The 144,179-nt window shown below is 44.1% G+C and overlaps 1 protein-coding gene across 1 annotated transcript; it reads right to left on the bottom strand.

Moving 5' to 3' along the window:
* Positions 1–43,443: 43,443 nt before the first annotated feature.
* CLSPN (claspin) lies at positions 43,444–133,184 on the bottom strand. Its single transcript, XM_077481723.1, has 25 exons — positions 133,100–133,184; positions 130,061–130,193; positions 128,237–128,685; positions 116,794–116,946; positions 116,598–116,675; positions 110,914–110,986; positions 110,727–110,835; positions 110,055–110,587; positions 107,054–107,242; positions 106,756–106,973; positions 104,716–104,861; positions 99,245–99,300; positions 98,895–99,091; positions 97,022–97,185; positions 88,991–89,223; positions 83,179–83,290; positions 81,516–81,588; positions 65,646–65,764; positions 65,185–65,346; positions 63,945–64,066; positions 60,219–60,355; positions 59,314–59,425; positions 55,936–56,015; positions 49,661–49,822; positions 43,444–43,770 (listed from the first exon to the last, which is right to left on the bottom strand). The coding sequence occupies exons 1-25, from the start codon at positions 133,121–133,123 to the stop codon at positions 43,660–43,662; spliced, it is 3,945 nt and encodes a 1,314-aa protein (XP_077337849.1). The 5' UTR covers positions 133,124–133,184; the 3' UTR covers positions 43,444–43,659.
* Positions 133,185–144,179: the final 10,995 nt, after the last annotated feature.

Here is a 144,179-nt window from a genome sequence, read left to right as displayed (position 1 = left end):
TGTCAGATAGTACAATTATTATTGTTATTATACAGCATTTGTAGTATATAGCACAGTACACAGTGAAGTTATAAGACAAATCAATACAAGAGGGATCAGAGGACCCTGCTTGTGAAAGCTTTGAATCTAAAATGGAGGGTAAAGTGATACAAAAGGTAATAACTGTGAGGGATGAGCTTATTATGAAAGTAAAAGTACAGTTTATTAGGTGGAGGCAGGAAAGGCATCCTCTGGAGTGATGCGTTTTCCTAAATGTGGATGAAGTAAGAGACCGTTGTACAGATTGGGGTAGGAAGATTCAGAGAATGAGAGTGGCACTGGAGAAGTCCTGGAAGTGAGCATGAGAGGAGGTGATGAGGACACTAGCGAGCTAGAGGTTTTGGGGAGGAGCAGATGGTTTGGGTGATATTTTGAAGTGAGATTGGTAATGTAGCTCAGGATGAAGTTGTGAATGGCTTTTTATGTTGCAGTTAGTATACTTGCTAAAGTGAGCAAAAACTAATGCCAAATTAACACACACAAATGGGGATCTGAAAGCTTCAGAACTTAGAGGCACTGAACTGGTATTAAAACCAGAAAGAGCCAGGCAGCTGAGATTTTCAGGTCAAAATGCCCTTAAACATATTAAACTACTAATTCTGAAAATCTGGAGGGGATAATCCTTGCCCTGAGAGTTTATAGCTACCACTGTTGAACAGTTTAAGTGTGTGCCCCTAGCTAGCCCTACGTGTTTTTTTTTTTTCACATTTACGTAGATCCTGATTACCTTTTACTTTTATACAGGTTTATAGATGATTGCCTCCAGACTGAACTGAACTTGCTGGCTGCTCGGTGGTCGTTTGCTTCTCCATCTGCCCCCATAGGAGACTTTTCTAGTGTATGTGATGGGTCTAAGCACTCTGAGTTCCCCAACGGATGTGCAGGGCGGGTGGGGTTGGGTTTATATGTTAAGGCTGTTCTTTTTTAGTTTTTTTTTTGCGTTTATTGATAGTTTGTCTTGGATTCTAAAGTTCTCAATTAACTGCCACTGCAATGTTGAGCATCATGGTAGTTCATTCTCTCTTCCTGTCAGGTTATCTGCCTTCCCATATGGGATGTATGGGCACAGAGATACAAGGACAGGTCTGCAGGAATCCTACATGGCACCCCTGATCTACTGATTGGAGGTGCAATGCTTTCTAGGCTCCTAGAAAAAAATAATAAAACAAATGCACATTTATTTTTTACCTGCAAAAAAATTAGCATTATTCATTTTTTAAACGGTGAACTTATTCTTTAAGTAGTAGGTGTGTATGGACGAAGAGATCATTTAGTGTCACTTTACGTTTAAATTTCAGCTTGCGCTATTGAGTTCTACAGTATATACAAGCATTACAATAAAATGGGTATAAACAGTGCAGCGCTAAACATAAATCATATAAACATACATCATTAAAGTAAAACAATGATATACATAGATAAGAGAACTCATGAAAAGTTCATATTTGAAAAAGGTGAGTCCAAGCATTTCGTGGTTCAAATAATAATAGTCGATCACCCAAGTGAAAAATAAATCATCACTGTATAAAGCTTCTGCCACCAAATGGAATAGTATAAGAAGGCTTACTGGAACAATTGGACCCCATTTAGTATATACCAAATGGGTCAAGCAGGCAATGGCGTCACAACACCTGAATATGGACCTTGTGATATTAAGAAAATACAGCCGCCGAAGCCAATGTAATGGAATGAGAACTTGTAGTGCCTTTCAGAATCTGGAGTCTTCTCATCAATACTTCGTTAGGACATGAATCCAAGGAGAAGGGATAGAAGATTCAACATAGTGTAAAAAATATATAAAAAAAAAATCCCTCACATTTCAGTAAAACATCAAAAGCATGGAAGGTCATATAGAAGTGGCATAGACAGGACAGTAGATCCAATGCGTTTTGTCTGTCAGAAATCATCTGGGGTGGGGTGATATTCGTAGAAGTCTGGTTCCTGAATGGGAGTGTCTGTGTTGAATCTAATCAGCTGATGCAAAAGACATTTCTGGGGAATATCTTTACACCATCTGTGTACAGAACATCTCCAGGTTGCCACATTGCACTGAATATTACAGTAATTACATAGGCTGCAGATCAAAAAGAAAGTTGAAAGTTTTTTAATAACATTAAATAAAAATTTTGCTTATGCAGCAATTAGCAATAAGCTATTTATTTTTGTATTTTTTTTTTCCTGCCAAAAAAGGAGAAGTTACCATTTAAGCCTCCACTCATCTGATCTTATAATGATCCAGAAAACAAAAGCTCCATGTCTAGAATGACTACCAAGCAGACATTCACCTCAAACCAAGAACCCCAAGCATGGATTAGATCACAAAACACATTGAAGATGTATAGCAGTGACTACAAAGACAACCTAGGGACCCAAGGTGCAATCCCAGAATGTCATCCTGACCAATATGATGAGAATGAGATGCATGGAAAATCCTATACAAATGAAGGCTGGGAATGGAAAGTAAACTTCCTCAATCCGAGATGGGAAATGAGACCACAACCAGATTGCTGTCTATTGCTGCTCCTGACTCATCAGATGCCACAATGCATCAAGGTCCATGGAGCAACAATCATGAGATCTATCAGAACAGAGAACAATGTTCACCCAAGCTGAACAAGGAAAGTAAAGATTGACAAAAAGGCCTACCTCTCAAGTCTACAAAACAAAGAGGAAAGGCTGAGACTTGGGTCAGCAGAACTCATGGAGTAATTGGACCCTTTCCTGGCTACTGGCAGCAGCTTCAGGTAATTAGCTTGTTCAGTAACTGATGGCTTTAGAGTATCTCCTTGGACCACTCCTCCATAACTAGGAGGACAGGAGAATTTGACCTTCTGAAGACCATTGTTGCACAAGGTTGGGTGTAGGTCAGGACCCAGACAACAATCCTTGCCAGTACAAGATGTCAGTTTTTTCTTCCATTGTAGAGGCATGCCAGTGCCATGACTTTGTCCACTGGTATCCTAAGCAGTAGACCTGTTCAGGAAATAACTACACAGTGTAGGAGGTACCAGATAACCAGTTATGAGACTCCAGAATAGAAATCAAGAGATGAAGATTCTCTGGAAACCTTCCAGGAGGTAGGAAGAAAGATCTTCACCAATCCCAGACAACTCAATCACAAGGTCATGAAGTACTTCTTCCTCTTGGGTAGAAACTTTTTCTTTATCATATATCATAGGACACAGAGCCTTAAGTATTTACTTAATGGGTTATAGCTACCTTCAGGTGTTGACACTGGCACATCCAATACAGGAAGTTGACTCCCCTATATAAACCCTGCTCCTTCCAGGAGTATCTCAGTTTTTGTAGCCAAGCAATATAAGCATATACTTAAACCCCATAAAAGAAGAGGGGCAGGACCTCTGTGTCCTATGATGTACTCCAAGAAAAGGATTTTACAGGTAAGCTAAAATAGTGCATCTCTAGCACTTGCATGGTGTCAATAGTGGAAAACTATAGGGACCGTATGTCAATAACTAATGCACAAAATAAATAAATAAATAAAGGCTGAAGTTACAGCTCAATCTATAAAGTGTACAAGTGCACTAAAAAATGGATAAGTAAAATAAAGATGAGCGCAACCTCTAAAGTGATGATGTAAATAGCAAATAAACCTGTGATGCATTAAAGAGAAAGTGAACACCTAATGCTCCAAAATATTAAAACACTAAAATAACACTAAATAAAGTGCAAAGGGCTGAATGTTCATGACTGTTGTATAACAGATGTGCTGTGCTTCCACACTGCCTGACCATTGTTAGCTACAGCCCCTTTACCATTTTCCCATTAATAGAGACCACACCAGGTTGGAGTAAACTTTGGCCGTAGCAGCCCCTTTATTAAACCATAAATGTAAATGAACATAACCATCAACATCTGATATTTGCATTGGTCTTTGCATGCACTTCTCATACCATCTGTTTAATAATAGTAATGCACTGCGGTACCTTTTAAATCAGATAATAGGCCTCTCGCCGACATACTGGCTCGGAGACGACCAACTGACCGCAGTGCACCCGTTAACCAAATTCAAGTTAAACCACCGTTAGCTGTAATACCACCATCGGGAACCATACCACCATGGGTCCCGGACTCTCCATTTTCCGAGGTTTCTTCATTCACCTGCAAAGACCAACACCCGCCAGCTGCCACGACAACCTGAGACAAACCAATCTGTAAGAAAAAAGAAGACAAATTTATCCAAGAAAGCAAAAAAAGGGAGGGTGGGTGGGAAGCTGTCTCCTGCACGTTGACTGATGCCTGGGGGAGGAGCCAGCTCCTTTTTACTCTCCTATCCCCTCCTCCCCAGTCTCCTCCAATCATGCGAGCCCTCGCACCTCTGGCACCCCCTGTTAACCCAGTCATGCCCAGCCCTACGCTATTTCTTCATTTTATTTCTTTTCGCTCCGGGCTTTCCTTGACTGTTGTATAACAGATGTGCTGTGCTTCCACACTGCCTGACCATTGTTAGCTACAGCCCCTTTACCATTTTCCCATTAATAGAGACCACACCAGGTTGGAGTAAACTTTGGCCGTAGCAGCCCCTTTATTAAACCATAAATGTAAATGAACATAACCATCAACATCTGATATTTGCATTGGTCTTTGCATGCACTTCTCATACCATCTGTTTAATAATAGTAATGCACTGCGGTACCTTTTAAATCAGATAATAGGCCTCTCGCCGACATACTGGCTCGGAGACGACCAACTGACCGCAGTGCACCCGTTAACCAAATTCAAGTTAAACCACCGTTAGCTGTAATACCACCATCGGGAACCATACCACCATGGGTCCCGGACTCTCCATTTTCCGAGGTTTCTTCATTCACCTGCAAAGACCAACACCCGCCACAGCGCACAAGGGCAAAACCTTACCCTTGGGCGCCCCTCCAACCCCAACCACCTCTACATGCTGCTGTAAAACCCTGAGCTCCCAGATGGAACCCCCAGCATAAGAGTTACTCCGTCACCTTGACCGCACCTCTAGCTGCCCACCGACCAACCTCGCCAGTCCAAACCCAGCATCTACTGACCTCCCCAGGAAAACCCCTATGACGCTATGCTCATACCCTCCACCGACCAGTCCATCACCAAATAGATAGGCCGGCGATGTTAGGCCCACCGCCAGTGGCCCCCAAGACAGCCCCGCGGACGTGCCCGAAACCACCTTCATAACCCTCGGCCTGTTCCACATAGACTGCGAGCGCCCCTGGTTGCTGCCGCCCCGCGACACACAGTACCCAGCGGCCCCCCCTTTTAGTCCCACCAAGCTACCCACATATTGACAACCCACCACCACAAAAACATACCTGTTTGTTAATTAATGTTTTTTTTTTTTTTTGTGCCACCTGACACCCGTAATTCGATAGCCAAAACTGCCTTGAAATCTGGACCTGGCACAACCATCCCGACGTGGCAACAGAGACCCCCCCCACGCCTGCGGGCTCACCGTTCACATTTTGCGCCCCAACTGGGCGTTGCCCCCTCCTGAACCTCTCAGGAGGGCTAACCCAAGCGCCGACCCCATGTGCCCGAACGGAAACGCCAGTGAGAAACCTTCCCTCGGGAACAAGGAAACTTCTTTACCGATAAAACCCACCAAACCCACTGAGCTAAATTTTAATAAACAAAGAATACATAAATGCACTCCGGAAACTCTAAAACTGCACAGTGTGGTCCGTGTACAGGCGCAACGAGAGGATAGATACCCATTCAGCGCTGATCTGGTAATGAGGTCCCAGCAGTCCTGCGAAGTTGTAGAAAAAACACACAAAACCACCGCCTCATGGTCCGCAACCCCCCGCGCAAAACCAGCGACCCCCCCTTTTGCCCCACCGTGCCTACGCTGCACGAAGCAACAACGACAGGCATGCCTGCCCAAAACCCCGCAAGGATGAAGCAAAGGTCCTTGCCTTATCGCCGTTATGGCCCGCCTGACCCAACCACCAGGGATCCCCACCCCGGCAGGCGGGACACAGAAAAACCACTTGGTTGTAAAGTCGCCATTACCCCCTTACCGAGCTCCCACATGACCAAAAAACAAAGCTGAAGCCATGACACTCCCACCCCCGAGATGTGGACAGCACCCCTAACTGAGGACTACAAATCTCTCAATCCTAAAGGACAGAACAGCCCGACCCCCAGCCGAAATTAGACTGCAAACGTCTGGTAACCCACACCACCCATGTGACGTCTCCATTGAAGCACCCGACAGAAACCCCAAACATACTCACCCCAACCTCCAGAGCCAGCACCACTGGAAACCATACCGGTGATATGCATTATGTATCCCACCGGCGTACTTCCGAATGCGGATGGAACCCCCCGTCCACTGGCCCAAGGAGAAAGCCTAACCGCCTGTCCTTCCGGTAGCACACCCATACCTGCATGTCCGGCATCACCCTTACCCAAGAACAGACCATACCTAACCACTGAAACCACCTCGCCTAATGCCCTAATATCTATGCAACGCCCCATATTCGTGCTTGTAACAAACAACCACTCACCAAATACTCACCGATGCCCCGCTGTACCCTTGCGACCGTAAAATTCACCACTTACATACTTACCAAATACTTACCGTACACCACCATGCCACCAACGCGATAGTAAAATTAACCAGTCACGTACTCACCAGACACTTGATACCCCAAGGTCACCACCATAATGTCAGGAAAGGACCCCCATCCTCCGATGGGCCCAACCAACATATCCAACACCGAGTAAGGGACACCCATACCTTCGATGGGCCCCCACCCACAGAATTCCAGCGTAAGGAGGGGCCACCCATAATTCCGATGGGCCCCAACCACATTTCTCCACCATTAGGAAAGGCCACCCACGACTCCGATGGGCCCCATCCAAGAATTTTTTTTTTTTTTTTTTTTTTTTTTTTTAAGGGACACCCATACCTCCAATGGGCCCCACCAACATTTCCCCAGTGAGGAAGTGACACCCGCCCACCGATGGGCCCCCACCAACAGTTGTGCACGGCAGGAAGGGACCCATCCCTCTGATGGGCTCCAACCAACCGCTACCCCCCATCTGGAAGGGACAACCATACCTCCGAGGGGCCCAGCCCCCCCGACATCCACCGCTACTAAGGTACACCCATACCCCCAAAGGGCCTCGACCCACAATCGTCCACCGGTAAGAAAGGACCCCCATCCTCAAATAGGCCCGACCCAGTGCAGAAGGGACCCACGTACCTCCGATGTGTCCGACCTACCCCCTTCCTAAACTCAGGAGGGGCACCCATACCCCGCTGGGCCCCCCCCTGAGTCCCCAACGTAATAAGGAAAGACCAAATCCAGGCCACCAATGAGCCCCAACCCCCCCATTCTGTACCAAGCAGGAAGGGGCCCCCACACCTCAGACTGGCCCCCAATCCACCGGTTTATGACCGTTGGAACGGAAACCCCCACTCCTAAACTCAGCCACACCCACTACTTACCCCAGTTAGGAAGGGCCCCCCCAACTCGGATGCGCCCAACCCACCGTGGCATTTCCCAGATAGGAAAGGACCCCATTTGTACCAATAGGATCGGGCCACCCCGCCTCAGATGGGTCCAGCCCCACCTATTGTCCATGGGTCCCCCCACCCCGTCTAGATGCCCACTTTTTTTTTTTTTTTTTTTATTATTATTTTTTATTATCAATCACCGACCCACCCCAGCCAGGAAGGGGCACCCAATACAGATGGGCACAAACCCCCCGCCTCCACCGAGGCAGAAAGGGGCAAATAAACCCCCTCAGGGCCCCAATCGCTACTGTCCCCCAGGCATGGCGATCCCTCCATACCCCCGAGGGGGCCGGCCCTCCAGCCCTTACCATGTGGACCCCCGCCCCGGGGTAAAACTCCCCCCAAATTGCTAAAGCCAGCACCGAAGAGGGAAAATCCTGCAAGCGCCCACTGTACCGCCGCATTCCCACATCGTGTTCCCCGTTCGCCGTACCCCAGCTGTCTATGCCCCCACGTCCAAAGCCTCCAGGCACACCGTGCCCCAGCCCCCACCTTCCACAGGTGACCCTAGAACCCCAAGTAAGGCGCGCTTCGTGGGGCCCTCACCAGCACCCACCCTGCCTCGTAGGTCAGAGGCAGATAAAAAAAAAACCCCAGCCACCTGAGCACTAGCCGCCTCCAGCCTCGCGCACCCCCCTACATAACCAGGCTACCGATGGGCCCCCCAGCCCTCTATCCGGAAACCCCATGCTTCCGTATCCACCCTGGCTTGTGTGTGAATGTGGGCCAAAAGCACCCGGGTAAAACCCCCACGCAAACCCGACCGCGTGTCCAGCCCCTTATGCCGTGGCCTGGGCCCCCCCTATATCGATCCCCTCCGCTAACACACAGTCCGCCAAAAATTAAAAAAAAAATGTGAAAGGCATCACCCAGCAGCCTGGTGCGAGTCCCACCAGCCGAAGGTCCCGCCGATCGTCTCCGGGGCTCTTCCTCCTCTTCTGACACCGACCATGCATCTCCCTCGAAAGTTGCTCCAACTGTCCGTCCCCCAGCGATCCGCAGCCCTCCTGGGGAAGCCCCCCAGGATGCCGAGCATCCGCGCGTCCTTTGCCGCCGCGCGCCGTAACTCCATCGCTGGGCCTGGGCATGGCTGAGTGGGGGGGGGGGCACCCCTGTCCCCATCAGTCGCAACCACTGATCAGTGCGTTGCAAGCCACCGGCCAGGCAGCGCAGGCCCGATGTCCGCTGCAGTAGTCATCAGTCCAGTAAGTCTGTTGGAGCCGAGCTCCGCCCCCCTGCCGACTCACTGCCAGGGGGGGTTGAGGGAGCCCGCGCGTTCCTCTCGCCTCAGTGTGTGGGGGGGGACCCCCATCCTCAAATAGGCCTGACGTACCTCCGATCAGTGCGTTGCAAGCCACCGGCCGGGCAGTGCAGGCCCGATGTCCGCTGCAGTAGACATCAGTCTAGTAAGTCTGTTGGTGCCAAGCTCCGTCCCCCTGCCGACTCACTGCCAGGGGGGGGGGGGTTGAGGGAGCCCGCGCGTTCCTCTCGCCGCAGTGTGGGGGGGGGGGGGCGCAAAAACTGCCCAGGTCCCCCGATCGCCCGCCTACCACTGGACGGTGCGGGGGGGGGGGGGCTGTGCACCCGAGGCGGCCTCCGGAGAGCGAACGGCCGCCGGCCATGGACTCCACCAAAGCCCCGCCCCCGCCGCCAGCGGCGTACCACACGTGCTCTTGGAAGATCGGGACCGGGTGCCGCCACCGCCGCTCACCCCACCGTCCCCGGAGGCCCCCCATCGCCGAGTGCCGTTGGGGGGGGGGGTCAGGATCCCCCATCCATGTGCACCGCGGGCAGCACCCTTCTGGCCCGTCGTTGTCCCTGGGAAAAGACCTGTGAGAGGGGCTCCAGCGGCACTGGTCTGCCAGCACGTGGGGACTCCTGCACATGCCGCCTACCGTTCCGCCGCCATCCAGCCCTCCGTGCCGACGATCCAGACCGAGCAAGGCTCCTCCAAGCTGTCTCCTGCACGTTGACTGATGAAGCTGTCTCCTGCACGTTGACTGATGCCTGGGGGAGGAGCCAGCTCCTTTTTACTCTCCTATCCCCTCCTCCAATCATGCGAGCCCTCGCACCTCTGGCACCCCCTGTTAACCCAGTCATGCCCAGCCCTACGCTATTTCTTCATTTTATTTCTTTTCGCTCCGGGCTTTCCTGAACTGGAAGTCCAAACATATATAGCCAGAATGGATCCTGGATAAACAAAGAATCCTTGCAGAACGAATAAAGTTCTTCTTGTAAAGTGCTTCTTAAAGGATCCTCCTTAACCACTTCAGCCCCGGACCAATTTTCAGCCTAAGGACCAGAGGTCTTTTTACAATTTTGCACTGCACTGCTTTAACTGGTAATTGCGCGGTCATGCAATGTTGTACCCAAACGAAATTTGCGTCCTTTTCTTCCCACAAATAGAGCTTTCTTTTGATGGTATTTGATTGTCTCTGCGATTTTTATTTTTTGCGATATAAATGGAAAAAGACCAAAAATTTTGAGAAAAAAAAGATATTTTCTACTTTTTGTTATAAGAAAAATTGAATAAACTCAATTTTAGTCATACATTTAGGGCAAAATTTATTCCGCCACATGTCTTTAGTATAAAAAATGTCAATAAGCGTATATTTATTGGTTTGCGCAAAAGTTATAGCGTCTACGAGTACATTTTCTGGAATTTACACAGCTTTTAATTTACGACTGCCTATCTCATTTCTTGAGGTGCTAAAATGGCAGGGCAGTACAAACCCCCCCCCCCCCCAAATGACCCCATTTTGGAAAGTAGACACCCCAAGGAAATTGCTGAGGGGCATGTTGAGCCCATTGAATATTTTATTTTTGGCCGAAGTGATTGAATAATGACACAAAAAAAAAAAAAAGTTTACAAAAAGTTGTCACTAAATGATATATTGCTCACACATGCCATAGTTATATGTGGAATTGCACCCAAAATATATTCTGCTGCCTCTCCTGAGTACGGGGATACCACATATGTGGGACTTTTTGGGAGTCTAGCCGCGTACGGCACCCCGAAAACCAATCACCACCTTCAGGATTTCTAAGGGTGCAAATTTTTGATTTCACTCCTCACTACCTATCACAGTTTCGAAGGCCATAAAATGCCAAAATAACACAAACCCCCCCCAAATGACCCCATTTTGGAAAGTAGACACCCCAAGAAAATTGCTGAAGGGCATGTTGAGCGCATTGAATATTTTATTTTTGTCCCAAGTGATTGAATAATGACACAAAAAATAAATAAAAAAAAGTTTCCAAAAAGTTGTCACTAAATGATATATTGCTCACACATGCCATAGTTATATGTGGAATTGCACCCCAAAATATATTCTGCTGCTTCTTCTGAGTACGGGGATACCACATATGTGGGACTTTTTGGGAGTCTAGCCATGTACGGCACCCCGAAAACCAATCACTGCCTTCAGGGTTTCTAAGGGTGCAAATTTTTGATTTCACTCCTTACTACCTATCACAGTTTCGAAGGCCATAAAATGCCAAAATAGCACAAAACCCCCCCCCAAATGACCCCATTTTGGAAAGTAGACACCCCAAGCTATTTACTGAGAGGCATGTTGAGTCCATGAAATATTTTATATTTTGCCACAAGTTGCAAGAATATTACAAAATAAATTCTGCTGCTTCTCCCGAGTACGGGGATACCACATGTGGGGGACTTTTTGGGAGCCTAGCCACGTACGGGACCCCGAAAACCAAGCACTGCCTTACGAATTTAAATATAAAATGCTACCAAAAAAAACTGTTAGCAATTGCAGGGATCAGGCCTGACTCTGCGATCGCTGCAGTTATGTGTTTAGTGTTTTGTAAGTGACAGTGATCGATCGATACTGCACTTGGGTGGGCTGGGCGGAGGGGCAAAACGCGGGTGCTAGCAGGTATCTGGGCTGATCCTGCTAATAATGCGTTTTTCTGAAACCCTAAACTGCTGGGGACGCTAGTATAGATCTGATCAGATGAGATATTGATCTGTTCAGATTCTATACCACTACGGGAGGTGTATGCTTTGCGCATGGGTGTTAGCGGTACTGGCACTAACCTAGCGCTGCCTGAGGCGACGCAGACCCTGACCCTAAAACCTAATTGATATCACCCGCCAGGTGATCAGGGGGTTAAACCTTTATTGGGTAATAAATGGCGGGTGCCCTGATGCTATAAAAAGCAAACTAACCAGAGTCACCCGTAACACTTATACGGTGATCACTGGTGAAAGGGTTAACTAGGGGCAATCAGGGGGTTCAAATTTTTATTAGGTAGTATATGGGGTCCCTGGCGCTATATAAAAACCCGACGGGGAACCTAAATAACTAACTGGCTAACCAGCATCACCAGTGACACTTATACGGTGATCGCTGATGAAAGGGTTAACTAGGGGCAATCAGGGGGTTAAAACCATTATTGGGTAGTATATGGGGGTACCTATTGCTATAAAAACCTGGCGGTGAACCTAAAAAAATAACTAGCTACCTAGCGACACTAGTGACACTAATGCAGCGATCAGAAAAATGATCGCTTAGTGACACTGGCAAAAGGGGGTGAAAGGGTTAACTAGGGGCAATCAGGGGGTTAAAACCATTATTGGGTAGTATATCGGGGTACCTAGCGCTATAAAAACCTGGCGGTGAACCTAAAAAAATAACTAGCTACCTAGCGACACTAGCGACACTAATGCAGCGATCAGAAAAATTATCGCTTAGTGACACTGGCAAAAGGGGGTGAAAGGGTTAACTAGGGGCAATCAGGGGGTTAAAACCATTATTGGGTAGTATATCGGGGTATCTAGCGCTATAAAAACCTGGCGGTGAACCTAAAAAAATAACTAGCTAACTAGCGGCATCAGTGACACTAATGCAGCGATCAGAAAAACGATCGCCTAATGATACTGGCAAAAGGGGGTGAAAGGGTTAACCAGGGGCAATCAGGGGGTTAAAACCGTTATTGGGTAGTATATGGGGGTACCCAGCGCTATAAAAACCTGGCGGTGAGCCTAAAAAAATAACTAGCTACTTAGCGGCACCAGTGACACTAATGCAGCGATCAGAAAAATGATCGCTTAGTGACACTGGCAAAAGGGGGTGAAAGGGTTAACTAGGGGCAATAAGGGGGTTAAAACCATTATTGGGTAGTATATCGGGGTACCTAGCGCTATAAAAACCTGGCGGTGAACCTAAAAAAATAACTAGCTACCTAGCGACACTAGCGACACTAATGCAGCGATCAGAAAAATGATCGCTTAGTGACACTGGCAAAAGGGGGTGAAAGGGTTAACTCTAAGGGCAATCAGGGGGTTAAACCTTTATTGGGGGGTGGTAGGGGGCTACCCTGGACCTAACACTAACTGCCCTGACAGTTTTTACTGTCACAACTGACACTGAATGCAGTGATCAGTAAATAAATGATCATTGCAATCAGTGACACTGTGACTGGGGGGGGATCGGGGGGGCGATCGGGGGGGTTGTGTGCCTGTGTGTGCCTATGTGTTAGTGTAGTGTTGGTGCACACTTACTGTGTCCTCTCCTCGTAGTCCAGTCAATAAGACCGCCCCGAGGAGAATGACATCACTTCCTCCCTGCCTGTGTTTACTATACACAGTGGGAGGAAGCTTCTCATTCGTCAGGAGCGATCGAGAGGGGGTGGCCAGAAACCAACGGCCATCCCCTCATCCCGGATCGCTCCTGCAGCGAAACGGATTGCCGCATCCAGCGGGAGGGGGTCTGATCGGACGCCCCACCCGCTGGAAGGCGAGCACCTACATGTACGTGCTTGTGCCTGTCGGTGCCATTGCATTGCCATTGCCATTGGCCCAAAAACAATCTTCCAACCAGCCCTCAATACGATCGGTAGCTCCAATGATAATCCGTGGGATAAGTGGCAATATTAAAATAGCCCGTATGGACGCAGATTGCACACGTATTAAAGAGAAAGGGGGAAGCCTCTCATAGTGTAATAAGTAAAATAAGGGGTTTATTAAAATAACAAGCCAAATGGGCGCTTACATGCAACGAAAAAATTGCGGGCAAATATCAAATTAATGTTTGTAGACGGCTTCAGCATCACTTCTAGTCACACGCAATCGTCCTTATGCATTGCGTCACGGGACTTCATCAGAGGAACCTAATTGGGTGTGAAACATTTCCTTAAATATAACAAAACCGGATGTAGTTTGGCGGCCATTTTGACAAAATATGTCCCCAATCATGGTGGCGGCCATTTTGTTGGTGGGATAATCTCAAATTACGGTGGCCATGTCTTTAAAGTTCATTCAAAAAAGGTTCATAAAGCAAGTGGCCATAATAGTGTGGACAAAGATAACATATATAAAATTAACATGATAAAAAATAGCGTAGCAAATGCTGAACCCAGCACTAAAACTACACAAAATGTTTTAATAAAAATATATTTAAAAAACGGGGATATAATTAAAAAGATACAAAACCATACCGGAACTGACACTGGAACAGTCCATTACAAAAATGGCAATCTGAACCAAGCATAAGTAAGGTAATAAATATAGACATTAAAAATTGCTTACAAAAACTGTTTATATCGAATTTGACATTCAATCCATCAGGTACAAGAGTCTGTAAGGAATGAATCCACTTGGATTCCTTTTGGCTGATAGATCTAACCAAATGAGCCCCCCTCCAAGGTTTGTTATATCTATCTATACCCCAAAAGATCAATTGTTTAGGATACTTATTGTGGAACTGTGCAAAATGCCTGCTCACATTATGTTTAGGGAAACCCTTTAAAATATTGCTGAACGTGTTCCCTAATTTGAACCATGAGGGGTCTCTTGTTCTACCTACGTACTGCAAATTGCAAGTACATTGCAGAACATAGACCACACCTTCAGTATGGCAACTAATAAAATCTTTAATAGGATAAATATGTCCGGCCTTGGTAGAGATAAAATCTGTTCTTTTCACTTGTGGTTTTTTAGAGTGTGTACAGGCAAAACAAGATTTACAAAGGAAACAAACCTTTTCCTGTGGGCTTATCACTTTTTAAAACATGCCAATGTTTTTTAATTAGTCTCTCTACATCTTTGTATTGAATATTATAGTCCAAAATTAGAGCTGGTGCTTCTGAATGACGTTGCTCTTTCTTGTTTCCTTGCAACATAGCATTTCTGTTCAATTTTGATACATTGTGAGTTTGTTTCTGTATAAACTCATCTGTGTATCATTTGTCTCTGAATCTATTACCAATGAATTCAGCTTGGGACAGGAAGTCCATCTCATTCATGCAATTCCTAATTCGCACCAACTGTCCTTTCGGGATTTATACAACCAAGGTTTAAAATGGCAACTCTTTAGCGATAAATAACTGTTGGTATCAATATTTTTAAAATGAGTTTGTTATAATTTTATTGTTCGACAGCATAATCTCTAAATCTAAAAAAGTGACCTGCTTCTCACTAATATTCCATACTAATTTGATATTTGTATCATTATTATTTAGTTGGAGTAAGAACTTTTCAAGTGTGTCTTTACTTCCGTTCCAGGCAATTATAACATGGTCAATGTACCTTTTGTAAAAGAATAGTTCAACCGGGGTATTATAGTAAACTGCACTCTCTTCCTATTGTGCCATAAAGGCGTTGGCCACACTAGGTGCAAACTTAGCCCCCATTGCTATACCATTAATTTGATTATAATATGCCTGGTTATACCAAAAATAATTGGATTTCAAATAGAAGTCTATGCACTTGATCAAAAATGTTCTTTGTTTGTAGGCCAAAGTGCTGTATTCTCTCAATAACCATATAGTAGCATTACAGGCTTGATGAGGAAGAGTTCTTCTTTCTAAAACCAGTACTTCCTCAAGTAATTGCATGACGTTTGGTGTCCTTGAAGTACGCTTTCGTTTGTTGAACTGCTGGATGTATAAAATAATCCAGATATTGTCCCATCCTCAAAGTTAGAGAGTCTATACCATTTACAATGGATCTCCCAGGTGGATTTAATTTGTCTTTGTGTAACTTCGGGATGGTATACATAATTGGAATTCTACATGATTCTGGATTCCTTTTTATTTAAAATGTTCTACTTTGTTCCCAAATGGGCAGTGTTTGGATTCCTTTTTTGATTTGTATAGGGTCAGATACTTTTTTCACTTTCAATGCATGTAAATCCTGTAACACCAACTTCTTGAAAACATGAATGAATTGGTTGTCAAATGAAGAAATATCAACAGGACATCTCAGATTACAAAATAGATCAAGTATTCAAGTGGCAAACAAAAATTTTACCTCCTCAACTAGCCTCCACATACTCAACACCAGAAAGAGGGGTTAGAATACAAGAACCCACTATTGCTGCTGTGCCTATTAATTACAATGGGTGGGAGAATAGAGCTACTGCTCCCTCAGCCCTTAGACTGGATCGAGGACATGAGAATGGAGGTCAAAAGTATCACAGACCACAGAACAACAGATCTAAGATTTTTTTTAAAAACCTTTTAGGAAACCATACCATAATCATCAGAATTCAAAAAGAGATTATAGGGACAATGGAGGACCATCATATCAACATCAGCAATATGATTGCCATGCCATATTATCCAGAACAATTCAATCACTTACAGCGGAGTCCCATACCGACATATAACAGGTTTGAACAAATTAGACAATATTATGAACCTTACCCATATTATGCATCTAATCAAAATGAACAACCCTCACGGAGGCCTTTTTTAGGCAGAGAGAGGAGGGACCATTCACCGAGAAGGTACCCTCAAGAGGATCACCAGTCATCCAAGAAGAGATCCCAAGAACCCCAAAGATCTCCAAGGAGAAAACCCCAAGACCAAAGAGAAAGAAGAAGCCCCAAAAGAAGAGGGGATATCAAGCGGAAACAAGAATCCAAAAGAAAAAGGGTGGAAAAGGGGAGGGAATCTTCAATATAAGTGATAAAATTTTGACATCTGAGGAAATTGCGGTATTAGATAGGGGCCTCAAACATACCCCAGTGAAGAATTTAAATAAATTTGAAACATATATTGGCATTCAAAAGTATGTTAGAAAAGTCAATATCAAAAAATATATTTTGGGCAATCCTTTTAAATCTGACAACTGTATGAAAACTATGACTGATACAATACAATATAGTAATCAACGTAATAATTCAGTGTTTAACCCACAAGTGAACGACAACCAATTCATTGATGGCTTCAAGAAATTGGCGTTACAGGATTTAGATGCATTGAAAGTGAAAAAAGCATCTGACCCTATACACATCAAAAAGGAATCCAAACACTGATGAAACGTAAAGACATTGTGATATGCCCTGCAGATAAGGGTGGGGGGGGGGTAGTCATTCAGTCCAAGGAACAATATCATGATGAGCTAAACAGACAGCTACAAGATGGATCTACATATACTAAATTGCTTGGAAATCCAACTATGAAATATAGAACGGAATTGGAAAAACGTGTCCATTTGGGAACAAAGAAGAGCATTGTAAATAAAAAGGAATCTATGTTCTTGGTTCCAGAATCATGTAGAATTCCAATTATCTATACTATCCCGAAGTTAAACAAAGACAAAATAAATCCACCTGTGAGACCCATTGTAAATGGTATAGACTCTCTAACTTCGAGGTTGGGACAATATCTGGATTATTTTATACAGCCAGCGGTTCAACAAATGAAAGCGTACCAAGCATGTCCTACAATTACTTGAGGAAGTACCGGTTTTAGAAGGAAGAACTCTATTAGCCACGGCGGATGTATCATCTTTATACACCATAGTGCAACATCATCAAGCCTGTAATGCTACTAAATGGCTATTTAGAGAATACAGCACTTTGGCCTGCAAACAAAGAACATTTTTGAACAAGTGCAGAGACTTCTATTTGAAATCCAATTATTTTTGCTATAATCAGGCCTATTATAATCAAATTACTGGTATAGCAATGAGGGCTAAGTTTGTACCTAGTGTGGCCAATGCCTTTATGGCACAATGGGAAGAGAGTGCAGTTTACTATAATACCCCGGTTGAACTATCCTTTTACAAAAGGTAGATTGGCGACGTTATAATTGCCTGGAACGGAAGTAAAGACACACTTGAAAAGTTCTTAATCCAACTAAATAATAATGATAAAAATATCATTTTTTAGATTTAGAGATTATGCTGTCGAACAATAAAATTATAACAAACTCATTTTAAAAATATTGATACCAACAGTTATTTATCGCTAAAGAGTTGCCATTTTAAACCTTGGTTGTATAATATCCCGAAAGGACAGTTGGTGCGAATTAGGAATTGCATGAATGAGATGGACTTCCTGTCCCAAGCTGAATTCATTGGTAATAGATTCAGAGACAAATGATACACAGATGAGTTTATACAGAAACAAACTCACAATGTATCAAAATTGAACAGAAATGCTATGTTGCAAGGAAACAAAAAAGAGCAACATCATTCAGAAGCACCAGCTCTAATTTTGGACTATAATATTCAATACAAAGATGTAGAGAGACTAATTAAAAAACATTGGCATGTTTTAAAAAGTGATAAACATCTAAGAAGTATTTTACTGGAAAAGCCCAACATTGTGCACAGAAGAGCACCCACTTTGAAATATTTTCGTCAAAAACGTGGTTGAACCCCCTCCACGTAGTGGATACTCTTTTTTTCACAGGAAAAGGTTTGTTTCTGAAGGTGTGGTCTATGTTCTGCAATGTACTTTGCAGTACATAGGTAGAACAAAGAGACCCCTCATGGTTCGAATTGGGGAACACGTTCAGAATATTTTAAAGGGTTTCCCTAAACATAATGTGAGCAGGCATTTTGCAAAGTTCCACAATAAGGATCCTAAACATTTGACCTTTTGGGGTATAGATAGATATAACAAACCTTGGAGGGGGGCTCATTTGGTTAGATCTATCAGCCAAAAGGAATCCAAGTGAATTCATTCCTTACAGACTCTTGTACCTGATGGATTGAATGTCGAATTCGATTTGAACAGTTTTTTAAGCAATTTTTAATGTCTATATTTATTACCTTATGCTTGGTTCAGATTGCCATTTTTGTAATGGACTGTTCCAGTGTCAGTTCCGGTATAGTTTCGTTTCTCTTTTTAATTATATCCCCGTTTTTTAAATGTATTTTTATTAAAACATTTTGAGTAGTTTTAGTGCTGGGTTCAGTACTTGCTACGCTATTTTTTATCATGTTAATTTTATGTATGTTATCTTTGTCCACACTATTGTGGTCGCTTGCTTTATGAAGACCTTTTTGAATGGACTTCAAAGACATGGCAGCCGTAATTTGAGAGTATCCCACCAACAAAATGGCGGCCACCATGATTGGAAACATGTATTTTGTCAAAACGGCCACTGAACTACACCCGGTTTTATTATATTTAAGGAAAGGTTTCACACCCAATCAGGTTCCTCTGATGAAGTCACATGATGTGACGCAACGCATAAGGACGATTGCGTGTGACCGGAAGTGACGCTGAAGCCATCTACAAACATTATTTTGATATTTGCCCGCAATTTTTTTGTTGCATGTAAGCGCCCATTTGGCTTGTTATTTTACTTATTATAAGAATCTTTATAAGAAAGAGCAGCCAATTCTGAAATCCTCCTTGCTGAGGATAAAGCAACCAAAAATATCAGCTTCCTAGTCAGAAGGACTAAGGGAACATTCTGTAATGGTTCAAATGGGGTTTTTTGTAACACTGACAAAACTAAATTCAAGTCCCAAGGGGATAAAGGTGATTTAACTGGCGGATTAATCCACATCACCCCTTGCATAAAACCCCGGACTAAAGAATGCGTAGCAAGCGGTCTTTGAAATAAAACAGATAAGGCTGAGACTTGGCCCATAATAGTACTTAGGGCCAACTTCATCTCTACGCACAATTGTAGAAAGGCAAGGATTCTACTATAATATCTCTGAGGGTGCCAACCCTTGGATTCACGCCATGAAACGTAAGCTTTCCAAACTCTATAATATACAGCTCTGGAAACTGGTTTCCTTGCATTGATTAAAGTTGAGATAATAGACCTGAAAAGCCCGGGCTTCAGAATGTGGGTTTCATTAGCCAAGCCGTTAAATTTAGCGTTCGTAAAGTAGGATGGCATATCGCCCACTGCAATAGCAGATCTCTGCGTACCATGACCTTCCGGCCCATGCTGGTGCTACCACAATTACCGGATTTCTTTCCAGCTTGATCCTGAAAAGAAGTCAAGGCAGCAACTGAATCAGGGGAAAAGCGTAGATCGGTGAAAACTGATCCCACGGGGTTACCAGCGCATCTGTTCCGTATGTGAGTGGATCTCTTGTTCTGGACACAAAGTTGACTAACTTCATGTTGAATCTGGATGTTAGAATATGTCCGGAGTACCCCATCTTTGGTAAACAGCCCGAAAGACTTTGGAGCGAAGAGACCATTCACCTGGGAATAACTGCTGGTGACTTAGATAGTCCACCTGCCAATTTTCTACTCCCGGAATGAAAACTGCCAATAGGGATGGGACATTCCTTTCTGCCCAAGGTAGGATATGGTTCACCTCTGAGCTGAGAGACTCTTGGTGCCCCCCTTGGTGATTGATATAGGCCCCAGCCGTGGCATTGTTGGATTTATTCCAGACTGGACAATTCTTTAACCTGGAGGTGCAGGTTTTCAGAGCCAGATACGCTGCCCGAATCTCTAGGATGTTGATGGGCAGGACTCTTTCGAGTTTTGACCACTGTCCCTGGACAGTCATCTCCTCTAGTACCGCTCCCCGTCCTGAGAGGCTGGCATCGGTCTTTACTACCTTCCAGATTATTGGTCTGAAGGATTTCCCCTTCAGCAAATTCTGGCTTCATAACCACTAACTTAGACTTTGATACACTCTTGGGGACAGCCGCCTTGGCAAGTCCAAAGCTTGGATGGTCTTGTTCTAAGCAGAGTGGATTTGGTTTTGCAAAAGTCTTGAATGGCACTTCTTCGAATGAAGCTACCATCTTTCCCAACAACCTCATGCAAAGGCAAATTGAAGGATTTGCTTTTGACCTGACCATCTGTACCAGCTCTTGTATGGAGCTGATCTTTGCTAGAGGCAAGAACACCCTTTTCTGGGCTGTATCTATGATCAGGCATAAGTAATCCAGCCTTCTTACTGGTTTTAAGGAAGACTTCTCTGGGTTGAGGATCCAACCGAGACTTTCCAGGTCACTGGTTGTAATGCGTACGCTTTGCCTTAAAGAAGTCATTGACTGGTCTATTAACAATAGATCGTCTATATACGCCAACACTGTTATGCCCTGTGCCCTCAACCTGGCTAGAGGTGGGGCCAGCAATTTTGTGAATACCCGTGGGGCTGTGGCTAGCCCAAAGGGTAAAGCCACGAACTGAAAGTGCCGTTGTTCCACTTCGAATCGCAGAAACCTTTGGTGAGCAGGAAATATAGGGACATGCAGATATGCGTCCCTGATGTCGATGAATGCCAGAAGTTCTCCGCCTTGTAGAATGGAGACCACTGACCTGATCGACTCCATTCGAAATGAGTGAATTTTTAGGAACCAATTTAGATTTTTTTTAGATCCGGAATGGGCCTGACATCACCATTCTGTTTTGGTACCATAAACAGGTTTGAATAGAAACCTAAACCTTGTTCTTCTGTGGGGATCGGTAGGATTACCCCTTGAGTCAATAATCTAATGCTTGAAACAGGGATGGTCTTTTCCCTGGATCCTTGGGAATGCTTAAATAAATGCTAAGGGGGTAGTACCGGCGCTCGCCTGCTGTTAGTTATACCTGCAGGAGACTCACCTGCTGTTAATTGTACCTAGTCCCTGCGGGGATCTATTTCAAATCAAAGGGTGTAACTAAAGTGAAACCTAGTTATTAAAGTGCTTAATGGCAATTTTACACACATAAATAAAATTATAAAAATAAAAATAAATATTCCACATGTGCAAAAAGATAGCAATATAAAACGTGCATAAAGATATTATAGAGATCCTAACTCACATTGTCACAAAAATGTTATGTGTTAGTACAGAAACTTCAATGCACTTACTACAGTGTTAAAAGTGCATATATGCATTTGTGCAAAACATACATTAAAAAAGTGCTAGGTGCTTATAAAGGTGCCACAATATCAATATCAACCGTGAAAAAAGTGCTACGTGCTTCTAAAAGTGCCACAATATGTAAATCCAGTCCTTTGCACTTTGTAAAATCGCTAAATGGAAGCGTGCAAGATATAAGTTATTACAGAAATCCAAGGGCAGAAAAAATAATAATAATCCAACTACAGAAACAATAATATCAGAAAGTCCTTCTGGAACAAAAGTGACAGTGTGCTTCAATGTTTAGTGGATTCCTGGATTGCAACCGGTGCGATTTCCGTGTTTAAAGACAAAAATCCGCAATCACCAGCTCCCCCGCCCCTTAAGGGGTTAATGCGCCTCCACAGTGTGAGCCCCTGTGCCACTATATAGAGCTGGTCCGGTTACCATCCATCCAGTAATTATCCTCATTAAAAATAGAATGGAGCAAACATAGTGTAATCCAGTTTAAAAAAAAATTTATTGAATGCATAAAGTACTACTCACAAGGGGGCGTGGCTTAGCTATGGCAGCGTGAGGAAGCACAGACAGGAGCTCTGCACAGGACCGAGCTGAGAGCCTCCCGTAGCACACTTGCAGACGAGCCAGCTTCACATGCCAGGGGACCGCAAACCCCCGCTGGCCACTGAGGATCGGAGGGGACCCGAGATAACGCACTATTTTCTGCGGCAGCACCCGGGCTCCTCGCCGGCCGCACGGACCAAGATGGCGCCGCCACGAGTTCCTCCGGCGAGCGCTGCAGCATCCAGTAAGAAGGGTGCACTAGCGGGGGCCGCAGCGATGGAGGAGGAATTCCCCCCTCTCATACACAGGGCACACTCACCTATACAGTCCCCTGCCATCCCGGTCACGGACCCACAGCTACACGCTGAGAGTGCAGGGGATATGAGTGGCCTCTCAGAGGGATCCCTTAGGAAGATGGTCTCAGGACTGCCCACTAAGCAGGACTTAAATGCCATGGCAGCCTCCATAGTGAATGCTCTCACAAGGGAGCTGCATGATCTAAAGCAACAAGTTGACACCCTTGAGGAGAGGGTGACTGTAATAGAAACCTCTAATGCCTCCACCGATGCCCTTATCACCTCCCTGGAGACAGAACACAGGGCCTTCCGTCGCCATCTTGTAGATGTCCAGCTGCGCCTAGATGACGGTGAGAACAGAAGCAGGCGGAATAATTTGCGCCTCCGAGGTATCCCCGAGGCCACCGCGGGTCCAGATCTCCGCGCCACTGTCACAGCTATCCTGAACCAGGTCCTGGACAAGCCACCTACTGCTATGTTGGAACTGGACAGGGTCCACCGTGTACCGGGCCCCAGCGCCCCACCTTCAGCATCACGGTCCTCTGCCTCCATGGATCTCCCACGAGATGTCCTCTGCAGGATGCATTTCTTCACCATCAAGGAAGAGATCCTGCGCCTGGCCTGGGAAAAGGGCCCAATTGACTTCGACGGAGCCTCCATACGGATCTTTCCCGATATCTCCAGTCAAACCCGTGTCATGCGGGGAATGCTGAGACCACTGCTCGATCTGATACGGGAAGCTGAACCCACGTACAGGTGGGGTCATTCCTTCCATTTGATTGTTCGGAGGCAAGGAGCGGAGTTCCATCTCTACTCGCCTGACCAACTGCCTGACCTGTTTAGCTTCATCGCCAAGCCAGCTGTCAATGTCCGGAACTGGTTTGACTACTTACTCTCACAAGAGACCCCTGGCCCACCTCTGCCCAGGCAACAACGGGTCTGACGATCACGTTCCCGTGCACCGAATCGTGAGGCCACCAGACCGCATCCAACAACCTTGACCGTGTCGCCCACTCCTCGGACTGGTAAGACTTTGCCGTATCCCTTTTTATGGCTCCCCCGCAACATTCCAGCCATATCTCGAGACCCTACCTACCTAGACTCTCTTGATTGACTGTTCCAACATGCCTTGGATAGAGGCGGAACCTCTGACCCAATGTGATCTCTGCCGGGGGAGTTGTGTGCTTTTCTTTTAACTAGGCTGGAGCTGATTCACATGGTTAGGCCCCCCGGCCTCTCTCAGCCTGCATCTCTCTCTGGCAAGTGATGGGAGATTTGCAATGTGGGCTGGGGGCGGACGGGCCCCTCACTCTGGGCTATACTTATTGTTTTGTGGCAACTGTTCAGATGTCCGTGCCTGACCATAACGTAGAGAGACCCATCATCTGGGTCTCAGGTGTGTCCGCTGTGCCCTGCTCCTCCCCCCCCACGCGGGGTTTAGGGCGCTGACCTCCCCGCGGTGGGGAGTGGTGGGGCCAGTCGGGCGGGCGGGCCTCTGGCAGGTTGACTAAATGTGTTTTACCTATATATCTGGTTCTGCTACTGCACCCCTAACCATATAGTTTTCTTGCATACAGCGAGTATCGACTTGCCTGCGGGGGCCGTGCCCTGGCCCTGGCGCCTGGGGGGCGGGGTGAGGGGGCTGTGGGCCTGCTCCACTGGCTGATGTAGGTTTTGCGGGGAGGTCCTCCTCGTTGCATTGGCAGTGGGCAACTGCAGATGCCAGACCTACTCACCCGCCACACAGGCGTCTGATATTAATTAGCACGGTTCATTTAAGTTGTAAAGTTGGATATAATGTTGGCTCCAATGTTATTTCTCACATGGTTCTCGTTGCTCTCATCCTGTGCATCTCCTTACACGATGATTCTTTTGTTTATATTTTCTTGTTATACCATTGTTTAGCTTTAAAGCTACCCTTGTTGCGTTGACCACCCCCAATTAGGGCAGCCCCCCGCTTGGGCACTACCAGTGCTTATCGGGGTCTATTGAGTTATCACACTTGAAGACCAGTTTCCCCCCCCCCCCCTCCCCCCTTACCTCTCCCTCCCTTCCCCTCTACCATTACTCCTTCCCCCCAGGTGGTGGTGCCTCTCGGTGAGGTCCCTGGCAAGGGATTGCCACTCTCTCTGCTTGGCACATAGCGGTCGCTACCCCATCAGAAGGCATTATGGGTCTCTTGAAGGTCACCTCCCTCAATGCGCGTGGCCTCAACGTGCCAGAAAAGCGCTCGCAGCTCCTGGCTGACTTGCGCAAAGGCAGAACTCACATTGCCTTCTTACAGGAAACGCACTTCCATGGTGAACGTATCCCTAAATTGACGAACGGGGCCTTCCCGACGGCATACCACAGCATATCACCTATCTCCAAGTCCAAGGGGGTCAGCATCCTCCTGGCAAAGTCGGTACCGTGGGCTTTTGAGGCGCAGCGGGTGGACCCGCAGGGCCGCTTCCTCCTCCTTAAAGGGAGGGTGTTCGATGAGCAGGTCACCTTCGGCAATGTCTACTTCCCTAACTTTGACCATCCGCAATTTTTGTGGAAGTTGGTACCTCAGCTGCTGGAGTTCTCAGAGGGTATGCTCATCTTTGGGGGTGACCTCAATTTTGTAATGGATCCTTCACTGGATACCTCACGCTGCGCCTCTCATCTCTCATACGCACGTCTTAAGCGGATGAAAGCAGATCTCCATGCCTTACGCCTGGTGGACCCCTGGCGTCTGCTGCATCCTCAGGACCAGGACTATTCCTATTTCTCCCAAGTCTACCATTCTTACACGAGATTGGACTACTTACTGATGTCGCACAAAGACTTACCTAGGGTAGTTTCGACTGCCATCGATGTCATATCCTTCTCGGACCATGCGCCGATACATCTGACACTTCAGGTGGGCCCTGTGACTCAGACCCCTCCATCGTGGAGACTGAATGAGGCCTTGCTGCAATCGGAGGAGACCCGTACTGAGGTGCTGGCCTCACTGTAGGAGTACTTCTCTGTAAACATAGCCTCAGTTGCCAACCCTCTGACGGTATGGGAGGCCCACAAGACGGTGGTAAGGGGCACCCTAATCAAAATAGGGGCCCGCCTTAAGCGGGAGAGAACACATCGTGCGGATGAACTACTTGCTCAGATCCGCTCCTTAGAGTGCTTAGAGTGCGTCCACAAAGCCAGTCTTGCGCGGTCTACCCATCAGGAACTTCTCAAAGCGCGCGAAGAACTTCGCTCAATTCTGCTTCATAAAACAAAGCAAAAACTGGCATATGCACACCGTTCGATGTATGAATTCTGCAATAAACCCGGCACACTCCTGGCTAGGGCACTGCGAGGCCCTCGCACCAAAACTTATATTTCTCACATCCTAACATCCACTGCCCAAAAAGCGACCACATCAACTGATATGGCGGCGGAGTTCAGATCATTCTATGAAGGCCTCTATAATTTGGACAGGCCACATCCGGATGACCCCGACTCCGCTGGTGGGTTCACCCCACGGTCATATGTAGCCACGTCTGGCATGCCCTCACTCCCGGCTGTGGTCCAGGAGGAACTGGAGGAACCTATAACGACTGCAGAGTTGGGGGTAGCGCTGGCAAACTCGAAACCAAAGAAGGCCCCTGGTCCCGACGGTTTCACCTCAACTTATTATAAAACCTTTTTTGAGACGTTTTCCCAACCTTTGGTCTCGGCCCTCAACTCGATTACGGAGGGTCACTCCTTCCCGATAGACACTTTGAGAGCTTACATATCCCTTATCCCTAAGGAGGGGAAGGATCCACTGCGGTGTGGGAGCTACCGCCCGATAGCCCTCCTGAACACCGACCTTAAATTGTTTGCCAAGATACTGGCCAATAGGATACTCCCCCACAAGTCTAATTCACAGGGACCAAGCGGGTTTTGTTCCACAACGGGAACCCCGGCATAACACCATTAGGGTGGTGAACCTAATTTACGCGGCCAGGTCTTCCGGGCGACCCCTTCTCATGCTGTCAACCGACGCAGAGAAGGCTTTTGACCGCGTGGATTGGTCCTTTATACAGGCCACCCTGGAACACATTGGTCTCCGCTCCTCGATGCTCGGTTGGATCCTTTCCCTCTACTCCCACCCCACGGCTGCGGTCAAAGTCAACAAAACGAGGTACAGTTATTTCAACATCCGTAACGGCACACGTCAGGGTTGCCCCCTGTCTCCGCTGATTTTCATACTCTCTCTGGAGACCCTCCTGTGCAGAATACGGGCAAATCCAGGTATTACCGGTTTTCACAAATCCTCTGGCTCTCATAAGGTGGCCGCCTTTGCGGATGATTTGATTTTTTTCCTAACAGACCCACTCAATTCTCTCCCCAACCTCATTCAGTCCCTGCAGCAATACGGGGCCGTTTCTTTGTTCTCAATCAATCAGACCAAATCCTCCCTCCTGAACATTACAGCGGACAAGGACATTGTCGGCCGCTTGCGCTCGGCCTACCAGTTACGCTGGGCGGCCAGCACCATTAATTACTTGGGTGTTGACATCAGCGCAGACCCTTCAGACTTATACCAGGCAAACTTTGCCCCACTCCTTCTCTGTCTCAAAACCGATATCCACCAATGGCATTCACTTACTTTAACTTGGTTCGGGCGATGCAATGCCATTAAGATGACCGCCTTGCCTAGGATACTATATCTGCTACAAGCCCTCCCCATCCGTCTCCCCCCGTCTTTCTTCAAGCGAGTCAACTCGCTGTTCCGCGACTTCATTTGGTCGCATCGAAAACCACGTATCAGACTGCAAATCCTCCACATGGCTAAGCATAGGGGAGGAGTCGGCCTCCCAGACATAAAGGCATACTACAGGGCAGCCCACCTTACTAGAGTGGTCGACTAGTATTGCCACGCGGGGGCCAAACAGTGGGTGGCGATGGAAATGGAGGACTCTGATGGAATGGCCAGGAGCTGGCCGTGGATCACCACCTCTCTGCCGAAGGTCCTCAATGACCATCCTACGCTAGGCAGTACCATACGGGTAGTCAGGGATGCCTTCCAGCACTCCTCAGTTTCCCTGATGCCCTCCCCCATGGTGCCAATTTTGGGTAATCCAGACTTTTCACCGGGCCGGCTGAATCCCATTCTTGGGCGCTTGGCAGCGGAAGGGCGGTTTCATCTCCATGACTTTCTGGGCCTGGACGGTCAACTTGCAATAGAAGCCGGGGTGTCCGCTATAGCCGCTATATATAACCCCCCGTTGGACTTCTGGAGCAGTCTCCAACTACATAACTTCCTGCGCCAGTGTGCAAGGACGCCTGGCATATCACGTCCACTCACGGAGCTGGAACGGATTTGCCACCGCAGAGAACCGATCCGCCACTGTCTATCTCTGCTCTACTCCTCCCTGATCTCACCAGCAGAAGGGTTCATCCCCCCCTTCCTTTCTAAATGGGAGGCAGATCTAGGAGTCCAACTTAATGACTCACAGAGGGAGAAGATCCTTCACTTCGCCCAGAAGTCCTCTATTGCCACCAGGGTCCAAGAGACCTGCTATAAAATCTTGACCCGATGGTACAGAGTGACCACCTCCCTGCATCGCTTCTTCCCACGGGTCCCCAGTCTTTGTTGGCGTTGTAATGTGGAGGAGGGAACGATGCTGCACATTTTCTGGGACTGCCCCAAACCCTACTGGACGGAGGTGGCACGCACGATCGAGCACCTGACTGGTGTTACCCTGGAGGGAGACCCCGCGGCCTGTCTACTGCACCTCTCTAAGCGACCCATTAAGAAATATAAAGAAATATAAAGCCTCCCTTAACCATTCAGCTATTGAATGCCGCCAAGGCATGCATCCCCTTGCGCTGGAGATCGGAGATTCCACCAACTAAGTCCCTGTGGTTTGCCAAGGTGAATGAACTAAGAAACATGGAAGATCTCACTGCCACCCTGTACGGAGGGGAGGAGGCCTTTCGGGAGACGTGGCGACCATGGCAACAATAAATCTACACGGAAGCTTACCTCCGTGAGGTTGCATTGCCTGATTAGTCCCTGTAGCTTGAGTCGCTCTTTGGTCGGGAGGCACCACCACTCCCCTTCTCTGTTCTCCCTCTCATCCCCCCCTTTTTTGCCTCGCTACCCCACTATCCACCTTCCTCCCTACCCCCAACTGGGGTATCCTTCCCCATCCTGCCTTTCCACTCCCTTAGTCCTTCCTCTCCTAATCCGCTCCCAGTCTTGGGCCGGTCTACTCGGATAATTTGAACATCCTACTTTCTATAACCCATCAGTTGTGCCACATGGCTGGACTTAGCTGGTTGGGAGACAACCCTCCCTGGCAGGTGTAAATGAGTCTCTTACAGTATGGTCCTGGTGACTTCACTAGCAATAGGAGGTTACCAGGGTAACAGTCGGGTAGTGTCCCCCAGAGTAGTGCACGGTTAGCCTTGATACACAGCCGTAACCACATATGTTTTTCACTGAGTGCACAACTGGGGGATTTGATATTTGATAATGCTGTTATAATATCTAACTGTATCCATTACCCGTTTCTGTTTTTATTTTAATTATTGTCATCTTTTCTGACTGTTAAATTGCAGAATAAAAAATAAATAAAGGAATAAAAAAAAAAAAGTACTACTCACAAAATAGAAGATTAAAACAGCGCCTCAGTGTGTATGCAAGTCACATACACACTTGCATACACACTGAGGCGCTGTTTTAATCTTCTATTTTGTGAGTAGTACTTTATGCATTCAATAAAATTCATTTTTAAACTGGATTACACTATGTTTGCTCCATTCTATTTTTAATGAGGATAATTACTGGATGGATGGTAACCGGACCAGCTCTATATAGCGGCACAGGGGCTCACACTGTGGAGGCGCATTAACCCCTTAAGGGGCGGGGGAGCTGGTGAGTGCGGATTATTGTCTTTAAACACGGAAATTGCACCGGTTGCAATCCAGGAATCCACTAAACATTGAAGCACACTGTCACTTTTGTTCCAGAAGGACTTTCTGATATTATTGTTTCTGTAGTTGGATTATTATTATTTTTTCTGCCGTTGGATTTCTGTATCAACTTATAACTTGCACGCTTCAATTTAGCGATTTTACAAAGTGCAAAGGACTGGATTTACATATTGTGGCACTTTTAGAAGCACGTAGCACTTTTTTCACGGTTGATATTGATATTGTGGCACCTTTATAAGCACCTAGCACTTTTTTAATGTATGTTTTGCACAAATGCATATATGCACTTTTAACACTGTAGTAAGTGCATTGAAGTTTCTGTACTAACACATAACATTTTTGTGACAATGTGAGTTAGGATCTCTATAATATCTTTATGCATGTTTTATATTGCTATCTATTTGCACATGTGGAATATTTATTTGCATTTTTATTTTTATAATTTTATTTATGTGTGTAAAATTGCCATTAAGCACTTTAAAGCGGTAGTAAACCCGCAAATTTATTTATTTGAATTTTTTTTAAACCTGCAAAGCAAAAGGCATAATGAGCTAGTATGCACCGACATCTGGCCCGATCCACGCCGAGGGAGCTGACATGCTCCCTCGGCGTTTCTTCTGGGTATCGCGGCTCCGGCGCTGTAAGTGGCCGGAGCCGCGATATCGTCACTCCCGCGCATGCGCGCGGGAGATTTCATTCTGGCCGGTCGGCCACTGCCGGATTTTCAGGCCGAGAATCCCCTTGTGCGCATGCACCGCTGCAGTCAGCGGTGCATACCGAGGGGAATATCTCCTAAACCGTACAGGTTTAGGAGATATTTTTTTTACCTACAGGTAAGCCTTATTATAGGCTTTCCTGTAGGTAAAAGTTAAAAATTTGAGTATACAACCACTTTAATAACTAGGTTTCACTTTAGTTACACCCTTTGATTTGAAATAGATCCCCGCAGGGACTAGGTACAATTAACAGCAGGTGAGTCTCCTGCAGGTATAACTAACATCAGGTGAGAGCCGTTACTACCCCGCATTTATTTACGTTTTTTCTACCTTTTAGGTTGAATATGTAAGGTAGTGGCAGCCCCTCCTTTTATCACTAAGATTCTTGGTCTTCACCTTTGGTGCAGCTTTTTGATTCTCTAGTAACAATTTAGGGTCCTTAGCGCACCTCAACCCCCTCTTTTCTATTGCCTTGGGAATGCTTGATCTCAGAAAGCGAGATGGTGGAAACTCCCAAAACTCTAGTTTGTATCCTAGAATCACTGTGGAGAGCGCCCATCTGTCCTGAGTTTCCCTCTGCCAGACTTCTGCGAAATGTAGACCTTAGTGAGGGGAAACGCCTCTTCATGAAGAGGTCTTCGTATTTTGTTTTGTAGTCTTGCACCTCCAGGTCTTCCTTTGAGCCTGGGCCTGACCTTGCGATTTTCCTCTGGCATCTGATGGTGGAAGCCGTCGCCACTGCCTAGAGGCGGATGCGCTTGGCGCAGGAGAGAAAGTCTGTTTAAATGAAGGACGTTTATACTTTCTTTTGACTGGCAAATGAGTACTTTTTCCACTGGAAATTGTCTCGATGCATTTATCCAAATCATCGCCAAATAGTCACTTCCCATGAAATGGGAAACTAGACAGTAGGCTTTTGCAGGGTGCTTCGGCAGAACTACCCTTTAACCAAAAGGGTCCCATGCATGTGTACTAGCACAAGTGCAAGGCGAGAAGCCTGGTGAATAGAATCCTTTATAGCATCTATGGCAAAACATAATGCTTTTGGTAAACCAGCCAACTCACTGGCCTGTTGTGCGGGGAGCTCATTAAGGGCCTCTGAACTGGTCTTTTAAGGATTGACAGATGCCTATAGCAATTGCAGGCTGAGCAACAGCACCTGCTAAAGAAAAAGAGGATTTTAACAGGAATTCCAACTTTGTTGGATCCTTTAGCATTTGTGCATTGTCCACTGGACAACTTAAACTTTTATTCACACTGGAAATCGCAGAATCTACTGCTGGAACTTCCCATTTTTTGGTGAATTTTTTCTCCATAGGCTAGAGAGCTGAGAATCTCTTTGGAGGGAGAAAATGCTTATCCGGATAATCCTATTCGGTGTAAATAAGCTTCTCTAGTAACCTGTGGACTGGAAACACATGCACTGGTTGTGAAGATTTCAAGGAACCCAAAGAAGAAACCAGCCTTTCAGCTGACTCTGTTAGGGGTAGCATGAAAGTGGAGAAAACCATGTCCATAAGGATTTGTACCTCAGATTGTGAAGCTGAAACTTCAACCGTTTCCTCCGCAGAGGAGTAATCGGTTTGTTTTTCTCAATCGTTCGAGGGTAATACCTCATCCTGTCCCCACTGTTTCCCTGGTAAGGGGTTTAGAGTGGGAGAGAAGGATCTAGCACGCTTCTTACCCCCTTTAATAGAGGATGTGATTAAAGCTGCTAATCTTCCTTCTAAGCCCTGCAGGGCAGAGGAAAATGCATCTTCAGTCACAGGGCTGAAGTGTGAGAAGCAGTTGCACCACCAATTGCTTCCAATGACTCAACCTGGCTTGCCATGTCAGGTATCTCCGGAGAGGATGACAATGTGGAGGCATGTCTGGAGTTCTAATGCTAAACAATAAAAAAAATTTCTGTACTGCAAATGCCTATGTAAACCCCCTCACATGCACCAGCACTTCTGTGTCCTGTGGCAGCCTTGCTTCAGCTGCTCTGATAGACACCTTTCCCAGATTATCAGCTTTAAGCTTTTTCAGGTGTGAGCCCGATTGTCTATGTGTCACGCCCTTTCCTGTGCTTTAGCAAGAGACACCTCAGAGGGGAGGCAGGAAGGGGATTTACACAGCCTTTATCAGCTTTTCATATTTATGCTTGTTTAAACATAACATGTATCCCTATCCACTCCGTTCCCACCCCCCCATTTAGGGGGACAGGAGAGCCCCCTCCAGCTATTGAGACACACGCTGTATTAGCACAGATTTAAACAGGGTCTATACACTATTACTCCATCTAGGAGTTCAAGGCATTTTACAATATAATTGAAAGAAAAGTCATAGGTGGACTTTGCAGTTCCTATGCTTTCCTCTTACCTTTTCCTCGTTGCAGGATACTGCTGTAAACAGACAGATCCAAATTTCACCCATCACGGCGAGCAGCATGGTTAAACCTTCAAAGACTGGGGCCCTTTTAATAGGGGTTCCACTCCTTTGGACCATGAATAGCACCCCTCAGGACAGCTTTAGGTAATGTAACAAGACCAAAAAGTCCTGGTTCCTAGGGTCCAACCCTCAAAGAGGAGTGTTACAGGCAAAACCTCGTTCTTCTATGTGAGGCCTGGGTACCACCCTGGAGCCACAGTGGTGGGATGAATCCGGTTGTGGAGGCTTTTTTAAATCCAGCATGGATCCCTTCTGGAGCTCTTCAAACCACATCTTCACTTGTGCCAACACCTTTAGACACTGGCGAAAAAACTGAGGTACTCCTGGAAGGAGAAGGGGTTATATAGAGGAGTCAACTTCCTGTATTGGGTGTGCCAGTGGTGTCAACACTTGAAGGTAGCTCTAACCCACTAAGTAAATACTTAAGGCTCCGTGTCCTATGATGTACGATAAAGAAATGCCTTGTTTACATAGGCATCGCCCCCGTTCTGCCTTTCCGTGCCACAATTACGGCCATCAGCAGTCAGCGGGACCCACAAGCATGCTCCTGCAGCGACATACGGGTATGTTTTGTGCACCAGTGCCACTTTGCCAACATATATCGGCGTGAACCAGTCAACAAGTGGTTAAGCAGGCTGTAAGAACTGACCAGAGATCAGAGTTCCATGTGGCTCTTTGCAAAGAGCAGCAGCTGGAAAATGTTTCCTCCAAACTGAATGGCCAGAAAAAGCAGACATGGTACTCCCCCCCCCCCCCCCCCCCAGAGGATGATGTTGGTGCTTAGTCCCTCAGTACATCTTTCTGCAGTAAGAACAAATGGAAAAAAATGAATTTTAGGCAAAACCCAATCAGTGAGTCTTCAGAGACAAAGCAAGCATTGAGCAATTTCCGGTTGCTCTGGACCTGGAACTCAGTCTGTGGATAGCTTGCTGCCAGAACAGGGTCTGAAACTTGCCTGTGTGTTGAACCCTGTGCCCAAAGGTTACTTCCAGGCTAGCTACACAATATCCAGCAGGGGCTGCAGCCACTGCAAAACTAGGCTGGGAAAAGGGTAATCAGATTAGCTGCAATTGTAGGCACCAACTCAAGCTCTAGCAAAGGATTTTGAATGCAGAAAAAAATTAAAAAGAGGAGGAAGAAAATGCTAGCAAACAGACTTTTCACAGCAAAGCTGATGAAAAGTTATCCATTGTACTAGGACACTTTCAAAAACATTGAGGTGGGGCGTGGTCTCGGCATGCAGCGGTGAAGACGTACTTTCCCTGAGCTCCGGCGCTGACCCTGCTATTATAGCACTCTTTTGCCGCATGAACACCTCCAAACTCCCGGGAGAGATGGGCAGGAGATCCGGCAAGTCCCTGCCAAAGAAGGGCACACCCGAAGGTTCGATTGAGCGGTTCCTGGCGGAGCCTGAAGAGGTGGGGGATATGGATGGCCTAGGCCGCTCTCCGCATAACAAGAGTGTGATCGCAAGCTCCGCCCCCCGCCTCAGCGCAGATTGCAATCCCCGGCCTCTGAAGGGGAAGAGAGTGGGTCAAGACGCTCGGAAGTGGCAGCACTGGTGAGCGGACTCCCCACTAAGTCGGAGCTGGCATCGATGCTATTGGGGCTCGAGAAATCCATTAAGAGGGAAGTGTCCGTGGTCCGTTCGGACCTTGCGCAAGTTTTGAACCGGGTGGAAGAGACAGAGCAGAGGCTGGATAGACATGCACCGCCATTAGGTCTCTACAAGCAACTACCCGCTCACTCGCCATCGCCCACCGGTCGGCCCTCTATAAGATCGAGGACCAGGAAAACCGTAACAGACGGAACAACATCCGTATCCGGGGGCTCCCGGAGGCGACCGGTGATGAGGACCTCCTCCCAACGGTAAGAGGCATCTTTAACGGACTCTTGGGCAACACGGCAGACCACCCTTTAAAAATTTACCGGGTTCATAGGGCCCTCCGCCCGTGCAACCTTACAGTGGAGACTCCGCGTGACGTGATCTGCAGGGTGCACTACTTTGAAGAGAAGGAATGCATCATGAAAAAAATCAAGGAGACCCCAGTTTTGGACTTTGATGGGGCGTCGCTCACCTTCTTTCCTGATTTGGCCAGGGAGACTCTGGAGGGCTCTGCGTCCCCTAACTGAAAAACTCTGCTCATCCTCCATTAATTACCGGTGGGGTTTCCCTGCTGCCCTGATTGCACACAGAGATGGGAAGACGGCGGTTCTGCGATATCCAGAGGACCTGGAAAAATTCTGCATGGATGTCAATATCTCTCCGCCGGATTTACCGGGATGGCAGGAAGGCATTCCACCCCTACCGAATAATCCTGAGGTGCCCTGGCAGAAAGTGTCTGGCAAGCAACGCGTCTCCTCCTTTAGCCCCTCTAATATGCAAACAGAAGGCATGCCTGACGGCACTCTTCTGGCCACTATCCCGCTCCGGTGGCTCGGCTTCCCTGGTCCCACAAGTATAACAAGTATTTTCTATTACGTTTCATTTTTATTTTTGTCCTTGTTTTTACCACCGAACTCTCAAGCATGCCTACAGGGAGCCAAACTCAACGGAGCAGTTTCTATATGCCTACGGTTAGAACCTCATTGGGGGTACACGAGTTATAAACCTTACTGTCTTTATTCCATGACACCTGGATCTCTCGTTATGAACATTGTTGGTTGTTCTCAGTTCTTGTTTTTCTTTATTTGGTTACATAAACTTTGTGCTATTTCTCTTGTGTATGTGATAGTATGTCCCTAGTAATTTGGGGTTGGGGCCGGGGCTGCGGCCTGCGATATCTGTCCTGGACGGTTGTGGGTTGCTGCTGCCCGGCCCCTCTCGCTCTCCCTCTGGGGGGTGTCGGGCAGGTCTCGGCCCCCGGGCTCCTGCCGTTTTGTTGGCGGGGGGTCCGGGGGTGGGGTCCCAGTCGGTTGCCCCTTTAGTGCACTGCAGTCTGCTGCGCGCGCATGCCGCTTTAGACCCAGTAAGGTCTGTGTTGTGTGTGCTGCAGGTGATGACCCATAACCTTTGCCTTCTCACTACTTTCCTATTCTATCTTCTAATTTTCACCCTCTTTCTTTCACCCCCCTGCCTTTGGTCCTATTTACTAGTAGCCATTTATATGCAGAGCCCCCTGACAGATCCCCATGGCCATGGTGGAATTAATCTCATTAAACGTGAGGGGTCTCCACGCCCCTGGTAAGCGTCATAACTTATATCACGAACTGGGTCACCTGCGGGGGGGGGGACATTGTCTTCTTGCAGGAGACCCACCTTACCCACACCACCTCGGTGAAATTATTCTCCCCGCAATACCCAACCTGGTATTATAGCCTATCTGATGGACATAAGGCAAAGGGTGTGGCCATTGGGCTCCGCAGAGGTACCACTTTCAACATGGTAGAAATGTTGAGTGACCCTCACAGACGTTTTCTGTTCCTTAAGGCAGGGCTCGACAAAACCCGGGCGCCAGGTCGCATTGGCGACTAGAAATAGCGACCTCGCGCCTGGGGCAGCACAGCTGGGGGTATCCTGTGTCTGTGGACCCCCCCCAGCGTGATCGCGTCGGGCCGTTCCGCCGGCGGCCGAAAATTTAGGCCGCGGCTTTGAGGCCTTCTGCGGTCCTATGATTCCTTATGGAATCTGGCGCCCTCTTGTGGTCGCCGTTAGTATGACAAACCAGCAATGCTAAAGCTTCCTCTGAGTGTTTTATATTACCTGCCTCTTCTTCCCTTTATTTAGAACCCCCTAAACATTATATATATTTTTTATTCTAACACCCTAGAGAATAAAATGGTGGTTGTTGCAATACTGTCTGTCACACCGTATTTGTGCAGCGGACTTACAAGCGCACTTTTGTTGGGAAAAATAATTTAGTTAATAAAAAAATAAGACAACAGTAAAGTTAGCCCAATTATTTTTTATATTGTGAAAGATAATGTTACGCCGAGTAAATTGATACCCAACATGTCACGCTTCAAAATTGCACCCGCTCATGGAATGGCGACAAACTTTCACCCTTTAAAATCTCCATAGGCGACGTTTAAAAAAATTCTACAGGTTGCACGTTTTGAGTTACAGAGGAGGTCTGGGGCTAGAATTATTGCTCTCGCTCTACCGATCACGGCGCTACCTCCTATGTGTGGTTCGAACACCGATTTTATATGCGGGCAGGACAGGGCGCGTTTAAAAATTATTTTTTCTTCTTATTTTAACTTTTTTTTTTTTTCCACTGTTCTTTTAAAAAAAATGTTGTGTCACTTTTATTCTTATTACAAGGAATGTAAAAATCCCTTGTAATAGAAAAAGCATGACAGGTCCTCTTAAATATGAGATCTGGGGTCAGAGAGACCTCGGATCTCATATTTACACTAAAATGCAATTGAAAAAAAAAATGTCATTTGAAAAAAATAAATAAAATGTCCCTCTAAGAGCTATGGGCAATGACTTGGAGACGGGGGGGGGGGGGTGGGGGGCGGCGACAGCGCTGCTATCTTCCCCTCACTCGTCTCCATGTCAGGCCAGGGACAGGTCCGGATCGCCGTCATGGACCTGGCTCCTAACTTTTTAAGCTGGCTCCTAGATTCCAAGCAAATTTGTCAACCCCTGCCTTAAGGGTAGTCTGGGCGGGATGCAATGTACGTTGGCAACCCTATATGCTCCAAATCGAGATCAGGCCACCTTTATTGCAACTACGCTTAGGAAATTTAGGGATTTTGCTGGCGGATGCGTAGTCCTAGCTGGAGAATTTAATATCCCATTGGAACCGGGTCTTGACACGTCCCTGGGGAAGTCCTCGGTTCCTCACAAGCGTCTTGCATACATTCATAAGCGCTTATGTGACGCCCAGTTAATGGACGTATGGAGGACGATGCATCCGCGGGCAAGAGACTACACTTATTACTCAGGTGCCCACCAATCCTAATCTAGGATTGACTTTTTCTTTCTAGATCATCACCACCTTTCCCTATTGACAAAATCAGAAATTGCTTCTTCACCCATCTCAGACCATGCCCCAATTTTGCTTACCCTTAATATCTCTTCGTTGCCCCAAAAACCGACCAATTGGAAACTGAATGAGAACCTTATTAGTGAGGAGGCAGACAAACTACACATGAGAGAGGAATTAAAACAATATTTTATAGACAATACCCATCCGGACATTTCCCCAGGCGTACTCTGGGAAGCCCATAAGGCCCATATGAGAGGTAAATTCATGGAGTTAAGAGCCAGAAGGAAAAAGGAATTTGCACAGCAACATTCTAAGCGATTACTAGAAATTAACACCCTTGAGTCACAACACAAGGCCAGTCTGGAACAAGCAACACTACATACCCTAACAGTAAGGCGGGAGGAGTTGAAAGCTCTGTATCATGAGCAATGGAAACGGGAAGCACGTAGGGCAGTGATGGCGAACCTTGGCACCCCAGATGTTTTGAAACTACATTTCCCATGATGCTCCACTACACTGCAGAGTACATGAGCATCATGGGAAATGTAGTTCCAAAACATCTGGGGTGCCAAGGTTCACCATCACTGACGTAGGGTGTCACAAAAATTCCATGAATGGGGAAACAAACCGGAGAGGCTCCTGGCACGTTCCCTACAACAGGCAAAAACCAGGGCTTTTATCGATAAAATTACAACATTTTCGTATGAGACCACAAACATAGCCAAGGAGTTCCATACATTTTACCAACGCCTATACCATGTCCCTCAATCTGTGACAGACTTGGAGAATAAGAGAGCCCTGATCCGAGATCACCTACAGCAGGCCAACTTACCCAAGCTGAACTCGGAGGCCCTCGCTTCGTTGGACGGAGTTTTCTGTCCAAGAGTTCAGCATGGCACTGAAGGCTATGGCGAATGGCAAGGCCCCTGGACCAGATGGCTTTACGGCCTTCTACTATAAGACCTTTGCGGAGACCTTGCTAACGCGATCTCAGGAGGGGGGATCCTCCGTCCGGAAACTCTACATGCACATATCTCGGTGATTCCTAAACCAGAGGACCCAAAGTCGCCAAAGTTATCGCAAATAGGCTACTACCCCTACTCCCACGCTGGGTCTCCAGTGATCAGACTGGGTTTATACCGGGAAGGGAGGCAAACGTTAACGCCCTACGCACCCTGTCCCTGATGGCCTTCGTTAGGGAGACCTCCCAGCCCACCCTGCTACTCTCTACGGATGTGGAAAAAGCGTTTGACAGGGTGGACTGGGAGTATCTCATGGCAACGCTGTCTCACTTTGGAATCAGCCAGTCTTTTCTCTCTCACATTTCAGCATTATATCACTCCCCCACAGCTCAAATTCGCATCAACGGCTCCTTAAGTGAACCCTTTATACTCTATAATGGCACGCGTCAGGGCTGCCCCCTTTCACCGATTCTTTTCGCTCTATCCCTGGAACCCTTCCTCTCAACAATTAGACACAACCCAAACATCCATGGTGTCACAGTTGGTGACCGAGAACATAAATACGCAGCCTATGCAGATGATATTCTGTTTTACATACAACAACCCCTGATCTCTCTTCCCAACCTGATGTCTGCCTTCTCACAATTCGGTATCATATTCAATTTTAAAATGAACATGTCCAAATCAGAAATTCTAAACGTCTCTATCCCTGGGGAAACTGTAGATCGCCTTAAAGATTCCTTCCCGTTTAGCTGGCAAAAACACAAAATGAAATATTTAGGCATTTACCTCACGTCCAAACCCATGACTCTTTTCAGCTCTAATTATATACCCCTTCTTAATGCAATTAGAACGGATTTACAAAGATGGTCCCAAGTTGCACATTCGTGGTTGGGGAAGATTAGTGTGATTAAGATGAATATCCTACCCAGGATACTGTTTTTGCTCCAGATGATTCCAGTGGGTATATTTTTTTCACGATCATAGATTCAATGATAGGAAGATATGTTTGGAACAGAAAACGTCCTAGACTGTCCCGAGCCCTTCTAGCCAGACCTAAACGGCTGGGGGGCTTGACTTTACCAAACATTAAACTTTACTTTTTAGCCACTGTTTTAAACAGGATATCGGACTGGAAATATCACAAACACTCTAAACTGTGGGTTGCCCTTGAACTGGTGCTCAGACCTATGTGCCCAAATCTGGATTCCCAGGAAACGGGTCGCTAGCACCCATCTCCTCCCCCCTCACATATTCTACGGATCTGGGACTCAATCTGTAAAAAACACAAATGGCTATATAACTCCCCCATTATGCCACTGACTGGCCATAATTACTTCCCGCCAGGAAACATTGATCCTAGAATTCATTCTTGGAACCTGGGCACTACACCCCTTTTACATCATGTTGCCAACCAATCTGGAATTGTGCCTCTGTCTCAACTAATGCCTCTCTCACGGGCAACGCCCATTGATCACTGGACTTACCATCAACTGGCAGAATTTGTGCAATCCCTCCCGAAACCACTTCGCTCATTAGCCGACTTAACACCGATTGAATCGGCTTTCACGGAAGACCAGCCGGTCGAGAGACCTATATCCTTCTACCACGCTTTACAACTATTGTCGATTAAGGGCCACCCCACCTTTTTGGCTAACTGGGAGAAAGACCTTCATAGTGAGATATCGGAGGCACAAAAATCTACTATTTTATCTATGGCTCATTTATCATCTACGGCCTCTAAAGCGGCAGAAGTGAACTATAAACTGTTGACGAGATGGCACTATACCCCAGCTGTCCTACACAAGTTAGTTCCACAAACGCCACCTCTCTGTTGGAGAGGCTGTGGGGAACATGCCTCGCACGCCCATATCTGGTGGTATTGCCCATTCATTCGGCCTTATTGGCTAACTATCCTACACTGGATGAAAGAAATTTTAGGTTATGAGATACCCAATGACCCATGGGTCATACTTTTTCACTGTACAGGCTCCCCAGCGGGATCATACAAAAATTCTTTGACTCCACATTTGCTTAATGCTGCAAAAGCACTTATTCCATGCAGGTGGAAACAACCCACGGTACCCTCTTTACCTCAATGGTTGATGGAGGTAGATCGCACATATCATTTGGAGGATCTTACTTACTCCTTACGGATTAAGTCGGATCTGGGGAAAAAGATTTGGTCCTGCTGGTTAGTCTTCAAATGTACATCTGTATATGCGGCCATTATGTCACAAAATGGATAAGATATTGTACTAGCATGTATTTCGTCTCTCAGGCTGGGATAGGACCGAGGCAGACTTGCACTCTCCTTCCCCCTCCCTCCCCCCCTTGACCTTCCTCTCTTTTTCTTCTCTTTCCATCTTTCTTCCCCCCGCTTCTTTTCTATCAGCTTGGTTCAATGTCAATTGATTGATGCAACAAGAGACTCTGCAGTCATACAGTTATAGCCCCAGGTCTCTGTTGGTGACTGGCCTCCCTGCTAGGCCTGATGGGCTTAGAGTCTAAAACGGACAACTATTGTCGAGTTGCTAGCAATACGGTGCCCCACACCTTGACCAATGTCATTTGCAGCTCTTGTCTCACTTTGAACTGTGTATTGTATGTGCCAAGCTATGTTCTTGTTTCTTTTTTTCTTCTTTTCAAATAAACATAAATTAAAACAAAAAAAAAAAACATTGAGGTGGGTTAGTTCCAGGGGAGGGGCTATCGTGAGCTGGCCAATATTTGTGTCCGAGTGTCTAATCCCTCCCCATACAGCACAGTATAACCCAAACAGTATATTACATACCGTGTGCCTCAACAGACGAGAACAAAAATCTGCCTGCTTGTTAGGTATCCAGTCATCTCAAGTTTGTGGTATTGCTGAAAAACTGACTGGTCTTTTATTGATCATTCGTGGGCACATCGTCCTCAAACAATATAATTTACAAGTCTAATGACAATCGCTATCCACAATTTACATATATTTAAATGTGGTTACTTTTTGTATCTAGTTTAAGCATGTCCCGGAAGGTTATTAGCAATGCAGATGGTATATACATTTTTATGTGATCGTGGCTCTGTTCTGTCAGTCTCTACTTTCGAATTGTTTTTTGTTTTTCCCCAAAAGCAGCAAAATAAAGGAAATGTGCCCAGAGAAATGTGTGGATGGCCACTGTTGCCCTTCTAAAATATGCCAGTTACTTGGTTTGGGCTTCAGAATTTTGAGTTGCTAGCTTTTTTTGCTTAATACATTTTTATTGAAGTACGAAAAGAGATAAGACAAACATTAAAAACAGAAACTATGCAATGTTACATGTAGAATGGAACAGTTTGCCCGAGCCATTTATAACATCGAGAAGTCTAATATAAAAGGTGATGGATTCTATGCTTATGAAAGGACCATCAACCATGCGTGTAACGTTGGTCAGGCAGGGATATGCTTCCAGGTGAACATTCAAGGCCTTCAAAATGCATAGAAGTTATAAAAGAAAGAAATGAAATGAGAAGAGGTGGGGAAACAGAGGAGAGGAGGGTGGGGGAGGGGAGGGACGTTGGCATGCGTAGCTACTTGAGTCGCTAACTTGAAGCCAGAAAAGGTGAGAGCAACTATACTGAACAAGGATCAGCATGGTCTAGTAACAAACTTTCAGAAGCAGAGCAATGGCAGTCTCCATATTGTTCTCAAGAAAATTAAGTTAATTAAATATTTCTAACCTGAATAGCAGTTCCCACAAAAGAGTCCATATTAAAAATAAGCTTTCCATACACATAGGAGAACCTTAAATCAAGGTGAGCATTGTGATATTTTGTAAAGCCTAGAAGTTGGCAGCAAACTATAGATTGCAAGAGGTTTGTTTACTTTGGCTCCATCTAGTGACATCTTTAAAAATAAAACATTAATTAAAAAAAACTCTTTATTTATAAAATATGCATATAAAGTACCATCATACAATTTTACAATAAAATACTTTACAACAGCAACACAATATTTCACACATAGGACAAATGCAATATACAAAGAAACGTTATAACAGACAGTGAGCAGACCCTTCTGGTTATATACAATGGAACAGATATAGTAGTGATAATGGCTGCAGCCTGCTTAGGCTTATTTTTCAAAAACTACTACTCATACTGTGTCACTACTTAAAGCAAAAAAATAAATAAAAGAAAAAACGTGCACACAATATGACAGTCATAATAGATGTGAAGAAATTATTTCAAATGTACTTTTCATCGAAAAAATGTATCCTTTAAATGCCTTCCCCCAATAATGTACTGAGGGTGCAAAGACTGAAAATGGTAGTTTACCCTTTAAAAAAATAAAATAAAAAAATACTATATAAAAAGGAATTGCTCAAAAAGAATATGGATGTGAGAACCCTAAAGTGGAAGGTTCCTGGGCTCAACTATTTGTTAACAATACCAGTTGTATTGAAGCAAAAAAGGTTCCTGTGCTTCAAATCCAAATGACTTTAAAAGGGCGTGAAAAATAAAACATTTTAATTAGCAACTTTGTTGTGAAGCCATTTAGCCAATGTAGCAAGTGATCTATATAATTTATACCCAACTACAGCGCCACGGACCCAGGACATTTCCCATTAAGCATGACAAAAGATCAAATGCCTTGTCTTTCAGTTAAATAAAGGGGAATTTTTTTTTTTTAAATTGACCAGTTGCATGACAAACATGCTTAAAGTGTTTAAAGGTTTTATTTACAAAAGGTTGTCAGTAGGTTTGCCAACATGAGGCTAAAACTCATTCTTCTAAGCAATTTAAAACCATACTGGTATTTCAGCTCTGGCACTTAAATTTCTTTTTGAATCACATTGCAAATGCAAGCTTATTTAAAAGACAAACAAAACAAGGAAAAAAAGCCTAAAATTAAATAGTTCTTTATGCCACTCCTAAAACATACACACACACATTATATATATATATATATATATATATATATATATATATATATATATATATATATATATATATATATATATATATATATATATATATATATATATACACACACACACACATACATACATACATACATACACACATACCCCAATAAAAACAAACATACCTTTACAAATATACACAAACACGACTAATCTACCATTTTTGTTTGAATGCAAAAAATTAAACAACCATTTAGGTAACATTGAGGTCTGAAATTTTTATCTGTGAATCCATAGGTTCAGTTGAGTTTTGAAGGTGGTAGAAGTAAAGTGCCAAGACTAATTCTCCAAGAGAGGGAAAATACTGCGGCTCTTGCTGTTGGCAGAAGTGGAGCTGTTTGATTTGAAACGTTTGGGAGAAGGAGTAGCAGCACTGATATTCTTTCTTACCTGCACAGAAAGACAGGGTGTTAAGAGCAATGTCTAACCATTACCATAATAAACAAGAGATCATACAAAATCTGTTAGCATGAAAAAAGTGGAGCCAATACAGAGCACTCCCCAATTAGTGGCTCAAGAGCAAAGTTCTGCACTCAGCTCCTTGTCTGGAAGAAGACTGGATTGAGAAAAAAAAATACAAACAAATTTGCCATTGTTGCATTCTAAAATATCTCCAGTCTCTTGGCCTTTATTACTTTGACACAATGACCTGGAATACACAAACAGATAAGGGACGACAGCACAAGGCCAGCCAAAAGCAGACCAATTTTCTTTTCGGCAACCATAGGTTGCCAGAAAGATAGTTACTCGTTTGTACCCATCAACACAGAGGGGGAGCTGTCCCCGCAATGGAGAACACAGTGACTGTTGCTTGTGGCTATAATAGCTGCTAGCAATAATTGCATATAAAATCTGGCAGGCTGGTTGTACCCAAGTTGATCACTTAAACACCTTGGGTACAATCAACCTGCTGAAAAGGCCAAGATTCCCAAAAGTCTATGGCCTAAGGTCAGAACTTCTAATCGGAATATTTGTCTGAGCCATTGGTTTACCTTAACAGCCAAGAAACAAATATTTTCCAAAGGAAGAGTCAGCAAATGCAGCCAAAATTAAAAGGTACAGCGGAGGAAGTCTGTGTTGCAGTTCTGTTTGCCCCACACAACACCAAGTACAATATTTCTACAAATTAAACATTGCTAAAAGTGTAAACATAAGCGGCTATTTACCATAAAATTACTCTAATTTAGTGATCATGTGACTGCATGGCCTCCCTTTGCACTCATCTTCCCAAGTGTGGTTAACTGGGGGAAGGGTTTCTTTGTCAGGATGCAAACAAAATCTTTGCTGAGCAACACCAATGTGCAGCAGCTCCTGTGGCAGCAAGTCTTCTGTTAGTAGCTGCTGTCAATTAAGGTGGGTGGGGTGCATGCTAGGGTGATTAAAACTAGTTGTACGTCTGCATGGCTTCCTGTAGCTCCATTTTAAGTCAATGAATGCAAACAGACTACACCATCACAGATCTGCTTTTGTGCTAGGTGTGGCCAGGCAGCTAAAGACAAGGGAACCAGTAAGTTGCTGCAAAACATGGAAATTACATAAAAAGTAACTGTATTAGCATTAATAAGGAGAGAAGAAGGCATCAAAATGCATTCACTATTAGAGTTTACAAACATTATCGAAGACATCTGATATGAGAAGAGTCACTAAACAATGCTTTAACACCCAATTTCTCACTGGGATCGTTAAGCAATTGTTTAACCACTTCACCCCAGTAGGACATGACTTTGTGCAGTGATATCTGAATGATGCCTGCAGCTACAGACATCATTCAGATATCGCCGTTTTCAGCCGGCGATTCCCTGCACCAAAAAACCGGTCATATCGGCTGTTCCGCCGCTTGATCATTCTTACGGGCGGTGGGAGTGTACTCTGCCCCCCCCCCCCCTCTACAGACTCACCGCTTCCATCGGCGAGTCGGAAAACGGATCTGCCGGCCCCGGATGGTGACGACAGATATTTACGGCGGACCAGATGGTCGCTGGAGTCTCTATGATCATTCGGAGGCCAGGCACGATGTTATGACGTCACATCCGGCCTCTGCATTCAAAAAACCAGCACCGCCACAGCTGGGAGGCCGTGATTGTCAGACAATTAAAAATAAAAATATTTAAAGCGTCCCTGTCCCCGTGAGCTTGCTCGCAGAAGCGAACGCATATGCAAGTCCCGCCCACATATGAAAACACAAAACCACACATGTGAGGTATTGCCGCAAACAGAGCGAGAGAAATAATTCTAGCCCAAGACCTCCTCTGTAACTCAAAACATGTAACCAGTAAACATTTTTAAAATGTCGACTGGGGATTTTTAAGTACCAAAGTTTGGTGCCATTCCACGAGCGTGTGCAATTTTGAAGCGTGAGATCTTTCACATTATGCAAGAAAATTGGGCTAACTTTTTTTTTTTTTTTTAATTAAAGTATATAATGTTTGGGGGTTCTATGTAGTTTACTAGCAAAAAAATTATGACATTTACATGTAGGAGAGAAATGTCAGAATTGGCCTGGATGCGAAGTTGTTAAGTAAAAAAGCAGTTTAGATCGCCATCTGTTGGCTGAATAAAATACAACAGTAGTATTAATATGCAACATTTCACATCTTATAGAATTTGAGGGGGAAAAAAAAAAATCATTAATTTATTCTCAATAAAAAACAGAAAATGTGCACAAAAAAAAAAAAAACTATCAATATTTTTAACCACTTGCCAACCACGTCACGCAGATACAGTGCCTTGCGAAAGTATTTGGCCACCTTGAACTTTTCGACCTTTTGCCACATTTCAGGCTTCAAACAAAGATATAAAATTTAAATTTTTTGTGAAGAATCACCAACAAGTGGGACACAATTGTGAAGTGGAATGAAATTTTTTGGATAATTTAAATTTTTTTAGCAAATAAAAAACTGAAAAGTGGTGCGTGCAAAATTATTCGGCCCCTTTACTTTCAGTGCAGCAAACTCACTCCAGAAGTTCAGCGAGGATCTCTGAATGATCCAATGTTGTCCTAAATGACTGATGGTGATAAATAGAATCCACCTGTGTGTAATCAAGTCTCTGTATAAATGCACCTGCTCTGTGATAGTCTCAGGGTTCTGTTGAAAGCGCAGAGAGCATCATGAAGACCAAGGAACACACCAGGCAGGTCCGTAATACTGTTGTGGAGAAGTTTAACCACTTCCCGACCAGCGCACGACGATGTACGTCGACAGAATGGCACGGGCAGGCATATTGGCGTACAGGTACGTCCAATATTCAATGCCGCCCCGCCATCGGGAGCGCGCCGCCGGCTCTATGTGATTGGAGCAGAGATCAGTGTTCACTAAATGAAAGCCCAACCCCCCCACAGTTAGTAACACACCCCTAGGAACACTTAACCCCTACACTGCCACCCACTGGTTAACCCCTTCACTGCCAGTGTCATTTACACAGGAATCACTGCATTTATATAGCAGTGATTACTGTATAAATGACAATGGTCCCAAAAATGTGTCAAAAATGTCCGATGGGCCCCCCACAATGTCGCAGTCGCAATAAAAATCGCTGATCGCCATTACTAGTAAAAAAAAAAAAAAATTATTAATAAAAATGCTCTAAAACTATCCCTATTTTGTAAACGCTATAACTTTTGCGCAAACCAATCAATAATCGCTTATTGCGATTTTTTTTACCAAAAATATGTAGAAGAATACGTATCGGCCTAAACTGAGGGAAAAAAGTGTTTTTTATATATTTTTGGGGGATATTTATTATAACAAAAAGTAAAAAATAATGCGTTTTTTTTCAAAATTGTCGCTCTATTTTTGTTTATAGCGCAAAAAATAAAAACCGCAGGGGTGATCAAATACCACCAAAAGAAAGCTCTATTTGTGGGAAAAAAAAGGACGTCAATTTTGTTTGAGAGCCACGTCGCACGACCGCGCAATTGTCAGTTAAAGCGACGCAGTGCCGAATCGCAAAAAGTGGTCTGGTCTTTGACCAGCAAATTGGTCCGGTCTGAAAGTGGTTAAAGCCGGATTTTGATACAAAAAGATTTCCCAAGCTTTAAACATCCCAAGGAGCACTGTGCAAGCGATCACTTTCAGCTCAGACAAGGAGAAGACTGATCAGAGATGCAGCCAAGAGGCCCATGATCACTCTGGATGAACTGCAGAGAACTACAGCTGAGGTGGGAGAGTCTGTCCATAGGACAACAATCAGTCGTACACTGCACAAACCTGGCCTTTATGGAAGAGTGGCAAGAAGAAAGCCATTTCTCAAAGATATCCATAAAAAGTCTTGTCTAAAGTTTGCCACAAGCCACCTGGGAGACACACCAAACATGTGGAAGAAGGTGCTCTGGTCAGATGAAACCAAAATCGAACTTTTTGCCCACAATGCAAAACGATATGTTTGGCGTAAAAGCAACACAGCTCATCACCCTCAACACACCATCCCCACTGTCAAACATGGTGGTGGCAGCATCATGGTTTGGGCCTGCTTTTCTTCAGCAGGGACAGGGAAGATGGTTAAAATTGAGGGGAAGATGGATGCAGCCAAATACAGGACCATTCTGGATGAAAACCTGTTGGAGTCTGCAAAAGACCTGAAACTGGGACGGAGATTTATCTTCCAACAAGACAATGATCCCAAACATACAGCAAAATCTACAAAGGAATGGTTCACAAATAAACGTATCCAGGTGTTAGAATGGCCAAGTCAAAGTCCAGACCTGAATCCAATCGAGAATCTGTGGAAAGAGCTGAAAACTGCTGTTCACAAACGCTCTCCATCCAACCTCACTGAGCTCGAGCTGTTTTGCAAGGAAGAATGGGCAAGAATTTCAGTCTCTCGATGTGCAAAACTGATAGAGACATACCCCAAGTGACTTGCAGCTGTAATCACAGCAAAAGGTGGCTCTACAAAGTATTAACGCAAGGGGGCCGAATAATTTTGCACGCCCCACTTTTCATTTTTTTATTTGTTAAAGTTTCAAAAATCCAATAGATTTTATTCCACTTCACAATTGTGTCCCACTTGTTGGTGATTCTTCACAAAAAAATTTTTTTTATATCTTTAGGTTTGAAGCCTGAAATGTGGCAAAAGGTTGAAAAGTTCAAAGGGGCCGAATACTTTCGCAAGGCACTGTATACTACGGCACAATGGCTCTCCAGGGCAAAATCATGTACAGGTACGGCCTACCCTTTTTCGCCCACCATAGGACTTGCACCCGTCGCATGGTGGGGGAACCAATGCGTGTGGCCGGCAGGCACGATCGCAGCTGGCCACACGCGATTACGTGCACAAGCGACAGCAGGGGGATTTGTATGTGTAAGCACACAAATCTCTGTGCTGTTAGAGGAGAGGAGCCATATCGTTTGTTCCTACTAAGTAGGAAAACCGATATGGCTCCTCTTCTAGAGTCAATCCTATCCCCATACAGTTAGGAAACACATAACCTCTTGATCGCCCCCCCTCCCTACCAGTGACATTTACACAGTAATTGGTGCATTTTTATAGCACTGATCGCTGTATAAATGGCAATGGTCCTAATATTAAAAAAAAAGTCTCTGATCTGTCCGTCACAATACTGCTAAAAAAAAACCAATGCAAATCACCGCCATTACTAGTAAAAACATAAAAATAAAATAAATAATTAAAATGCCATAAATCTTTCCCATAGTTTGCAGGTGCTATAAAACTTCCACGCAGATCAGTCAATATATGCTTATTGCGATTGTGTTTATCATAAAATGTAGAAGAATATATATTTGACCTAAACTGATGAAGACATTTTTTTTTTTTTTTTTTTTTTTTAAATAAAATTGGGGGATTTTTATAGCAAAAAGTCTAAAATATATATTTTTTCCCCACAAAATTGTCGCTCTTGTTTAGTTTATAGCGTGAAAAGAGAAAAAATAAACACAGAGGTGACCAAATACCACCAAAAGAAAGATCTATTAGTGGGGGGGGGGGGGGGGGTTGGAAGAGCGCAAATTGTTTGGATACAGTGAACGACTGCGTAATTGTCAGTTAAAGCAACGCAGTGCCAAATTGTAAAAAGTGCTCTGGTCAGGAAGGGGGTAAAAACTTCCAGGGCTAAAGCGGTTAAGCTGACATTCATGTCACTAAAGTGGGCACTAATATTGGTCTGTGTGTGTACCCTTGTACCTCTTAATGAAATGAAGGCATAACATGTTCTTACAAAGACTGTGTTCTGGAAGAACAAGAACTGTGCCACCAATATCTAAATGAGAGATATGATGTGCACATAATAGGCACACAGGCTTCAGGTAAAAGCTCACAATACCTTAGATTTAGGTTTCTCTGCAGATCTATCTTGCTTTTGTGGAGAAACAGTCTGGAAAACAAAGTTCCTTGAGTTCCTGGTTGCATTAGGATTTAGAGTTGACATTGCAGCTAGTTTCTGAAGGACGTCTTTAGGCATGTTTAACATAGAACCAGTCTTCATCTGAAAAAATAAATAAATCACATTTTAAAAAATAAATAGATATAGCTATGTAACACTTGTCAGTAGCAGATTGATGAAGCCATTTGCATAAGGCATGTAAAAGATGGTTGCGTTACAAAAAATTCCCCAAAATCAAGCAAAAAGACTTGTATTTAATAGTTGTGCATAGCAGTCAAGTTACACCTGCTGAAATAAACAACACTGTGTATAGACAAGAAGTGTACTGAAGATAGTTGTACGACACAGTGAGCAGCCATGCGATATACAGTATACACACAAACAAAATGTATAAAGGTCTGGTACACAGTGCACAGCATAATAAAGCAGAATAAAAAGCTGGGCAGTGTATAGGATACTGCACAACTTACAGCGAAGTGTATAAAGTGAACCAGTGTGATGTCTTTAGATGAAGTAAAATTTATTTTATTTTCATCCACTGAGGAAATGAAGTCTTGAACATTCGGGTTATACTGCCACCTACAGGAGGATTTGACACTGGCAAACAAAAGAAAGCAAAAAGCTGTAGGCCAGCCAAGACCTTTCCCACTACCTGCATGCTTCACATTTTTTATTTTTTTGCCAATATCCTAGGATAACGGACGTCTCTTCTTCATTGCTGTTGTTGTAAAGACTAACCAATTATTCTACAAGCGCTTTCCTTCATTCAAAGTTATTACAGGTACTTATAAGGGCCAACCATTTAAGCAGAGCTTTACATATACAGCAGGTAAATTAAGTAGCGGACACGTCATTTTTCTAGGTACGTTTCTAAAAGATGCTATTGACATGAAATTTTCACCACATGTTGGTAACAACCCAACCGCAATCAATACAAAGAAATCAAAACAAATAAGTTTAGAAATTAAATTTATGTGTGTAAAAAAATAAAAAATACAAAATGGAATGCAGTATGGCATCAGCAATAAGGCATATATTTCAAAGAGTTAAGCTCAGGAGTCTTGTAGCAAAAGATTGAAGGAACCCTGGTAAAACAATGTTGTGTGTTTAAAGAGGGATTCCAAGAAAAAAAAAAAAATATTAAAAGCCAGCAGCTATAAATACTACAGCTGCTGACTTTTAATAAATGGACACTCACCTGTCCCGGGTTCCAGCGATGCCGGCAGCCGAGGCCGATCGATCGCTCGGCTCTCGGCTGTTGCAGTCACCATTCTAGGTGAGGGAATCAGGAAGTGAAGCGAATCGGCTTCACTTCCCGGTTCCCTACTGCGCATGCGCGAGCCGCGCAATAGGAAATCTCCGCGCTGTCACTGGGACCCGTGTGTGTCCCAGCAGACAGCGCGGCAGGGCAGGAAATGGCGTAGACTCCCACAGGAGTCTATGCCCGGAAGTGGGTGAAAATACCCGTCTTAAACAGGTATCTCCACCCCCCTCCCCCCTGAAAGGTGTCAATTGTGACACCGGAGGGGGGGAGGGATCCGATCAGCTGAGGTTCCACTTTAGGGTGGAATCTCGCTTTAAGGATCCCATGTAGCATGGTGATTTTCTTTTGGCACGTAGGGACTACAAAAATGTGTGAATTATACTGTATAGGGAAGCAACCCATCTCACTGGGTTTGCAAATAAAACTAGAAAAATCTCTCAAGAGACATAGTGGCAGGTCTTTGGAGACCAGGAAAAAAACCTTGAATCTTGAAGTCATTGGAAGAAGAATCATGCTTGAGGTGATTGTAGCCGTATTAGTGCACTTGCAACAGAGAATTTAGTAATGTCTATGATTAGGGGTGCAACGGATAGTCACCGATCCGTGATCCCAACGGGTCACCCCACTCGGATGGGCACACGCCAAGATCCGTGGTCATGGCCTTAGGAAAGGCCTCTGCTTTGGATGCAGCGCTGTGGGCTGGATCTGTAGTGCCCACAGCGCTGCTCTTTGACAGCCTACTCTGCAATACCCAGCCATGCTCAGCCAATATTACAGTGGGGAAGATTGTGGATATTATGGTGGGGACTATATGGCAGTGGAATGTTCACAGGTTTTTTCAAATTCAATTATTTTCGGATTCAAAAAATGATCCAATCCCTGACTCTGATCCGAGGAACGATCCGAACTGTGAGTTTGATCCGTTGCACCCCTATCTATAATGCTTTTTTTTATTTGCACTAACGTACAATTTTCCAGGACAGGCTTTCAGGGTTTGTCCCCTTCAAGGTCCCTGCAGTACTGATTCACAAAAAAGTTTTAGCAGAAAAACGACAAAAACACCATCTAAATTTGGACTGTTATTTTTTTATGTCAAATAGAAGTATCATTTTTAGTTCAAAAGTTTTCCTTTCCTGGATAGTTCTGAAATTCCCTTTAAGAACTAAGACAATAAGGTGTTCTATAGTGTGGTCTATTTGTGAGAAATTATGTCACACTATCTTCTGAATTTTCCTTGATGGTACGTCTGTGCAAATTCATCCTCGCTTGCAACTTCTGTCCTGTTTCACCAACATAAGATCCTTGGCTACATCTTTTACATTGGATGAGGTACACCACACATTACTGGAGGTACCACTGTATGATCTCGCGATACTGAAGGTCCCATTTGTGTGTGCGGCACTTAAGCCCCATACACACTATCAGATTATCTGCTGAGTTTTTCCTTCAGATTTAGCAAAACCATGTAGTAGAAGGGCCTCACTGATTGCACACACATTGAAACTCCTAAGGTTTGTCCTCATATTATATGGTTTTGGTAAATCTGAAGGAAAAACTCAGCAGATAATCTGATAGTGTGTATGGGGCTTTAGAGTGACCTGATTTCAGTTTGCAGCGTTTATTGCATTTTTTTTGTGACTTCAAAATCATAATGAAATTTCGTGCTTAGTTTATGTGGTTGTCTAAAAGCCAGTATTTGGGATTGTTGTAATATTTTTTTCAGAGTTTCATCCTCGGTTATAATGGGTTTTAAAGTGGTTGTAAACCCTTACAGACCACTTTGACCTAGAGGTAAGCCTGGATTAAGGCTTACCTGTAGGGTCCAAGAAATATATCTCGTAAACCTACCCACCTCGCCAGTGTGATGACTATCCTGGAAGAATCGGCTTAGAAGTAACTCCAAGGCGTGAAGCTGTGAACCCTACTGCACTCCTTTAGAGAGAGGTTCTATCCCATTGAGTCATCAAGACTACAGGGTACATAAGAGTCCCCTATATAAGGAGTAGGTAGGGAATAACCGGTAGATCTTCTCACTGAATAGGCAAGGAGGAATACAGATCCTATAAAGCCTAGAACCAACCCAATACGCCGTTAACTGCAAAGAGAAAGCAGCCCTGGGCCAGCCCTCAGAAGGAACCAGTGTGAGAATAGCCCGTTATCCTGAAGCTTCATAGTCACAAGACTAATAACACACCTGACACCCAGATCTAACAAAGCATCAGAATATGTGGAGCGATGGGCAGGATATTTAAGGCAGTGAAGAACATTCGTCTGGATAAATTCCAATCAGGGAAGAGAGCCAGATGGGCCTTCTTTACAAGCCTGAGAACGAGCCAAGAAATAAAGGTCTATGCTTTGGTGAACAAGCCCCAGAGTCCTTATGGCATCACCTGCTACGGTCAAAAAATACCTGCAGCAAGAGACTGGCTTGATCAGCATGAAGACAGCCCTGAGAGTCAAGTGTGCTGCATCCTATACCTGCAGCACAGAATCTGGAATACCAATTCATCATGCCCAGTAGTAACCAGTTAAAACACAGGTGTGGGCATGACTAGAAGCCAAGGTTTCATACACACAATGATCCAAACCACACTAGTCACAAGAAGTCCCGTTTCATCTTGGCATTGAAGACAGTACGTCAACGTTGACCATATCAGTAGACCAGTACCAGGGATTACTACAACAATGTAGGAGGAATTACCTGTTCTTAAAATCCACATCATAGCCCAGAGACATGTTTTCCACTGACAAGAACTTCCATAAGACAGGAAGAGAAAAGTCTTTACTGGCTATATGATTGGAAGATTGAGGCAAAGACAGACCAATTAATCTTCTCAGAAGTTTCATCTACAACAGCAGGGTAGGCGGTGGCAATGGTCTGAAAAGGGGCATCTAAGAGGAAAGGGCCCCTCCACACCTGTGCAGCAGCTGAGAGACCCTGACCATCGGCACGGGACATAAAGGCAACCTGTTGTAGACCTTTCTACTAAAGAAGCAAACTTTGTAAAATTTACTGCAAGCTATGCAGCTTCCAACACAGATGAAAGTAAAATCACTTTAAAAAGGTGTCTCAGTAGTAAATCAATACTAGGTATAGGCCGCTGTTTAGCAATTTATTTTAAGTGGGAATAGCCCCAGCTCTTGGGAAGGGTGGGGTGGTTCCAGGATCCAGGAATATGCAATTAGCAGCCCACAGCTGTTGCAGAACTACAAGTCCCATGAGGCATAGCAAGACTGACAGCCTTAAAAGCATGACACCCAGAGGCATGATGGGACTTGTTTTGCAACAGCTGGAGGTCCGCTAATTGCATATCCCTGCCGTAGAGTAATAACCGAAGAGCAGCTGCAAAGGAAAGATATTCCTGTGGCTCCTTGGTGATATCACTTCTGTTTCATGCCACACCGGCCTTGCTACTTCCTGTCACGCTCCCCCATGGTCTTTGAGTACGGTGAGGAGCAGAAACATCAGTTCAGTTGGAGAAACCAACTTGTGCCCACCATCCAACTGCAGATAAATCAGAAATGTCAGCCTCTTTTTTTTTTTTTTTTTTTACATGCGAGTTGCCTATTGGCTTTTAAAAAAAAGTTGTTTTAAATACAGTACTGTACTTAGTTGGTGTCCCCCTTGTGTTCCTTTTCCACAAAGCATGCAACTGCAGTAGAGAATCCTGACGATAAGGTAGGGGACTCAGTCTTACCCAGTATAACTAAGGAGAATTCCAATTAGTCTGTATAACCTTAGAGTAGCAAGATTCCAGGTTACAGATGCCAGTGACCTGCGAAGGCAGAGTACATTTTTCAGAAACCTTTAGCAGAGTATGGGCTAAGATTAATTGTTGCAGTGGGACCACCCATTTTGTTTCTAGATGGACAGTTTCAGATCATGTGGCAATGATGAAACTAAACTATTCACAAAAACACTGGCATCTGATTGGGGTAGTGGCTGGATGTGACCTAAATCACTGTAGATGGGCAATAGGAATAGATGAAGAATTGGCGTTATGCTGGGCTCTTTTGCAAAGCAGGAGCAACATTTGGGAAATGCTAGAGCTAAGATAGTAAAGAGTGCAGAGTGAACCCAACAATACACCAAATAGATTAAGTCAATGCTCATAACCTCAACATTAACCACTTCCGCAACAAACCAAAGTGGTGCCTAGCAGGCCAACAATGAAGTAGCTCCCAGTGCTCAGCCGAATTAGCCTACTCTCAGAGTGAGTATTTGGAGACGAGGGAAGTGTAGATGCAATACCAACAGCCCTGGATAGGGAAAGAACTCCAAGGCCAAGTTGTTACCAGAATGGGATCTGGAAAGCACCCAACCAGGACCCCAGCTCCCTAAAGGTCACTTTCAGGCTAAGCCCCACAACATTCAGTCCATCAAGGCACCCTTAAAGTTAGGAGTGATTACAAATCATGAAGAGTCTTGATTGAAGAAAAAAGATACTACCTCTTAATTCGCAAATCTGAAGAAAAATGTCTATTCCTCATGGAAAACACTGAAAAACAGGAATACTGGGAATAGGAGGGGGGTTATCCTGGGCGGTTTTTTTTTGCTTTTGCTCCTGTAGGCAATGTATGATTTCCTGTGCCCCTAGATGAGAAGGAAGATTTTAAGAGGCACTTTGGTAGGGTACACTAGATTGTGCGTTTTTAGCATTTCCCTCTTGCATCACAAGCAGGGGTTCTCACATCTGCCAAGTTATGGGATGCCCTACATGGCAAACAAGTTATGAGCAGGTAGACACTACTCTGTATGCATCAGTCCAGTTTTCCATTTCACCTTTGTTTTTGACATAAAGAAACATTATTTAAAAAAAATAAAAATAAAAAGCACCCAAAGTTTCAGCAATCTAAGCCTGTAGTATCCTATTTGAGAAAGCTTGAGGTTTCCCAAATCCAGATTAAAAAGTACCATAATCTTATATTCTGATCTCAGAGAATAACTCACCTTGGGGAGACTGAATGGCTGGTTTACGCCAAATGGATTTTTGCTGGTAGTGTTATTTGGCTCTTTTATTTCTACAGTTGCTGTAAAAAAATAAAATAAAAAAAATTAAGACAGAACTCCCAGCAGTAAAAAACAAATAAAATAGCTAAAAGGGGGGTATTTATAAGCTGTATGATAGTATTTCTGTCTATCCTGTCCAGAAAACTACACAGCACAGCCACACAGAGCTTATTTTCTCTGCTGCAGTTCAGGCAACTATGTCTTGTCCCTACCCATGCCTGTGAATAGATAGTAAAGGAGAAAATGCACTGATGTGCCCATCTCTCAGCACACTCCTCTATGTGTGTTCCTTGTTAGCACAGGAGCACTGCAGCCCAATTGATTGGCTCCCTGTGCTACTTCTCTCTCTCCAGTAATTTTCAAATTATTGAATACATATGCAAGATCTCTATTGCCAGATTAACTACTTAAGGACCAAGCCTATTTCTGACATTTGTTGTTTACAAGTTAAAATCAGTATAAAACATTATATATTTTTGATATATTAGAGACCCTAGAAAATAAAATGGATATCATTGCAATACTTTATCACACCGTATTTGCACAGTGGTCTTACAAACCCAATGTTTTAGAAAAAAATACTTTTTTTAATTAAAGATAAATAAAACAGTAAATCAAGCCCAATTATTTGTATAATGTAAAAGATTTTGTTACACTAAGTAAATTGATACCCAACATGTCATGCTTTAAAAATTGTGCACACTCGTGGAATGGCAACAAACGGCACTTAATGTCCATAGGCGATGCGTGGCACTTAATGTCCATAGGCGATGCGTTTTTTTTGCTTGTTTTTTTTTTACAAGTTACAGAGGAGACCTAGCGCTAGAATTATTGCTCTCACGCTAATACTATGGCAGACATAACTCACATGTGTGGTTTGAACATTGCTTACATATGTGGGCGCATCTTGCTTATGCGTTTGCTTCTACGCGCGAGCACGGAGGGACAGGGCACTTTCATTTTGTTTCTTATTTTACTTTTTTATTTTTACCCTGTCCCTTTAAAAAAAAATGTTATGGTCATTTTATTTCCCATTACGAGGAATGTAAACATCCCTTCTAATAGAAATAAGCAGGACAGGGTCTCTTTAATGTGAGATCTGGGGTCAAAAAAAAAAAAAAAAACCTCAGATGTAACATTTACACTTAAAAACAAAGAAAATGTAATAAAAAAAATAAATAAAAAAAGAAAAGGCACCTTTAAGACCCGGTTCACACTGAGGCAGCAGGACTTACAGTGCGACTGCCTCAGGCGACCGGGATCCGACTTTAGCGGCGGCTTGCAAAATGACTTCTGTATAGAAGTCAATGCAAGTCACCCCAAAAGTCGTACAGGAACCTTTTTCTAAGTTGGAGCGACTTGAGTCACTCCGATTAGAATGGTTCCATTGTACAGAACGGGACACGACTTGTCAGGCGGCTAAGTCGCCTGACGAGGCACCCCTTTGTGAACCGGCTCTTAGGCTGGAATTGACGTTTGACATCGCTCTGGTCCTCAAAGGGCATAGAGTCAAGTGGGGGGGTCATCTTGCCCTCACTCGACTTCCTGCCCATGACTACATTGGATAGTTTTTGGCTGCTGCTCTCTAAAGTAAGCGGCAGAAAGATTGGGAAGTGGCAGGAGGGCACCTATAAAAGGGTGGAGTTGATTTAAATCAAGTCGATTTAAACCATGTTTTAAATCACTAGTAAAAATGATTGATTTAAATCAACTAGATTTAAAATCATAATTTTTAAAGAGCAACTGTCATCTGTCCCACAGCGGCTCTCCTTCTGACAAGCTGTTGTCTCACAAACAGTCCCATTCACTTTAATGGGACGGCTGGTGATGGGGCTGTGACACAACAAGGAGAGGAACGTGGCGACAGCAGATGAGTGGATGCCCGCTAACAGGTGCCAGCATGATGTATCTGATACACATATACACACACACACACAATATATATATATATATATATATATATATATATATATATATATATATATATATATATATATATATATATATATATATATATATATATATATATATATATATATACACACACATACACACATATACATACACACACACACTGCGCCGCTTTAACTGACAATTTTACGGTCGTGCGACGTGGCTCCCCAAAAAAATTGCCGTACTTTTTCCCCCACAAATAGAGCTTTGGTGGTATTTGATAACCCCTGCGGTTTTTATTTTTTGCGATATAAACAAAAATAGAGCGACAATATTGAAAAAAATTCAATATTTTTTTTTTTTTACTTTTTGCTATAATAAATATCCCCCAAAAATGTATATTAAAAAAAAAAAAAACTTTTCTTCAGTTTAGGCTGATACGTATTCTTCTACATTTTTTTTTTTTACCAAAAATAAGTCCCAATTAGCGACTATCGATTGGTTTGCACAAAAGTTAGAGTTTACAAAATAGGGGATAGTTTAATGGCATTTTTTTTTTTTTTTACTAGTAATGGCAGCGATCAGCGATTTTTATTGTGACTGCGACATTATGGCAGACATATCGGACATTTTTGGGACCATTGTCATTTATACAGCAATCAGTGATATTTAAATGCACCGATTCCTGTGTAAATGACACTGGCAGTGAAGGCGTTAACCACTAGAGGGCACTGTAAGGGTTATGACGTTATGTTTTTTTTTTTTACTGTAGGGGGCGTGTCCTGGCATGTGACATCACTGATAGTCTTTCCATATAAAAGGGAACAGATGATCGGTGACAGCCACAGTAGGAAGCACAGGGAGAGGTTTGTTTATACAGACCTCTCCTCGTTCTTCAGCTCTGTGACCCGATCGCGGGACACCAGCGGCGATCGGGTCCGCTGGTCCCACGACCACGGAGCTCAGGACCGGGAGCGCACAGCTGGTGGCGCACTCCCAACCCACAGCTGGGCATTTAAAGAGCAACACAGGTACGTGCTTGTGCCCAGCCGTGCCATTCTGCCGACGTATATGTGCAGGAGGCGGTCCTTAAGTGGTTAAGCAAAAACGTTTTTTTTCAAAAGGTTTGGTCCGTTTATAGAATAAAAAAAAAAAAAAAAAAAACAGTAGTAATAAAATACCACCAAAAGAAAGCTCTATTTGTACGATTTTTTTTTTTACAAATTTAGTTTTGTTACAGTGTTGCATGACCGTACAATTACCAGTTAAAGTAGCGCAATGCTAAATAGCCTGGTCATGAAGGGGGGTAAAACCTTCCAGAGCTGTGGTGGTTACACAAATATGTTTCTCTTAGTGGTATACATCTGTGTACACTTCAAAGAAATTTTATACGAATGAACTACATGAACAAGAACCGTGTCTCACCTTTTCTTTGTAAAGTTCTTTCAGTAACTTTTTTGGCCAGCTTCATAAACTGGCTATCTGTTCCAATATCTTCTTCTTCCTCTTCCTTTTTGTCAAGGCTGCCACTTTTAGACTACAGTGAAGGTAGACAAATGTAATATGTTAATAGGTAGCCCTGATATGAGAAAACATTTATGCTAGTCCTTAATGCTACATGTCAGTGCCATTTGTGTAATCTTACGCTGGCTATACACTTGGCTTTCCATTAGCTAAATTGAAAGGCATTTTTCGACGTCGCTGCATATCACCAATTGTCCCCTTGAAGCTAGGAAAGAATTGTACAATAGCAGATAGCTCTAACCAGCATAGCAGTGAAGGCATTTTCATTTTCAGTGTGCACAGTAAATGCATATTTTGGGAGTTTGTTAGGTTAAGGGTCCAATCACACCAGCCACTGCGTTTTAAAATCAGTGGCTCATGTGTGGTGTGGCCCGATGGGACCACCACACTGTTTGCTTTTTTATTTTTAAACAAACTACTGAATTGTCAAACATTTCATAAAGTTCAATTGACCACTATACAGTATATCATTGTTTCTCAACTCCAGTCCTCAAGGCACCCCAAGAGGTCATGTTTTCAGGCTAACCATCATTTTGCACAGGTGATTGAGATCAGTTTCACTGCCTTAGTAGTTACCACAGCCTTTTCATCTGAGGGAAATCCTGAAAAACATGACCTGTTGGGTTGCCTTGAGAACTGGAGTTGAGAAACACTGCATTATATAGTACTTTTTTCAGAGAAGAGTGCCCACATACCACCACAATGCAGTCTGGACTGAATCAATCCCAAGAGAACCATTTACCACAAGCTTACTTAAGCAGCTTCGTAAAAGAGTTCCGTTAATGAAATTGTGTGTGCCATTATACCTGCTCACGCAGCCACTGTTCTCGTTCAAATCTCTCCTTTCTCCATTTGAGATCGGTGTCCTCCAGATCTTCATTTTCCCCTTCTTGATCTTCCAGATCAGAATCTCTTCGAAACATGTCAAACTGGGAAGCATCATCTGAAGATGCACAAAAAACACCAAATTATTTAACCCTCGTTCTACAGGCTTTTTTTTTTTTAGTACCGCCTTGCACCGTCAGAGTCCAGTGGGCCCTGTACTATAGTTTTGTACATATAATGAATAAATGTTGGTTCATATAATGAATAAAAGTTTCAGTATAATTTTTGTTGTGAAACAGGGTAATTATTTGATTAGAATTTTAGCTAGTAAAATATTGAATAACCATGAAATACTAAGCAGTGCTTACTCATTTGGTGATAAAGTGTATTCTCCATATTTTGAGCACTGTGAAGAGTATTCCGTATTTTGCACACAAATTTGCACATAATGATAAAAGTGATAAAGAAATTGTCAACGGAGAGAAACATGACATTTTGATATGTAGGTGTAGAGCATATATACTTAGAAAAGTTATGCTAATATGATGAAAATGTGTCACTGTCCACAGTTCAAAACACACCACTTTCAGATGTTCGACTTTTTTTGTACACACAACACACTGTTCCGAGTTTTTCTGTATTTGCTGTTAGGGCAGATACTGCAATGTGCTTTCTTTCTTGGTGGTTCTTCTAAAGTAGAAGTTTGAGGAACATCAGGCCCCCTCAGATAATCCAGTCAGTGCTTTCCCAAGATGTACAAGGAAACCTTTCTTTGGTGCAATTTACTTGCATTCCAGTCTGGTTTTAGCAACATCCAGATAATGTAGGCGCTGATAGCACTAACATCCAACAAGCTATGAAATATAACCATTGCCCATCTTCCGGCCATTTGTTTAGTACTGCAAGTATGAACCATCTGATCCAACGTATCAATGCCTCCCTTTTGTCTCATTGTATGACTGAATTATGTTTGTTTGTATTCTCGGTTTTGAATGCATTCTTCATTCTAGAATGCATCTCTGTTTTGGTTGGGAATGCATAGAGCTCAAGAGGGTAACAACTTTGTTTTTCTTAGGATGGTATAATGCAATCATCATGTCTTTCTGGAAACCAGAGTAGACATTTAGATTTTTTGTAATCACGAATTCTTGGGGGAGTTTTTTTGTTTTTACAAATTGTTTTAACGACTGATTTTCTTCTCCAGTCATTTTTTTTTAGCTAAATGCAGGCTTGTGAAGAAGTTATTACAAGTGATGCTTCTTCCAGAAAGTAATATTCCTTGAGCCAAATCCATTACCGCTTGCTCCCCCTGATTCACTTCCCTTCCTTGGTATTGACATTTCCTGATGTACACCTGCATAGTAAAAATAGTTCTATTCGCAGATGAAGATGGCAAATCACTTTGGGTGGAAGGTAGGGATGAGTTCAGCCATGTTCGCATGGTCTATGTGCAGAGCCGACAGGAAGTCGGCGCAGCACTAATCACAGGCAGTGAGACATTGCCCGATCGCTGCAGCCGCACATCGGGACAATGTCTCACTGTCTAAGATTAGCGCAACGCTGCGCCGACTTCCTAGCGGGCTCAGCACGTGGACCATGCGAACACGCCTGAGCTCATCCCTACTGGTAGGTGCTGTGACGGTGCTGCTATCATCAGAATCCGAGTTGTCTTCCACAAGGATGTCATTTATCTAGTCTTCATCATCCAGTGGCTCGTAAACTGATGCGTTTTGATCTTCTTCAGAATCTGAATTTAAAAAAAAACTAAGTATTTCTTCGTTACTGAGGCGTTTCCGAGCCATGATGAAACTACACCACCAAATCAAGAAGGCATAACAAATCTTCAAAAGCTAAGAAAGCAAGTGATAACATGCAGAAACATGTCCTAACTTGCAGACTGAAAATGGCTCACAAAGTGCAGTACAGTAATCATGCGACTTGATTCATAACGGAAAACCCATTGAAGAGTGACATGGGTCCTTGCCAGTTTACAATGCTATAATTTGAATTTAAAGATTTATAACTGTCTAATTAGCAGTAAAAAAAATAAATAAAAAAAAAGAAGAAGTCATACGTTCTTATCAAATAATAATTCCAAAAAAAAAAAAAAAAAACACACACACACACCGAAAACTACCTACAGGGTCCACTGGTAGACTGAAGGTTAAAGATGAATTCCAGGTACTCTACGAGTAGTTTGTTTTTACACTGGGCCAGCTTGAATCAACATAAATATTAGGGGTGAAACAGATCGTCACCGATCCATGATCCGAACAGGTCACTCTGTTCGGATTGGCACGCGCTGCGCTCCACGGCCTTAGGAAAGGTTGTGGCTTCGGCCTAGCTCCAGAGCGGCGGCCATCTTTGTACACCCAGCGGCCGTTTACAATGTGATCACTCCGTCAAATGAAGGAGCAATCACTTGTAAACAAACCGGCTTCGTTGTCATGACGGCGGTTCCTCTCTCCCCTCTGTGTACCCATCGGTACAGTGTGAGACGGGAGAGATCGGATGGCAGCAGCGCTGTGGGCTGGATCTGTAGTGCCCACAGCGCTGCTCTTTGACAATTGCAGTCACAGCCATCCCTCCATACCCGGCGATACCCAGCCAATATTACAGTGGGGGAGATGACCATTAACCACTAGAGATCCGCGCTATAGCCGAATGACTGCTACAGCGCGGACCTGCTTTGCCGGGACTACGTCTATTGACGTCGTCCCATGCACAAGCGGCTTGCGCTCCCCCTGAGGGGCGCTCGTGGCGCGCTCTGATCGGCGAGTCTATGAGACTCGCCTGATCACGGATCGGAGCAAGGGGTCGATCCTGACCCTTTACCACGTGATCAGCTGTCAGCCAATGACAGCTGATCATGTGACACAACAGAGTCGGTAATCGGCTATTTTTCCTCCTCACGCTGACATTGCGAGGAGAGAAAAAAAAAAGCCGATCACCGGTGGCCGTGATCGGATCATCAGTGCCCACCTGACTCCTGCCAGTACCACCCAGATATTAAAAAAAGTGCCACCCAGCAGTGCCACCCATCAGTGCCCACAATCTGCCTCCACAACAGTGCTGCACCTCAGTGCCACATATCCATGCCCAGTGTCATCTACCAGTGTCCCTTAGTGCCACCCATCCGTGCCATCTTATCTGTGCCCACCAGTGCCGCCTGTCAGTGCATTTCAATGAAGGAGAAAAATGACCTGTTTGCAAAATTTTATAACAAACTATTAAACATGATTTTTTTTATTTTGCATTTTTGTTTGTTTAGCAAAAAATAAAACTCCCAGCTGTAATTAAATACCACCAAAAATGCTAAAAATCTCATTTGGGTACAGTGTTGTATGGCTGCGCAATTGTCATTGAAAGTGCATCAGCGCTGAAAGCTGAAAATTGGTCTGGGCAGGAGGGGGGTTTAAGTGCCCAGTAAGCAAGTGGTTAAAGTGGGGGAGATTGTGGATATTACAGTGGGGACCATATGGTGGTGGAATTTTCACAGGTTTTTGCAAATTTAATTATTATTATCTGATCTGAAAAATGATCAGATCCATGAGTTTTTACATCTGTTGCACCCCTAATAACTATGCATATATCATACCTGGCCAATACCACTAAAAAATATTTTTGCAATCTCAGATGGGCAATACTATCAAATCTAAAACACTTTATAACACACATTAAATCAATAGCTGATTTATCATTCATACCAATATTTTTCCACCTGAATTTCCTCATTCTGCCAGGACCATCGCTGTGAAGGTCTCCATCAGCCAAATAACGTTCCTGATAGAGCCGGAGTCGGCGCTTGTCTTCATCCATGGTGACTTTCCTGATATAGTAAATCAAGGTCAGTGTCTAGTGAAACAAATCAAGATAAATACAGTACATAAACACTAACATAGAACTGCCCTTATATTGTCCCTTTTGGTCTGTTAAATATACTATTGGAAGCATTTTGTTATATCGGTTTGATAAAAGCAAATATCTGTTGCTCTTTTCAAAAATCAGGAACTGTCCTGTGCAGACTTCTTGCGTCTGTGCAAGGATGCTAGTTTGCCCTCCCAATTCTAATCATGGACTACACAATAATTGGCCTTTATATTGTAGAGATCAGAAAGTGGAAGTGCTTGAATAGTTTAGTAAGACACTGGGAGAGTTGTCACCACTCTTGCCAACCCAGAACAAAGGAGGTAGAAGCTGTTCTGAAGGATTGACAGGTATTTTTCAGTTTAAGTTCTTTAACCGCTTAAGGACCGCCTCCTGCACATATACGTCGGCAGAATGGCACGGCTGGGCACAAGCACGTACCTGTACGTTGGTCTTTAAGTGCCTGGCCGTAGGTCTAGAGCGCGCCGGCGCGCTCCCGACCCAGTCCTGAGATGCGGGACCAGCGGACCAGATTGCCGCTGGTGTCACGCGATCGGGTCACAGAGCTGAAGAACAAGGAGAGGTCAGTGTAAACAAACCTCTCCTCGTGCTTCCTACTGAACCTGTCACTGATCGTCTGTTCCCTGTTATAGGGAAAAACGATCATAAACGTCAGACGCCAAGCCACCCTACAGAAAAAAAAAACAAAAAAAAAAACCAAAGTGATAAAAACATGAACCACTACATATATTTTGCCTTGACATTGGCTTTAGAGTGGAACTTAAGGGAATAATTTAAAATGGATGAACAAGCAGGAATTTTAATACAGAAGAGACATACTTTGTTTTTTCTGCATTAAAGTTACTTACCTGCCAGTCCGCCCTTGTACAGTAAGCTGTGCATGTGTAGCTCACTGTACAAATTCAGTAATGCTGAATCTGAATGAACACCCGCACATGTGCAGGAGTGACATCATCCCCACCCAGGGTGGGGGGCTTGGGGACGGTGCATCGCTGGAGTTGAGTAGAGTATAGCTCCAATTTAAAGTCTCGCTTGCTAGGTACACTAGTGTATACTAACATATGGATCTTGTTGATTTGATCCTGTAGCTCTTCATCTGAAGGAAGCTCCTCATCAATGGCTTCTTCTTCATACTCATCTTCATCTCCTTCATCCTCATCCTCACTTCCAACATCACTTCCAGAAAGTTCAGCTTCATTTTCCATGAAGTCCTGCAGGTTCCTGCAATATAAAAAATATTTACTTTTTAAACAGTCTAGGACAGAGCCTCTTCAAACATTTAGCAGCATTATCAAATTACAGCTGACAGGTGCTCAGTGCTATAATAGTTACTAAATAAAATCCAAAAATAAACTTTAAAAAGTTTCATAACCTGACCTCAGACAAAAAAAAAAAAAAAAAAAAAATTAAACTCATTCACATTGTGATTAACAGCAGTACACAAAAGTTTAGGGAGTGCAAGCACTGTAACAGAGCAATAATTGGTTTTGTTAATCTTGAAGCGCCTGTAAATTACTCACAGCTTTCTCTTTTTGCTTTTCGTTCTAAGAATTGCCTCCTCCTCATCGTCATCTTCCACACATTCTTCATTTCCCTCTCCCTCCTCTTCATCTTCTGCACCACTTTCAATTCCTGCAAACTAAATTATATTCAATTTGTAACTTGAACAAGTTAACAACTGTTAAATTACGCAACGTTGCTAAATGAAGAAAATTAGAGACTAGAAAAAAACAGTAGGGCTTTGACCCATCCCCTTGAATGATGCGGAAGTGCCACAATTTGCAATCATATTACCCACTTCAAGACCGGACACTTCACCCCCTTCGTGCCCAGGCAATTTTTCAGATTTCAGCGCGGTCACACTTTGAATGACAATTACTCAGCCATGGTAACAATGTCTCCAAATGAATTTTATTTTTTTTATTTATTTTTTAAGAGATGTGGCATTTAATCATAACAGTTTTATGTTTTGCTTTATAAAACTAAAAAGACAACTGAATGGTCAAAGTTTGAAAATCTTTCATTGTAAATTTAGGCCAAAATGTATCTTGCTACATTTGGTTGATAAAAATAACCCCAATCAGTGCATATTAGTCTATTTAAAAGTTATAGCGTCTGCAATCTATGGAAGATGGAAGATAGAAGATGGCTAAAAGACAGAATTCAGAGAGTCTTGGTTAATGATTCTTACTCTGAATGGTCTAAGGTTATCAGTGGTGTACCCCAAGGTTCAGTGCTGGGATCCTTACTTTTTAATATCTTTATAAATGATATTGGGTCTGGGATCAAAAGTAACATTTCCGTCTTTGCAGATGACACCAAGCTATGCAGTGGAATAAAGTCCTTACAGGATGTCTCCGATTTACAAGCCAACCTCAATGCTCTGTCTAATTGGGTGACTATGTGGCAGATGAGGTTTAATGTTGAGAAATGTAAAGTTATGCATTTGGGGGCTAAGAATATGCATGCATCATACACGCTAGGGGGAGTACAACTGGGGGAATCCATAGTGGAGAAGGATATGGGGGTTTTGGTAGATCATAAGCTCAATAATAGCATGCAATGCCAAGCTGCGGTTTCCAACGCGAGCAAAGTCCTTTCCAGTATTAAGAGAGGTATAGACTCCAGAGAGAGAGATATCATTTTGCCCCTGTTCAAATCATTAGTAAGACCTCATCTGGAATATGCCATTCAGTTTTGGGCACCAGTTCTCAAAAAGGATACCGGGGAACTGGAGAAAGTGCAAAGGGCAACCAAACTGATAAGAGGCATGGAGGAACTCAGCTATGAGGAAAGATTAGAGGAACTGAATTTATTCACTCTTGATAAGAGGAGATTAAGGTGATCAACATGTACAAATATATAAGGGGTCCATATAGGGAACTTGGTGTCGAGTTATTCACTTTACAGTCAACAAAGAGTACAAGGGGGCACTCTTTACGTCTAGAGAAGAGATTTCATCTCCAAATACGGAAAGGTTTCTTCACAGTAAGAGCTGTGAAAATGTGGAATAGACTCCCTGCAGAGGTGGTTATGGCCAGCTCAGTGGATTGCTTTAAGAAAGGCCTGGATTATTTCCTAAGTGTACGTAATATAACTGGGTTCTAAAATTTATAGGTAAAGTTGATCCAGGGAAAATCCGATTGCCTCTCGGGGGATCAGGAAGGAATTTTTTCCCCTGCTTTAGCAAATTGGATCATGCTCTGCTGTTTTTTTTTTGCCTTCCTCTGGATCAACTGTGGGTATAGAATTGGGTATATGGGCTGGTGTGTGTATATTATATTATATTATATACATTTTTTTTTTTGGTTGAACTGGATGGATTTGTGTCTTTTTTCAACCCGGCTAACTATGTGACTATGTATATGCACTACATTGTCAAAAGTAGAAAAAAACATGCATCAAGGTACAAATGGGGCAGCCCCCTTGGACTTTTTAGGCAGAAAATCTATTAGAAGGTAGTCGTTTAGATAAAAGGCAACATGATGCCACTTTTATTAAGTACAAAGCATAATAAAATTTAAACCATCGCCTTATAGGCAAGGAAATATAAAATACACAATGCATACAAAATAGAACAAAATATACATGTTACAAATGTAGTCAAAATCAATAACTGCAAGTTTGCCCAAACACTGCCAGAGTCATGCTGTGCTCAGTCGGTAGGGATTTCTTGCATATAGCTCAACATGTTTCGGAATTATCAATGTACAAGTCCTTCACCAGGAAAAATGATATCTTGGTGACCGTTTCTCTTTATAGGAGGAATTCACAATACAGAAATAAAAAGGAAACGAACTGTAAAATCAACGAGAGATCCCACAATAGCTGAAACACTCCATGGAGCAACAGGTGTGTGTGTGTTGGGTGTGTGTGTGTTGGGTGTGGGGGTGTGGGTGTGTGTGTGTGTGTGTGTGTTGGGTGTTTGTGTATCCCTGGATAAGTAATTTACAAACATCCGCAAGAAACCTATAGGCTACACCAGCAGTAAGGGTAATAATATCATTTAACTGGTCTAAGACTATTATGATTATACAGGATTTCTATAGCGCCGACAGTTTATGCAGCGCTTTACAACATTGGGGTAGACAGTACAATTCAAGACAAGGGGAATCAGAGGGCCCTGCTCGTTAGAGCTTACAATCTAGGGGGGAGGGTCAAGTTATACAAAAGGGTAATGGCTGTGGGGGATGAGCTAATGGAGACAATAGTGAAGTTGTTATATGGAGGCAGGATAGGCTTCTCTGAAGAGGAAAGTTTTCAGGGATCGCCTAAAAGTGGATAAATTTGGAGACAGTCTGACAGATTGGGGTAGTGAGTTCCAGAGGATGGGCGAGGCTCGGGAGAAGTCCTGTAGGTGGATATGGGAGGAGATGAGGAGGGAGCTAGAGAGCAGGAGGTCTTGGGAGGAACGAAGTGGGCGATTAGGTTGGTATTGTGAGACTAGGCTAGTGATGTAGTTGGGGGCAGAGTTGTGGATGACTTTGTAAGTAAGTGTTAGCATTTTGAATTTAATTCGTTGGGCAAGTGGCAGCTAATGGAGGGATTGGCAGAGAGGGGTAGCAGACACTGTGCGGTTTGTAAGGGGATTGAGTCTTGCAGCAACATTCATGATGGACTGAAGGGGGGATAGTCTATTTAAAGGTGAACCAATAAGGGAGTTGCAGTAGTCAAGGCGAGAGATAACCAGGGAGTGAATCAGGAGCTTTGTGGTTTCATTGGTTAGAAAGGGACGTAGTTTAGAGATGTTGCGGAGGTTGAGGCGGCAAACTTTGGAAAGTGATTGGATGTGGGGCTGAAAGGAGAGTTCAGAATCCAGGATAACACCTAGCACCCTGACATGTGGGGATGGGTGGATGGTTGTGCCATTACTCTTGACAGAGAAGTCAGGGGAAGAGGCGCGTGAGGGAGGAAATATTATAAGTTCGGTTTAGGACAAGTTGAATTTAAGGAAGTGTTGTGACATCCATACAGATATGTCTGTTAGTAAGTTGGTGATGCGTGAGGAGACTGATTGAGTGAGTGAGTTGAGGGGTGGAGAGATAGATTTGTGTGTCGTCAGCGTAGAAATTATATTGAAAGCCAGGAGAGGCTATTAGCTGACCAAGGGAAGAGGTGTAGATTGAAAATAAAAGGAGGTCCAAGAACAGAACCTTGGGGGACTCCGACAGAGAAGGGAAGAGGAGTGGAGGAAGTAGAATTGTAAGTGACACTGAAGGTGCGTTGGGATAGATAGGATGAGAGCCACTGAAGAGCACAGTCACAGAGACCAAAGGAGTAAAGTTTTTTGAGGAGGAGAGGGTGGTCAACTGTGTCAAAGGCAGCTGAAAGGTCCAGAAGTAGGAGTACAGAATAGTGTCCGTTGGTTTTTGCAGTTAGTAGGTCATTTATGAGTTTTAAAAGAGCAGTTTCTGTTGAGTGTTGAGGGCGAAATCCAGATTGAAGGGGATCAAGAAGGTTGTTTTTGATGAGGTAGTCACTCGGTTGTAAACCAGGCGCTCAAGGAGTTTAGAGGAAAATGGGAGCAAGGAGATAGGGCATAGGTTGTTAGGATTGGTAGGGTCCAAGGATGGCTTTTTAAGTATGGGGGTGACCAGTGCATGTTTTAGAGCATTGGGGAAAATGCCAGAGGTGAGGGAGAGATTGAAGATGTGGGTTAGAGAGTGTAGTATAGAGTCAGATGGCAACCGTAGTGTTTGAGAGGGAATAGGATCCAGGGGGCAGGTGGTTAGGTGGCCGTTAGAAAGGAGTTTAGCAACTTCGTCTGTAGTAGCAGTTTTGAATAAGGGGAGTGTTGAGAGTACCTGTTGTAGTGGAGTCTTAACTGGGGGAGATACCTGTAGAGTGGAGATTTCATCACGGATTGTATCAATCTTGTTTTTGAAGTGATTAGCAATCTCCTGGGCAGTGAGTGAGTCAGTGGGTGGAGGCGGCGGAGGATGGAGTAGAGAGTTGAACGTAGAGAAAAGTTTACGGGGACTGGATGAGAAGGTGTTAAGAGTTGTAAAGTAGGTCTGCTTGGCAGTGTAGAGGAAAGAGTAGTATTTTTGGAGGGCAGATTTGTATTGGTTGAAGTCTTTGAGAGACTTGGTCTTGTGCCACAGACGCTCAAGAGCGCGACTAAGTTTGAGAATTCTAGTGTCATCTGTTTGCCAGGGTTGTAGGGGTCGAGGTCTGATTCTGCGTGTAGTGATTGTAGTGAGCTTGTCCAGGGTGGAGGACAGGGTTTTATTGTAGAGGGAAGTGGCTTGGTTGGGGCAGGACAGGGGAGAGATTTTGTCATAGAGGTGGTCAGCAGCAGAATAGAGGAGAGAAGAGTTGAAGTTGCGAAAGTTTCTATGGGTGATGGTTAGGCGATTGGAGGGAAAGGTGTTGGAAGACAGGGAGAGAGAGAAATTAATTAGGTGATGGTCGGAAAGAGGAGAAGGATTATTTGAGAAGTTGCATGGAGTGTAAAGGTAGGAGAATACAAGGTCAAGGGTGTTGCCATCAGAATGAGTAGAAGCCTGTACCCATTGCTTCAGGTCAAATGAAGAGGTTAGACTAAGAAGTTTAGAAGTAGCAGGAGTATTTGTATTAGCAGGGATGTTGAAATCACTAAGAAGGATTGTAGGAATTTCTGAAGACAGAAAGTAGGGTAGCCAGGCAGAGAACTCATCAAGGAAAGTTGATAATGGTCCAGGGGGCCGGTAGATCACAGCAATTCTTAGGGAAGTAGGAGAGAATAGACGAATACAGTGAGCTTCAAATGATGAGAGGGAAAGAGGGAGGGGAGTGAATAACCTGGAAGGTGCATTGGGGAGATAGGAGGAGTCCCACTCCACTTCCCTTGCTTCCATTAGACCTAGGGGAGTGAGTCCAGTGAAGGCCACCCTGGGAGAGGGAAGCAGGAGAAGGGGTATCAGATTCATGGAGCCAGGTTTCTGTGAGAGCAAGTAGATTAAAGGAATTAGTGACAAAGAGGTCATGAACAGCCGTGAGTTTGTTGCAGACAGAGCGAGCGTTCCAGAGGGCGCAGGAGAGGGGGAAGCTGGTTTTGGGAAGAAGAGGAATCGAGACTAAATTGCATAGATTGCGACTGCCAGAGGGTGTAGGGTGATGGGTGTGTTGGGTACAGTTAAATAAGGGAGGCCCAGGGTTAGGGGAATTATCTCCAGCGGTTAGCAGAAGTAGAAAAGTAAGGGAGGTAATCGAGTAGGATTTGTATGAGGGGACATACTTCAGTACCTTGGGGTGTTTGTTAGCAAGTGGGTTTAGAGTTAGAAAGAGGTTAGAAAGAGGTAGAGTAAGACTAGGATGCCATTAAGACCCCTTTCACACCAGGGCATTTTGCAGGCGCTATAGCGTTAGAAATAGCGCCTGCAATCCGCCCTAAAGAAGCTGCACCATTGTCTGTAGTGTGAAAGCCCAAGGGCTCTCGCACTACAGCGGTGCGCTGGCAGGACGTCGGGAAAATGTCCTGCCAGCAGCTTCTTTGGAGCGGTGTGTTTACCGCTCCTTCGCCGCTGCTCTCCATTGAAATCAATGGGGCAGCGCTGTAATACCGCCGGCAAAACGCAGCTATCGCGGCGTATTGCCGGCGGTTTTAACCCTTTCTCGGCTGCTAGCAGAGGGTAAAACAGCCCCGCTAGCGGCCGAAATGCGCGGCAAATCCGGCGGTAAAACGCAGCTAAAAATAGCGGCGTTTTACCGACCATGCTATGGGCGGTGTGGTGTGAAAGGCGTCTAAAGTGGATGTAAACTCAATTCATGAAGTTTGAGCTGGGCACATATCTGCAGTGTTTTATTATCTCTCTTCAAAGCACCGAGTCCCATAGATATCTCTTGCTGAGAAGATCTTATCAGCATAACTGACACATTCTCGAGATGGGAGATAGAAGCGTGTGTCGGGTGAGGTTACTATAAATACAATTAGCACACAGCCTGCCATCTTAAAAGCAGACCCTCTGCACATTCCTTTGACTATGAGGAGAGGGGGTGTGTGCGCCCCTTTGCTCCAATCAGCTGTCTTGGCTGTATGCCCAGGCTTCTCTGCAGTGTTAACCAGGAAGGGAAAAAAAACACGAAAAGCACTTTATAAAAGATATATACAGAAGAAGAAGACAGAAGATCTGCATGTAAAGAATATATAGGGAGATTTGTTTAATCTCTGTGTATCATCTGAGGCAGTTCACTGTGTATACAGTGGATATAAAAAAAAAAAAAAAAAGTCTACACACCCCTGTTAAAATGTTAAGTTTCTGTGATGCAAAAAAATGAAACCTAGAAATTTCAGAACTTTTTCCCACCTTTAATGAGACCTATAAACTGTACAACGGAGTTGAACAAATTGAAATCTTTTAGGTGGAGGAAAGTAAAAATAAAAAAATAAAATATGGTTGCATAAGTGTGCACACCCTTAAATACTTTGTTGAAGCACCTTTTGATTTATTACAGCGATCAGTCCTTTTGGGTAGAAGTCCATCAGCATGGCACATCTTGACCTGACAATATTTGCCCACTCTTTTTTGCAAAAACACTCCAAATCTGTCAGATTACAAGGGCATCTCCTGTGCACAGCCCTCTTCAGATCAACCTAGAGATTTTCAATCAGGTTCAGGTCTGGGCTCTGGCTGGGCCATTCCAAAACGTTAATGTTCTTCTGGTGAAGCCATTTCTTTGTTGATTTGGATGTATGCTTTGTTATGCTGAAAGATAAAATTCCCCTTAGTGTTCAGCTTTCCAGCCGAAGCCTGAAGGTTTAGTGTCATAATTCCCTCTACCTTCAATAAGGCCCCTGTTCCAGGTGAAGAAAAACTGGCCCAAAGCCTGCTGCTGCCACCACCACGCTTCACTGTGGGTATGGTGTTCTTTAGGTGATGTGCAGTGTTTTTACACCAAATATATTTTGGAATTATGGGCAAAAGTTTAAACTTGGTTTCATCAGACCATGCTTTTGGGAGACTTCAAATGTATTTTTGAAAAATTTAGCTGGGCTTGGATGTTTTCCTTTGTAAGAAAAGGCTTCTGTCTTGCCACTCTACTCCCATAGTCCAGACATATGAGGAATACAGGAGATTGTTGTCACTTGTACCATACAGCCAGTACTTGGCCAGATAGTCCTGCAGCTTCTTAAATGTTGCTGTAGGCCTCTTGGCAGCCTCTCTAACCAGTTTTTTTTGCGTCTTTTCATCAATTTTGGAGGGACGTCCAGTTCTTGGTAATGTCACTGTTGTGCCATATTTTCTCCACTTGATGACTGTCTTCACTGTGTTCCATGGTATATCTAATGCCTTGGTAATTCTTTTTTACCCTTCTCCTGACGGATACTTTTTAAACAATGTGATCCCTCTGATGCTTTGGAAACTCTACAGACCATGCCTTTTGCTGTAGGACGCGACTAAGAAAATGTCAGGAATAACCTACTAGAACAGCTGAACTTTTAGGGTTAATCAGAGGCACTCCAAATGATGGTAGGTGTGTACTGACTCCTATGTAACATAAGTCTGAATGTGATTGCTTCATTCTGAACAAAGCTGCATCCCCAGTTATAAGAGGGTGTGCACACTTATGCACCCACATTTTAGTTTATTTTTACTTCCCCCGACCTAAAAGCTTTAAGTTTCAGATAGCGGCATTTTCAGCTGGCGATTCCCTGCACCATAAGAATGATCGTAGCGGCTGTTCCACCGCTTTTTATTTTATTTTAGGCTTCCCAGCCTAGAGGTGAGATATGGGGTCTTATTGATCCGATCATGCCATATTCCTATCACAAGGGATGTTTACATTCCTTGAAATAGGAATAAAAGTAATCAATCTTTTTTTTTTTTAAGTGTCAAACTAAAAAAAAATAAAAAGTAAAAATAACAAATAAAAAAATATAAAAAATTTAAAGCACGCCTGTCCCCGTGAGCTCGTACGCAGAAGCGAACGCATACGCAAGTCCCGCCCACATATGAAAATGGTGTCCAAACCACACGCGTGAGGTATCGCCGCAAACGTTGGAGCGAGAGAAATAATTCTAGCCCTAGACCACCTCTAACTCAAAACATGTAACCAGTAAAAAAAAAAAATTTAAAGCGTTGCCTGGGGATTTTTAAATACCAATGTTTGGCGCCATTCCATGAGCGTGTGCAATTTTGAAGCCTGACATGTTGGGTATCTATTTACTCGCCGTATCTTCATCTTTTACATTATGCAAAAAAATTGGGCTAACTTTACTGGGTTTTTTTTTTTTAAAGCATGAAACTTTTTTTCTGAAAAAACGGTGTTCGAAAAATTGCTGCGCAAATACCGTGCAAGATAAAAAGTTGCAACGACCGCCATTGTATTCTCTAGGGTCTTTGCTAAAAAAACATATATAATGTTTGGGGGTTTATGTAATTGTCTAGCAAAAAAATTATGAATTTTACATGTAGGAGAGAAATGTTAGAATTGACCTGGATGCGAAGTGGTTAAAATATATCCACCCTGAAGAGTTCTGAAATTATTTAGCTTGATCTAATTTTTTCACATCAAAGAAAACTGACATTTTAACAGGGGCGTGTGGACTTTTTATATACACATTAAAGTTCATGTAAAGGCAGGCGTCCCAATTAAGGATGAGCTCTGGCATGCTCAGACACCCCACGTGCAGAGGAGAGGGGGGTTATATTGCGCTATGGACCACTTACTTTAAAAGATATTGAATTTATGGTGTGGAAAGTATGTACCGTATATACTCGAGTATAGGCCGACCCGAATATAAGCCGAGGCCCCCAATTTACCCCCAAAAAAACTGGCAAACTTATTGACTCGTGTATAAGCCGAGGGTGAGACATGCCTGTCCATCCCTGTGTGTGTGTCCGTCCATCCCTGTGTGTCCGTCCATCCCTGTGTGTCCGTCCATCCCTGTGTGTCCGTCCATCCATCCCTGTGTGTGTGTGTGTCCATCCATCCATCCATCCCTGTGTGTGTGTGTCTCCATCCATCCATCCATCCATCCCTGTGTGTGTGTGTCTCCATCCATCCATCCATCCATCCATCCCTGTGTGTGTGTGTGTCTCCATCCATCCATCCATCCCTGTGTGTGTCTCCATCCGTGTGTGTGTGTGTGTGTGTGTGTGTGTGTGTGTGTGTGTGTGTGTGTGTGTCCAGCCTACCTTTGTCCCGAGCCTCCGTCCCGTGCCTTGCCTCCTTGCCTCCGTCCCGTGCCGTGACTTGCCTCCTTGCATCCGTCCCGTGTCGTGCCTTGCCGCCGCCGTCCCGTCCCGTGCCGTGCCTTCCCTTGCCTCCGTCCCGTGCCCTCTTCGTCGGCGGCCATTGTAAAGTTCAAAAGCTGCGCCGCCGCCTTCGCCTGTGATAGGCGGAACACTGAATTTCCCAGCAGCCTGTGTTCCGCCTATCACAGACGTCGTATCATCCTCGTCCGTAGTACGAGGATGATACGATGTCCGTGATAGGCGGAACACAGGCTGCTGGGAAATTCAGTGTTCCGCCTATCACAGGCGAAGGCGGAGCCGGAGGCGCGGCTTTTGAATAGAATGGCCGCTGTCTGTCTGCTCGACACGCTGATCGAGCGGGCAGACAGCGATGACTCGAGTATAAGCCGAGGGGGGCACTTTCAGCCTCAAAAAAGAGGCTGAAAATCTCGGCTTATACTCGAGTATATACGGTAGGTTATGACAAATATAAATATGAAAAATATATAAGAAATATGAAAAACATGTAATGTGGAAAAATAGGTAAGAGCAGCCTCTATTTGTTTCCACCTTGACAGGTGGAAAGATGCTAAGAAGGGGTGAGGAGAAATAGACTTGGCGCTATACCCTTTCCCACTGGGAATCTGTACGTTTTAAACTTTATGGGATATATTTTCCAGCGTGCTGGCAATTAAATGAAAGTAATGAATATTATGAAAACAATGAAAACCTCTACATGGCAAATGCTTACCATAAATAGTTCTAACAATATGTAAAAGTGCAAGTACAAATAAATTACATGTGCCACGAATCATATACTGTCATTCTTAGAAAAAATTATTAAAATGCAAGTGAATAAAGAATTAGACCACAAAGTGGTGGCTATTTCTTGCCTTAAAGTGTAGTGACTGTGCTTAGTCTATGAAAAAAGAGTCATGCTGAATATAATCAAGATAAAGTAACGTGATAGCTAGCACACTGTGAATAAAAACAAACGTGTGCAGTGCAAAATCAAAAACAATATTAAAAATTAATATTAAAATTAGAATTAGCATTCACAGTGAACCATATGTATTTAAATTGTGAATAGTCTCTAGTGAGTGGCGGGATCTTCCGTGCGTAAAGGGAGAGAAGGGGGGTGATGGTTTCCAAATAGTGTTTCCCGTGTTCAGTGGTTACTTCAATAATATGCTCTCACCGGAAAAAATACCCCATCCGGGGTGGATCGACCTTTACAATATCAGCTATTGTGTCGCTCTCTGGCTTGCTTCTGATGCAATACTGGGGGTCTCTCGTTTTTCCGTGAGTGTAGTAAACCACGTTGTGTATGTCAAAAGAGAGGCATATCCATAGCGTGATAACGTTTAAAATGCATGTTTAAGAAAATGAATTAAGACTACTTACAAACGTAGATATTGCAATTGCGGTTGTGTTACAGCTTTCAAGCAGGTTTAAAAGTCCCGCTCAGCTTCCTGGTTAGTGCTAGAGGTGTACGTCGTCTGGCCACGCCCTACGCGTTTCGTCACTCAGACGTCATCCGGAGCGGCCATCTTCATACACCTTTAGTCTTATATAGGGTGTATTGTCCTCATCGCGCATGCGCGGTCCGCCGCCGCCATCTTTAGTGAGGGAAATGCCCTCGTATCTTGTTATTGCGCTGTGTGATATGCTATTTGCGCATGTGCGGTCAATCGCCGCCATTTCCCATGAGGGAATGCCCTCATACGTGATGGACATTACACCGCTACACTTGAGGCTGGCAACTAGCCCACCCCATAGAGTTTTGCCCGAATCAGTTTTATTGTGCAAAAACATTAAAACAAAAATGAAAATAAATACAAATGTAAATAAAAATTAAAATAGTGGTAGTAAACAAAGACAGAAAACGAGTGTGGGGACAGTCTAAATGGAGAGAATGATCGGAATGGAATGCATATAATTTAATATGTATAGATGTATGTAATTCATTATAAACAATGGACCAAATGAATGCTTGCTATTACCTTTATGTATGATGTCAGTGTGCTGAGACTAAAAATTGATTTTAGGAGCAATAAGTTATTTAGTAATATTTTTTATCGTGCCAAGTTAGAAATATTTAAAATTGCTTAAAAATATTAAAATGAAAAAATGAGGAAATATAAGATGTTGTAACTAAGAAACCAAAATGGGACAATAAAAATGAAAAGTAAAAAGATGAGAAGAATATAGGTGGAAGGACTCTATATTATTTTCCAAAATGTGCAAGAAAAATGTCTCCAAAAAGATTCATATATGAAAAAGCATATATATATATAAAAAAAAATAAAAAAATTATATATACATATATAAAAAAGGATACTCAATCCTAATTAAGAGATGTGAACTATATAAATATATACGATGTATGCCCTAAAGAAATAGTGTAATCTAAAATATATGTTATAAAAATGCTATGAGCAGAATATAAAGTAGGGGGGAACCTATAGAATCTAGGGATGCAAAATTATGGAATATATATAATGTATAGAATATGAAAATATAAGAATTGTAAAAAAATGTGAAGAATGAAGAGGACCAAATTAAGAAGTGCTGAGCTTAATGCCCTTGTTTTTGTTTGTAATTTTGAATGGATAACATTCGACCCAATGACAATCTTAAATTTATTGGTGAGGGTGAAGTTCAACAATTATTTTTACTTTGACTTAATTATATGATTTTATACTCTATGTCAGATTTGTTATTAAGTTAGGACCCAGCATATAAGGGGTATGCAAAAGGGGTATATTAAAGAGGGGATATGTTCATTCCTGCGGGTTGTAAAGTTTCCAAATTAAAAATCCACTTAGTTTCATTCTGTGAAATTTTAATGGTCATGTCTTCTCCCCTCCAGTGTCCTTTAATCTTGTCGATGGTGTAAAAGGTATTAAAGGACACTGGAGGGGAGAAGACATGACCATTAAAATTTCACAGAATGAAACTAAGTGGATTTTTAATTTGGAAACTTTACAACCCGCAGGAATGAACATTGACCTGGATCTTAACTGTTTTTTAACCAATTTTTAACTAGTTTTTAGTCTGTTATCTGTGTATTTAAATTCTTTTAAGTACAGATCCAGGTCGAATGTAATAAATTCAACAATCTAGAAAAGGGTAGTAGATATCCCCCCCCCCCCCATCCACTATAGATGGGTGACATTATGTAAGTAGTCTCTTTTCCCATCTTGACCCCCTCCTCCCCCCCCCTTTTATATGTACTTACAGGCATATTGGCTCTAGACAATGCCACAAAAGTTGATCTAAGTCTTAGCCCTTACATAAGTAAGGAGGTGTTTGATCTTATTTAAAAGTTTCTTCCATATATCCCCTCTTTAATATACCCCTTTTGCATACCCCTTATATGCTGGGTCCTAACTTAATAACAAATCTGACAGAGTATAAAATCATATAATTAAATCAAAGTAAAAATAATTGTTGAACTTCACCCTCACCAATAAATTTAAGATTATGTCATTGGGTCGAATGTTATCCATTCAAAATTACAAACAAAAACAAGGGCATTAAGCTCAGCACAACTTAATTTGGTCCTCTTCATTCTTCACATTTTTTTACAATTCTTATATTTTCATATTCTATACATTATATATTCCATAATTTTGCATCCCTAGATTCTATAGGTTCCCCCCTACTTTATATTCTGCTCATAGCATTTTTATAACATATATTTTAGATTACACTATTTCTTTAGGGCATACATCGTATATATTTATATAGTTCACATCTCTTAATTAGGATTGAGTATCCTTTTTTATATATGTATATATAATTTTTTTTTTATATATGCTTTTTCATATATGAATCTTTTTGGAGACATTTTTCTTGCACATTTTGGAAAATATAGAGTCCTTCCACCTATATTCTTCTCATCTTTTTACTTTTCATTTTTATTGTCCCATTTTGGTTTCTTAGTTACAACATCTTATATTTCCTCATTTTTTCATTTAATATTTTTAAGCAATTTTAAATATTTCTAACTTGGCACGATAAAAAAATATTACTAAATAACTTATTGCTCCTAAAATCAATTTTTAGTCTCAGCACACTGACATCATACATAAAGGTAATAGCAAGCATTCATTTGGTCCATTGTTTATAATGAATTACATACATCTATACATATTAAATTATATGCATTCCATTCCGATCATTCTCTCCATTTAGACTGTCCCCACACTCGTTTTCTGTCTTTGTTTACTACCACTATTTTAATTTTTATTTACATTTGTATTTATTTTCATTTTTGTTTTAATGTTTTTGCACAATAAAACTGATTCGGGCAAAACTCTATGGGGTGGGCTAGTTGCCAGCCTCAAGTGTAGCGGTGTAATGTCCATCGCGTATGAGGGCATTCCCTCATGGGAAATGGCGGCGATTGACCGCACATGCGCAAATAGCATATCACACAGCGCAATAACAAGATACGAGGGCATTTCCCTCACTAAAGATGGCGGCGGCGGACCGCGCATGCGCGATGAGGACAATACACCCTATATAAAAGACTAAAGGTGTATGAAGATGGCCGCTCCGGATGACGTCTGAGTGACGAAACGCGTAGGGCGTGGCCAGACGACGTACACCTCTAGCACTAACCAGGAAGCTGAGCGGGACTTTTAAACCTGCCTGAAAGCTGTAACATAACCGCAATTGCAATATCTACGTTTGTAAGTAGTCTTAATTCATTTTCTTAAACATGCATTTTAAACGTTATCACGCTATGGATATGCCTCTCTTTTGACATACACAACGTGGTTTACTACACTCACGGAAAAACGAGAGACCCCCAGTATTGCATCAGAAGCAAGCCAGAGAGCGACACAATAGCTGATATTGTAAAGGTCGATCCACCCCGGATGGGGTATTTTTTCCGGTGAGAGCATATTATTGAAGTAACCACTGAACATGGGAAACACTATTTGGAAACCATCACCCCCCTTCTCTCCCTTTACGCACGGAAGATCCCGCCACTCACTAGAGACTATTCACAATTTAAATACATATGGTTCACTGTGAATGCTAATTCTAATTTTAATATTAATTTTTAATATTGTTTTTGATTTTGCACTGCACACGCTTGTTTTTATTCACAGTGTGCTAGCTATCACGTTACTTTATCTTGATTATATTCAGCATGACTCTTTTTTCATAGACTAAGCACAGTCACTACACTTTAAGGCAAGAAATAGCCACCACTTTGTGGTCTAATTCTTTATTCACTTGCATTTTAATAATTTTTTCTAAGAATGACAGTATATGATTCGTGGCACATGTAAATTTATTTGTACTTGCACTTTTACATATTGTTAGAACTATTTATGGTAAGCATTTGCCATGTAGAGGTTTTCATTGTTTTCATAATATTCATTACTTTCATTTAATTGCCAGCACGCTGGAAAATATATCCCATAAAGTTTAAAACATACAGATTCCCAGTGGGAAAGGGTATAGCGCCAAGTCTATTTCTCCTCATCCCTTCTTAACCCCACGTGCAGAGCCCGCCAGGAAGTCGGCACTGCGCTAATCACAGGCAGTGAGACATTGTCCCGATGCGTGGCTGCAGAGATTGGGAAATGTCTCACTGCCTGTGATTAGCGCAGCGCCAACTTCCTGGCAGGCGCTGCGCTAATCACAACGGAGCTCATCCTTAGTCCCAATACTTTTGAGAATATAGTGTACATTTGAAAATTGATCAATCCTAATGTATTGACAGCCTATCATTTCTTGAGGCCACTCTTCCTCGTCCTCCCCCTAATTGAGACAGCATATTTTATGGGGGGGAGCAGGTACCTGGTTTTGACAGGTACCTGCTCCCCCACCTTTGGTCAGATCGCCTTTGCCACCCCTTCTTCCCTCACAACCTTCTGGAACATGTCACAGGGCCCAGAAAGCTGCGGGACCAATCAAATAGCACAGCGCAACCAGCTGTGAAGCCGCAGTCACAGCCGGCTACCCAAGGTTAGCATGCCAGCTCCAAGGGCCGAGCTTTAGCAAAGATATACAACTGTTAGTTATGCCATTAAAAGGAGGGAGGAAAGAAAAAACAAAACAGGTCTAGTGGTCCAGTGGTCTCATATCGTGCCACTGTGTACCCCTAGTTCCCCTAAATTCAATGTGAAAAGATCAAATAGAACTGTGTGATGGCAAGCTGAAATCTTAACCTCAAAATCATACTTCCTCTATGAGCTTTTTTCTCACCTCTTCGCTGTCAGAATCATCACATGGTAGAAGATGGAAATCCTCAAGCTCTGCCTCGTTTTCTTCATTTTCTCTGTGTAAAAAGATAATTAGTTGTACTTTATTATACTGGTAATTGTAGCAGCTGCAATTACTAATATGGAATACCTTGAGATAAATGGGATCTTTTTATATTTCTAAAAGATAGCAAGAGTTGTGAGGGATTATTTTTGTAAATTTTTGCAACAAATAAACCTTATGGCTGACACACATAGCTCCAAGCCGAAACAGAAGTCTCTTACGCTGTTCTCAAGGTTCTTTTATTAAATCACAACTTACAGACATAGGGCATACATAATCAATTTCTATACCTGTATTATGAGAAAACCTTCTTAATTTCATTGCTCAGCTCTTCTGAAAATGCTAGCTGCTTAACTGTCATTCGGACTCGCTTAACTATACTGAATCACTGGCCCAGAACAAATATGCAAATAAGGACATCTTTCACTTTTCTGATCTGCAATGCTCATCTGCTTGATTGCAGGTCCATAAAAGCTCAAGGAGGCACAAATAGTCAGACATCAATAAGAAACCTAAATGTGTGTCACCTGTACAAGCACTTACCTATAAGGTTGACTTTAAGACTAAGCAATTTTACATGCAAAACACATTGGGTTACATGATCCAGTGCAGTATTCATAAAATAAATAAAAATCGGACTGTAAAAGTACATTTCGTAGGGCAGCAGAAAAGCAGCTGCAAAAAACGCTCCCAAGCCTCGTAGTTTACAAGCACGTTTAGGAGTTTAAAAAAAAAAAAGTTTTGTTAAAAGGCGCATCTCTTGTACACACAAGCAATTTTTTTTCCCCCCAGCCTCTAAATTCCTGTAAACACCTATAGAGTTCATGGACACACAGGCTAACAAAGTAAGGGAGTTAGCGGGAGGAAATCTCAAAACACCTTTAGAGGCAGATTAGTTTTTGTGTGCAAGTGTGCATGAGGTAGAACTGTACATGCAAAAAAGAAAATATATAGCACATTACTTAAAAGTGACTCATCGCTTGTATGGTCTTCAAGTTCAGTAGAAATCTTATGTTCAATGCACCCAGCCTTGCAATCCTCCAGTGTGGCAAGGGTTAATAGAGCCAAGGTGATGTCACAGCCCTCATCAGGAGGGCCCAACTATGCCCATCCTTTCCTTCTTTCAAACTACCAGCTTCTTTGAATGGAAGAGTTGGGCAGAAAGGTTGGAAATTTTTGATGAAAGCCTTTGACAGCCCCTCAGTTCTATTAACCCCCACCACACAAGAAACTTGCAGGGGAGAGAATGGGTCATAAGGACAAAAAGATTTCTACTGAACTAGAAGACAGAAGCAAAGGTAAACTTAGGGTTTAATATTTAAAAAGTCACTGTACCAAAGAAAAGGCAGTTCAGTAGAGAAACCTTCTAAACACAAAACAAAACACTACTTATAACAATCTTTGGGCTTAGGAGACACCGCAAAAAGCTGAACAAGGTCTGTAACAGCTGCGGCAATAGGAAAAAATAAAAAAATAAAATGTTGCGGTATCCAAGAGATTTAAGACCATTACAATCCATTAACTTTGTCCTTGTGCCCCAACTCCCAATATAAAACACAAGGTTTGCAATTTAGAAACTACAGTAATGACATTCAATATTTACCTGTTGGTGAAAGAACCAGAACAGAGAGCAACTGCTTCAGACATTAGGTCGTTTTTCTCATTTTCAGCATGAGCCTTTGTACAACTAAAAGATTCTTGATTTGAACCATCATCTGGACAGAAACAAATTATTAAATTTAAAATGCCAAGTACAATAATACTTTACAATTTACCATTCAACATGTCCTTTAGACAAATGTGACCAAAATATTTGTACTAGAATAAAGTCCATAACAATACAAAATAAAATGGTCTGATAAATACACAAGATGCCCCTAACTTAGATTTTTATACATAGCTAGCAAAAGCATACCAATTTGTTGAACAGACTTAATGTGTAGGAGCACATCATTGCCGTAGTGGAGATCACATTAGTGCAAATTGGTAAATTGGTGCCAAGCACAGAGGTGAGCGTTAGCGAAGTGAGGGGAATGTCGGAGAGATGCAAGAGCAGGGGGAAGGATGAGGGTCAGGTGTAGTAATGAGAGTGGGTTTAGGTGTGCATGTGTAGTGTTGAGGGAAGAAGATGGTGGGCAGCCATGGGTTTTCAGGCATGGTGGCAAATGGTACCATGCACTGCTGTCAGTCAGTGAGAAGGTAACTTCTTGCTGACCTTTTCACAGAAATGTCCATCAATGTCCACTGTAATAGAAAGATCTCAACACACTGGTAGGCATATACAATTTAAAACATATGAAAACTGGCATGTCCTTAAAGTAAACAGAAAGCATCTGTTGATTACTTTTCCATAAAAAAAAAAAAAAAAAAATGAAAACCATAATAACCACTTTTTTCACATGAAAAAATAGGATCTTTATAACAGCCACTGCCACACCCTAAGACAGGAAGTCCACTCCCTATATAACCCCTCCCACCACTGGGAGTACCTCAGTTTTTGTAGTAAAGCAATACACATGTATACCAGAAAGAAGGGCGGGACCTCTGTGTCCAGTGATGTACTTCAAAGAAAAGCATTTTACAGGTAAGCTGTTATAAAAATCCTATTTTCATAATCGTACATCACGGGACACAGAGCCATAATAATTACTATGTGGATTTCCCAGAGCAATGCCAACTGAAGGGAGGGAGACAACAAAATTAGGGCACCATGAGATTAGAGGATTTATACTGCAGCTTGCAGCACATTGCACCCAAAGGCAATATTCTCATGATTTTTACATCTACCTGATAGACTCTGGTAAATGTATGGACTGAAGACCAAGTTGCAGCCTTGCAGATTTGATCCATGGAGGCTTGGTGATGCACCACGAAGCACTAACAGCCCTTGTGGAGTGCGCTTTGATTTGAAAAGGTGGAATCTTCCTCTTTAAACCATAAGCTTGAACAATTACTTGTCCAATCCATTTGGAAATAGTTGCTTTTGATGCTGCCTGTCCTCTTTCGGACCTTCAGGCAATACAAACAAAACATCGGTTTTTCGAATCTGATCGCTTCAAGTAGACTGACTGCTCTCACCACATCAAGAGAATGTAGTGACTTTTCTTCCGTAGAACTGGAAAACATGAAGGTATGACAATATCCTGGTTTAAATGAAAACTTGACACTACCTTCGGTAGAAAGTTAGGATGAGGACGCAATACTACCTTATCCTTATGAATAATTAAATATGGTTCTTTACAAGAAAGAACAACCAACTCTGATACCCTTCTTGCAGAATATATGGCTACCAGAAAAACTAGTTGTCAAAAGGACCAAGGGAATATGTTGTATTGGCTCAAAAGGCCGTTTCTGTAATGCAGACAGAACTAAATTCAAGTCAAGGTTTCAGGGGTGACCTAACCGGAGGATTAAGCCGCATTACCCCACGAACCAAAGAACGCAAAGCAAATGGTCGCTGAAATAATACCGATAAGGCCGAGACCTGGCCTTTGATAGTACTACTAAAGGCCAGCTTAATTTCTAACTCCATTTGCAGACACAGTCAAGGATTCTACCTTTGACATACTTCCTGGGGTGCCAACGCCTGGATTCACACCAGGAGACATGCCTTCCAGACTTTACAATATATGATTCTGGAGGTCGGCCTCCTTGCATTAACCAAGGTAGATGCCACTGAACCCGACAGCCCACGCTTCAGAATGTGGGTCTCAATAGCCAAACCGTTAAATTTAGCGCTTGTAAGGTAGGATGGAATACCGGACCTTGCAAGAGAAGGTCCGGACGTAGTGGTAGGGTCCATGGGTCCCCTACCGCCATCTTTATGATCACTGCAAACCAAGATCTCCTGGGCCACAAGAATCACCGACTGCCCTTCCTGCGATGAAGTCGTGGAAGCAGAAGAGGAGGGAATGCATAAATCAATCAGTGAAAACTGATTCCACGGGAATAACAAGGCATCTGTTCCGCAAGCCAGTGGATCTTTTGTTCTTGACACAAAGTTGTCGATCTTTTTGTTGAACCTGGAAGCAAACAGAGCTACGTCCTGAATCCCCCGTCTTTGACATATTGTCAGGAAGCCATCTGGGTGAAGAGACGATTCTCCTGCGAACAACTGCTGGCGGCTCCAGTAGTCCACCTGCCAACTCTCTATTCCTGGAATGAAGACTGCCGACAGACAAGGTACATTGTTTTCTGCCCAAGTTAGGATATGATCCACCCCTCTCTGGGCCGCACGACTTCATAGCCCCTTGGTGATTGATATAGGCCACTGCTGTAGCATTGTTGGATTGGATCCGGACAGGACAATTCCATAATCTGAACATCCACGCCCTCAGGGTCAAGCGGGCTGCCCGAATCTCTAGAATATTGATGGGCGAGGTCATTTCTGACCTGGACCATTTCCCTTGGACGGTCGCCTCTTCCAGGACTGCTCCCCAACCCGAAAGGCTGGCATCTGTTACCGCCTTCCAGGTAACTGGTAGGAAGGATTTTCCTTTGGAGACTACCAATTAGATTGACTCCATGCAAAAAGTGCAGATATTCAAAAACCGGTTTACATGTTTGAGATCTAGAATGGGTCTGACATCTCCGTTTGTTTTGGGTACTGTGAAAAGGTTTGGAAAAAAACAAAACCTTTTTTCCCCAGCGGCAGCACGTCCAGCCGTTTTTTTCTCCCCATCGGCCAACTTGGACTGTCTGGCTGTCTGGGGTTTGAGCCGCTATACTGCATTTTTTCCCCCGGCACCATGAGGATATGCACATCAGGACTGCTGCGGACCTCCACCAGAGTTTCCTCTTAAATTCAGCGGATCCACGCGTCTGATCTGAGCTCTGCGTCAAGGGCAGGCAGGCCGAGGTTCACCTTGGAGACCTGCTGCGGATATGGGGGCAGTCAATCTGAAGAGAAAGTCTTGGAGGGGGCACACGGCGGTTCAAACCCAAAGCTGGCCAGACGGTCCCGTTGGGGGAGGGGGGCAAACTGCAACCAGTGCACCCCAGACGCGCCACCGAGGTGGGAGATGGCGTCAACACACCGCCTCAGGACTTCGTGATGCTTTGTTTCAATTAAAACGGTCGGTACGGCTCTGCCTCCGCCCGGCTGAGGCTTGGGAGTCTTTGGAACTCTAGCCTCTCGCTGCTGCTTACCAGCTTCCAGGAAACCAAAGTCTTTGGGTTCCAGGGGGCGTATGGTGGCAAAGCTGAAACTTAAAGTAATTGATGGTCCGCAGCAACCTTTCCCCGCTGCCCTCCGGCCCCAAAAAGGGTTTCCTTGGCGGGGACAAGCGTGCATCTACCCTTCGTCGACAGGTGCGGGGTGCTTTTCAAAGAGCCACAACCAAGGAGCCTCACCCCAAGAGGCAAGAGTCAACCTGAGGGGCTAGAGTCATGGGCAGGCAGCAGCGAGAGGCTAGAGTCAAGGCGACTGGCCTGCTTTGAACACCCTAAACGCTTTGGGCCCCTGGGACACTCAGTCAAAAGCATTGTGGAGGCGCCGCGATTGACAGCCATGCTGGGAGTGAGGGCCCCCCCCACTCCAGGGGAAGCAAGGGCGGGACGGTTCAGCGGGGGAGGATGCGGAGGCGGTCGTCAACAAAGTCCCTGCCGGCCAGCTTGGACCGCCTGACCGGCTTGGGTTTGAGCCGCCGGGAAAAGAAAAAAAAAACAAAAAAACACTTTTCCTTTTTTTTTTTTTCGCTGGCCGGTCGAGTCTTACTTTTTTTTTGGGGCTGAAAACCGCTTAAGTCCTGGATGCCGGATCGCCAGTCGGCATCATTTATGGTCGGAACGATGACTGTATCCGATTGTCCTCAAACCCCCAACTTGCATTTTTTGAGGGTCTTGCGCCAGTCATGGGTCAGCTTGGCGAGCGAAGGGGAGGCTGGAGTGGGAACATTTGATCTGAGAAAACGAGGAGATAGGGAATCTCGGAACTCAAGTTTGTACCCTAGAGTAATTGAGGGAGCCACCCATTTGTCTTGACACCCTTCCTGCCAGACCCTTAAGAACTGCAGAAGTCTTTCCCCTCACTCGAGCGAGCAGGTGCGCCCCTTCATAAGGCATCAGTAATTTGTTTTGTAGGTTTCCTTCACCAGGACTTTTTGTCCCTGAGGTTGACCCTGAGGTTTACCCTGAGGTTTACCTCTTGAAAGTGGCTTGTTTAAATGAAATACGCTTATTCCTTTTCCTAACTGGTAAAAGGGTACTTTTCCCCATTAGAAATTTTTTGAATGTACTTATCCAGATCATCCCCAAACAGCCATTCATCGCGAAAAGTAAAACTAGCCATGAGCTTTTTGTAGGGGGCTTCGGCAGACCAATTTTTCAACCACAGTATTCTACGCATATCCAGCAGCCCCAGTGTAAGGCCTGGAGAAGAGAATCTCTCATAGCGTCTATTGCAAAACATAACGCCCCCTGGTAGCTCGGCCAAAGGTTGGGCCTGCTAATCAGGAATAAGCTTGAGCACCCGTTTAAACTGGTCTCTCAAGGATTGAGACACACCAATTGCCAACTGAGTTACTGAACCTGCCAGAGAAAAGGTGTTTTTTTAATAGGAATTCCAACTTTTTATCTATTGGATCCCTAAGCATTTGAGCATTGTCTACCAGACAAGTCAAACTTTTATTCACAGAGGATATAGCAGCGTCAATTGCTGGTATCTCCCATTTTTTTTTTTATTAAACTTTTCCTCCATAGGATAAGGTGCTGAAAACTTTTTAGAAGGATAAAAATGCTTATCTGGGTGATCCCACTCAAAATACATACGTTTTTCCAGCAACGAATAGATAGGAAAGGCATGCGCAGCTTGGGGAGGCTTTAGCGAACTCATACAAGAAGTAGGTTTATCAACCGACTCAGTTAAGGGTAGCATAAATGTGAAGTGGACCAATTCAGTAAGAGATTGTACCATCAAGCTTTCAGATTGTGAACCTGATCCTTCGGCATTTGACCGCTCAAGAAGAGTCATCTGCCTCTTCCCGGTCCCCTGAGAAAAATTCAATTATCTCCAGCCCCCGGTTCCTCGGTTTGAGGGTCCTGGGTAACGGGAAAGGGACCTATTGCACTCTAGGATGCGATTAAAGCTGCTAACCTCTAACCTCTTTACTCGTGACAAACAGCTAAAACACTAGTCAAAAATCTGAGGTACTCCCAGTTGTGGGAGGGGTTATATAGGGAGTGGACTTCCTGTCTTAGGGTGTGTCAGTGTCCATCACCTGAAGGTGGCCTATAACCCACATAGTAATTACTATGGCTCTGTGTCCCGTGATGTAGGATTAAGAAAGCTGGATAATAAAATTCAAGTTTGTAAGTAGTGTTTATGACCCAACACCCTCTGTTATGCCTCCAAAGGCTGAGATCAGTGAGAAACTTAAATATGAGAAGCATGTTCAAATATTAAATGCCAAATATACCTTGAGAAACAAATTTGCCAGAACAGAGTCCCAGCAACTCATCCATAGCTCCTATCTTGGTGCCATTTGCATCAGGCTGGCTGGTGTCCGACTGTGACTCCTTAAACTTTCCTGAGCAGAGATCTAACAGTTCACCCATATTGGCATCCATAGCATTCTCATCCATATTGTCCATCACAAGTCTTTGCTTGGCAGAGCTGTACTTGCTCCTGTTGTGGCCAACATTAAGAAAGCTATAAAAGGAAAAAAAATAATGTAAATGAAACTACAAAAATTTAGAGCGCATTACACCAACTAATAGATAAATACAGCCACCATCGTAATTATTGCCAACATCCCTAAGGTATAGAATTACAAACAAAAGTACCCCACAGTATATTGGGACTTTATAGGCAGATATGCAGTGCCTTGCGAAAGTATTCGGCCCCCTTTTACTTTTCAACCTTTTGCCACATTTCAGGCCTCAAAAAAAGATATAAAATTTTTATTTTTTGTGAAGAATCACCAACAAGTGGGACACAATTGTGAAGTGGAATGAAATCTATTGGATTTTTGAAACTTTTTTTAACTAATAAAAAAATGAAAAGTGGGGCGTGCAAAAATTTTCGGCCCCCTTGCGTTAATACTTTGTAGAGCCACCTTTTGCTGCGATTACAGCTGCAAGTCGCTTGGGGTATGTCTCTATCAGTTTTGCACATCGAGAGACTGAAATTCTTGCCCATTTTAACTTGCAAAACAGCTCGCGCTCAGTGAGGTTGGATGGAGAGCGTTTGTGAACAGCAGTTTTCAGCTCTTTCCACAGATTCTCGATTGGATTCAGGTCTGGACTTTGACTTGGCCATTCTAACACCTGGATAAGTTTTTTTGTGAACCATTCCTTTGTAGATTTTACTGTATGTTTGGGATCATTGTCTTGTTGGAAGATAAATCTCCGTCCCAGTTTCAGGTCTTTTGCAGACTCCAACAGGTTTTCATCCAGAATGGTCCTGTATTTGGCTACATCCATCTTCCCCTCAATTTTAACCATCTTCCCTGTCCCTGCTGAAGAAAAGCAGGCCCAAACCATGATGCTGCCACCACCATGTTTGACAGTGGGGATGGTGTGTTGAGGGTGATGAGCTGTGTTGCTTTTACGCCAAACATATCGTTTTGCATTGTGGGCAAAAAGTTTGATTTTGGTTTCATCTGACCAGAGCACCTTCTTCCACATGTTTGGTGTGTCTCCCAGGTGGCTTGTGGCAAACTTTAGACGAGACTTTTTATGGATATCTTTGAGAAATGACTTTCTTCTTGCCACTCTTCCATAAAGGCCAGATTTGTGCAGTGTACGACTGATTGTTGTCCTATGGACAGACTCTCCCACCTCAGCTGTAGTTCTCTGCAGTTCATCCAGAGTGATCATGGGCCTCTTGGCTGCATCTCTGATCAGTCTTCTCCTTGTCTGCGCTGAAAGTTTAGAGGGACGGCCAGGTCTTGGTAGATTTGCAGTGGTCTGACACTCCCTCCATTTCAAAATGATCGCTTGCACAGTGCTCCTTGGGATGTTTAAAGCTTGAGAAATCTTTTTGTATCCAAATCCGGCTTTAAACTTCTCCACAACAGTATTACGGACCTGCCTGGTGTGTTCCTTGGTCTTCATGATGCTCTCTGCACTTTCAACAGAACCCTGAGACTATCACAGAGCAAGTGCATTTATACAGAGACTTGATTACACACAGGTGGATTCTATTTATCACCATCAGTCATTTAGGACAACATTGGATCATTCAGAGATCCTCGCTGAACTTCTGGAGTGAGTTTGCTGCACTGAAAGTAAAAGGGCTGAATAATTTTGCACGCACCACTTTTCAGTTTTTTATTTGCTAAAAAAGTTTAAAATATCCAATAGATTTCGTTCCACTTCACAATTGTGTCCCACTTGTTGGTGATTCTTCACAAAAAAATAAAATTTTATACCTTTATGTTTGAATCCTGAAATGTGCAAAAGGTTGAAAAGTTCACGGGGGCCGAATACTTTCGCAAGGCACTGTACATTAGAATATGATATAAAAAAAATAAAGTTTATTATTATACAGTTAGAGATAAAAACATTGGTGCATACATCACCATAGAGTCAACTATGACAGAACGTAGTACAATTATGACCTAAAAAGGATTACATAATGTTGTGCACAATTATCTTCGTTATTCCCAACGTGTTTCGGGAGCAAATATGAATCCCTTCTTCAGGGCAATTTGTAAGAAGATCACAGATTTTCTCTACAACCGAACATAACATTTGTTAAGAACCATGAGAGAGATGGAATATATACATATATATTACAGATATTAATGATAGCAAAATTGGCATACCATCAGATCGGCCTACAGCCGGCTCATCACAGCTTAAAACATTCAGAACTATATCTGCACCAGGGTTAAAACGGTCCCCCAACTAGTATCCCCAAGGTGGGAGAGAGATGGAACCACCAGGGCCTTGAATGCTTCCCACAAGGCTCCCAAAGAAAACCCAGATGCACAGCCTGGAGATATGAAGTGGGGGGTGGGCGGGGGAATTAAGGCATATATCAATGGAAGCGGCCTCTCCAACCTAAAACATAAACAGACAAGAATGACAAAGAACCGAGGCCTCAGCTATCTATATAATAGCAATAGACCCCAGCAATGATATCCAGGTGGACACAAAGTACTCCCTTGGAAGTGATCCCTGTGTCAGACTATCCAGATTATGACCAAACTGGAATCAGGTTAGTAGAGAGCCATGAAAATGAGTGACCATAGCTTAATAGCGTGTACTAAATTAGAAGAGCAATATGACATAACATATGTAATGCTCCACCCCCCCAATGCAGTAAGCGCATATGCAGTTAAATGACTAAATAGCACAGAGTGCTAGCGAGATACATATCTTATGATGACCAGCTTGCGGATATTAACCCTCAGTTGGACATAAACCCATGAAAAGCAGCATCTTCAGAAGCAGATACGCCACTCTAGTGGTGGGGACACCTGCACATGCGCACTGCAGCCGCTGCCATCAGGTGCATGCTCCGCCGCATCACCATGACGCAGTGGCAGAAGAGGGTCAGGGTTCAGTCAGTGGGAGGGGCTAGAATACAGTTATTCAGAGGGTCAGCGGAATGCCCTGGACAACAAGTGCACAGCCGAGCGGAGATAGTGGTACAGCATAAGACTCAAAATTAGGTGACCAGACAGACATATATACAAACATGGAACCCCACATGTACATAAATAGACATATCTATATACAAAGAGCAGTAAAATACTTTTGCTGAGCAAGCTTAGTAATTAACATAGAAGCATAGTATAACAATTGTAAAATTTGGTGAACCAAATAGACCTTCCAAGGAGTTGCTTACAAAACACAACACACAAAACTGCAGCATTGGCAGTCATGCCTGATCCCTGCAAACGCTAACAGTTAATTTTTTTGGTAGCGATTGAAGCAGTCGCTGACAACCAGGTGCTCTTTTGCCTGTGAGTTGCACTAGTTGTACCTCTAAATTTTGAGGAAAAAAATGTCCCAACAGAGGTATACTAGTAAAGAGGCCTACCCGTTGCTAAGCATGACAGATGAGAGCACAAGGGAAGCCTCTGGTCAGATTCAGGCTCATGGAGCAGAGAGCCAGTACTAGTGCCGCTCATCCTTCTGGTGAACTGGCAAGCACCAGCGGCCTAGTACATCCTGGTCATAGACGTGGCGAGTCCCATAAGTGCAGTTCAAACTGGTGCGGTTGTGCTAGCACAAGTAGTACCCCACAGCTACCAAGAGTTTGAACAAAGGCCTGTACAGCCCATAGTGCCCCTCCCGCTGAATATGCCAGTCCTGATTGGGAGCCCACCACATCTGCAGCACCCGCACTTCCCCCATTCACTGGCCAACTCAGAATTTAGGTGGAAACAGTTGATTTTACGTCACTTGATTTTTATTCACTATTTTTCACTGAAGATCTATTGTGGATTAAAACAATTTGTATGCTGGTCAACTGATCACCGCTAATCCCCATTTGACCCTTGCCAGAGAATAGAAACCTATTACAGTTTCCGAATTTAAGCCCTTTCATGGGCATGACTAGAAAAAGTGGGTTGCGGTTATATTGGTCCACTGAACCAATTAATCATATGCCAATAGCCGACCAGCTGCCAAAAATGTGTCGAGTGTCCAATTTATCCGCCTCAATGTCCCAGTCCTGCTAAAAATCGCAGATAGCTGCGATTACTTGGAAAGAAAATAAAAATAAAATATGCCATAAATCTATTCCCTATTTTGTAGACACTATAACTTTTGCGCAAACCAATAAATATATGCTTATTGCATTTTTTTGTTTTTTTTTACCAAAAATATGTAGAATATATATCGGCCTAAACTTAGGAAGAAATCTATTTTTTAGGGGAATAAAGTAAAGTGAAACAATATTGCTCTTTTTCACAAAATTGTTTTTTTATACATGTGGCTGAATATAAGAAAGAGCACTCACATCACCACATCTGTAAATTTAAAGGGAAAAAAAAAAAAAAGGAAGGGATACTTGCCAAGTAGCCCTGGGTCGGACTTTAAAGGCATAGAAAACAATGGAAAAAATATTACTCGCTAGGGCTCTAGGGTCCAACTCACTTAATTCATCTGTTTGCTCGTCACAGAATCGACAGCGGAACAGAAGACCATATAAAACTAAACAATCACTTTCAGGCAAAAAAAAAAAAAAAATGCACAACAGAATCCACTCCTACTCAATGCACTTCTATCTTTTCCTCTCTTGGAGCTGTGGGTAAAGGTAATTCATGAGGTGTTACTCAAACTCATCTGGGCCTTCTGGTGATCATTTATCTACCTTCTCACATATGGGGGGACCCTCTACAAAAGGTATTTCTTCTACACCACTCACTTCTGACGAAGATTTTTTAGTACCCAGTTTAGAGACACACAAAATGTAGAACACCACAAATCTTTACATTTACAACATGACCACACCAATGCACTGAATATTAGCAATTTGTCTGATTACCAACTCTCTCTTGAGGAGGAAAGATTGTTATCTAAGGGCCTCAACTTCTGCCCTGATGCAGAACCAGATACCTTTGAAATAATTAATGTGTTTGTTAACCACAGCACCAGAAGTTGCTATACCCTACAAAAACCACCACCCTCCCCCAGAAAACCCACATGCTTCTCACCAGCATACCCACCTACAACCACACCTTCCCACTAAAGATATGGTTCCCCAACACGGACTTCCCTAAAGAAGCCCGGAGCAGCCCTCCTGGAGAGCTAGGACAGGGTAACCACAACCCCTCCTAAAAGATGGATCCCCTATAACAACACCTGCATGCTGATTGGACCACGGTCTGTGAATAGCAATACAGGTAACAGAATGCTTAATGTGGTGACACTGAAAATTAAGGCCACAATGGGCGAATGCAGTGGAATCAAAAAACAGGAATCTTGAGGGCCAGTATCCAGAACACTGCTGAACAGCTGGGTCAGTAATAGAGAGCTTGCAGTGCAGTGAATGGAAGACAGTCCATAAAAATGGGATAAAATAGATGTCAGATGAGGCTCTCTGTAACAAATGCAGTAAATTCCATCAAGCTGCTGTTCCACTACTGCGTGTAAGTAAACAAACTAAACAATGAGCTGTGTGTGCTGCCAATTGCTACGCAACTGAAATTGTCCCAGAGATACAGCAAGGAAGAGGTGAAGACTGATATGCTGGCTCACATAGATCCTGTCTAAGTAATGACAGAGAAGTCTCTCCAACTGCATGTGGTCAGGCCAGTGCTATCACTAGGTCCCAACTAATTGGGTACTCACGTGATGAAGCCAATGTAACCAGTGTGCAGGCTGTCTCATACGCATTATCCTGTAATTGCCGTCTAGTAATTCCTCTGTGTAGGTGCTGTACAGACATGTCATGCTGCAATCTCAGATAATGCAAACAGGGTGGTATGAAAGAACCAAAAGAACTCTGGATAGTCGCACTCCAGATCAGGTAAGATAGATTGTGCCTTTATTGTTTCCACTAAAAAACCTTCACATCATGCGAGTCACAACAGCAGAGGGAATGTAGAACAAGGAATGCTGATGTGTTTCACGCTGAATTTAGCACTTACTCATGCAAACCGGGTGGTAGCCGTAAATTACATAGCACACTGGTGTGAACAGGTGTCTCAAATCCATGTAAGCCTGCAATGGCTGAAAGCACGTTGTAATCCCATAAGTGGTGTCAAAGTCAGCTCAAAAATATCCTGAACGTCAGCCCCAATGAGGAAGTTGGAGCAGAAACCAGATGAAACAGCATGCTGTGTATCAGGGGATCTGTCATTTTTTTACATGTTTCGTTCCTCTCTGGAACTTCTTCAGAACAGGACATAAAACCTTCCGATTAAGAGGAAATACAGTAATACCTTGGATAGCAAATACTGCGGTTTAAGAGTGTTTCGCAATATGAGCCATTATTTTTTTTTAAATCCTGACTCGGTTTCCGAGCGTGGTCTTCGAAAAACTAGCAGGATTCAAGCCTCTGGGGCATACAGTAACGCATTTGGCCAGAGGTGCGGGGGCGCCAGTAAGCGTCTCCGAGCATCTCTGGGGCACCACCTCTGGCCACATGCGGTACTGCATACAATAGTCACTGTGGAACAAATTATGGGTTTCCATTGACTCCCATAGGGAAACTTACTTTAATATACGAGTGCTTTGGATTACAAGCATTCTTCTGGAACGAACTAACTATGCTCGTAATCCAAGGTACCACTGTATAAATGATTATGTCTAGTGGCCAATACAAATCAACATGTAAAATAATTCTTCAAAATAATGCCCGATATAAACCCATTCCCAAAATGTACTATTGACAAGTTCAGTGTCAACTTCCATACCCTAATCGATGCCTATTCCCAGGGCATCATCGACGGGGACACCTGGGAATTTATCCATACTAAACATCCCATAGTTCCAACTTTTTACAGTCTTTCCAAAGATCTGAAAACCCCACCAGTCAGACCCATTGTTGCAGGTAAAGGCTGTATCAGTAAAAATCTAAGTTCATAGGCATACACCTTATGTCACTACTCTTTTTTCATATATCAGGGACACTATCCATCTGTTACAAAATTTGGAAGGGATCCATCTCTCCCCTGAGACACTCTATTGAGGCTTTATACAGTTCTATCCCTCACCATTTAGGCATTTCCTAAATGGAAGCTTCACAAATTTGTGATATCAGAATTGGAGTTAATCCTAATCATACAGTGGGGTTTAGTTACTAAAGCTGGAGTGCACAATTAAGCTCACTTCTACATAGAAGCCAATCAGGGTCCAAGTTTTATTGCCAAAGCTTAATTGAACAAGCTGAGGTTAGAAGCCGATTGGTTTCTATCTATTAGTGAGCCTGATTTTGCACTCTCCAACAAACCCTGGTGCAGATATATTTGACTGTTTTTAGCTGCGCTAAGACTGCTGTGGGCCGATCAGATGGTTTGCCAATTCTTTTATCATTAATATCTGTGATATATATGTATATATTCCATCTGTCTCATGGTTCTTAACAAATGTTATGTTCTGGTACAGAGTGCTCAAAATCTGTGATCTTATCTTACAAATGACCCTGAAGAAGTGGTTCACATTTGCTCCCAAAATGCGTTGGAGATAACGAAAAGATAATTTTGCACAACATTACATAATCCTTTTTGGGTCATATTTGAACTACGTTCTATCATATTTAACTCTATGGTGATGCATACACCAATGTTTTTATCTCTAGCTGTATATTAATAAACTTTATATTTTTTTTAGAGAATATTTGTTCTAATACTGTATATCTGCCCATAAAGTCTCAATGTACCGGGGGGTACTTTTGCTTCTGTGTTCTACACCAACTAATAAATCTTTTCAAGCCATAAGAAACCTGCACCCAAATTAACTTAATCTGCTGCCGCCAAGCAGTGGAGTCAGTATTTACCCACATTAGGCTACGGTCATCAGAACAATCTGTAAGATAACCCTCTTACCCATCAGCATCCAGCAGCTGACTTTGTGTGTCATCCTCCAGAGAGAATTGAAACTGTGAATCTCCACCAGCACCGAGGTAAGATGCTTTAGGCTCAGGTGAAGCATTATACAGATCCTGAGAGTCTTCCACAGGTAGAGATGGCTCAGATATCTTACCAGAACTCTAGAAGACAAGTAAAATTAAATTTTATGGCATACTGTATATCTATCTAGAGGTAAGCACAATAGAAAAATAAAATGTCTCAAAATGCATAAAAAAAATAAAAAAAAAGTATAAAAGTATAAAATCTGTTGAATTTTAAATCAAGCTCAATAGAATTGGTTACAAAATGTATTTTTATATTTTTTAATGCCCAAACATACTCGTTCACCAACAGTGCCTGCAGCTCAGTAACTGTCTGCTCATAAGGAAGTTATGGGTAAAGAGCTGTCAGCAGTGTCTGCAGGAGCCTGACATTGCATCCATGATCCACTTTACAGTGTAAAAAAAAGCATCAATTTCTTTACCTGCAAAGTCATGTGCATTTATTATGATTTTAACAAAAGGTAAACGTTTTCTTGAATGCAATGTAAGGCTGAGGGAGGACATTTCATGTAGACTAGCTAATACTCATACTCAAATTACAGTTTGCGTTACATAGTTAAAAAAGATTAAGCTATATCCATGTTTGAATTTTTATCCTTTGTCTTCTGTATTTGACATGTACGTGTTTATAGTGAAAATCTAAATAAACATTTTTTTCAAAAAAAAAAAAAAAAAAAAGATTGAATAAAGACACCAGTCCATGCAGTTCAACCTGAGTGAGTGTCTACAATTGCCCCTATACCTGTACATTGCACACTTACATCAGTCCCTTCCCTCAAGGAGCCCATAATCCAAGGTCCCCATTCATATACTAGGCCAATTTTGGATAGAAGCCAATTAACCTACCTGCATGTCTTTGGAGTGTGCGAGGAAACCGGAGTACCCGGAGAAAACCCACGAAGGCACAGGGAGGACATGCAAACTCCAGGCAGGTAGTGTCGTGGTTGGGATTCCACCTTTCTTACTGCTAGGTGAGAGTGCCGACTACTACACCACTGTGCTGCCCACATACGTTAGATACATTTCAGGCATCTGTTCTCATTTTCAAATTCCCAATATCAGCAACAGCCACCTTGATCATTTCAGACAGATTTCCCTTTCTAATCATGGATTCTGTATCCAAGGTCATATAGAAGTTTTGTAAAAATCCACAAGTGAACATTTATTCCAGAAAGTTCAGAAGCAGTTTATGTAGCTTCCTGCACAGGCTTGGCAAAATAAGAAAAGGGACCAGTAATCTACTTTATTTAGTATACCATTCTAGGCAAAATAAAAATTTACTGTCCTGTCCGTTAGAAGTCCACAGTTTGGAGCATGTTATATCTGTATATACGATCTAACATGCTCCAGCACATATCCCTACCCCGTGACAGCAGTTTGCACATTTCAATATCAACGCAACTGTGTGGGGCTCCACCCACACAGCCATGTCATTTAGAACTAGTTCCATCTGCCACTGTGCCAGGTGGCTTGTAAATCTCAATGAACTGTTAGGGCACCGTTGAGCGGCCTCGTATTTCATTGATATGCTCCAGCGCTCTAACAAAAGGCCTGTACGGAGGTACAAGCAAGAAAACTGGAGAAAGTGTCTTCAGGAGTCTAAAATTGCACCCACAATCCACTGATTGCAGGTGCAATGCTTTGCAGGCTCTTTGGGGGGGGGAAAAAAATACTAATTTTCTGCAAAAAATATGTGCATTTATTTATTCCCTGTAAGTGAACCTTTCATCAATTTTTTTTTTTATAAAACTGCAACATGAAAAAGATTACAATTATAAGCATTTTACCTTTGATGCAGAGCTGAGAAAATTTGCTTTGAAGTTGACTGGAGAAGGAGAACGGAAGTCCCTGATACTAGGCTGCAGGGATCCTCTTCCAGTCTTGCTAAATGGCTGATAAGAAGGAAGCATAGAACCAATCAGCTCAAAGCTGCTATTGTGACTGTTGTCCTTCGTCAAAGGCAGAAGGAAATCCTCTTCATCTCCTGTAAGGAATTATTAAATAAAAACTTGAAGTAACAAGAAAAAAAAAGAAAAAAAAGGGGGGGGGGGGGGGGGGAGGATAAAAGATGCATCTTGTGCGTTTGTCATTACAAATCTTCAGTTACTCAAATATCTATAATGTCCAAGATATTTACCTAGCTTGCAATTTTCCTTGCATCCACTGTGATCAATCTTATCAGGAATGGAGTCACTGTGATAAATAGAAAATAATTCTGCATTAAAATTAATGTTTAAATATTCAAAGAGGGCTTGATTTACACTAACAAGAATAGCCCAATACGATGAAACCGATTAAAATGCAAATTTAGTACATAGCCTTTTATAAAGAAATCGGTCGTTAAAGAGTACTGCATAAATAGGCATCTTCAAAATATAGATCATCATTTGCATCAGTGGATAATCACTGACTAAATCCTGCCGCCTTAACCTCTGCAACATCTCCAGAATTTGACCCTTCCTGACTAATGACACCACAAAGCAACGTATTCACTCCTTAAATATTTCTTGGCTACTGCAATGCTCTCCTTAATGGTATACCCTTAAGCAGACTATCCCCCCTTCAGTCTATTATGAATTCTGCTGCTAGACTAACACCTCACTAACCGATCCATGACTGCAGCTCCTTTCTGCCAATCCCTTCACTGGCTCCCCCTACCCCACTGTGTAAAATTCTAAATGCTAAACATAACATACAAGGCCATTCACATCGCCCCATCTACATCACCAACAGATATTGGTCAAATCATCCCCTCCGCTCCTCCCAGGACCTCCTGCTCTCTAGATCCCTTGTTACCTTCTCCCATGGTCGCCTTCAAGACTTCTCCAGAGCCTCTCCCATCCTCTCCATTCTCTGCAGCCATCACCTTTTGTACCACCCCCTCCCTTTGGAATGCAAGCTCTATGAGCAGGGCCCTCCCGTACCTTTTGTATTGAACTGTAGTGCAATTGTGTTGCCCCACCCCCCCCCCCCCCCCCTATACATTGTAAAGTGCTGCGTAAAACTGTTGGCACTATATAAATCGTGTATTATAATAATATTATTAATAATTATTAATAATCAGTGCAGTTTCTAACAGTGCACTACAGAAAGATCATTCCCAGGAGATAGAAAAAAGATGTAGAAATTCCATAAAAATGTTGATGTACTCCAAACAAAAAAAATTAGAGTAGGGAATACCTGGGAGTTGGTGAGGGGATGCACTGGATACCTTCAATACCATTGTGTTTTTTGCTGGGTGTCAAGTGCATCCCTATACGTTTGAGGAGTGGGCTCTCTCCAGGCATACCAGCCCTTCATCTATCCAACTGCTACAGTGCCTTGCGAATGTATTCGGCCCCCTTGAACTTTTCAACCTTTTGCCACATTTCAGGCTTCAAACATACAGATATAAGATTTTTATTTTTTGTGAAGAATCACCAACAAGTGGGACACAATTGTGAAGTGGAATGAAATATATTGGATAATTTAAACTTTTTTAGCAAATAAAAAACTGAAAAGTGGTGCGTGCAAAATTATTCGGCCCCTTTACTTTCAGTGCAGCAAACTCACTCCAGAAGTTCAGCGAGGATCTCTGAATGATCCAATGTTGTCCTAAATGACTGATGGTGATAAATAGAATCCACCTGTGTGTAATCAAGTCTCTGTATAAATGCACCTGCTCTGTGATAGTCTCAGGGTTCTGTTGAAAGCGCAGAGAGCATCATGAAGACCAAGGAACACACCAGGCAGGTCAGTAATACTGCGATCATTTTGAAATGGAAGGAGTATCAGACCACTGCAAATCTACCAAGACCTGGCCGTCCCTCTAAACTTTCAGCTCAGACAAGGAGAAGACTGATCAGAGATGCAGCCAAGAGGCCCATGATCACTCTGGATGAACTGCAGAGAACTACAGCTGAGGTGGGAGAGTCTGTCCATAGGACAACAATCAGTCGTACACTGCACAAATCTGGCCTTTATGGAAGAGTGGCAAGAAGAAAGCCATTTCTCAAAGATATCCATAAAAAAGTCTCGTCTAAAGTTTGCCACAAGCCACCTGGGAGACACACCAAACATGTGGAAGAAGGTGCTCTGGTCAGATGAAACCAAAATCAAACTTTTTGCCCAAAATGCAAAATGATATGTTTGGCGTAAAAGCAACACAGCTCATCACCCTCAACACACCATCCCCACTGTCAAACATGGTGGTGGCAGCATCATGGTTTGGGCCTGCTTTTCTTCAGCAGGGACAGGGAAGATGGTTAAAATTGAGGGGAAGATGGATGCAGCCAAATACAGGACCATTCTGGATGAAAACCTGTTGGAGTCTGCAAAAGACCTGAAACTGGGACGGAGATTTATCTTCCAACAAGACAATGATCCCAAACATACAGCAAAATCTACAAAGGAATGGTTCACAAATAAACATATCCAGGTGTTAGAATGGCCAAGTCAAAGTCCAGACCTGAATCCAATCGAGAATCTGTGGAAAGAGCTGAAAACTGCTGTTCACAAACGCTCTCCATCCAACCTCACTGAGCTCGAGCTGTTTTGCAAGGAAGAATGGGCAAGAATTTCAGTCTCTCGATGTGCAAAACTGATAGAGACATACCCCAAGCGACTTGCAGCTGTAATCACAGAAAAAGGTGGCTCTACAAAGAATTAACGCAAGGGGGCCGAATCATATTGCACGCCCCACTTCAAAAATCCAATAGATTTCGTTCCACTTCACAATTGTGTCCCACTTGTTGGTGATTCTTCACAAAAAATAAAAATTTTATATCTTTATGTTTGAAGCCTAAAATGTGGCAAAAGGTTGAAAAGTTCAAGGGGGCCGAATACTTTCGCAAGGCACTGTATTAGAGGTCGACCGATATATCGGCCGATATTTGCCGTTTTTTAAATAATCGGCATTGGCCGATTGTGCTGATAAAAAGCCGATTTAGAACTACAGCAGACTTTGAAATGACTTCTGTATAGAAGTCAGTGTGAGTTGCCTGAGTCGTCATAGCAACACTTTCCTCCTCTCTGGGCAGACTGCCAAGAAAAGAACTAAATGATACAATGTTTACACTGAATGAATGAAGTCATCTCTGTGTGTAGAAGTTCCCAGTTTAACCATTTAAAGACTAAATCTTTTCTGACACTTGTTGCTTACAAGTAAAAATCCTGTATTTTCTGCCAGAAAACAACTTAGACCCCCCCAAAAATGATATATATTTTTTTTAGCAGAGATCCTAGGGAATAAAATAGCGGTTGTTGCAATATTTTATGTCACACGGTATTTGCACAGAGGTCTTTCAAATGCATTTTTTTGGGGAAAAAAATACACTATTTAAAAATAAAATAAAAACAGTAAAGTTAGCCCATTTTTTTTTTCGTCCAAAAGTTTTGACTACCTGTTTTTATTTAATACATAGGTTTTTTTTTTTTTTTATCTAAATCATACATACAAGTAAACTGATTGGAGGTTTTTTTTGTTTAATAAATGTTTAAATGTAAGACATTTTCTGTATCACTTATGAAGGCCGCTTTCACACTGGAGCGTTGATGGTAAAAAACGCAAGTTTTAGCGGCTCTTTACCATCATTTTAGCGGTGCTATTTGGCTGCTAGTGGGGCACATATAACCCAGCTAGCGGCCAAGGAAGAGGTTAAATGCACCCATGAAGCACTGCTGCCAAATCGCATTGCAGGCGCTTCGGCAGTGGTGCCCATTCATATCAATGGGCAGGAGTGGTGGAGGAGCGGTATACACCACTCCAAACGTGCTGCTTGGAGGACTTTTTTTTAAGATCCTGCCAGCGCATCGCCTCAGTGTGAAAGCACTCTGTCTTTCACACTGACTGCAGGGGAGCCATTTTGCAGGCACTTTACAGGCGCTATTTTTAGCCCAAAAGCGCCTGAAAAACGCCCCAATGGGAAAGGTGTGTTAGATCAAGGGGGATTAAAAAAAAAAAAAAATAATAATAATAATAAATAAAAAAGGAAAAAAAATAAATAAATAAAATAAAATCGGCCTAACATATCGGCCCAAAAAAAAAAAAAATCGGCATCATATATCGGCTATCGGCCGCCATGATTTCTAAATATCGGCATCGGCCAGAGAAAAACCCATATCGGTCGACCTCTACACTGTATATGTGTGCCCCAATTTGTCAGACTCAAAGTTATAGAGTTAAGACTGCAGATAATACTGGGGTGCTGTGATTTGGCCACTGCAGCTTACATATATTTTCAAATGTGCGGAAATAAAACTTTTTTTTTTTTTTTTTTTACGTGAACTGCTAGATAGGGTAAATTTGGTTTGTTGCAAGCTACCAAGTGGGCTGAAAATTGTTTGCTTTTTGACATGTCACCCTTTCATGTGCTCCTTGCTGCAAAAGCCAGTTATAGGTTGGGGTGGTTTCCATTTATTTGCACTGTTGGTGAAATGGTGAGGGGACACACTGGATACCTTCGCCGCCATTGTGCTTTTGCTGGGTGTGCAGTGAATCCCTATACCTTTGACGAGTGGGCTCTCTTCCAGGCATACCTATCCTTACTCCATCCATTATACTGTACAGTATATGTTCTCCAAATTTGGAGACTCAAAATTATAGCGTTATGACTGCAGTACACTGGGGTGCCATGATATGGCCACTGCAGCTTACACATGTTTGCATATGTGAGGAAAAAAATAAAAAAACCTTCCTTTTTAAACATGAACTGTTAAGGTCAATTGGATTTTTTGCAGGCAGGCAATTGAGCTGGGAATTTTTGTTTGTTTTTTTGAAAATACCTGGGAGGCACTGAAGGATCTCACTGAAGTTGGAACAGCACAAAAAGTGACACTCGCCATAACTAAACCCTAATGGAACAACTTTGTAGTCTTAACAAAACACACGCCAGGTCTAGGTCAGAAGGGACTTCTAGGTAATAGATGCATGGTAAAAGACAGATGTATTGCATGTTTTGACTTATTTATATGCAGATATTACTTTTGGGAGAGATCAAGATTCAAGAGAAATCTTCCATGCAAAAAATTAGACTTCAAGACTTGCTACATGCTGGACAGTGACATGAGAAGGGATAATAAACAAGGCTTTTCTGCCAATCATTTGTGGAGTAAAGGCAGACCACAAATGCCAAGAAGAGAGTCCAGAGGCACAAATGACAGACGTCACATACTTATTATACTCTCTGTAGTACTACTTGTATGCAATCTATAAAAACTAAAACCAATTCAAGAAAGCACTTTCTCAAATTTAATCAGAAACAAAGCAAAGTTGACTACATGAATAATGTTCTAGAGAGCAAAACCATTTTTTTTTTTTACAAATTACACTTTTGTTTACTTGGTTGGGAAGCCAACAGTGAACTGTTCCAGTGTTAAAATTTTCTTTAAAGAGAAAGGTATATTGGGACGCAATATCCAGTCGTAGGCAGCCAATATCATGAATCTTCTGCTAAAAAGCCAGCTTGACAAATTAAACACAAATATTGTATGGCAAGTCTCCATCCAAAAATGGTCAATTATTATTCTACCCAATTACAAAAACATACAGTGGCACTCAACAGAATGTCAAATAATGCAAACTACTACAAAACACAAAAAACAGCTTGTGCATCTTAAGGCATTTCTTACTCAATCTTTGTTGAATTGTCTTTGAACAACATCAAGGTGGACTCTGTAGCCACAGGGATACTTCTGTCTCGTATGCTACTGTTCTGTAATCCATCTTTAGCCTCATCTTCCTCAATTCCACCATCACCGAGGAGATCCTCCAGTGTCTATAAAGAAAAAAATAAATAACATATATAAATGCTAAATCTATATATAGCTAAATGCAAAGATGAAGGAAGATGTACGCGTGCGTGCGTGTATATATATATATATATATATATATATATATATATATATATATATATATATATATATACACACACACACACACACATACATACATATACACACACACACACACACACACACACTATATACGCCACTGCCTTTGGTGCACTGAAGAATCAGCGTGCAGGTTTTCCTTTTTTCTCTGAGGTTTACAACCTCTTTCAACACTTTAATACAGGGCACTACCTCCCCCTCACCCCCCAAAATTTTCAGCTTTCAGCGCTGTCACACTTTAAAGGAAAATTGCGTGGTCATACAACACTGTACCCAAACTACATCTTTCTTTTGGTGGTATTTGATCACCACTGGGGTTTTTTTTTAGCAAAAATTGTTTTTTTTTTTTTCTTTCGATGAAATAGTTTTCTCCTTCACTAACAAGGCTGCACTAATTGGCACTGATGAGTAGGCACCAATATTTAGAATTAATGGGCACCGATAGGTTCGACTGATATGCGCCACTGATGGGCATTTGTGAAGGGCACTGTTTAACTGTTTGGGGAGGCACTGGCTGGTAGCTGATGGGCATTGATTGGCATTGTGATTGGCACCTCTGATGGGGGCTGCACTAATAATCATTGTGCCGATTATCATGGCACATTACCAGAACCCCCCCCCCGACAGGATAGCCGTCAATTGGCTTTCCCTGTCAGCGCGAACTTAGGAAAGCCGATTACCGGCAGTTCCTGGTTCACACTGATCAGTCACAGCTGATCACATAGTAAGAGTCTCCGTCAGAGGCTCTTTACCACGATCGAAGATGCGGTGGGTCAGAGTGACACACCAATTGCTGCTCTGCGATCGCGGCTTATCCTGCTAGACATCATATGATGCCCAATCAGGTTAACTGAACCACTACCCGGCCGTCATTTTGCTATAGGCCAGGTGGGAACTGGTTGAGCTTCTCCGAGAACTACAGGTCCCCAATCACCTCTACATATCAAAGATGTGGCCATCCATCCCTCAATGTACCCTTTAAAAATGAACCTCGAAATGCTCACCACTGAGTGCATCTGGGTTCAGGACTGTCAGTGCCCTTTGGCTCTGATCAGCACAGGAGAAGACCAAGTACCCAATATGTAGATATCAGGTCCTAAAGAGAACCAGACACTCAACAATGTTATCACATAAGGAGCTTGAAACCCCATTAGGATACAAATGGGGAAAAAAAATACATAACATATTATATGCAATTACATTTCTGGAGCGATGTTAAAAAAAAAAAAAAAAAAAAAGAAGAAGAAGAGGTCAATTTTTCTTAGATACATACACGCACAATACAGCAATAGGGAGGCGGATAAAACAAAGAACATGGGTGAACTGTACACAACAAAAATTAAGATAAAATTCTTAAAATTGGAGTCCCACCCAAAAGTGGAATTTCCGCTTATCTGATTCCTCCCCCCCTCCGGTGCCACATTTGGCACCTTTAGGGGGGGGGCCTGGTTTTTACAAGTACCCTGTCCCCACTTCCGGCAGACTGGGTTGCTGTGAATTACATTAGCAGCTCAGCTGCCCTTACCTCTTCTGCCGGGCCAGTGAGAGTGCAGCAAGCATGCACAGTAGGGACCCAGCGGAAAGGCTACATTGCCGGGTTCCCTTATCCGCAATGGCGGTGGCAGCAGCCAATATAAACACTGGCTGCAGTGCCTACATCGCTGAACTACAGGACAGGTAAGTGCCCTAATGTTAAAAGTCAGCAGCTACAGTATGTGTAGCTGCTGACTTAGAATGTTTAAAGGTGTTGATGGAACTCTGCTTTCATTTCAATATTACCTCAACATTGCCCTCCTTTTCATGTTCCATTTCTTCATTTCCATCCTCCTCGTATTCCTCTTCTTCTGACTCATCTGTCATTTCTTCTTCCTCTTCCTCCTCTCCATCCAAATCTTCATTGTCAAGCTTAAACAGGGCCTGGCGCTTTTGACGTTCTTCATCCCGACGCAGCTTCATGGCCTCCTGTAATTTTGCTTTTAGGACTTGCAGCTTTTCACCTTAACATTGACAGTAAACACCACATAAATTGACAGCTCCAATTTTGGACACCACAAATATTATCATTCCTTTAAATTACCTGGCTTAACAATTTTTTCCTCCAAGTTTTCCGCTTCTATAGTGACTGGAACAACATCGGTTTTCAGTTCTTCTTTACCATCCGCTGTTTTCTCTTTGCGAACGATATGAAGGTTAACCTTTTTTTCAGCTGCTGCTTTTACCTTGTGCATGCTATGCTTGAGGAATCTCTCCTTCAGCGCTTCAAGTTCTGGCAGAAATCATAAAAAAACATTCAAGTAATTTTAAACTCCTGTAACCCTACCTAAGCCACAACTCACTTCTGTTTATGCCTTTCTGGGATGCAATTTTCTTAGCTTATTAAATAGAAAATAGTGATCACATAAGAAAGTGATTACATAAGAAGAAATATGCATAAGCAGAAAAAGAGGATTGTGGTGGGCTTGCCCAAGGTTGGTGGGGTTCTGGTCTAGGGATTTTGGCTTACTGCAGACACTCTTTCATCTAACGATCCGAAGGGACACTAGGCTAGCTCTCCTACATTGCCCGGTTCCTGGCCTGCGCGGCCCTCAACAGAAGCTGGTTACCTGTTTATAGCGGCCAAGCGGGCCATTGCCCAAGCCTGGAAGTCACAACGGGTAGATTTTCAAGGGGTTAAGACACGCATGACTGCTATGTTACTTCAGGAACGTATGTCCAGTATTGTCCATGATTCTCATGCTAAATTTCTAAAGATCTGGGAGCCGTGGATCTCTTACGAGTTCCCCACGCTCCAAGCGGCATGCCTGGGCTTGGTCTAAATTCCCCTGGCGGGGCGTCCGAGCTGGCGTTTCACCCCTTCCTTTCCTCCCCCTTTTTTCTCTTTACCCTTCTTTCTTCTGTTCCTCTATCTCTCTTCACTCTTAGTAATCTCTCCCATTGCTAATAAAAACTGCTGCCACCCATGGACGGGGGTAGTAGGAACAGGGCTTACCCGCAGGAAATAACAAAGGAACAAGTTGTTTGGTACTGAACCAGTCTAGATTTCATCTCTTGCTCATCTCCCTTCCTTATCTTGAGTTTACTAGAAATATACTGTGATGGTTAGCCCTTTGGGTTTATATTCATGATTAGTGGCCCCTGCGAGGGCTCACAAGGAGTAGATTGTAATCTCTTGTTTATTACTGTTTATTCAAAAAATTCTCAATAAACATATTGAAACAGAAAGAGGATTGTGATTTTCTTTAGCAAGCAAGGCCTATTGCATATAATTAAAAAATTCCACCTTCATCCAGCAGGTAACAAGTATGAATCTGGTACACCAAGGGTTTACCATTGCTCAAATACTGGCGTGATGAGAATTTAAATCATATCAGGATTCCAGATTGCACACTACCCCCAATCCCCTCATTCCACAAACCAGTGACCTGTAAAGGCCCATACACACGATCAGACTTTTTGACAACAAACATGCAAATTAGCTGTTTTGGAGCAACATCCGACCGTGTGTACGCGCCATCGGACAAACTTTTCTGGTTTTCATCTGACTTTTGTTGGCTGTGCGAACGGACAAACTTTCTGGCAACAAAAGTCAGATGGAGCAAAGTCTGATCGTGTGTACAGAAAACCGTAGGACTTTTGTACAAAGTACAAACAGGCATGCTCAGAACCAATGCAAAAGATCAGACAACAATACAGAAGTTGACCAAAGGTGGCGGTAAAGAGCAGAAAAACCACATAATTTGGTGAAAGTTGGCTGAAAAAGTCCTGCTGTGTGTATGCAATACAAGTTCAGGGCCGACGCCCTTTGTACAAAAATCCAAGGGAAAGTTCGTACAAAGTCCTATCGTGTGTATGAGGCTTAAGACTATTGGAAGGGATGGAGATAGTTCTGTCCAAATTTTCAGTCTTTAACAGTAAACAAGTGCAGAGCTACTGCCACACTGTTAAAAGTAAAACAAAAACAAAAAAAGGCTCCTCCTAAAACAAGTAGCAAATCCAGTTACAATAACCTTCCATCCACCCAAAGTCAAATCATTCGAATCTCATAAGCTCCCCTCCCATACACTGTAGATCATAGTGTGAGGGTTTTAACTACAGAGCCAGTGCTGTCAATGCAGATAGCAGAGGAAGACTAGGTGTGGTGAGTTGCAGACTGACAGGCTACAGGCTTGTGAATCTGCAGTAACAATGCCAATAACCATATCTCTCTGCAACATCTTCTCATCCCATTGCAGTCCATGACGGCACAGCCTACATGAGAGAGACAGTGCAGCATTGTTGCCACACCATCACAAGAAGCTGCATTAAGTGGACTTTATTGGCAAAAATCAAGTTATTTATGGGACTTTCAGGGGGAGAAAACCAAGTGCAGATGTAGTTATAATTAAAGGCTAAACCCACCTTTTTCAAAATACATGCAGATCTTTTTACATGAAAAATAATAAAAAAAAATTGCCTTTTTTTGTTTTTTTTCGCCTTTGTAGCCTATAAGGCAATTGTATCAGTGATCAGCAGGGTCTGGATCCTGCAGACCATCAGTACACTGTCTGCCCTATCTCAGATATGGGAAGTCACTGAATGGCAGGATGAATCAATGGACTATGATGGCGCTCACCAGCACCCTCAATTCATTGAGCACTACAAGCTGTTGGCGGCAATGGCCAACGGTACTTGTAGTTCATTCACAGAACTTTGTGACTAAAATGGAAAGGTCGTGTGAACAGAGCCCTGCGCTGTGACGCCCTTTTTAAATTCGGATAAAACGCGCTGTGAAAAGATCTCCCGCCTGCCGTCACAGGGAGTGGGGACTCATCTCAACTCAGCATGTAACATGTTTCAAAAGGTGAACTTATCCTTTAAGCCCTGCAGCACATATTTTTATTGGAGTACATAGTTTGACTTTAATAACTAACCCAGTAAAGAAAGCTAAAATAACACAGTAAAGAAAGCTATATGAAATTACATAATAACACTACCAAGCACTAAATGAAGCAGATGGTGGCTGTTAACTCATCTTAAAGCCTACATCGAGTATTATTTGAAAATAAAGCAAGAAAATGATTTCACGCGTTGACAAATACCTTTATTTGGCTTAGGCTCTTCTAAATTCACAAATGTTCCATCATCTGGCCTGAGGAGAGGTTTAACAGATAGATCAATACCAAGAGCACGTAGTCTTTCTGCTTTTGATAATTTGTGTTTAACCTGAGCTGGTGGCTCATTTGTGCAAACGTTTTCTGTAACTTTACTTTGTGTAAAATTCTTAACTTCTAGTGTAAGAACATTCTGTAGATCATCATTTGTTACTTTTTCAACAGGCTCCTTGTTTTCTGCATTGGAAATTGACTGGCTTGAATCACCCATACACACATGCTCTGGTGTTTTATCAAAATTAGAGATATCATTTGCTTTGTTTTCTGTAACATGCAATTCTGTATTTATGTCAGGCTCAGCTACTAGGTTGTCTAAAGCAGATTCTTCTGACACTTGAGGGTCCTTGAGGGGAACTTCTGGTTGTGGTGTAATTTGCGCTATTGGAAAACTATTTTCAACAGGCTCAGAAGGATTTGAATCAACCTTGTCATCTGTGTTACAAGGCTGATACTTTGAGGACCTATTTAACATAAAAAAAAAAAAAAAAAAAAAAAAAAAGTTAACCCAAGTTTTAAAAAAAAATTAAATCTATAAATCTCAAAAAGAAAAATGTAAACATATGATCAGCCCACTTCTCTGTCTGCAGTATTAGGACTTACTTAATAAGTTGCATGGCATTCCCTTGGCAAAGTGGTCTTGAACGACGCTTGAAAAAGTCATGGATAGTTTTAGGTTCCGGTAAATGGTATGGCAGAGACACAGCTGACTCTGAAAGAATTTAAAGTTAATACATAAAGCTTACATTCACTAGCCGAGTGTGTTATAACATTTTATTCCATGGCTCACCTCTCAAGAGTCTCTGTGTTTCACTGTGTATTTGCTTTATGGCTTCTTTGCTCGCACGTGCAGCTTTTCTCTCCTACAATATCAAACACACTACTTTCAAATACTTAAGAAAAAGATACCCAAACCGTTCTGAACTACAAATAAATCTTGCTGATCTCCATACACTGCTGACTTTAGTCACCAAACCATAACAAGTATTGAATCACTCCAAAACAATATAAATAAATCACTGCATATGTAATCACAGGTGTATGCTCAGCTAGGGTCAAATGGCAGGTATAGAAAACGAATGTAGGCCAGCCATAAACTGTTCAAATCTCGGCAAGTTCAGTGGTGTGATAGGGACTAAAAAACAGTGTACATATTTGACAGCACACAACAGATTTTCAAATGTTATCAAAAGGTTTTATTAACCACTTCAGGACCGCCGTATTGCCATTGTACGTCAGCACAATGGCACAGGCAGGCAGAATCACGTACATCTACGTGATTGCCTTCCAGCGGGTGGGGGGTCCCATCGGACCCCCTCCCGCTGGATACGGCGGTCCGATTCGGTCCAGCAGCGATCCGTGATGAGGGGATGGCCGTTCGTTTTCGGCCACCCCCTCTGGATCGCTCCTGGCCAATGAGAAGCTTCCTCCCCTGTGTATTGTTTACACAGGAAGGAGGAAGTGATGTCATTCTCCTCGGGGCGGTCTTTTTGACCGGACTACGAGGAGAAGAGTAAAAGTAAGTCTGCACGAACACTACACTGACATGTAGGTACACACAGGCACACAAACCCCCCCCGATCCCCCCCCCGATCGCCCCCCGATCCCCCCCCCCGCCCCCCCTCCCCCCCCAGTCACAGTGTCACTGATTGCATTGATCATTTCTTTACTGATCAATGCATTCAGTGTCAGTTGTGACAGTAAAAACTGTCAGGACAGTTAGTGTTAGGTCCAGGGTAGCCCCCTATCACCCCCCAATAAAGATTTAACCCCCTGATTGCCCCTAGAGTTAACCCTTTCACCCCCTTTTGCCAGTGTCACTAAGCGATCATTTTTCTGATCGCTGCATGTGTCGCTAGGTAGCTAGTTATTTTTTTAGGTTCACCGCCAGGTTTTTATATCGCTAGGTACCCCGATATACTACCCAATAATGTTTTTAACCCCCTGATTGCCGCTAGTTAACCCTTTCACCCCCTTTTGCCAGTGTCACTAAGCGATCGTTTTTCTGATCGCTGCATTAGTGTCGCTACAGTCGCTAGGTAGCTAGTTATTTTTTTAGGTTCACCGCCAGGTTTTTATAGCGCTAGGTACCCCGATATACTACCCAATAATGTTTTTAACCCCCTGATTGCCGCTAGTTAACCCTTTCACCCCCTTTTGCCAGTGTCACTAAGCGATCATTTTTCTGATCGCTGCATGTGTCGCTAGGTAGCTAGTTATTTTTTTAGGTTCACCGCCAGGTTTTTATATCGCTAGGTACCCCGATATACTACCCAATAATGTTTTTAACCCCCTGATTGCCGCTAGTTAACCCTTTCACCCCCTTTTGCCAGTGTCACTAAGCGATCGTTTTTCTGATCGCTGCATTAGTGTCGCTACAGTCGCTAGGTAGCTAGTTATTTTTTTAGGTTCACCGCCAGGTTTTTATAGCGCTAGGTACCCCGATATACTACCCAATAATGGTTTTAACCCCCTGATTTCCGCTAGTTAACCCTTTCACCCCCTTTTGCCAGTGTCACTAAGCGATAATTTTTCTGAACGCTGCATCAGTGTCGCTAGTGTCGCTAGGTAGCTAGTTAACTAGGCTCCCAAAAAGTCCCCCACATGTGGTATCCCCGTACTCGGGAGAAGCAGCAGAATTTATTTTGGGGTGTAATTTGACTTCTGCCCATAGCATGTGTGAGCAATATATCATTTAGTGACAACTTTGTGCAAAAAAAAAAAAGTTTGTAATATTCCCGCAACTTTTGGCAAAATATAAAATATTCCATGGACTCAACGTGCCTCTCAGTAAATAGCTTGGGGTGTCTACTTTCCAAAATGGGGTCATTTGGGGGGGTTTTGTGCTATTTTGGCATTTTATGGCCTTCGAAACTGTGATAGGTAGTGAGGAGTTAAATCAAAAATTTGCACCCTTAGAAATCCTGAAGGTGGTGATTGGTTTTCGGGGTGCCGTGCGCGACTAGACTCCCAAAAAGTCCCACACATGTGGTATCCCCGTACTCGGGAGAAGCAGCAGAATGTATTTTGGGGTGTCATTTCACATATAACCATGGCATGTGTGAGCAATATATCATTTAGTGACAACTTTTTGTAAAAAAAATTTTTTTTTTTTTTTTTGTCATTATTCAATCCCTTAGGACAAAAAAAATAAATATTCAATGGGCTCAACATACCCATCAGCAATTTCCTTGGGGTGTCTACTTTCCAAAATGGGGTCATTTGGGGGGGATTTGTACTGCCCTGCCATTTTAGCACCTCAAGAAATGAGATCGGCAGTCATAAATTAAAAGCTGTGTAAATTCCAGAAAATGTACTCTAGTTTGTAGACGCTATAACTTTTGCGCAAACCAAAAAATATACGCTTATTGACATTTTTTTTACTAAAGACATGTGGCTGAATAAATTTTGCCCTCAATGTATGACTAAAATTTAGTTTATTCGATTTTTCTTATAACAAAAAGAAGAAAATATCTTTTTTTTTCAAAATTTTCGCTCTTTTTTCATTTATATCGCAAAAAAAAAAAATCGCAGAGGCAATCAAATACCATCAAAAGAAAGCTCTATTTGTGGGAAGAAAAGGACGCAAATTTCGTTTGGGTGCAATATTGCATGACCGCGCAATTACCAGTTAAAGCAGCGCAGTGCGAAATTGCAAAAAGACCTCTGGTCCTTAAGGTGTTTATTGGTCCGGAACTGAAGTGGTTAAAGAATCATCACATCACAGTGTAAAAAGTTAAACCTTTCTGGGCCGCGCAGATCATGGTTACTTTGGACTGTATTTCAAGATCTGTAGTGTGCTGGCAAGTACGTAAACTGTTCTGTAATGCTTCCAATCTCCAGCAGGCTGTTGCTGCAGCACCCACTACCTTTAAGCCCTTTTCTAGGTATGTGTGCAATGGGCTTATGGACACTGTTAGGGATGGAAAACCTGGTTCCAAATATGCTAATCAGGAGGACTTCAAGGAAGATATGACAAAACGTTGGTTCCACAACAGTGGCATTAAACATTCACCTTCCTCATCAGTGACACTCACCACAAAACTACTATGTACCCGATTTTTTCCAAAAGACATGCTGCACAAAGCAATTCTGTATAAAACATGGCAAAAATAGTAAAGCCTCTTTGTGGTGGGAAGACTTTACCATAGTACACAAACGCACTGGGCCAAATTGTTCCATTTAAGTGAAAATTAAGCACATACACTTGGTCTGGTCATCAAGGGGCCAAACCTTCCGGTCTGTAAGTGGTTAAAGAATAAGTTCATTTTTTTGGATGGAACACAAAACACGTTACCACTCCTGCAGCTCTCTACACCCCCCCCCCCCCCATATGAAAGCAGGCCGGAGGATCAGCTGCTGACTCATTTTTTTGATGGAGTCTGGAGCACCTCTTTAAAAATATGCAGAGCTCTGCACAAGAACACAATAGTAATAAAATCGATGCAATGTTCTAGGTCAGGGATATGCAATTAGCGCACCTCCAGCTGTTGCAGAACTACAAGTTCCGTGAGGCATAGCAAGACTGACAGCCACAAGCATGACACCCAGAGACAGAGGCATGATGGCACTTGTAGTTTTGCAACAGCTGGAGGTCCACTAATTGCAGATCCCTGTTCTAGGTCTTTGCACTAATTTTATATTTACAGTTAGGTCCATAAATATATTTGGACACAGGCACAATTTTAGTTTTTTTCAGGTATTTATTAAAACCTATTCAAGCTATAGTTATATAATGGTCTGGTCAGGCTTGGTATGGTGAGGTATTATTTGAGGGTATGTACATCCAAATTGGAGGAAAAGTTTGGGAATTACAGCTCTTAATAGCTGCCGTAAAGAAAAATCCATTCACAACATCCAAACAAGGACACTCTCCAGGAGGTGGACGTGTCATTGTCAAAGTCTCCAATCAAGAGAAGACATCACGGGAGCAAATACAGAGGGTTCACCACAAGGTGCAAACCATTCATAAGCCCAAAGAATAGAAAAGCCAGATTAGACTTAGCCAAAAACATCTAAATAACCCAGTCCAGTTCTGGAAAAGTATCCTTTGGATGGATGAAACTAAGATTCTGGCTGCCATTTTTTTGCGATTAAGCACTGCGTCGCTTTAACTGACAATTGCACGGTCATGTGACATTGTACCCAAACAAAATTGACGTCCCTTTTTCCCCCACAAATAGAGCATAATTTTGGTGGTATTTGATGATCTCTACGTTTTTTATTTTATGCTCTAAAAACAATTTTGAATAAAAAAAAAAAAAAAAAAAAAAAAAAAAAAAAAACACCACAATATTTTGTACTTTTTTGCTGCAATACATATCTTTTTTTTTTTCGTTTAAAAAGGTTAATATTTTCTCAGTTTAGGCTGAGATATAGATATATATATTTTTTTTTTTACCAAAAAGAAAAATCGCAAATAAGCGTATATTGATTGGTTTGTGCAAAAGTTATAGCGTCTATAAATAAAAATGCTATAAATCTCTCTTTTTTTTAATTTATTTTTTATTAGTAATGACGGCGATTTTTATCGTGACTGCGACATTATGGCAGACACATCGGACAATTTTGACACATTTTTGGGACCATTTATTTATACAGCGATCAGTACTATAAACATGCATGGATTACTGTAAAAATTTCACTGGCAGGGTTAACACTAGGGAGCAATAAAGGGGTCAACTGCGTCCCTGCTACATGTTCTAACTGAAGGGGGGATGGGACTTGCTAGGGGAAGAGATAGATCGGTGTTCATACTTCGTATGAATGCATGATCTGTCTCTTCTCCCCTCAGAGAACCAGGATCTGTGTTTACACAGAGATCCGTTTCTCGCCGTGTCACAAGCGTTCCTGGGAGCCCGGCGGTCTTCGCGACCACCGGGCACTTGCATCGGCTCAGAGGTGAGCAGCGGGCGTGCCTTTAGCGGCCAAAAAAATAAATAAAAAATCCTTAATGGCACACCTCTTTACAACCCAAGGACTTCTGGAAAGATAGGCCCACCAGCAGAGCACAGTTGTGACCATATCAGCAGGATGGCCAGAAATGGCTGGCAGACTACTCTCCAGGGAAAAGAACACTGCTCTCTGGTGCTGCAGACTAACTTGCCAACCACAATCTGGTCACGCCTCCCTAGGGATTGGCTGGAGCTGCAGAAATAGTCAGGCTGCTCATCTTACTCTTCCACCTACTATGTTCTGGAAAGCACCAAAAAACAGGGGTAAGCAGTCAAACTTGCAGCCTGCAGAGCCCAGAGCTGCCTAAAGTAATCACACACACACACACACACACACACACACACACACACACACACACACACACACACACACACACACACACACACACTACTCTGCTGGTTAGAGGAGAGCCACAACATTAAATATGCCTACACAAACAAACATAGCAGCCCATCTAGGAAGGTGCTACATAACTATAAACATTTTACAAATCTGCACGCATGCAAACATAAAACAAACCTTTTTCTTCTCAAACTGATCATTAAACCCTTCAGACTCCTCCTCATGCACTACATCTTCCTCCTCAAATGATCGAGACTAGGGGAAAATAATAAAAAGTTTGACCCCATGGCTTACAATAAAATTACAGTTTACAGATTTCAGTGCCGTGTAAGAAATATACAACAAATTAGCAACAGACATAAGCAATACATACATGACCAGACTTAAATTTGTTTTTTAAGCTAGCACGAATAGCTTCTAGGGACTCTTCCTCTTCATTATCACTTTCATCATCCTTATCAAATAAATCCCCATCTGCTAAAAGGCAACCGCTGTCATTCATTAATGGCCCTTCTTCTGCCTGCACCTGAAACAAAAAGAACAATATTGTTATGAACATAAAAGTGCAATTCCAAAATGTGTTTCTTATATCACTAAACTTAAAGTGACTGTAAAGGCTTAAGGTTTTTCAGTATCAGCCGCCCCCCCCCCCCCCCCCCCCCACAATACTTACCTAGGTCCTCTTTCAATCCAGCGTTGTCCCTGAAAGCAGTATCTTTGCTTTATCCCCTCTCATGTACACATAGGCAGCAGTGGGAGCCATTGGATCCCACTTCTGTTGATCAAAACCTGTGAGCAGGGAGTGAGGGTTGGATCGGAGCCACGTTGTTAATGTCAACACATGGTACGCAACCCAATCGAAAGTGAGCGCACGTGTATCCCCATAGCAAGTGCTTGCTATGGGGTATACACATAAGAGGAGGTGCCAAGATTGCCAGCAAGGGACCCCAGAAGAGAAGGTTCACTCTCTAAAATCATTGCACAAAGCAGGCAAGTACAAACCCAATTCCAAATAAGTTGGGGAGCTGTGTAAAATCTACATAAAAACAGAATGCAAGGAGCTTTTTTTTTTCCCCCCCTGCGAGTCTCACTACTGTACGAGTAAATTTAGAGATCAAAATGTCAAATCGAAGGTACATTAGTGAAGAGGCCTACATGTTTCTGAGCATGATAGATAGTGAAGAGGAAGTCACTCATCTTTCAGATTCAGAATACGAACCGGTAGACAGCAGCGGCACCCTGACAGATAGCTCCGACAATGGAGTTGTGGTTTCTGCCAAGGTCAGGCATACCCCACCCCATTCTGCAGTCGTTGAGGTGCAAGAACTGCAGGACTCTGGAGCATAGAGCTAGTACTAGTGCCGTTCATCCCGGTGAACTGGCAAGCACCAGTGGCCTAGTACATGCAGCACTGCAGTAACACTTGATGATGCAGCGAGTGCCATAAACACAGTTCAAGCTGGTGAGGTGGCTAGCACGAGTTGTGTCCCGCTGCCACCAAGAAGACAAACATAGGCCCATCAAGCCCATAGTGCCCTTCCTGCTGCAATTGCCAATCCTAATTAGGAGCCCACCACTTCTGCAGCACCCGTACTTCCCCATTCACTGGCCAGCCCGGAATTCAGGTGGAAACAGTTGACTTTATGTCACTTTTTATTCTATGCTTTTCACGGAAGATCTCTATAGATCTATTGTGGACCAAAGCAATTTGTATGCTGGTCAATTCATTGCCACTAAACACCAGTTGACCCTTGCCACAGATTGGAGACCTATTACAATCTCCGAATTTAAGACCTTCCTGGGCCTATCCCTCCTCATGGGAATAACTAAAATAAAGTCAGTTGTGATCATATTGGTCCACTAACCCAATTCATTATATGCCCGTGTTCTCTGCCTGCATGACCAGGACACAATACGAGCAGATCTTGCGATTCACGCACTTTAATGATAATAAACTCTGCCGTCCTCGGGGTGACTCTGAATTTGATTGGCTTTACAAAATTCAGCCCCTTGTAAACTACTTCAAACAACAGTTTGCAGCCTTGTTTACTCCTGATCAAGTTGTCTGTGTTGATGAGTCCCTGATTACGTTTTCTGGCCGCTTGTCTATCAAACAGTACCTTCCCAGCAAGCTTGCCAGATATGGGGTCAAGATGCGTAAGCTCTGTGACAGGGAAACAGGCTATGCATATAGTTAACAAGTGAAAAACTAGTCACGAAGAGCCAGAGAACTGCCCAGATTACATAGGGAGCACTGGTAAGATTGTGTGGGACTTTGTGTCACCCTTATTTGTAAAGGGGTACCACTTGTACGTGGACAATTATTACACGAGCGTGCCACTTTTAAGTCACCTTTTTGATTATGGAATTGCCGTATGTGGCACCGTGCGATCTAATTGACTGAGCTTCCCCCAACGGCTTGTAGAATCCCGACTTAGGCCAGGGGAGAGAGGCTGCTTGAAGCGTAATAATTTGTTAGCAATGAAGTGAAGTGGAGGGATTTTTTTTTTTCTGTCCTCCCTTTAGGCTAGGTTCACACTATAGCGATGCGGGAACGCCGCGAATCCGCGGCGTTTTCCCGCATCGCATACCTCCCGCCGGCAGTTCACACTGCCCTATGCAGATGGCTGGGAGTGTCAATGATATGTTAATGACACCCCCAGATCCGTCCGCATATCGCAGTGCGATCTGCACACTCGCACAGGAATCCGATTCTGCTGCGGACCAAAAAAAGGGTCCCGTGCGAGTTTGCTGCGGGAGCGATGCGAATTCAGCCATACTATCTGTATGGCTGAACTCGCATCACTACGGAGATCGGATGTGATTTGCACTGCAGTGCGGTGCGAATCACATCCGGATCTCCCCCCGCAGCAGTGTGAACCCAGCCTCAAGCAGATACGACAGTCCAAATTTCTACAGCGACTGGTGTTGGAGAAACCCCTCTTTGTCCTCTTTGTCCATGGATACAACATTAATATGGGGGTGGACCTCAACGACCAGTTGTTGGCGCCATACCCAACTGCCCGTAAGGCCAGACGTTGGGACAAAAAAGTGTTTGTACATGCATTTCAATTGGCTCTGCTGAACGCTTTGATGCTATACAAAGCTTCAGGACGGACTGGATCCTTCCTTAAATTCCAGGAAGAGAAAATCACAGCTTGTTTTCAGACGGTGCTATGGCCCACCTTCCCAACGCAAATGCAGTGAGCCGGCTGCATGAGAGGCATTTTCCGCATGCCCTCCCTGGTACTCCTACCCAAAGAAGATGTAGCGTCTGCAGAAAACACGGATTTAGGCGTGACACCCACTTTTATTGTCCCTCCTGTCCTGACCAACCTGGTCTCTGCATCGGTGACTGTTTTAATGCTACCACACACTAGTTGAATATTAGCCTAGGGTACAGCACTACATATTCCTAGGGCACACCAACACAAGGTCTCAAAAGATGTGGTGGCAATCACATTTTGAGAGATACCAATCTGCAACGTTTGGTTTACAGTTTTTCTAAAGGTGAAAAACAAAACAAGTCTTCAAATAGTTGTGGTTTTATTTTTCTTCTCTCTATTCTCTCTCTCATGTTTGCTCACTATTCTATTATCTATTGTTCTCTCCGAGTTTTATTTTTATTATGTTTTATTGTATTTGCTTTGCAGGTATAGTATGTTATACTGTAATGCTACTTTGTTTTATTGTTAACCATCAATTGCACAGCAGGTATGTCTTTCAGCTGCAGCATGGGTTTATTTATCTTGACAGCAACAACATTTGCTCCCACGATACGTAAAGCTGTGACTCCAGCGCTGTTGGAGGCGATTTCACCACCACAGATTGCAAGGTTTTATTTTTACTATGTTTTATTGTATTTGCTTTGCAGGTATGGTAAGTAGGGATGCACCGAAATTTCGGCCGCCGAAACATATCGGCCGAAAAAGCCCTTTTCGGCAATTTGCCGAAAGAGAAAAAACGGCCGATAATGGAGCCGAAAATGGGGCGGGGCCAGGGTAGGGGGTGGGGCGGGGCCAGGGTAGGGGGTGGGGCTCCGCCCCCCGCCCCTGGTGCGCCCATCATGAAGAGATATATCACGCTATAGTGCAGGCGAGCCGTCTCCGCCGCCTGTTTGATCACAGCGCGGGAACATCACAGCTTTCAGTTCAATAGCTGTGTGTTCCCGGCCGCGCGCCATCACGTACAGCCCCTCCCCCTTGTCAGGGCACTTAGATAGACAGATCACCCGTAGGATTGGACGGATGATCTGTCTATCAAAGTGCCCTGACAAGGGGGAGGGGCTGTACGTGACGGCGCGCGGCCGGGAACACACAGCTATTGAACTGAAAGCTGTGATGTTCCCCTGCTGTGATCAAACAGGCGACGGAGGCGACTCTCCTCTTCCCTCTTCTGTTTTCTCTTCACAGGTTAGCTGCTATGAGGGGAGACACACACTGGCTGCTATGAGGGGAGACACTGGCTGCATTGTATCAATTGTGTCATGTGTCATGTATCATGTGTGCAATTTCTGACCATCTCCTGTACCGCGTCCCCAGTCTCTGACCATCTCCTGTACCGCGTCCCCAGTCTCTGACCATCTCCTGTACCGCGTCCCCAGTCTCTGACCATCTCCTGTACCGCGTCCCCAGTCTCTGACCATCTCCTGTACCGCGTCCCCAGTCTCTGACCATCTCCTGTACCGCGTCCCCAGTCTCTGACCATCTCCTGTACCGCGTCCCCAGTCTCTGACCATCTCCTGTACCGCGTCCCCAGTCTCTGACCATCTCCTGCACCGCGTCCCCAGTCTCTGACCATCTCCTGCACCGCGTCCCCAGTCTCTGACCATCTCCTGCACCGCGTCCCCAGTCTCTGACCATCTCCTGCACCGCGTCCCCAGTCTCTGACCATCTCCTGCACCGCGTCCCCAGTCTCTGACCATCTCCTGCACCGCGTCCCCAGTCTCTGACCATCTCCTGCACCATGTCCCCAGTCTCTGACCATCTCCTGCACCATGTCCCCAGTCTCGGACCACCTCCTGTATAAAAATATTTTTTAAAAACAGTCATTTTCGGTATCGGTTTCGGCCTAGTGTATTTTTCATTTTCGGTATCGGTTTCGGCACAAAAAAAACCCATTCGGTGCATCCCTAATGGTAAGTCTTACTGTAACGTTACTTTGTTTTATTTTTTTTAATTCCTTTATTAAATACGACAAAAGGAGCATGGATGCATCAAGTCATATCACTTTCACCTGTACAGATACAGTTAGTCGAACACAATGCTCAAGAAATAACAAAAACACAAGACTTGAATTCCCTTGTCTATTCAGTCTTGTTTATAAACTAAGACCAGAAGGCCCGACAGGCCTCTACGAACTTTTGTCAGCTTAAATAAGACATTGCATACACATCATTAAAGTGGCTGGATCACATACAATCTTTTTATCAACAGATACATGTTAATCTTTAAGTTCCTTCTGGTCACTTTGACCCTACCATAACCATACCATAGCCACAGCTGCAAGCTAAGACATAAGATTTAAGAAGAGAAAGAGGAAGGAGAAAAGAGTGAGTGAGGGGTGGGGATATAAAAAAAAAAAAAAAAGGGGGGGAAATCTCTCCCCCCCCCCACCTGGTTGACAGACAGCACAGCATGACACCCATGTGCTAAGAAAGGTGAATTCGATCAGGATGCGGAGTGAGCCACCTCCTGTAGGTACGTGTTAGTACCCCGTGAAATGTCTCCAGGGCCTCCACTTGTCCCGGAATTGCTCTTGCGTGTTATGTAAAGTGGCTGTCAATTGCTCCATATGGAGAATACAATTGACTTTAGAGTACCACAGGACCCTGGTTGGTGGTTGAGATTGTTTCCATAGCGCAGATATACACACCCTAGCCGCATTAAGGAGTTGCATTTTCAGTGTCTTTTTATTTCTGGATAGGCTTCTCAGTCAGGTGTAAAAGGCATGCAGCAGGGTTATCTTTCAATTCCACTGATGTCAAGCTTTTGATGGTTGCTGTTACCCTTTCCCAGAAGGCACCAAGCGCAGGGCAAGTCCCAAAAAAATGTGGAATATCACGCCAACTTGCGCATTACACCACCTGCACTTGTCAGATGAAGCCCTATCCATTTTGTCAAATATATAAGGAACTCTGTACCAGCATGAGACAATTTTGTACCCAATCTCCTGGTATTGATTCGCAATGGAGGACTTATGTGTCAGGGTTTGACTTTTACACCTGCCCCGGTGCAAACCGAGTCCTCAAGTCCTTTTCACATTGGTGGATAAATGTCAGGATAGGCTCATCGCTCAGCGTCATCAAGTAGCTATATAACAACAAAAGCTTATGTTGAGAGGGTTCCCCTGTGCTGCACAAAGATTCAAAAGGGGTCAAATTACGTGGTGTATATGGTGCCCTCTGTAGGGACTGCAGGAAATGTCTAAGTTGGTTGGTACTTAAGTTGTCTAATGGTGGAACTGCTACACTCAAGATCGCCGACAGCAACGGAAGCTCCCCTCGTAGCCAGACATCTATCAGGCAGTATTTCCCTGATGAACTCAAGTGTCTCCTCTTTCTACTCGTGAGCCCTGTTATGAAGTCTGGGTTTCCAATAATGGAGGTCATTGGGGAAGAAAGCGGTGAAAGACCCGTGCTGAGGAAAACCGACCTGGCCACCCTGAGAGTGGCTCCAATCAGGGGATGATTCCTCAGATCTTCTGGGGGTGAAGAGGTGAGCCACGGGGATGTCAAAAGAGGGATAGAGGCATCCTCGATCTCCATTCCCACCCACTGTTTAGAGTCTCTATTACAATGCCAGTCTAGTATCCTCGAGAAAGGTCTACTGCCATGCAGTACTTAAAGTCGTCCAGGACACCTATGCCCCCCCCTTTCCTTTGGCCTAGATAGTGTTTGCATTTTGATCCTAGATGACTTAAGTGCCCAAATGAAGTCTCTGGTTATCGCTCAAAGCTGTTTAAAGAATGCCACGGGGACACAAACAGATATAGCCTGTAAAATGTACAAAATCAGTGGGAGGAACGTCACCATCAGGGCATTACATCGCCCAAGCCAGGTCAAGGATTGCCAGTTGTGGAGTTCCATTTTCAATCTGTGAAGAATAATTGACGGGATACAGGTGTGCCAAGTCCAAGGTGATGTCAACGCCTAGGTATCGTATTGAATTATCCACCCAATGAAATGTAAAGGACATACGTAAGCTCTGCGCTTCAGAGTCAGGAACCGTTATGATCTTAAAATTTGATAGCTCGCCGTACACCTGTAAGGCCACTAGGATATTGGGAAGCGTAACCGCGATTTTATGGTGTCCCAAGGGCGTTTGCACACCTGTAATATTTGGCTTGCATCTCATGTAGCACAGAAAAAGCTACAGGGCCAGGATAAAAATGAGGGGCCGACAGGGTGCAGCCTTGCCTTATCCCGTTTGCGATCATGAAAAAAATGCAAGCGACGGTCATTCACCCGTACCACCGCCGGCAGGGTGGAGTAGAGAGACAATATCCAATTAAGCATATTAGGGCCCAGGCCAATGTGGTCCAGAGTGGCCCGCATAAAATGCCAGGCCATCTTGTTAAAGGCCTTTTCTGCATCTGTTCAAAGCAAGTGAAAGGGCTTTTCAGTAGAGCGTGACGCATGAATAAGATTAAACACCCTAGTGGCATTATCCCTTGCTTCTCTCCTCGGCACGAAGCCCGTCTGATCTAGATGTATTATTTCGGGTTATGTGGTAAAAGACAGTTTGACAGAATTTTTGAAAAAAAGCTTTAAGTCTACATTGAGTAGTGCAATTAGCCAATAGTTTCCGCACTGGAACAGGTTCTTTCCCTTTCTGGGTATAAGGGATATATATGCCCTCAGGGAGTCCACCACCATGGGGTTGCCCCCTTTTAGGGTGTTGTAGGCCACTGGGGGGAGTGCAGCCAGCCAATCCCCATCCAGCTCCGGAACCCAATTAAACACATTGAGCCTTCACATCTCATGGTAAAGGCCTAACAAAGGATGTTCAAGGGATGCAGAATTATGCATGTTATCCACTGGGCTAATTGGACCTTGACTCAAACGTAGAGGTACATAATAATGCCTATATCACAACCAATTCCAAAGAGGACAGTGCTCATGAAAGTCTTACTCTAACGGCCGCTTACTTCATTAACTTCAATTACAGTTCAGATGCGGTCGGGCGCATTCCTGGATTTCATTCTCTTTCTGGAGTACTGTCGTCATCTTCTGGATCTCTGGAGTCTCGGGGAAGCAGGCCGAGTGTTGCCGAACGCGATAGGGAAATCCAGCCAGTCAGGGATGGGAACCTCCAGGGTCTCCAAAAAAGCAAACAGATCTGGAAGCTGGTCAGGCCAACATAAGGTAAAGGTGTTATTGCCTTCGAGAACTGCAAGGTAGAAGGGGTGACCCCATCTGTATATAGCGCCAGCATTCCTAATGACTTCCAGTAATGGGCGGAGCACCCCTCTCATCCTTAGAGTGAGTCGTGAGAGATCTGGAAATAGATAAACGGCCACACCTCCGAAGTCAACCGAGCCTTTTTCCCAGGCTTGCCGCATTTCCTTCTTAATGGAGTAGAAGAAGTGGACCCTGACTAAAACATCTCTCGCGGTGGGCACATGTCCCCCCCCCCCGGGTCCCTGTACTCTATGCACCCGATCCAGCTCCGCCGTGGGCGGTTTGTCCAGCAATCGATTGAATATGGCTGTGATTGTAGCTCTAAGGTCATTCCCAACAGTGGCCTCAGGGAGTCCATGCAGCCTAATGTTATTTCTCCAGCTGCGATTTCCCCATCGTCTACAGACCGCTGCAACATAATCAAGCGGCATTGGTAATTAGCCTGTGACTCCTCAATTGCCAACATTCTAGATTCCAAGGCCACCGAGGAGGTCTCTACAGCGGTTACCCATGAGTCCACAGTGTCTATTCTTTTCTTAATGTCATGAATCTCTCTGGAGTGGGTACTTACTATTGTTGCTGCTGATTATGCAATGTCCTGCTTGGTGGGCATCCGCTGGAGGCTGCCCCCGAGTGCTGGTAGTCTGCGGGGCAGGTGTACATTCCACCCCCCAAGATGTCCGGCGACGGGATTGGTGAATCCGATCGGGAGGAGCGCAGTGTCTCCTTCCTGTGGCTGCCTTTGGCCCCCTTCTTCTGAAGCACCATGCCGCCAGCGGTAGTGCGAGGCGGCGCCATCTTGGAATCCGAGGCTGGTGCTGGGCTCGCCAAATTCCTCAGAAAATACGCCGATATATCTGTGCATGGCAGTTGTCCCTGGCTCTTTGTCGGTAGCGAACATGTGAAAGACGGCAAGGTCTGTGCACTGGAGAAGACTCACCACCCTGACACTGCACGGAGCTTCCAAATACACAGCTTCACAGTGCCATGACCAAGTCACACCCACAAAAAAATAAATGAATAAGCACCCCTGTTGTCCCCCCCCCCCCCAAGCAGTGCTTACAGCCAAAGGCGAACCCAAGTGTCGGTCTGGTGTCATATGTAAACAGCAATTGCACCATGCATGTGAGGTATAGTCACGCAGGTCAGATCGAGGGCAGTAATTTTAGCAGTAGACTTCCTCTGTAAATCGAAAGTGGTAACCGGTAAAACAGGGGTGCCCAACCTTTTGAAGAGCAAGGGCCACTTAAGCGACTTGGCAACCCGGTCACGGGCCACAATAAGCGGAGCGGGCAGATTGGATTGGAGATAGGCATTTGTAAACGGACACAAGTCAATTTACACCTCCTTAGAGGTGAATGGAGGGTCTGATTGAGTTGGACTGACTATGTGAAAGGGGCCTAAGGCTGCGTTCACACTGATGCACTGTTTACCCATATCACGGGTGCAGCACAGTTCACCTATGGCTTTCCTGCAGGTTAGCTGCACTTTGCCATAGACTTCTATTATATCCTGTAGGTGTGGTGCACTTTCAGAAAGCACACCAAACTCGCAGGTAATAGACATCTATGGCTCAGTGCAGGTAACCCACAGGTGCACTTCTGTGCACCTGTGGATCAGTTTGAAAGCAGCCCAGTAACTACTGTACAACAGATATGCCCAAATATACACTGATTTTAGTAATAAATCTACCTTTAATAACAGTATTCTATTTTATTCCATCCCAGAGCAGGGGGTCGCGGGCCACATCAAAGGGCTCCGTGGCCATATGTGGCCCCTAGGCCACTGGTTGGGCACCCCTGCTGTAAAGGCTTTTAAAAACGTATGTAGTTTTTCACCTCTGCACAGAAACGCAGATGTCTGCCTCTGGGAAAATCTTAATTAAAATGATCTGTTGTAAAGTGAAAAAACTGTTCTTTGGTTAGACAAATTGAAAAGGTAACATTTTTGGCAACCATGGACACTGCATCCTCCGGACTAAGAGGAGAGGGACCTTCCGGCTTGTTATCAGCACTCAGTTCAAAAGCCTGCATCTCTGATGGTATTGGGTTGCATTAATGCACATGGAATGGGCAGATGGCACATCTGGAAAGGCACTATCAATGCTGAAAGATATATCCAGATTTTAGAGCAGCACATGCTCCATTCAGACAATGTCCTTTTTAGAGAAGGCCTTGCATTTTTCAGCAGGACAATCCTAAATCACATAATGCATCTATGACAACAGTATGGTTTCTTAGAAGATTCTGGGTGCTTAACTGGCCTGCCTGCAGTCCAGACATTTAAACCAAAAGAAAATATATGGTGCATCTAGAAATTAAATATGATTGAAGACTCAGGATTGTTGAGCAGTTAGAATCCTATATCAGGCAAGAATGAGAAAACATCCCTCAAAACTTCAGCAGCTAAACAGTTCACGGATGTTTAGTGTTGTTAAAAGCAGAGGGGATGCTACACACGTTTTGGAGATTAAGCTGCAGGGATTTTATAAGCTGGTAGGTTAATTGGCTTCTGTCCAATATTGGTCCTAGTATATGAATGAGAGTTGGGGACCTTAGATTGTGGGCTCCTTGAGGGTAGGGACCGATGTAAAGTGTGTGATGTATGTGTGGAGCGCTGCGTAAATTGACAGCGCTATATGGGCACCTTAAATAAATATAGAACAGAGGAGCATCTTAATGAGACACAATGTACAAGGATAGGGACAATTGTAGACACGCACCCACACTCACTCAGGTTGAAGTGGGCGGACTGGCGTCTATTCAACCTCACTATGTAAGCCCCCGCACCTCTAATGCAGCTATAGCAGGGCTAAGAATGGGAGATAGCCGCGCTTTACTGTGTCACAATTGTTCATCTCATCCCATCCCTAATAATGGACTAGAAAATACTAGAGATTAACGTAATTCATTTGATTTTAAAGTGGTTCTAAAGTTAATGTTTTTACCATAATGCATTCCCTTCATTAACCACTTCCTGCCCGCCATATAAAGTGATCAGCTGTGTCCAATCACATGTAAACCAGGAAATGCCAGTTATCAGTTTTCCACTCCACTTTGAGGAGAGGAGAGCCAATCAGTTGCATTTCCTCACAGGGGAGATCTGCACAGATAATCAGGGCCCTGATTATCAGTGCAGACCCAACAGTGCCCAGCAGCGATGCCAGTCAGTGCCAATCCATGCTGCAACCTGAACATTTTGCTATGTTTAGTAGGAATCCATCAAAAGAAAAAAATCTTGTTTGGGAAATTCAAATTGAGGTTCCCTATCAAGTTTAAATATATGCTGGACACATCCCAGCAGCCAATGAGATAATGATCCTATAACTACAGCTGCTGCCTTACATTTTTTAACTGATATCGTCTTGCACCTGAACACTCATAAGTGCTTTATCTTGTAGTCCACCTAAACTTACCTTTGAACTTTTTGGTTTCCCCTCTTTAAGCTTTTCAATGGCTTTTAATTTCTTGTTTTCCTTCTCTCTTCTTCGTTCTGATTTTCCTTTCTGTTTTTCTTCCAAGCCTGTTTGTTTTTTAGATTTATGGCTTCTCTTCTGCTTGCTGCCTAAAAACTCTTTCTGTGGACTGTCCCAAGTGTTTCCCTCAATACTATGCAGCTTTTTAGAATCTGCAGCAAGTTCTCTGCCATTGTCTTCATCTGTATCATCACTGTCAACCAATGCAGTAAGTATTCTGCGAGGCTTCCCCTTCTCTACAGTTTTGTTCACATTGTCTTCTTCGCTTTCAGGGTCAAGCTCATCTCTAGCAGTAATGGTGCTAGTCTCTGCTTCAGGATCGCTGTCACTCTCTTCAAATAGTTTCTTGCTCTTCGTTTTCTTATGTACCACAATTTCATCATCGGAATCTAAAGATGTTAAGAACAATTATTCTCTTATGTTTTTTTTTTTAACTTTCCAAATAAAGACAATACAGAATTAAATTTTGTTTGTGAACACAGAATGTGAGACAAATACATATTACTAAACCATTTTAAAAGAACAAAAAGGACAGTTCTCTTCACAGCCAGATAAGTGGCATTCTAAAGCCTCATACACACGATTGGACTTTGTACGAAAGTCCACGGTAACGTTTGTACAAAGGGCGTGGTCCACAAGTTTGTACTGCATACACATGATCAGACTTTTTAGGCAACAAACACGAACGTAGTGACGTTTCAACGTACTGACGACACTTCAAAAGAGGACGTTCAATTACTCCAGCGCCACCTTTGGTCAACTTCTGTATTGTTGTCTGATCTTTTGCATTGGTTCTGAGCATGCATGTTTGTACCTTGTACAAAAGTCCGATGGTTTTGCGTACACACGATTGTACTTTGCTCCATCGGACTTATATTGTCAAAAAGTTTGTCCGTTCGCACAGTCAACAGAAGTCCGATGAAAACGGATAAAGTTTGTCCAATGGAGCGTACACGCGGTCGGATGTTGCTCCAAAACAGCCAATTTGCCTGTTTGTTGTCAAAAAGTCTGATCGTGTGTACGGGCCTTTATTTCCCATTTAGCTGTGTAACTATCTGTATATTCTCTCCACTCTAAGCTTGCTCTTTGAATGATAAACCAGGATCATCTCGCCACTGATTCAATGTTAAATCAGCAAACAGAAGCTGAGATAAACATTTTTCGCGCTCCAAAGTCATGTACCACGATAGCCTTAAGCCCCACAAACGCATGATCAGAAATCATACCGCTTTGAAATCGATCATGCAATAATCAGATTATTAGTACAGAGTATTTGAGAAATGATTATCACAATTCCTCCAATATTATCCGATCAGACACGCATGAAAAAAAAAAAAAAAAACAACAAAAAAAAAAAAAAAAAAAAAAAAAAAAAAAAAAAAAAAAAAAAAGGGACGATCATTCATCTACTAAACTCATGTGTACAGGGCATTGGACAGTAGCAAGGAATTGAAAATACTGAGAATTACTAATAGCATTATTTGGCTGCCTAGACACATTTTTACAAAAGCGTGGAGCTAGCCATCCGGGATACTGTGATAAAAATTATAAACACTCACATTGAGTGACAGTACACAACCAAACAAACAAGGTTATCCAAACGAGGAGACAAAACAATGGAATAAGGTGGCAATTTACAAATGAGTCTAGTCTATAAAACAGAAATAGGCAACAAATGAACGGAAAGCATCATTTAAATGTGTAATCATTTCCTTCTAGAAAAAAAAAAACATAATAGTTTAATAATGCTTCTCAGTAAAATACCTCCATTCTGAATAAAATCCATTCTTTCCAGTTGGTGATTTGGAGAATTCGCCTCACAGCTGCCTTGACCACTATCCGAATCACTGTCCAAGGCCTTCAATTCAGAGGTATTTTCTTTCACACTCAAAGGTACCTTAAAAAAAATATTATATATATATTATAAAAAATAATTTAAAAAACATACTACACTATTTTAATATTTACAAACATTCTCTATAAATTGGCAGAAACAATATATAATTAACTGGCAACAGACAGCTGTCCATGGAAAATTTATCAGCCTGACATCCAACATTTGTCAGATGGATTGCCAGATGGAGCGTATAAACTGTCGGATTTTAGGCCAACAGTCTGTCAACACAATTCCTGACAAAAAATCCAAACATGTGTATGAGGCTTTATTCTTTTTTGAAGCAGTTACCCTCTTCCCACCATCTTAATCCTTGCCTTGGCGAGGATGACATACTGTATTTTTCAGTCCTTAAGACCACCCCCCCCCAAAACAATGGGGGGAAATGTCTGTTCGTCTTATGGAGCAAATATTGACATACACACAGGCCCTCACTTAAAGTGATTCTAAAAAAGGTACAAATATCTCTAAAAATTATTACTTCAATGTTATACTTAACTGCTCTGTACAATGGTTTTGCACAGAACACCCCCGATCCTCTTCTTTTTGGGTCCCCCCACCAGCAATGTATGCTCCTCCTCACTCCAGAGTGCCCTCAATAGCTAGCCTCTTCCTATAGGGGCACTAGACCAGGGTCACTCCAGAGCCACACTCCTGTGAATGGACATCATCCATTCACACACAGAGCATGGCTCGGCCCAGCCCCCCACTCTCTCCTTATTGGCTCACTTGCTGTGATTGACAGCAGCCAATGGCTCCCACTGCTCTGTGAGCCAATGAGAGAGAGAGAGAGAGAGAGAGAGAGAGAGAGAGAGAGAGAGAGAGAGAGAGAGAGACTAAATGTACTCAAGACTGAGGTGCACTGACACCCCCCCCCCCATCAATATAAATGGGACTGAGGTGCACTGACACCCCCCCCCCCCCCATCAATATAAATGAGACTGAGGTGCACTGACACTCCCCCCCCATCAATATAAAATGAGACTGAGGTGCACCGACACCCCCCCCCCCCCCCATCAATATAAAATGAGACTGAGGTGCACCGACACCCCCCCCCCCCCATCAATATAAAATGAGACTGAGGTGCACTGAAACCCCCCCCCCCCCCCATCAATATAAATGAGACTGAGGTGCACTGACACCCCTCCCTCATCAATATAAATGAGACTGAGGTGCACTGACACCCCCCCCCCCCCCAATCAATATAAATGGGACTGAGGTGCACTGACACCACCCCCCCCCCCCAATCAATATAAATGGGACTGAGGTGCACTGACACCACCCCCCCCCCCCAATCAATATAAATGGGACTGAGGTGCACTGACACCACCCCCCCCCCCCAATCAATATAAATGGGACTGAGGTGCACTGACACCACCCCCCCCCCCCCAATCAATATAAATGGGACTGAGGTGCACTGACACCACCCCCCCCCCCCCCCAATCAATATAAATGGGACTGAGGTGCACTGACACCACCCCCCCCCCCCCCCCAATCAATAAAAATGGGACTGAGGTGCACTGACACCCCCCCCCCCCCAATCAATAAAAATGGGACTGAGGTGCACTGACACCCCCCCCCCCCCAATCAATATAAATGGGACTGAGGTGCACTGACACCCCCCCCCCCCAATCAATATAAATGGGACTGAGGTGCACTGACACCCCCCCCCCCAATCAATATAAATGGGACTGAGGTGCACTGACACCACCCCCCCCCCCCCAATCAATATAAATGGGACTGAGGTGCACTGACACCCCCCCCCCCCCCCAATCAATATAAATGGGACTGAGGTGCACTGACACCCCCCCCCCCCAATCAATATAAATGGGACTGAGGTGCACTGACACCACCCCCCCCCCCCCAATCAATATAAATGGGACTGAGGTGCACTGACACCACCCCCCCCCCCCCCCAATCAATATAAATGGGACTGAGGTGCACTGACACCACCCCCCCCCCCCAATCAATATAAATGGGACTGAGGTGCACTGACACCACCCCCCCCCCCCCCAATCAATAAAAATGGGACTGAGGTGCACTGACACCCCCCCCCCCAATCAATATAAATGGGACTGAGGTGCACTGACACCCCCCCCCCAATCAATATAAATGGGACTGAGGTGCACTGACACCCCCCCCCCCCCCCCCCAATCAATATAAATGGGACTGAGGTGCACTGACACCCCCCCCCCCCCAATCAATATAAATGGGACTGAGGTGCACTGACACCACCCCCCCCCCCCCCCAATCAATATAAATGGGACTGAGGTGCACTGACACCACCCCCCCCCCCCCCCCCAATCAATATAAAATGGGACTGAGGTGCACTGACACCACCCCCCCCCCCCCCCCCCCAATCAATATAAATGGAGAGCGTTAACCTGCAGACAGAAGCCACTGTAGCGTTGTGAAGGATCCCTTATTGTGCTCACCAAGAGAAGGGGGAAGGGGGGTAGCTACTCAGTACAGAGACTGGAGGGTAACTATTGAAGGTGGGCCTCTTCACAACAGGCAAACTATTATTTCCTGAAGAGGAGAGGACTGGCAGCCCCCAATTTCTTATAGGAGAGAGCTCATTTTCCTTTATATATTTGGGTTAGATGTAGAATACATTTTAGGGCAAGTACCAAGAACAAAAGACCACCCCCCTCAAAAGGAAAACATCCAATGTATAACATTGTATGTAGAAGGCCTGTCCTTCCTGCACACTCACAGGACACTTTCACCTAATGGATCCTTGCTGCCCCGGGTCCACCACAAGAGGCTCACTACACAGCTGCAACAAAAGCCTGAACGTGCACCCCGCCCCAACAGCTCACAACTATTTTCCTGTCTTTTCTAATACAAACAGCTGTAATGACAACACTATAAAACACAAACACAAGAATAAAGAGAGAGCCCGGTACCTGAGGCTCGGACACAGCAGCCATAATGTTCTCCCGGTGACAGCTCCCGCCAATACACACAGCAGCCGCCTCAGAATTGGCGCTCTGGACGGGAGGCGGGGACCACCTGATTGTCCTCCAATCACAGCAACTCTAGGTGGGAGGGGGGAAGTGTATGTGCGTTCCAACACTCGCTTTGGTTGTGTGGCGTGTGTTACACTGTGGTATAGTACTGGGGATGGAAAAAGGAGTTCAAATGCGAACATATTGATAATTTATTGGAAACATTTCTCAATACCGTCTTGATGCCAAATTGAACTTTAAAGCGGTGTTCTACCCAAAAAATTGGAAGCCAGCAGCTACCCATGCTGCAGCTTTTATTAATTTTATTTTTATTTGTCAGAGGGGGCCTGTCTGTGGATGTCAGAGGGGGCCAGTCTGTGGATGTCAGAGGGGGCCAGTCTGTGGAAGTCAGAGGGGGCCAGTCTGTGGATGTCAGAGGGGGCCAGTCTGTGGAAGTCAGAGGGGGCCAGTCTGTGGATGTCAGAGGGGGCCAGTCTGTGGATGTCAGAGGGGGCCAGTCTGTGGATGTCAGAGGGGGCCAGTCTGTGGATGTCAGAGGGGGCCAGTCTGTGGATGTCAGAGGGGGCCAGTCTGTGGATGTCAGAGGGGGCCAGTCTGTGGATGTCAGAGGGGGCCAGTCTGTGGATGTCAGAGGGGGCCAGTCTGTGGAAGTCAGAGGGGGCCAGTCTGTGGATGTCAGAGGGGGCCAGTCTGTGGAAGTCAGAGGGGGCCAGTCTGTGGATGTCAGAGGGGGCCAGTCTGTGGAAGTCAGAGGGGGCCAGTCTGTGGAAGTCAGAGGGGGCCAGTCTGTGGATATCAGAGGGGGCCAGTCTGTGGATATCAGAGGGGGCCAGTCTGTGGATATCAGAGGGGGCCAGTCTGTGGATGTCAGAGGGGGCCAGTCTGTGGATGTCAGAGGGGGCCAGTCTGTGGATGTCAGAGGGGGCCAGTCTGTGGATATCAGAGGGGGCCAGTCTGTGGATATCAGAGGGGGCCAGTCTGTGGATATCAGAGGGGGCCAGTCTGTGGATATCAGAGGGGGCCAGTCTGTGGATATCAGAGGGGGCCAGTCTGTGGATATCAGAGGGGGCCAGTCTGTGGATATCAGAGGGGGCCAGTCTGTGGATATCAGAGGGGGCCAGTCTGTGGATATCAGAGGGGGCCAGTCTGTGGAAGTCAGAGGGGGCCAGTCTGTGGAAGTCAGAGGGGGCCAGTCTGTGGATATCAGAGGGGGCCAGTCTGTGGATATCAGAGGGGGCCAGTCTGTGGATATCAGAGGGGGCCAGTCTGTGGATATCAGAGGGGGCCAGTCTGTGGATATCAGAGGGGGCCAGTCTGTGGATATCAGAGGGGGCCAGTCTGTGGAAGTCGGAGGGGGCCAGTCTGTGGATATCAGAGGGGGCCAGTCTGTGGAAGTCGGAGGGGGCCAGTCTGTGGAAGTCGGAGGGGGCCAGTCTGTGGATGTCAGAGGGGGCCAGTCTGTGGAAGTCAGAGGGGGCCAGTCTGTGGAAGTCAGAGGGGGCCAGTCTGTGGAAGTCAGAGGGGGCCAGTCTGTGGAAGTCAGAGGGGGCCAGTCTGTGGATGTCAGAGGGGGCCAGTCTGTGGATGTCAGAGGGGGCCAGTCTGTGGATGTCAGAGGGGGCCAGTCTGTGGATGTCAGAGGGGGCCAGTCTGTGGATGTCAGAGGGGGCCAGTCTGTGGATGTCAGAGGGGGCCAGTCTGTGGATGTCAGAGGGGGCCAGTCTGTGGATGTCAGAGGGGGCCAGTCTGTGGATGTCAGAGGGGGCCAGTCTGTGGATGTCAGAGGGGGCCAGTCTGTGGATGTCAGAGGGGGCCAGTCTGTGGATGTCAGAGGGGGCCAGTCTGTGGATGTCAGAGGGGGCCAGTCTGTGGATGTCAGAGGGGGCCAGTCTGTGGATGTCAGAGGGGGCCAGTCTGTGGATGTCAGAGGGGGCCAGTCTGTGGAAGTCAGAGGGGGCCAGTCTGTGGAAGTCAGAGGGGGCCAGTCTGTGGAAGTCAGAGGGGGCCAGTCTGTGGAAGTCAGAGGGGGCCAGTCTGTGGATGTCAGAGGGGGCCAGTCTGTGGATGTCAGAGGGGGCCAGTCTGTGGATGTCAGAGGGGGCCAGTCTGTGGATGTCAGAGGGGGCCAGTCTGTGGATGTCAGAGGGGGCCAGTCTGTGGATGTCAGAGGGGGCCAGTCTGTGGATGTCAGAGGGGGCCAGTCTGTGGATGTCAGAGGGGGCCAGTCTGTGGATGTCAGAGGGGGCGCCAGTGAGTCTGGATGTCAGAGGGGGCGCCAGTGAGTCTGGATGTCAGAGGGGCACCAGATGTTAGGAAGGCTGCTCTGATGGACACCAGATGTGAGGAAGGCTGCTCTGATGGACACCAGATGTGAGGAAGGCTGCTCTGATGGGGCACCTGATGGCATCTGGTGGCAGGCAACGTGGCTAGTGACACTGATTCTGCATTATGGTGAGTTGAATGATTTAATTTCATATTACAATGTAATAATAGAAATGATGCGCTTCAATCATCCTGACACCATAACAATCATGGCGACAGGATGATTGAAGCGCTAACACCGGGTATTTGGAGTATCTTTATCTGCTGATTGTCAAGCTCTGGAAAACACATTGCTATTGTGGTGTAGGATCGGGGGGCTACTGTCCCTTCACCCCCCCCTTTCCCTCTCCATCCCGCATTCATCTCAGACGCTAACCACACCCCTTTGAGGCATGCCCGTGTAAGCCATGCCCACTATTTTAAGCAAACCACGCCTGCATTTTATCAGTTTCCTATGCCACGCCTATAACCGCATGCCCCGCCTCTAATTATAACACAACCCCGCCCACTACCAAAAAAGTGTCTCACATTTTTTTTTTACAATGTTGGCAACTATGCTGTAGATACAAGAAATGTCTCCTAAATGTGCACCGCTTAGATGATATTCAGTCTCTCTGCGGCCAGGGATGGTGTTTTATCAGATTACCGCTACCCATCAGATGGTGTAAGAGAAGTGACGTTCCAACCAAAAATTACTTACTGCGCAATGTGCAATGCATTCCACGGAGCTATGCGTTCCTAACACTTCATGATCTGACAGGTAGCAGTAATCTGATAGAACACACTTTTTGAAATGCTAAAGCTTTAGCCAGATCTGGCCTAAGACATTGTGCTGCCTGGGTCCAAGAATGAAATGCTGCCCCTACCAAAAAAAAAAGGGGATAGGCTAGGGTAGTATAGGGACAGGCTAGGGTAGTGTAGGGATGGGATAGGCAAGGGTAGTATAAGGACAGGCTAGGGTAGTGTAGGGATGGGATAGGCAAGGGTAGTATAAGGACAGGCTAGGGTAGTATATGACAGTGGTGTCTGTGGCAGTGCTGGGGAGGGATGGGATCAGTGGCAGTGCTAAAGGGATGGTGTCTGTGGCAGTGCTGGGGAGGGATGGGATCAGTGGCAGTGCTGTGGAGGGATGGGATCCGTGGCAGTGCTAAAGGGATGGTATCCGTGGCAGTGCTAGGGAGGGATGGAGATCAGTGGCAATGGTGGAGAGGGATGGGGATCATTGGCAGTGGTAGGGAGGGATGGGGATCAGTGATAGGCAGGGATGGGGATCAGTGGCATGTTGGGGAAGGATCGTTATCAGTGGCAGTGCTGGGGAGGGATGGGGGATCAGTCGCAGTAGTAGGGAGGGATAGGGATCATTGGCACTGCTGGGAAGGGATGGGGATCAGTGGCAGTGCTGGGGAGGGATGGAAATTTAGCGGCAGTGGTAGGGAGGGATGGGGATCAGTGGAAGTGCTGGAAAGGGATGGGGATCAGTGGTAGGGAGGGATCAGAATCAGTGGTAGGCAGGGATGGGGATCAGTGGCAGTGCTGGGGAGGGATGGAGATCAGTGGCAGTAGTAGGGAGGGATGGGGATCAGTGCTGGGGGGAGGGGGGATCAGTGGCAGTGCAGGGGGGTAGGATCACAGGTAGTGGTACTCACTTTGCGTCTGGTTCCGTGGTGTGTGCGGCAGCAGTGACACCTATGCTGAGATCAGGAGATAGGGTCTCCTCCAGCCCCTCCCACTTAAGGCCTCAGAAGTCAGATAACTTTTAGTCTCTGCCCCCAGCCATTCCTTGAGCTGAATGAGTCGCTGCGAAGAGTGTGCGACCGCGGGCTCCGGGGACAGCCCAGCTTCCTATCCCACATGCAGCCCGCTCACTGCTGGGATGCACCATCTGCCTACCTGGACAGGGAAGACGTGGAGCTTGTCATGTCCGGAAGTCCCCTTTCCTTCTCTGGCTGCCCCTAACCCGCACAGTCGGCCAATAAGGAGGGAGCACCTATGGCGCCTTTGCACACAAAACTGCTGAAAAAAAAATGTGGGCGTCAATATGCCGCCCTCTCTTAAAGTGCCGCATGGGACCATTAGACCCACAGGGACCCATGGTAGGGCCAGCCCTGGGTTTAGCTCTGAGCAGTGGAGCGTGTATCAATATGGCCCCCACCACCTTCCAACTGCTGGTTTCCAGGTTCTTTCAAAATGTAACATCAAAACAGCATCACAGTCGTCAATAAATTTATTTATATACACTCGCTTTATTGCTAAAGTGACTCTGAAATTCAAAACATAGCTGGGTGTAGTAAGATGTCCTATCAGATTACCGCTACCCATCAGATATTGAAGTGTTTGGAAAGCATAGCGATGCGGAACACATGCATGCACAGCAAGTCATTTTTGGTCAGAACATCACTTGCACAATGGGATGGGTAGCGGTAATCTGATAGAACAACGGCACCAGTGCATAGCTCTTTCAGAGCTCTGTGCCGTGGCCAAGACTCCCTCCAGAGCCCGTGAACCCAAAAGGAGGACTGAGTCAAAATGGAAGCCCTGTCAGCAGTGACAGCATGCCACTGGAGGGCTTTGTTTTAAGGTAAGTTTTTCATAATGTGCTAGTATGCGATGCACACTAGCACATTATGCCTTTACCTTACAGGGAAAGGTTTTTTAAAGTATAACTGTGGCCCAAAAATTTTGTTTAGTTTTGGATAGTGGAGAGGGAATATAGTGCTTGTCAGTTTGTATTGCTGTCTGTGCTCCCCTTAAGGAGATTCGCCCTCTCTATTTGCCCTGTTTACCTTTGTCAGTGAAAGTAAAAGAACCTTAATTTGCAGGGATTTCCTCTCACTTCCTGTTTGGCTATGGGACAGTAAGTGAAGGGAAATCTCCCAAATGGGACTATAGATTTTGACTATAGTTCTACCTTAACCACTTGTCCTCCAGAAGATTTACCCCCCTTTGTAACCATGGGCATTTTTTGTGATACGGCACTTCATTACTTTAACTGACAATTGCGCAATCGTGCGACACTGTACCCAAATAAAATGTATGTCCCTTTTTTCACAAATAGAGCTTTCTTTTGGTGGTATTTGATAATCTGTGCAGTTTTTTTTTATTTTTTGCACTATAAACAAAAAAAGACCGAATAATAATAATAAAAAAACAATAACTTTTTACTTTCTGCTATAAAATATATCCAATAAAAAAATGTAAAATATCAAATTTTGTCATCAATTGTTATTTTTTAAATAAATCTTTTAATTGGTGTTAAAGGCACATACAAATGAGCAACACAAAACACAGTAAAAGGCACAATAGTGACTTTCACATGGGTGGGATACGTCAGTAAAACTCAATATTACATTCAAGCGTCAGTCACCGTTGTGCCAGGTGAGGTGTGGATCCCATGTATGGAGGTTGGAGAGATGGCGTAGATGCCAATCTCATGCTCCCACTTATATGCAGAAAGAGAAAAGACATATCCCGCTCACAACTATGAAGCTTCATGGAGGAGGTAAAGTTATATAGGTGTTCAGACGGGGGGGGGGCCGCCTCTATCATTTATTCATTTATTCAGACTCTGTTACACCCATCTAAGCCATGAATGGTTCCTCTAACCATTTTGACCATACTTTCTGGTATTTCTGGGGACAGCCTCTGTTGGAGTATGTATCCTTGTACAGGGGTAGGCTCTCATTCATCAGCTTCTTACAAAAAGCGATCACAGGTGGAGCCAACTTTTTCCAATGGCGTGTAATGCTCTTTCTGGCATCAAACAGTAAAAGGCTCACCATAGTGTGTTCCGCGACAGTAGGAATCAGCTGTTCAACAAGACCCAACAGACAGACAGATATAGAAAGCTGTAAGGGGATAGCACTGATTAGATGGATGCATGACATCACTTCCTCCCAAAACCCAGTAATAGCTGGACAGGTCCAGAACATATGTGTGAAGTCCCCCGGGGTCCCTCCATATCTCAGGGAGAGGCTGGAGTCCATTCTGTGTAGCCTAGAGGGGGTGAAATAGGCTTGATGGACCAGTTTAAATTGTATCAGGCGGTCTCTGATGGAAACCAAGGACCAGAATGGGAAGTCCCAGATATCATCCCAGTCATCCTGGTCAAGTTCCGGGACGTCCTGGAGCCAGCGGGCCCTGAGTTTCTCCAGATCAGGAAGTGAGACCCTAAGGAGATATAAATATATCCAAGGGGTTGGCTTGTTGGTGCAATCCAGCCTCAGGACCTCTTCAAGAGAGGCTTGTATGAGCTGGGGGTTAGCGCGGGAGAATTGGCAGCTGATGGCATGGGAGAGTTGTGTATATCTAAATGTAGCACCGACCCCCCCCAACGGAGCTTCTGGTTTTATTTGGGCTTACCGTTATCTCCTTGTTTGCTTCTGCGTCTAGGGGTTCCCGTGGTAGATGGCCGAAAGAATGTGGAAACTGTCACTGAATCTTCTTTTGGGTTATTTATTTAGAACAGAAACAGATTTTTCTTTCAATAAAGGGTAGAGGGTTAGGAGTGAGTTCAGGTACTTGTATTGCAAAAATGGAAGTCTTTAGAGAAAAATCCAGAGAATAGCAAGCGTTTCACAACTGGATTTAACAACCCCCGGATAGACCTCCTCTCACTAGGCCTAGCAGCCGGTAGGGTGCTCGACAAAGTCTCTGCCACAGACTTGTGATGTACACTTGAGCGTTACTGAGGGACATAGACAAATTTAAAGAGCTAACATACGGTACCAGGTTCTCTCAGCCGATCCGGCGATACCGTATTAGTGTTGATCCAGGTTGTGTCCTTCAACTAAGCCTCCAGGCTCCTTCAGAGAAGCCAGCTTTGCGCACTGCCTTCTCCTGAAGAGTCCTCCCCTGGGGTTCTTCAGTTGCTGGGCCTCTCCCATCACATGAGAGGGAACCGGACCACCCTTGGATCAATAGGCCCCAAAATCCACTTGGGCCTGTCCCTGCAGTTGTGTTGCCGCAGGCCAGCCGGCTCCGAGACCCGATGCATGGTTCCACACCCCAGGCCAGGTGGGCCATGGGGCTGGGTCAGGAGGACCACCAAAACCGAACAGACAGAAAATCCAGGATGGAACCCCCGACGCACGTGGCGTCGGTACCTTAAATACCACCTCCCAGAATGTACAGCAGGAAAACACTCCCACTGGGCTGGTTTCCGAGAGGATGGTGGCATTCAATGCACCCAGCTAGACTGCATTTCTACTCTTGCTGGCAGTGACAGCGACACCTGCGGTCAAGGAGAACCCAGTGCAACCCAGCTGGACTGGTACTGAAACCAGAAATTTTGAGAAATAGGCCCGAAACTCAACTGTGGTTTCAGGTAAATTAACGTTTCAAAAAACCATAGCGCCTGCTCATCAGGAGCCAGCGCTACATACCTCCCCCTCCCAATTAGACGATGTCCTCATCGTCTGGGAAGGAAAAAAATAGAGACTTTCAGTCCTGAAAGTCAGGTACCTGAACTCGAAATTGGGATGAGGGATGGAAAGGAAAGGGGAAAAAATATGAACATACAATACGTTGAACCGTTGACATAAAATAAGTTACATAATACACAAACCCCAATACCTGACTATCTGTACCACCCACTCTCCGGCAGCTTGATAGGCGATCTCGGTGATTCCTGAAAAGAAAATACACAAAAACAAACAACGAAAACACATACTATGTGTACAGTTATAGGAGGCAAAGTCCCATTCCCAACAGAAAAATTAGACTCTCTCTCCAGTGTTTTTGACCTACATGTCTGTGTGCAATTGTCCAAGTATTTGTGCAGACGCCCACCATCTAGTGGCAAGAGCAACAAAATACAAGTCCTTCATACAGTGCTGTGGCCGGTAGATGACCTTGACACAGAGCTTTCCTCTAGTAAATCTAACACTATTTAATTAGCCCCACAGTCCTTGTACTTTTTGCAGAAGGAGACTTATTTTTTTCCAAGTAGAGGGAAAACAGTCTCGATAAGTGCTTTACCAGTAAAAGCAAGGGTCTGGGAAAGTTAATGGTTTCCCCTTGGTATTCACAGTGGTGATAAAGTATACTACATTGTCCTTTCCCGGTCGGCAAATGACTTTATCAGAGTATATGTTTCTTCCAAAGCTCCAGTGCTGAAGACACCCGGTGAAGAGTTCGTACATACTGGGGGAACATCCTTGTTTCCTAAAGGGCTTTGGAACTTTCAGATAGTCCCACACATCACTGGCATACCAATGCTCTTGGTTTTTATCGATCTCTTGCATAATTTCCTTGGGAACATAGGGGAACTCCAAACCATACTCTGTAGCCACCTGCTTATTCAGCGGCCACTGGGATTGTGCGAGCCTAGGCAGAGCTTGGGCACTTCCATCCCCAGGAAGCACACAAGAATTAGGTGACTTATGTACCATAGTAAAAGGCATTCTCTTAGATTCTGACAAATTGACATTTTTAGGTAAAGTCAAGTCAATCGTTGTAAGGGTTCCCGCCCGAGGCGATACACTCCCCGAATTCAGAGCTAACCAGCCAGATACATTGCATGTTGTGGCCACATTATCTGCATTGGCCCATAACATTTCTTGGGACAAAGTCTCAAACAGCTCACCCGTATCTGCAGCGGATTTCTTGGAAGCGATCTCTTTCCCCAGATCCGGTCCAGGCAAGTTCTGAGATAGGCTTCTACCGCGGCCGCAGGAGGCTTTCACGTACCCCACCTTCCTCTGAGCAGGTGTAGGTATTGTGGTAATGGTGGATGAAACAGTGTCCATGATGTCCATGATGAGTGGCTCCTCCGGTGATGGTAGTGACAGCATCTCCCACGGGGATACTGGTTGTAGTAGTCGGCATACAAGTTGCAGGCTAGGCAAGTCACAGGAGCGCATATAGCAGACTCCTCGGTGGTGATGCCGTGGCCCAGTCCATACGATATGCACGAGGCGGCACGGTGGGTTGCTCTCCACATTTCAGGCATCGGACAAACGGCCGGAGACTTGCGACCAGTCCCTCGCACTTGTTGCAGAGCATTCCAATACCTTGACATCTCCCGTCGTATACAGTACAAAATGCCCCTGCGGTCTCAGGCCATGGGGCTTGGTCAGGAAGACCACCAGAATCGAACAGACAGAAAATCCAAGATGGAACCCCGAACCACGTGGCATCAGTACCTTAAATACCACCTCCCAGAATGCACAGCAGGAAAACTCTCCCACTGGGCTGGTTCCGAGAGGACAGTGACATCTGCGATCAAGGAAAACCCAGTGCAACCCAGCTGGACTGGTACTGAAACCAGAAATTTAGAGAAATAGGGCCGAAACCTAACTGGTTTCAGGCAAATTAACTTTTCAAAAAACCATAGCGCCCGCTCGTCAGGAGCCAGCGCTACATAAAAAAATATGATTCTGGGATATTGAACTTAGAGCGCAACATTGGTAATAGAATCAGTGAATTGTGATGAACTATCTGAGAAAGTAATTTTATATTAAATTTGGTCCTGGCGTGGTGTTCGGGAATCATATATATCTGGGCTAGTTTGGGATTACACCAAAGAGAACCGTTTGGCGATTGTGCACCTGCGGGATATCGCTCAAGTCTGAGGCCAGCTCTCCACACCCGCAAGGTAGTGATCATAGAAGGGGTTCATTTATAAGGGGCATGTGGGCCATGGAAAAGTAAGAATTTAAGAGTCTCGAGGGACTGCACCACAGCCACCTCCAGTAGCACCGCTGAATTGGTGACATTGGGGTCTAACCACCACACCGCATTGACCATTTGGGTGGCCAGAAAGTATTTATGTAAATCTGGGAATGCTAGTCCACCTTGAGAGGTAGGACGCATCAGTGTGATCCACTTTTGTCTGGGGCCCTCAATCCCCAAGATACAAGTGGAGAACAGTTTGTTGAGTTGGGAGAAAAAAAGATTTTGGTGAATCTCTAAATGGATATGTAAATTTGGGTAGTATCTTCATTTTAATTAGGTTCATACAGCCTAACATTGATAGAGGTAGGGACTCCCATGCCTTCAGCTTCCCCTCCAGGACCACCGGGGACAGATTTAGAGATATGTAATCGGTGGCCCTCCTAGATATTTCAACACCAATGTAATGGAACTGTTCTACCCATATGAGGGGAAGATCCGGGGAGGCCCCTACACGAGCAGCCAGATCAATGGGAAATAAGAGGGATTTAGGCCAGTTCACCTTCAACCCGGTGATAGGGGCAAACGCGTTTAGAAAGAGGAGGAGGTCATCCACGTACAGAGCCACCCTCTCCTCCAGCCATCTGATTCTGGAGCCCTTTAATGTGTGGGGAGGTGAGGAGAGCCTCCTCCACCGGTTCGATGGCTATGGCAAACAAGGCCAGGGAGAGAGGCAGCCCTGCCGGTTACCTCTGGATAAGGGGAAGGGACAGAAAAGGCCCTCTCCCAGCTTAATGGCCGAGGTGGGCATTTTATAGATTGTTTGTAGCCACCGGATGAACACGAGAGGGAACCCCATCCTGTGGAGGACCTCACACAGAAAAGGCCACTCGACCGCATCGAAGGCCTTTTCTATGTCCAACGATGCCACCACCCTGGAGCCCTGGTTAAGGTGTTGGGCGTGAATGTTAGTGTGCATTCGTCGCAGATTGATGTCGGTGGATCTATTTGCCATGAACCCAGTTTTGTCAGTCTCGATAATGGTGAGCAATAGCAGTTGAAGTCTTATGGTAATCAGTTTGGT

This window comes from Lithobates pipiens, unplaced genomic scaffold, assembly GCF_037356315.1.
Source record: "Lithobates pipiens isolate NorthernLeopardFrog02 unplaced genomic scaffold, aLitPip1_a1.2 Scaffold_16, whole genome shotgun sequence".
Classification (NCBI taxonomy): Eukaryota; Metazoa; Chordata; class Amphibia; order Anura; family Ranidae; genus Lithobates; species Lithobates pipiens.
Note: the sequence above shows the minus strand (reverse complement) of the source record. Positions and strands in the feature narration are given on the sequence as shown.

Coding starts and splice junctions, on each gene's coding strand:
- CLSPN (XM_077481723.1), bottom strand. CDS start 133,123: ATGGCTGCTGTGTCCGAGCCTCAG. Junction 128,686..130,060: donor GGATTTTATTCAGAATGGAG/GTATTTTACTGA, acceptor TAACATCTTTAG/ATTCCGATGATGAAATTGTG. Junction 60,356..63,944: donor ATTCAGGTGGAAAAATATTG/GTATGAATGATA, acceptor GTGCATCTTCAG/ATGATGCTTCCCAGTTTGAC.